Source organism: Mya arenaria, chromosome 12 (genome assembly GCF_026914265.1).
Source record: "Mya arenaria isolate MELC-2E11 chromosome 12, ASM2691426v1".
In the NCBI taxonomy this organism is placed as follows: domain Eukaryota; kingdom Metazoa; phylum Mollusca; class Bivalvia; order Myida; family Myidae; genus Mya; species Mya arenaria.
Genome location: NC_069133.1, coordinates 55,641,013 through 55,764,253, shown reverse-complemented (window position 1 = coordinate 55,764,253; position 123,241 = coordinate 55,641,013). Strand labels below are relative to the sequence as shown.

General features: G+C 36.0%; 8 protein-coding genes across 9 annotated transcripts; 6 read left to right on the top strand and 2 right to left on the bottom strand.

Annotated features, from left to right (window-relative positions):
* The first annotated feature begins 6,566 nt into the window (after positions 1-6,566).
* Positions 6,567-7,995, top strand: LOC128210294 (uncharacterized). Its single transcript, XM_052914553.1, has 3 exons — positions 6,567-6,706; positions 7,033-7,187; positions 7,363-7,995. Exons 1-3 carry the CDS (start codon positions 6,649-6,651, stop codon positions 7,594-7,596), a joined length of 447 nt encoding a protein of 148 aa, XP_052770513.1. The 5' UTR covers positions 6,567-6,648; the 3' UTR covers positions 7,597-7,995.
* Positions 7,996-12,290: 4,295 nt separating this feature from the next.
* On the bottom strand, positions 12,291-55,913 carry LOC128211474 (DNA cross-link repair 1A protein-like). 2 transcript variants are annotated; one of them, XM_052916295.1, is made up of 14 exons: positions 54,882-55,913; positions 54,392-54,454; positions 53,238-53,460; positions 52,624-52,728; positions 51,803-51,820; positions 45,794-45,910; positions 42,761-45,469; positions 39,218-39,351; positions 36,368-36,486; positions 33,575-33,718; positions 32,884-33,029; positions 32,216-32,370; positions 31,231-31,375; positions 12,291-18,711 (listed from the first exon to the last, which is right to left on the bottom strand). In XM_052916295.1, exons 1-14 carry the CDS (start codon positions 54,930-54,932, stop codon positions 18,548-18,550), a joined length of 4,293 nt encoding a protein of 1,430 aa, XP_052772255.1. In that variant the 5' UTR covers positions 54,933-55,913; the 3' UTR covers positions 12,291-18,547. The 2 variants fall into 2 exon arrangements, with proteins under 2 accessions (XP_052772255.1, XP_052772256.1); XM_052916296.1 differs by lacking the exon at positions 51,803-51,820.
* A 2,099-nt stretch (positions 55,914-58,012) lies between these two features.
* LOC128211875 (uncharacterized) lies at positions 58,013-69,507 on the bottom strand. Its single transcript, XM_052916985.1, has 6 exons — positions 69,384-69,507; positions 67,549-67,765; positions 66,943-67,047; positions 65,908-65,925; positions 62,366-62,482; positions 58,013-62,024 (listed from the first exon to the last, which is right to left on the bottom strand). The coding sequence occupies exons 1-6, from the start codon at positions 69,456-69,458 to the stop codon at positions 59,371-59,373; spliced, it is 3,186 nt and encodes a 1,061-aa protein (XP_052772945.1). The 5' UTR covers positions 69,459-69,507; the 3' UTR covers positions 58,013-59,370.
* An 11,856-nt stretch (positions 69,508-81,363) lies between these two features.
* Positions 81,364-83,136, top strand: LOC128210807 (homeobox protein Hmx-like). The gene is made up of 2 exons (XM_052915160.1): positions 81,364-81,643; positions 82,328-83,136. The coding sequence occupies exons 1-2, from the start codon at positions 81,364-81,366 to the stop codon at positions 83,134-83,136; spliced, it is 1,089 nt and encodes a 362-aa protein (XP_052771120.1).
* Positions 83,137-89,348: 6,212 nt separating this feature from the next.
* On the top strand, positions 89,349-94,126 carry LOC128210806 (homeobox protein Hmx-like). Its single transcript, XM_052915159.1, has 2 exons — positions 89,349-89,586; positions 93,315-94,126. Exons 1-2 carry the CDS (start codon positions 89,349-89,351, stop codon positions 94,124-94,126), a joined length of 1,050 nt encoding a protein of 349 aa, XP_052771119.1.
* Positions 94,127-103,541: 9,415 nt separating this feature from the next.
* Positions 103,542-105,029, top strand: LOC128210805 (homeobox protein ceh-30-like). Its single transcript, XM_052915158.1, has 2 exons — positions 103,542-103,821; positions 104,218-105,029. The coding sequence occupies exons 1-2, from the start codon at positions 103,542-103,544 to the stop codon at positions 105,027-105,029; spliced, it is 1,092 nt and encodes a 363-aa protein (XP_052771118.1).
* Positions 105,030-110,992: 5,963 nt separating this feature from the next.
* Positions 110,993-112,662, top strand: LOC128210804 (homeobox protein ceh-30-like). The gene is made up of 2 exons (XM_052915157.1): positions 110,993-111,272; positions 111,851-112,662. Exons 1-2 carry the CDS (start codon positions 110,993-110,995, stop codon positions 112,660-112,662), a joined length of 1,092 nt encoding a protein of 363 aa, XP_052771117.1.
* Positions 112,663-118,625: 5,963 nt separating this feature from the next.
* On the top strand, positions 118,626-120,295 carry LOC128210803 (homeobox protein ceh-30-like). Its single transcript, XM_052915156.1, has 2 exons — positions 118,626-118,905; positions 119,484-120,295. Exons 1-2 carry the CDS (start codon positions 118,626-118,628, stop codon positions 120,293-120,295), a joined length of 1,092 nt encoding a protein of 363 aa, XP_052771116.1.
* The last annotated feature ends 2,946 nt before the right edge of the window (positions 120,296-123,241 follow it).

Below are 123,241 nucleotides of genomic sequence, written 5' to 3'. Positions count from 1 at the left end.
GATTTGCAGGCACTTACTACACTGTCGATATTATAAAGCTTGTTTGACAACCGCCTGACTCCGCCGCAGATAAAGGAGTTCTATCTCATTTACAGAAAACAACTGCACACAAGACATGACAACACAAGACAAGATATGACAACCCATGACAAGACATGACAACGGTTTATTGCGATATAGACCTCCGGCCTCTGACACAAGAATACAATGTGTGCGTTTGTGCTCAAGGTCACCACGACCCTGATCTTGGCCCAACTGACGTCAAAATACGCTGGTCATGTATGAGGGACCTCCATCAGGCTAAGCATTTTTCAATTATTGGCCCACTACCTCAAAAGCAATAGGGTTCATCTGCTGGTCCATGATCAACCTGCCCATACACTTTGAGGTCACTGGGCCATAGTATTCTTCAGATATTGATCATAAATTGATTTTAAGCTTAAAGTAACCACCAATTTGACCTTTAAAAAGGTGATTGACCCATAACATAATCACTAACATATTTACACACATCATCAAAACTGATTATTTTTTTCAATTCTTTACGATACATTTCTGAAACTTGGCAGTTATACACAATGTATACAAAATCATATTCTACCACCGCACAAGCTTTCTATAATAATAAAACCGTTCGTTCGCCTGTACGATAAAGCTTACAAAACATTTTATTGTTGTTGTTTTTTTGTCCTTTAAGACCAGATTTATTATCTTTTGTCGGACCTGGATGTGGGTAAGGCAAGGCCACAAGTCTCCCTTCTTTTTTGTGACAAACTCCCTCGGTATGGTACTGAAAACATACAGCAAAAAAACAAACAATTAAACATTGTTGCAGCAAAACCAAGTATATCAAACAAAATCATAACTTTACTTACACTTACTAACATTTTACGCAAAATTTAATATCAGCTCTGAAGAGAGCTCTAATTTCCGCCTCCTCCTGTTTGGTAATCGCAATCCTCAACCTCTTTCCCTGGGATGTCTTAGGCATCTGTTACACCGGGTAAGGGTGGGGGCATTCTCCATAACCTCCTCCGCCTCCTGCACGGCTCCATTGATATCCTCGAGCATCCCGCGCAGTGCATCTTCTTCCGACGTGTCCCCCGCCTTCCAGAAGGGCCTGGAATCAACAGAAATGTTCATCGCAATTGCATGTGGCTGAAAACACAACAGCATGTCATTTACTTAGATTTATTATTATGTTAGATCACCAGATATTTTTAACATTAATGACCAACCCATATCACTTACGGTTTGAGGTAGAATGGCAGGAGGTGTCTACTAAACTGTGATCGAGTCCGACAGAGGATTCTGAGGTCTCAGTGGAGACTCATAAAAAGGACAAGAAAGATTTAAATGAAAACTATCAAATAAATGCATATATAAATGAATTAAAACAAATACTTTGGGAATCATTCTTACCAAAAGCAAGTCCAACCCCGGCAGGCGCATCCGGGGAAGTGACACCACTGTGTCGTCCATGTTCTCAGTAGCACCGTGGCCTTCTTCGTACGCATACGGGAGTGTGTGGTCGGGGATGAGGGTTGCAAACAGTGGCAGAGGACCCTCTATGCTCGATCATGAAAGGAAACGAACAGACTAATTTCCTATAAGTTCCTAAAAAACTGATTATAAGATCTCGAATATACCTATTGATTCAACTTCAAATCGTATTACCAAGTGCTTGCTCGTCGCAGGCCTTCATGGTCCGACGAGATGGATGTTGCATCCCAGCATCCTCTGGAGGGGTCCTGTTTGCAGTGAGGCTTTCAAAACCGAACAGGTCCCCTGATTTTGTTTTCGTAAAGTATCACCTTGCTACAGTCAATGCACAAAATTTAACGTAAATACGATAATATCACATTTCTCACCACTTCCAGTTGAATGCGATGAACCGTTAAGTGGTGGCAAAGCCGATGCAACTGCAACAGCTGTGGCGGTAGACTTGGCGATAGCGGGGCGCCCTGCATCAACAAGCAAGGAATAAGTCTCCTGAGACCCCTGTCGCTGGTAATGGACGTCGTACTAGCGATCGGCTGTTGTCAGACGTTTGCGATTTGCGGTCAGGGAGGCATTAAAACCTGGAGACTTCTCCTCCATCCCTTCCCACTTCCAAGCTGTTTTTATCCACCTTTTGATGGTGGTCTGAGCGATCGGGGCCCCTCGCCCGGTGCCATGTTTTTCAATATTCACCAAATGGGACAGTCTTTTTAAGTACAGGAGGTTTAGCAAACTTTGCAGTCCTGGTCCCGTTGGTGAAGGCGATCAGTTGTATGAGTATACCCATCACCTCTCTCTGAAATAAACACCAAATGCATAATAATATGATGCAAAATGAAAATAAATCGCAGACATAAACTCGCATTTAGTCATATAGACACATAATAAAAATTGAATTTAATAATTATTTAAGGAGTCATTGTCTATAGATGTGTTCAAGAAAAACCTCAAAACTCACTATTTCACACACTTTTATGACTTGTTTTAAAACAGACTCCGATAAGAAATGTCTGATATTTTATTCGATTTTTTAGCGTCTTAAGAGTTTTTTTATCGTTTGCTTTTACCAATTATGATTTTGCTTAATTTACATATATTACTACCTCAGTCACCTTTAATCTAATGAATGTCGCAAGTTTTAATATCATGTTGTTTAACTGCACTATATTGTTTTTATATCAATATATGTTCAAATGTTATGTTAAATATATAAGTGTATGTATGTATTGTACAACGCCATTGAATATAATATATAGAAATAGGCGTTTAATCAAATAAACACGTTTAACGTTTATAATAAACATTTAAACTCACCCACAGTCCTACGTGGCCATCAATATTCTTTGCTGGATGTTGACAACATAGGTGGAGGAGCGGAAGGCTTCCTCAGCCACGGTAATGTCTTCTTCGGGTAAGACCTCCTCCTCCTGGCGGCGCACCTCAACTCACCTGTCGATGGTTTCTTTCCTGATTGCATGCTGGAGGTTGGCAATCAAGGTAAGCGCCTTTTGATGTACTTCCAGCGAACTCAGGTCATCATCATATATTCACAGGATGAACATACGGATATAGCTGTAGAAAGCCTTCAAGACACCTGGCCGACAATTAGCGCCAACCAGGTATCCATCGTGCACCTCACAGTGCCCGGTGTACTAAAGGATTGGCCCATACTACCCCCCCCCCCCACCCAAATCAGGTCGGTGGCCTCTGCTCGACGACCAGGGGCTGTGCGAAATTCTGGTGCGCATAATAGAGCAAAACAGGAAGGAACAGTCCGTTACATTTTAAAATGGCTTACTTACTTCTCATAAAATAAAAAAAAATAAGAATATTAACTCAGGCTTGTTAAAACTATCAGGAATTCTAGTTTTATGTACTACGGAAATAACAGCACCAGACACTTAAACTTCCTAGTCTTAATTTGTTTTTATTGAGCGTGAGGCGCAGCAGGTTGATTTTTTTATGATTTATATGACTTATATGAAATTCGTGATTGCACGTAATAAACTTGTTTGTCGCATAATCTGGTTGAAACTTACATGCAGTGTGGGGTTTTTATAACGGAGATGACAGCCCCAGACAATTTTCCAAGTCTTGTTTCTTTAATTGATCGTAGGGCTCAGTACGCTGATTTTTTCTCAGGACAAAATACCTTATATCAAAGGCGTGATTGAACGCATTTAACCCATTTGTCTCGTAATCTCGCTGAACCTCACAGGTAATTAAGTCGTATATATTGTTGTTTATATGTTTAACGGAAATAACAGCATAAGACACTTAATTTCCTTTGTATATTATTTTAAGAATTTTTTATAAGCAGGCTGACTTTTTCAAGAAAAATATCTTATATCAATGGCGCAATTTCACGTTTTACACTTATTTGTCTCTTTATCTCGTTAAATTTTACAGGGAATGTAGATTAATGTATCATGATCTTTATGAAGAAAAGAATAAAATATTATTTCAACATTCGGATTAACGGTGAATAAATGTACTTTCTGTATGGTGTATTTTTGGTACTTTCTCTTCAAGTCATATAAGTAGTAAGCAAGCAATACACTTTCAAATAATGCGAAAATCATATGTAGTCAACCTCATCACCATGGCATCTATAATTAACATTATGACCGATGCAGCTATTAAAGAACTAGCATGTCTGTGGGTCTGACACCTTAAAACACATAATCAAAACTAATGGATAAATCTCATTACGCAACCCTGAGAGCAGCCATCACGGGCGGAAACTACAAAATCGAAGGAACTTATGTCATCAAAGTGAAAGCATGAGGCTTAACAAAATGTGCGTTCCTAGTAGACGTCAATACTAGAAATCAATCGGGTCTCTATTAATTCTGATAAAAGTGCTATTGATCGTTGTATACCCGAGATTGGAGCGTTCTTGGAAAAACAATGAAAGTTAAGTAGGCAACCAGCGGATAACATGGCCCTTCATTGCAATGTTTAATGGCATATTGGTTCTGCATTTCTACGTGAACATTAAACTTTGGAAGCATGAACAGGGTGAATGTAAACATATCGATGCCAAATATGTGATAACCTTACTTTATTTTTATGAATCTCAAAGTCAACATGGTTTTAAGGTAAACATTATAAGCCAATTAACTGTTAAAACAGTATTTTGAAATCATGCCAAATACAAGAGGTCAAAGGAGCGCATCTCCTCTAGAATGACTAGTAATAGTGTGACTCCCCTCCCCTAACCCCCTCCACTCCACTTGCGTAACGAATACTCAATATTACAACATTTTCTACCCTGATTATGCATTAAGAATACAATTAATATGCGTACCGAATTAAGCCAATATATCGCGAACAATCATATATTGCGTATTCCCTTAAAGTTCCCTGAATACCGCTTACGAAAAAGCGAGGTAAAACAGATGTTCAAGCCTCACCACTTCCCTTATTTTAATTAAACAATGTAAACTACAAGGACAATTCTCAAGCTCCTGTCTAATGGCACTAAGAATCAAGACACAGCAAACACTGATAACACAGCATTGCACGACACTAAACACTCAACATTACAGGACAACAAACACTAAGCACGCAACATGACAAGATAACAAACACTAAACACAGAACATAACACGACCACAAACACTAAACATAGAACATCACACGACCACAAACACTAAACATACAACATCACACGACAACAAACACTAAACATACAACATAACACGACCACAAACACTAAACACACAACATAACACGACCACAAACACTAAACATACAACATCACACGACAACAAACACTAAACACACAACATCACACGACAAAAAAAGTAAACATACAACATCACACGACCACAAACACAAAACATAACACGACCACAAACACTAAACACACAACATCACACGACCACAAACACTAAACATACAACATCACACGACAACAAACACTAAACATACAACATAACACGACCACAAACACTAAACACACAACATAACACGACCACAAACACAAAACACACAACATAACACGACCACAAACACTAAACACACAACATCACACGACAAAAAAAGTAAACATACAACATCACACGACCACAAACACAAAACATAACACGACCACAAACACTAAACACACAACATCACACGACAACAAATAGTAAACACACAAAATCACACGACAACAAACAGTAAACATACACATCACACGACAACAAACACTAAACACACAACATCACACGACCACAAACACTAAACACACAACATTACACGACCACAAACACTAAACACACAACATAACACGACCACAAACACTAAACACACAACCTAACACGACCACAAACACTAAACATACAACATTACTAGACCACAAACACTAAATATACAACATCACACGACCACAAACACTAAACACACAACATAACACGACCACAAACACTAAACACACAACATAACACGACCACAAACACTAAACATACAACATCACACGACAACAAACACTAAACATACAACATAACACGACCACAAACACTTGACATACAACATCACACGACAACAAACAGTAAACATACAACATCACACGACAACAAACAATAAACACACAACATCAAAAAACAACAAACAGTAGACACACAACATCGAAAGATAACAAACAGTAAACACACAACATTTAAAGACAACAAACAGTAAACATACAACATCACACGACAACAAACAATAAACACACAACATCAAAAAACAACAAACAGTAGACACACAACATCGAAAGATAACAACTGTAAACACACAGCATTAAAAGACAACAAACAGTAAACACACATTTACACGAAGAAGTATTAAAATGGCGGTGATCAAGATAACTAAATGATTTGAAGTTATTTAGTCAAAAAACTTTCAAAAACACCTTTTTACTTCATACCAGATGAGAGAAATGGTCTGGTGGTGCTAACGGCTAGAGAAAAACCGTCCTGGTTTATTATTTTTATTCAAATATCCACAAACTGTCACTAATATCATAGTGAATGATAATACAAACGCGTATCATATTCGTCAGAGTGGATCGCCATTTGGAGTGTGGGTATCTTAATAGAAAAACGTTCTGTCAATACAATATGAAGTATTATTTCTAAATTATCTGTTATTTTGTGATTCTCAAAATATGCCACAGCGGCAATGTGGATGTGGATAACATTGCGTTTATTAGTGGCAGCTGGACTCCTTCATGATCTAGGTTAGTTGAAACTCATAGTTATAAAATGATGTCTTATGCGCGCGTTAAGATTTATTATAAGCCTTCTAGAATCGTGCGTTTACTTACGGATATAGTTGTTTGTTGTTACATTTCACAGTGTTCGCAGTTCAAACAATATGTTTTGAAAAATATTTTAAAGAAAATGAAATACTGTCGATATTTCTCCGATTTTAGTCCACAAATAAACTTCAGACATTTATTTCATTATCTTAACTTTGCATCTCTATGACCATCTCAGGAAATAAGTTTAGAAAATATGTCAATACAATGAGCATTGCATTGCTTCATTCCTCTTTGACCTCTAGCCCACTTCACCGCGGTGGCGGCAGCAAGCTCGAACCTCTCGTGCCACGATTGTTCAGAATCGTTCAAGAAGATCTGGACGCCCTACACGGAGTGTCAGTACTACCCGGAAGTCACGCCGCTCCGCCCATGCCTCGACACCGATAGATACTGCAAGGTTTGTCACAACGATAAGCAGTCAGCACTCGCGGTGACAACTTATATCAATGGACGTTTGGGTTTACACTGTCTTATTTATTCACTTTCACAACTCCTTGACGGACCAAAATTTAAATAACTTACGGATTTTTTATTTGCTACGTAAGTCTCATTTTGGTTGTGTTCTTGTTTAGGTAGAGAGAACGACATACAATCAGATGACGGTTTCTATATCGAGGGGTTGTACGAACGAGTGCTGGCACGGGTGTCACCCCTCGGGCTTCGGCCTCACCCGCTACAAGTGCACCTCCTGCTGCCTCGCCAGTGGATGTAACACTGGCAACACTGCCACAGGCTTATCAGGACATCAAGGTGGAATATGTGTCGGCGGGACGTTGTTGTTTATTTCCTTATTGGCCTTATTCTGAATAATATAACCCGGTTGTTAAGTGTTCGTTAGTTGGTATTAACAATGTGGCTTCACAAGTGAATGGACTAGCGGAAGTACCGCCACATGTTTTATTAGCATATCCTAGTGAGGTAGTGGAAGTGATTTTGTTTTTCGTCGATGACATTATTTACATTTAAACATTTATATATATATATATTTTACTACGATTGTGAAGAAAGCTATGATAGCTTATACTAAGTCACGCTCGTTGGTACGATGTTGCGCGAGTGTGGGGTCTTATGTTGTGGGGGAAACCGGAGTACCCAGAGAAAACTCACTTGTCCGGCTTGGTGACCACTAACCAAACTCACATGCGCCAAACCATTGAAGATGCACTCTTACTGATAAATAAATTTTAACACAATTAATACAAATGTTTAAATATACCAAAAGGGATGAATGAATGTCGAAAACAATTATTGTTCTTATGAAGGATACCGAGTTTAATTTGGAAGAAAGGTGAAGAAAACACGGTATTTCTACCTTATGATACGATAGTAGATCACAGTGAATCTTTTAGCACTCACCAATCATTTAATATTTTTGCATTTTCAGCTATTAAATACACGGTTACAATATTGTTATCAGTAATTAGTATTTTCCATAAATCTATTATTTAGTAAGGAGTTAAAGGTCTTTCACTAAAAATATATTTTTGTCATACATGTGTTTGTATCGATTAAAAATACGAGTGTCACTTAAAAAACAATTAGAATCAAACACATTCTTAAATATAAAACAAAGCTTTACCTACTTGAGCCGACAAAAGCATTTGAAAACAGAATGAAATTTCAGGTGTACTGTTTTTAAACATGTACGCATGTACATATACATGCATTTTTGTACGTAAGAGTATTGTTATGGATACGAACTTTCTTGGGATTTTTTAAGTTTAGTGTACAGAGATTATTGTACGCGCTTCATCTCCAAAACATCAGGCCGGTTATGAATGAAACTTTACTGCAGTATTTGCATGTGATTTTGTTCCTTTGTGTTTTGCAATATAGTGTATAAACTATAAACATATTATTTTCCGCGCTTTGGCTTACATCTAGTTTAGTTTTTTATCATTTCAATCTTGTATTCTATCAAAAGGACACGCAAAACACCGTTATGGCAGTAATAACATTTTGGGCCAACAGAATATGTGATGGAATTAACTGTATCCGAACCGGGGCTATATTAAAGCGATGGACCATAATAAAACCTTAATCCAAAATATTTTAGCCCTGAGAAAAAACAAACCTGTTGTCATTTCTTTATATCTAAAACGCAACCTTTTCAGGTCAGTATACATATAGCAATTTATAATCACCATCCCTGATTAACTCCTTTGTTTGAAACACTTGTACAACTCCGACCACTATTTCGACAGCAATATTATGAGCTTGGTAAAGTGGGAACTCATGTAGGTGACACACCCGGGACTGGGTAAAGTGGAAACACACGAAGGTGACACACCCGGGACTGGGTAAAGTGGGAACACACGAAGGTGACACCCCTTGTACTTGGTAAAGTGGGAACACACGAAGGTGATACACCTGGGACTTGGTACAGTGGGAACACACGAAGGTGACACCCCTTGTACTTGGTAAAGTTGGAACACACGAAGGTAACATACCTGAGACTTGGTAAAGTGGGAACACACGAAGGTGACACACTTTGTACTTGGTAAAGTGGGAACACACGAAGGTGACGAAACACACGAAGGTAACACACTCGGAACTTGGTAAAGCGAGAACACACGAAGCTGACACCCCTTGTACTTGGTAAAGTGGGAACACACGAAGGTAACACACCTGAGACTTGGTAAGGTGGGAACACACGAAGGTGACACACTTTGTATTTGGTAAAGTGGGAACACACGAAGATGACGAAACACACAAAGGTAACACATTTGGGACTTGGTAAAGTGGGAACACACGAAGGTGACGAAACACACGAGGGTAACAAACTCGGGACTTGGTAAAGTGGGAACACACAAAGGTAACACACTCGGGACTTGGTAAAGTGGGAACACACGAAGGTAACACACTCGGGACTTGGTAAAGTGGAAACACACGAAGGTGACACACTTTGAATTTGGTAAAGTGGGAACACACGAAGGAGATACATCCCGGACTTGGTACAGTGGGAACACATGAAGGTGACACAGCTGATACTTGGTAAAGTGGAAACACATGAGGATGACACACTTTTGACTTGATAAAGTGGAAACACATGAGGGTGACACACTTTTGACTTGGTAAAGTGGGAACACGTGAAAGTGACACACTTTGGACTTGGCAAAGTGGGTACACATGAAGGTTACACACTTTGGACTTGGTAAAGTGGGAACACTCGAAGGTGACCCAACTGGGACTTAGTAAAGTGGGAAATCACGAAGGTGACACTCCCGGGACTTGGTAAAGTGGGAACACGTGAAGGTGACACTCTTTTGACTTTGTAAAGAGGGAACACATAAAGATGACACTCCCGGGACTTGGTCAAGTGGGAACACACGAAGGTTACAAGGCCGAACTTTATAAAGGGAGAACACACGAAGGTGACACACCCGGACTTGGTAAAGTGGGAACACATTCAGGGGGCACACCTGGGATTGGTTTAGTGGGAATACACAAAGGTGACACCAGGGACTGGTCAAGTGGGAACACACAAAGGTGACACCTGGGACTTGGTAAAGTTGGAACACACAAAGGTGACACACCTAGGACTGGGTAAAGTGGGAACAAACGTAGGTGACATCTGGGACTTGGTAAAGTTGGAACACACAAAGGTAACACACTTTGGACTTGATGAAATTGGAAGAAAACGAAGGTGACACACCCCGAATAGGTCAAGTGCGAACACACAGGTTTAACACCTAAGACTTGGTTAAATGGGAATAGAGTAGTTGATACACTTTGGACTTGGCAAAGTGGGTACACGTGAAGGTTACACACTTTGGACTTGGTAAACTGGGAATACACAAAGGTGACCCAACCGGGACTTGGTAAAGTGGGAAAACACAAAGGTGACACTCCTGAGACTTGGTAAAGTGGGATCACGTGGAGGTAACACATTTTGGACTTTGTAAAGAGGGAACACATGAAAGTGACACACCTGGACTTGGTTAAGTGGGAACACATGAAAGTTACAAGGCCGGACTTTATAAAGGGGGAACACACGAAGGTGACACACCCGGACTTGGTAAAGTGGGAACAATTGAAGGGGACACACCTGGGATTGGTTTAGTGGGAATACACAAAGGTGACACCTGGGACTGGTCAAGTGGGAATACACAAAGGTGACACCTGGCAATTGGTAAAGAGGAAACATACGTAGGTGGGAAACCTGGGACTGGGTAAAGTGGGAACACACAAAGGTGACACACATGGAACTTGGTAAAAAGGGAACATACATAGGTGGCACACCTGGGACTGGGTCTATTGGGAACAAACGTAGGTGGCACACCTGGGACTTGGTAAAGTGGGAACACACGAAGGTGACACACCTTGGACTTGATAAAGTGGGAACACACGAAGGTGACACACCTGGGACTGGTTAAAGTGGGAACACACGAAGGTGACACACCTGGTACTGGGTAAAGTTGTAACACACGAAGGTGACACACCTGGGACTGGGAAAAGTGGGAACACACGTAGGTGGCAAACCTGGGACTGGGTAAAGAGGGAACAAACGTAGGTGACACACCTTGGACTGGGTAAAAAGGGAACATACGTAGGTGGCAAACCTGGGACTGGGTCAAGTGGGAACAAACGTAGGTGGCACACCAGGGACTGGGTCAAGTGGGAACATACGTAGGTGGCACACCTGGGACTTGGTAATGTGGGAACACACGAAGGTGACACACCTGGGACTGGGTAAAGTGGGAACACACGTAGGTGTCAAACCTGGGACTGGGTAAAGTGGGAACACACGTAGGTGACACACCTGGGACTGGGTAAAAAGGGAACACACGTAGGTGACACACCTGGGACTGGGTAAAGTGGGAACACACGTAAGTGACACCTGGAACTGGGTAAATAAGGAACACACGTAAATGACACACCTGGGACTGGGTAAAGTGGGAACATACGTAGGTGACACACCTGGGACTTGGTAAAGTGGGAACACACGTATGTGACACACCTGGACTGGGTAAAGAGGGAACACACGTAGGTAGCACACCAGGGACTGGGTAAAGTGGGAACACACGTAGGTGACACACCTGGGACTTGATAAAGTGGGAACATACGTAGGTGGCACACCAGGGACTGGGTAAAGTGGCCACACACGTAGGTGACTCACCTGGGACTTTGTAAAGTGGGAACACAGGAAGTTGACACCTGGGACTGGTCAAGTGGGAACACACAAAGGTGACACCTGGGACTTGTGAAAGTTGGAACACACAAAGGTGACACACCTGGGACTGGTCAAGTGGGAACACACAAAGGTAACACACTCGGGACTTGGTAAAGTTGGAACACACAAAGGTGACACACTTTGGACTTGATAAAATGGGAACAAACGAAGGTGACACACTCCGAATAGGTCAAGTGCGAACACACAGATTTAACACCTAAGACTTGGTTAAATGGGAATAGAGTAGTTGACACTCTTGGGACTTGGTAAAATGGGAACACACAAAGGTGACACATTTGGGAGTAAGTATGAAGATTTTCTTGAGAATACAGTTTTATTTGTGCAAATAAATTTCCTTTTTATCAACAAGAACAAGTAAATGATAACACAGAGAAAATGCAAACAATTCTAAAAACACTTGTGTGGTTGCATAATGTTTTTATAATGCCATATTATGTGATAGGGTGACTTCATTTCATTTTTTGATCGATGAACTTGTTAAAAATGGATTGAAGACAAGATAGAAATTAGATTTTCCGATATATTTATTACAAATTGTATTTAGAATGAAGATCTTAAATACTTTCCCAGTCTCGAGAAATTTAAGGAAGAGCCCTTAATAAAGTATGATTTTTAATAATTGATGTAATCCCAAAATCATTAGAGAAACAAAATGACATTTTAGCATTATATGAAGCAAAATTGTGATTCTTTTACTCATATATTTTGAAAAAACAAAAGCGGTTTTATTCAGAATTATCTGAAAAAAATGTCGGTTGATATGAAAAAATGTCAGTTTGTTCTGGCCATAGCAACATAACCGTAAAGGGTTGCTGTACATTTTGCATAAACCACAATATAGTTTCCACAAATAAATATATGCTGCCTAACTCTCTACTGTATCCATCAATGTTCAAGTGTTACACACAAAATAAGTATACATATATAATCAAATGTGAAAATGCAAATATAAATATATATATATATATACATGTATAAATTTCTTAAAAAAACTTGAACACACTTTTATGGGGTATTGTGATATTTATAAAGGCAACTCCGCCATATAATTGGAAACAATAATTCCACCAATAAAATATGCTGCCTGGTTTAGTGCCCTCTTAAATGTTTATTTGTTGTCACACAAAGGCGCAAGCTCTGGAGTACATAATGCTATACAGGTGTCATGAAATTATAGGAGTATGTTAACCTTATATGCTTAACCTGATATTGCTTCTGCCTTGCTTATGCTTTTTGTGATCACACAAAATCAGACCTGTTTTAACACCTGAGTCCTTCCCAACAAAATATCATGCCTTGAGCATACATTACATATCAGACATCAAAATTAGATTTTTGAATAAACAAGCCTGGCATCAAAGTCTTTAACTAGCCTTGGGCCTGTATTCAGTTTCGAACTCAAGCTCAGAAAAGCAAAATTTTATTTTAGTTGTAAAATTGCTATAACAAGAGCAAAAATGGTCAAACGTGCTGTATCTATTACAAATAACCTGTTCTACAATCAGGCACACATCTTATCAGGCGCACATCTTATCAGGCACACATCTTATCAGGCACACATCTTATCAGGCACACATCTTATCAGGCACACATCTTATCAGGCACACATCTTATCAGGCGCACATCTTATCAGGCACACATCTTATCAGGCACACATCTTATCAGGCACACATCTTATCAGGCACACATCTTATCAGGCACACATCTTATCAGGCACACATCTTATCAGGCACACATCTTATCAGGCGCACATCTTATCAGGCACACATCTTATCAGGCACACATCTTATCAGGCACACATCTTATCAGGCACACATCTTATCAGGCACACATCTTATCAGGCGCACATCTTATCAGGCGCACATCTTATCAGGCACACATCTTATCAGGCACACATCTTATCAGGCACACATCTTATCAGGCGCACATCTTATCAGGCACACATCTTATCAGGCGCACATCTTTTATCAAAATTATTAATATTACAGGGTATAGATATTTTGAAACTTTTAAGAATTCAGTTTTCTGAGCCTGAGTCAGAAACTCGAGTCTCAGAAACTCAGATTACATTATCCAGAGTATGAACAAGCCGTATATGAGTTGGTATTTCACCAGTGCAGGGTTATTTTTTACCACTGACATATCTGGCATTAATATTCAAGATTCAATATCATTACATGATATAAATTGTTATACATTATAAACATATATACCCTACACCATTAAAATGACAAGTATGAAATTGAAACTAAAACTGTAGTATAAATACAGAGATAAAATAAGAATGAGAAAATCTGTCTAGCATTTAAATACTGACATGGTGCTATATTCCACCAGTATCATCACATCAATTTCTAATCTATGATGTCCACAGATTTCCCCATAGAAGGCATTGAGTATCCAGTCTTGAGGACAACGCTTAACTTTAAACATTCTGAGCTGTTAGTTTTTGTCTATAGATTCATTAACACTGTTCTGTCTTGTAAATTTATAAGGATGACTTAGATGTGATATTCACCTTAATATGGCATGTTATGATAGTTATGATTAGCACATGTGCTGGCAGAAGCAGAGCTTTCTCTAACAACTATTCAAACTAAACAAGAGGCCCAAAAGGGCCTATGCTCTACTGGCATGGCTCTTGTGGTCATTTTCAATCCAGAGCATGTACGTTTGAGTAATAGGCAACAAATATAGGGTTAGCTGAAAACGCTGCACGTTAAACATCTGAGGACAGGAGGTGTTGTAAGCAGATTAGTCGCATGAACTATTTTAATATGTGACAAATAAAGGTAATCTGAGGGTAAAAAATATTTGCTTTCAAAACTGTACCCATCGTCAAAATTTGATTTCTGTAGCTTTAAAAATAAAAAGTCGCTCAAAGGTAAAAGTCAAGGACATCCGAGGACAACATTAATGCTTGTTTGCAAAACTGTTCACATGGTCAAAATTTCATTACTGTAGCTTTAAAAATTAATAAGTAAGTCAAAAGGGGTGGGGCCAGCTTTTGCCCAAGGGGCATTATTTCAAATGTTTTCAATTGCATCATATGATGCTCCACAACAAAAAACAAAGGTATGGGTGAAACAAGAAGATTTTAAAAACATTTCTTAAATAAGTCTCTAGGAAAATAGTGACACCCAGGGCAGTGCAAGATTTGACCCAAGGGGCATAATTTGAACAACCATGGTAGTGGACCACAAAATAAAGCCTTGTTCAAAATAGCAAGGATTTGCAAAGTGGTTTCAGACAAAAAGGTTTTTAACATTTCCCAATTCAAGGGGGGGGGGGGGGGGGAGTCCCTTACAAAGATAAGAGAACTCTTCCCTGGGCCTTCGTCAATGTCGCAGAGGTTGTTTGCATTTGCCGCACTGGTCCCTTGCGGGACAATCTTCGTGGGTGTGGGGGGGGGGGGGGGGGCATAATTTGAACAAACCTTCACAAGCAATTGTGTAAACTTGGCTAAAAATAGACTTCGCTCATGTAGACTTGGCTAAAAATAGACTTAACTTAAAATAGCATTTTTTATACTTTCAAGACCCATAATCCAGGCATGCATGGGCTGATCTGGCTGGTTTCCGAAAGGAACCGAGCTCTAATGGATATCTAAATACTGTACAAGTTTCATCGAGATACAATCAAAAATGAAGACTGTATCGTGTTCACAACCAATTGTTTACACAATAGCATTTTTTTTATACCTTTGGCCAGTAGAGTTAAAAAACATATAGTGTAAATGGTATGTACAAATATCTTTAAAATACTTTAAAAGTATGAATATACATGTAAACAAAACATACATTATCATTATGTATAATACTCATGTTGCTGAGATAATTTTAACTGTATGTTTTTGTACTTTGTTTCATTTACATTTACACTTAAGCCTGGAGCGGTATTCATTAAACTTCTTAAGTTATTTCTTAACTAAAGCCAATTTATGAAAAATTTGTAGTCAAATTAAAATTAAAGTATAAATGTTTATTTACATAAAGGTATGTATTTTTAATCAAATCGATGAAAATAAAGTATTTAAGATTTTATGAAGTGAATTTATCATATGGTAAGTAAGATACTTAACATAAGAAAATGACTGAAGTTACGTAATGACTTAACATGTTTTATGAATACCGCTCCAGGAACAAAAATTCTATGAAGATACATGCTTAATATACAAGCACATGTAAGTTATAAAGTACAATACATTATCAAGGAATGAACATGCATGCTTCCTTCAAATCTAATATTCAGATTCATATACTAATGTAACATTTGCTTCCTTCAAATCTAATATTCAGATTCATATACTAATGTAACATTTGCTTCCTTCAAATCTAATATTCAGATTCATATACTAATGTAACATTTGCTTCCTTCAAATCTAATATTCAGATTCATATACTAATGTAACATTTGCTTCCTTCAAAACTAATATTCAGATTCATATACTAATGTAACATTTGCTTCCTTCAAAACTAATATTCAGATTCATATACTAATGTAACATTTGCTTCCTTCAAAACTAATATTCAGATTCATATACTAATGTAACATTTGCTTCCTTCAAAACTAATATTCAGATTCATATACTAATGTAACATTGTATAACAACATAACACAGCATGAGAACAGTAGAACACTGTACCAGTAGCACCATCATGTAACATTGTCATTTGTGCTTGATAAAAACAATTCCAACAAAAATGTTTTGTCTACTAGCACATTTACTAATGATATAATGATATCTTTTGTCAAGTAATGGACAGCTAACAAGCATAAATCATATTGGCTTAACTTGTTGCAACTCCAATATACCTTGTGTAACTTTGTTTGTTGGGGTATAAAAACAAACAAAGGCATAAGTTTGCTGTCTGTTCTTAAGAATGTTGATAGCTGCGAATGCTTACTTACAAATACCATTGTTATAACCAATATTTCACCTTGAAAAGAAACACACTGTTTCTTAAACTCTTCTTTACTCATAATGCTCCAGTCAAATCAAATCTATTAGACTGCGATGCTTAGAAACTCATCACATTTGGGCCACATCATCCTAAGAGACAGTGTATATTTCATAAAAAGTACCTGTTCGGGAGAAAAATATACACCTAATCTATGCATGTGGTGCAAAGAACTTTTCATACATGTAAGTTAAACACCTGTTTTACCAGTTTCATTTTACAACTTGTTCTTGTTGTGTTAAAACTGTATCATTTGTAGCTTTTTATGAGAGATTATATAAAATACTGTTCTTGACTTGAGCAAATAACATGTTTTTACATGATAATCTTGACTAACTGTTAGTATGCTGCATGGTGTAAAAGTAACAACAAGATTAACTTACAAACCACTATTTTACAATGTAAATCAAAAGAACACATAAATACCAAAAATGCAACATTGTTACTACAAATGCCATTTCGTTCCAAAATAATACATGTTAATCAATTATGGAAAACAGTCATTGAAACTATACACCATAGTCTGTGAAAATAATATAAAACAATGAACATGTCTTCTCTACAAAACATTCAATTTTCAGCTTAAATTAAACAGAATGGAGTTGGCGGGAAAGTTCTCAATTAAAAATTTTGGTTTATAAGGAGAAAAACAATATGTTACCCTCATATTTAAGTCAACTTTTTCTGCAGACTGGTCAAAATGCTAGTTACAATTCCTATTGGTTGAAAAATCTTTTTGAGAATACACAAATTTAAGTACTCCACCCACGAAATAGTCTTTTTTTGAAAAACCACAAAATTTCAAGCCCACGAATACAAATTAATTCACAGTACTTAGTTTACACCAGAATGTTCTAAACGAAACAGGTTTATCATAGTGATAACTTATAATTTGTTATACCAGTTCTTTGTTGATATTAGTCTGACAAAACATGGAGGGCGTTGTAATAACTTGTGGCCCGACCATTTTGTAAATATATATATGCTGAAATATTTGCATTTGAATGTGTGACGCAAACTTGTTCATATGCAATAAAATTAATAAATATCATTAATTCATTTTTCAGCTGATTCATCTCACTTTTATAGAGGTTTATTTATCAGTTTTTAGCAAAATGAAGGTATTGTTTTGGCTAAATCATCCTCCCCTTTTATAAATACAATTATCAGCTTGAACATATTATGAAAACAACTTCAATTACCAATAATTATATGTTATCATCACAGTTTGGCTTTGACCAAACTCCTGAAACGACACTAAGATAGTACATTCCTTTTACAAATTCGTATTAACTCTATATTGAATGAACATCAATAACATCTTTTATATTTAATAGTGTAAATACAGCACACCTTCCAGAGAATTCCATATCATACAGGCGTTGTTTTTTTATCCTGAAACGAGCTAATTGAGGTGCAGTCTTTAACAGCTGCAGTTCATTCTATTTTTTCACTAACTCACTTTAGAAAATTGTCAGGAACATACTGCTTCATGTAGAGAAACTGCGTGAAAAAAGTCAATCACTATATTTTGATTATCTGACTCCCTTTCATACACCTAATCATTGCTAATGTGTTTTGTCCAAAACGAACTTGCACACACTACAAATCAACACTTTCTTCCCGCCAAGCTTGAAAGATGACCTCCATATTCCGCCGACTGTGCACGTTGCCATTATTGACGGTGGGCAGAATCTTGTCTGGTCGCACATACTGCACAAACCTCTTCATCTCCAAATAGCTGCTGTGTTCACTGTATGGTACACCTATATGAACAGACAAATCATTTGAAGGTTTATTAAAGCAAATATTTTTTGTCAACAATTTGTTAATATTCATGAATAAAGAAACAAGTTACTGTTACCTTAAGCCTAATAAAGGTTCTTAGACTTGAGTGTCTTACCTATCTGTAATACAATGCTTTCATTGGAAACAGTGTATGTACACAGTGTTCTCAATAAGAACCGGCTGCCAGCCAAAATGGATGGTTCAAATGGCAATAGGGCCGGTTCAAATTTGGAAAACTAAATTAATTTTCTGTAGAAGAAGTAGAAGCTGGTTGGTTACTTTATTATTTGAGACGGTTCAACTGAAATTTATTGAGAACCCTGTGTACAAATTCAGAAAAGCAAGTGCAAATTGTAAAATGTTACTTTTCAAGTCTTTTTTGAGTGTGTCTTTTAATAAAATACCGGAAATACATACAACAAAGGAGTTTGTTATGGACAGAGGCACTATCATCATCACTTCAGAAAGTTGAGGGAAACTTGTTACCCCTTAGGCAGGGCCAGTTTTGACTCCAGGGACATAGTTTGAACAATCTTGGAAGAGGACAACTACGAACAAAGATGAACAAAGATACCAAACACAGTGTTATGGTTCCTTTGCATGCATATGTGAATAGCAATGCTGCATTTGCCGAATGAACAGAGTTATGTTTCTTTTACACTGCACTTCCTCCAATTGTGCAATACCTTTGTATGCAGTTTAATTAAATTCCATTCAGTAGTTTTTAACTTATGCTCCTAACAAGAAAATGTAAAAAAGGGAAATAAATCTGTAATAAGCCAAAATATCTTTTGGTTCTTGCATACTAAACTTCCTCTCATAATATTCTAGCATTGTATTATTCAGTTTTACTGAATTCCATTCAATTGTTTTGAAGTTGTGCACTGAAAAATAAAAAAGTAACAAAGGGCAGTAACTCTATGGTAAGCTGATATAGAGTTGTGGTTCTCATACACTGCACTTCCACTCATTGTGCTTTACCATCCTATGAAGTTAATTTACATTCCATTTAATGGTTTTCAAGCTATGCTCCAGACAACAAAAAGTTCAGAGGGGCAAAAACTCTGTAATTAGCTGTAATATATATATATAGTTATGGTTTTTGTACACTACACTTCATTTCAATGTGCTTTACAACCACAAGAAGTTAAACTAAATTCCGTCTCTTAGTTTTCAAGTTATGCTCTGGACAAGAAAAACTGCAAAGGACGGACAAACTGACAGACCAACCAATCTACCACAGACTGGTCTTCTATATATCCCCTCAAACTTTGTTTGTTGTGAGGTATTATAAGCATGTATGATTTAAACTGTCTATTTGCAATATTAAAATAATTCTACTTAAATACCACATGTTTTTGCATTAAATGTAATACAGGAATGTCTGATGGAGGGATGGGACACGTATATATTCTCAGCGTTGGCTTCATTTTAACCAGAACTCTCTTGGACAATCTGGCGATAACAACACTTGTGTAAAGATTATAAGAGAAGAAGAGTTACACTTTCTGCAATAAGGCAAACTTCACTTTGTAACAAGGTAACCATATTTTCGAACTTTTTCATCATTTTTGGAAAACCATTAGAATAGATGATAAATGATTGCTTGCAATTCGAATATTTTTACTCGCTTCAATGCATAAAATCATAACTTATCAGACAAAAGAATTATTTATCGATTTATATTAAGCACTTGTGTAATCACACAATGAATACTGGCTGCATAACCAATTTTAAATCCACTATAGCTATAAGTGTTTCTTATCCAATTAATGAATATGTTAGAGGGCAATTATAAAAGTTGATAGTCTATTAATGAAATTAATGAAATTAGTTGTGTCATGTGAACTGTATATGACCTCTATGGTCCATGCCTCTTGACCTCTCCTTACCTTGTTGTTCTGAGAATATCATGAATGAATCAGTCTGGTATTAAACGTCTTAAAGAATGCATCGCCTCCTAAAGTAACGAAGATTTAGAAAAAGTGCTGTCAAAATTCAGAGCGTATTGTGAGCCAAGAAAAAACACCTTAATTGAGAGACGTAATTTTTGGACAATTCAACAGAATTCTAGAACGCTAGACGAATTCGTTACAGAATTAAAAACAAAGGCAAAAAATTGTGAGTTCGGCGACCAAAAAGACTTAATGATAAGAGACAGGTTGATATTTAGTATCAGTGATAGTCGGCTAAAAGAACTGTTATTACGTGAAGGTGAAAATCCTGATTTGGACAGAGTGATTGAATTATGTCGGGCTGCAGAATGCAGTAAGCAGCAAATACAGGAAATAAACAAGGAACAAAAGGTAGATGTCATAAAAACAAGACCGACTCAAACAAACAAATTTAGAAAAACACAACAAAAACCTAAGCACCCTCAGCTTCCAAACAACTATAGGCCGTCATTTCATACAAGAAAAATAAACACAGTTGACTGCAAAAAATGCGGACGGAAGCATAAGGCTAATGCCTGCCCTGCATATGGTTTTAAATGCAAAACATGCAAGAGGCTAAATCACTTTACGTCGGAATGCTTTTACAACAAAAAGTCTGTAAATGAAATTGACGACAGCCAAGAAAATGATGTGTTTGCCGGTGAAATCACAATATCGGCAATTAACAGCAAAAATGGATGGTTCGAAAATATAAAATTTGAAGATGACGCAACAGTTTTATTCAAACTGGACACCGGTGCGGAAGGAATCGTTATTCCGCAAAGTCTCTTCTACAAATTACCTGGACTAAAGCTACGTAAGACAAACATTACTCTTCGAACATTTTCCAATCAGTCTATTACCCCAATGGGTACAACGACTATAAAGTGCGAATTAAACAATGGCGAAGTGCAATCATTTGATTTTTACGTAGTCAAATTCAAAGCAACAACTATCTTGGGAATAAATGCATGCAAGAACTTCAATCTTATTCGAAAAATTGATGCAATCAAAGAAAACTCACCGCTGACAAGTAAATCGGTAATTAGAGACTATGGACACATATTCACAGGGTTAGGGAAGTTTGATGGAAAATATCATATTGAAATAGACAAAACCGTACCTCCTGTGATAAATGCACCAAGAAATGTACCGTTCACATTGATGCCAAGACTCAAAGAAACATTAGATAAGTTGGAAGAAAAAGGTGTTATACAGCCTGTACATGAGGCGACTGACTGGGTCAACAACCTAGTTATCGTAGAAAAGAAAGACAAGTCCCTACGTCTTTGTCTCGACCCGAGAGACCTAAACAAAGCCATAACTAGAAATGTGTCCATAGGACACGGATGCCCCCACTTCGATTTTTTGTCACAGAAAATAAGCCATAATGATTATTCAGGATAATCTGAGGGCCCTAACTCCTAAATGATTAAGGCGATTTCCATGGCTATCGAACTTGATCAAGATATTATGGTCACAAACATGTGTTAAAAGTTTGGTGAAGATTGGACAAATAGTTTTCAAGAATTAGATCGGAAACAATCTTCGGGACGTATTTTTCAAGTCTTTTTTTGCAAATAAAGGGCCGTAACTCCTAAATGACAAAAGCGATTTCCATGGCTATCGAACTTGAACAAGATATTATGGTCACAATCATGTATGTAAAGTTTGGTGAGGATTGGACACATACTTTTCAAGAATTAGATTGGAAACATATATTTTTGAAGTATTTTTGGCAAAAAAGGGCCGTAACTCCTAAATGACTAAAGCGATTTCCAGGACTATCGAACTTGATCAAGATATTATGGTCACAAACATGTGTTTAAAGTTTGGTGAGGATTGGACCAACGGTTTTTAAGAATTAGATCGGAAACAATCTTCGGGAATTTTTGGCAAAAAAGGGCCGTAACTCCTAAATGACTAAAGCGATTTCCATGACTATCAAACTTGATCAAGATATTATGGTCACAAACATGTGTTTAAAGTTTGGTGAGGATTGGACAAACGGTTTTCAAGAATTAGATCGGAAACAATCTTCGGGACGTACCTTTATGCCGCCACTTTGTGCAATTTTATACGCCGTCGATGTAAAGTTCCATCAGTACGTGTATGGAAAACATGTAATCGTGCAGTCTGAAAGCGCCACCAAGACTGCAAAGGATGTTGTTGAGACTACAAAGATACTCAATTACCATCAGATTCGTACCTGGTAAAGATATGTACGCAGCTGACACTCTGAGCAGAGCACACCTCAACGACAATATCTCAGATGAGACCGATATTGAGGACAATATGAACATAATGATACATTCGCTCGTATCCGAACATCCGATGTACGACAAACAGTTGCAAATCATAAAAAACAAAACTGAAAATGATGATGAACTGCAATTACTGACTAAAACGGTAAATGAAGGCTGGCCAAATCACATAAAAAGTATCCAAGCTTGTCTTAAGCCGTATTGGAACATTAAAGATGAAATTCACATCATTGATGGAATGTTATTATTTAACGAAAGAATTATTATCCCGACCAGTATGAGGCGAGAAATGCTCAAGAACTTACATGAAAGCCACATGGGAATATCAAAGACAAAAGCTAGAGCTTCTGAGTCTGTGTACTGGCCACGGATGAAATCAGACATTGAAGAAATATGCTCCAAATGTACAATCTGCAACATGTACAAAAGAAGCAATAGCAAAGAACCATTACTACAGCACAAACTCCCACTGGGACCTTGGCAGAAGTTAGGGATCGACCTAATGCAGTACAAGAACCGTGATTACATTATTGTCGTTGACTACTTCTCAAAATTCGTTGAGCTACGGCTATTAAATGGAAACAAGAGGGCCATGATGGCCCTAAATTGCTCACCTGAGTAAAAGAGTTTAACCTTGGTTATTAATATAGCTTGTTTCTCAAAGAATATTGAACAAGAGCTGTCAAAGTATGTGACAAATGCCCCCCAATGTGACATTGATCTATGAACAAGTACATAAAAAGTTGATCTTGCCTTTATGTGTCAAATACATATTGCAAGTTATATTAAATTGCCTCTGAGCATAGAAAAAACCCCAATCATACTAAATGACAGCCAACACTCTTTATGTCCTCATATTCAGCATTCCATTGTGAATAAACACTTAGTGTATCTTTCACCTTAGAGGTAGGGACATGGGTCTTGCACACGACACGTTGTCTTGGTATGTCGAAAACATATGGCAAGCCATTTTAAAATCTGTTCATATAAGAGTAAGTCACAGCGCGGACACGACAGCCTATATTTTCCTTCAGGTTGTTATGGCAACCAGAGTTCTGCATGGAATTAATTTTTTTGAACAATTTTGAAAAAGCACCAACCAAGGATCATTCCTATTAAGTTTCATCAAAATTGTCCAAGCGGTTTAGGAGAAGAAGATGATTGTAACCAATTGTTGACACTTTTCCTTTAGGTTGCCATGTCAACCAGAGTTCTACATGGAATTAATTTCTTTGAACAATTTTGAAAAAGCACCAACCAAGGATCATTCCTATGAAGTTTCATCAAAATTGTCAAAGCGGTTTAGGAGAAGAAGATGATTATAACCAATTGTTGACATTTTCCTTTAGGTTGCCATGGCAACCGGGCCAAACAAAATTATGTGAACAAATTTAAGAGAGGTCCATGCAAGGACACTTCAAACCAAATTTGCTGAAGATCTATCAAGGGGTTCATGCGAAGAAAATGTTAAGTTTTTTTACTAATTTTAGCTCTGGTGGCCCTTAAAAGGGGCCAAACAAAATTATTTGAAAAGACCTGACAGAGGCCCATGCTAGGATGCTTCAGACTTGAAGATCCATCAAGCAGTTAATAAGATCAAGTTGTTTAAAGGTTTTTCTATTTTTTGCTCTGGTGACCCCTAAAAGGGGCCAAACAAAACCATTTGAACAAAGTTGAGAGAGGACCATGTAAGAATGCTACATATCAAGTATGGAGTCATTCTGACCTTTACTTTCAGAGGAAAAGATGTTTAAGTGACAAGACAATGTAAAAACAAATGACCCCTGAGCAAGGCCAATTTGACCCCGGGACAATAATTTGAATACCTTTGGTGTAGGTTCACTAGGTAACACTATATACCAAATATGAAAGCTGTAGGTCTTATATTTTGGAGAAGAGGATTTTTAAAGTTTTATTATATAAGACTATATAAAAATATTGAAAACCTAAGCCTATGAACACGGGGCGTGGCCAATTTTGACCCCAGGGCTAAAGTATGAACAATCTTAATAGTGGTCCGATAAACAATGCTTCATACCAAATATCTAAGGCCTTCGCCTTTTGGTTTCGGAGAAGAAGATTTGATAAGTTTTCATCATATACATATATAAGGACACCCATAACCGCCCGGGTGGGGCCATTTTTTGACCCCAGGGCCAAAGATTGAACAATATTGGTACAAGTCAACTAGATGATATATCATGCCAAATATCTAAGCTCTTGTCACTACTTGATTTTACGTGTGTATCTATATATGTATATTTGTTATTAATTGTTGTATGTGGCCCATATTGAAAATTGGTATGTGTACTAAATATGTTATCCAGTTTAAATTAAGACGTTACTTGTCTTTATGAGTTCGGACAAGATTTTTTAAGTTTTCACTATAACACATATAGAGAAAACCCATCAGCCCCGGGGTGTGGCCAATTTTGACCCCCGGGCCATAATTTGAACAAACTTTGTAGAGGTCCACTAGACGATGAATCATGCCAAATATCTAAGCTCTAAGCCACGTTAGTTCAGAGGAGATGATTTTTGAAGTTTTCACTATAAACATATAGAGAAAACCCATGACCCCCGAAGGGGGTGGGGCCAATTTTGACCCCAAGGCCATAATTTGAACAATCTTTGTAGAGATCCACTAGACGATGAATCATGCCAAATATCTTAGCTCTAGTCCAAGTAAGTTCAGAGGAGAAGATTTTTGAAGTTTTAACTATAAACATATAGAGAATACCCTAACCCCCCTGGGCAGGGCCAATTTTGACCCCAAGGCCATAATTTGAACAATCTTTGTAGAGGTCCACTAGACGATGAATCAAGCCAAATATCTAAGCTCTAAGCAACGTTAGTTCAGAGGAGATTTTTGATTTTTTTTAATATAAACATATAGAGAAAACCCATGACCACCCAGGGGCGGGGCCAATTTTGACCACAGGGCCATAATTTGAACAATCTTTGTAGAGGTCCACTAGACGGTGAATCATGCCAAATATCTAAGCTCTAGTCCAAGTAAGTCAAGAGGAGAAGATTTTGGAAGTTTTAACTATAAACATATCAAGTATACCCATGACCCCCCGGGGCGGGGCCAATTTTGACCCCAAGGCCATAATTTGAACAATCTTTGTAGAGGTCCACTAGACGATGAATCATGCCAAATATCTAAGCTCTAGTCCAAGTAAGTTCAAAGGAGAAGATTTTTGAAGTTTTCACTACAAACATATAGAGAAAACCCATGACCCCCTGGGGCGGGGCCAATTTTGACCCCAAGGCCATAATTTGAACAATCTTTGTAAAGGTCCACTAGACGATGAATCATGCCAAATATCTAAGCTCTAGTCCAAGTAAGTTCAGAGGAGAAGATTTTTGAATTTTTAACTATAAACATATAGAGCATACCCATGACCCCCCGGGGCGGGGCCAATTTTGACCTCAGGGCCATAATTTGAACAAACTTTGTAGAGGTCCACAAGACGATGAATCATGACAAATATCTAAGCTCTAGGCCAAGTAAGTTCAGACGAGAAGATTTTTGAAGTTTTCACTATAAACATATAGAGAAAACCCATGACCCCCCGGGGCGGGGCCAATTTTGACCCAAGGGCCATAATTTGAACAATCTTGGTAGAGGACCATTTGGTGATCCTACCTACCATATATGAACGGCCTAAGCCTTGTGGTTTGGGAGAAGAAGATTTTTAAAGTTTTTCCTTTCCATTGCCATGGCAATCAGAGTTCTGCATGGAATTCAATTCTTTGAACAATTTTCAAAGGGGACCACCCAAGGAACATTCCTGTGAAGTTTGGATGAAATTGGCTAAGCGGTTTATGAGGAGATGTCGTTTAAAGTAAAAGTTTACGGACGGACAGACGGACGGACGGACGCCGGACAAATTGTGATCACAAAAGCTCACCTTGTCACTATGTGACAGGTGAGCTAAAAATGCACCAACGGTAGAGAGACATCTATTGGCTATATTTGCAGTGCACGGCTTGCCGCAACAAATAGTAGCCGATGACATGCCGTTTCACAGCGAACACTTTAAAACATTCTGTGAAAAGCATTCAATCAAACTAACAACGACATCACCAACATACAGTCAAAGTAATGGTCAGGTTGAAAGATATGTTGGAATAATCAAATCATTGTTACGCAAAGCTCATGAAAATGGACAAGATGAAAGCATAGCGTTGCTTGAATATCATAACACGCCAATCACTGGATGCGAATATTCTCCCGCTCAAATGCTCATGAGTAGGCGATTACGAGATAAAATACCTACGAAGTCAGATCTTTTGAAGCCGAAAGTGTGAAAATGCCCGCGAGCAGTTGTTGAAATGCCAGGAAAATCAAAAACGGTTTTATGACAAAGGAGCGAAACTTCTAAGTAAACTTAACCCCGGAGAAAATGACATGTATAGAAAGAACGATCGCTGGGAACCAGCAGTTGTTCATTCACGCCACCCAGCACCAAGGTCGTATATCATTGACACAGACACCGGTTCTAGACCCAGGCGAAATCGGCGTCACCTCTTTGACACAAGAAACCAAAACAACGCTGACAGGGTAACAGACACACACATGCCCGGTCAAGGAGTCGAAAACTTGGGACGACCGCAGCATGCCAGACGGCAAATAAAAAACCAGCACGCTACATGGAATAAAGTGCTTAATGGGTTATAAGTCATTCAGTGTAAAACCTAAAAAAAAAAAGAAAAAAAAAAAGGATAATGTGCTAGTAACCTCTTATCCCACCATTACAAATGCTTACAGCATTACCTCAATAAGCAAAGATAAATAACAGAAATAAGCAAAATACATATATGTAATATTTCTTAAAACCTAAAACTAGGAAAAGTTTTCAATTTGCAAATACTGCAAGTATTGAGGTCTTACTGTTTGCAAAACTAATTTGTGTGAAATATCGTTTAATTACGTGGTATAAAACATCATTATTTGTTTAAAGTGCACATGAAAGTTTTCTTAAATTAACCTAGTACCGTGTACAATGCTGACCTCACATTCAACTCTGGACAGCAACAACATTAATGGAATAATAATGTGCCATGCAAGTGAAACATCAGGGACAGAACCATTATAGCTGGACTATTCAGAAACATTAAATTGATAACCTGTGAAATTAGCATGACTAAATTATCTAAAGACTTTCATCAATTTGTAAACTAACAAGAACTCTCAAATATTTACAGCTGTTGTTTGTATTAATGAATTGATAACAATTATCTTTGCAAGGAAGGGAGATGTCATGTGAACTGTATATGACCTCTATGGTCCATGCCTCTTGACCTCTCGTTACCTTGTTGTTCTGAGAATATCATGAATGAATCAGTCTGGTATTAAACGTCTTAAAGAATGCTTCGCCTCCTTGTGTTTCCCAGTAATAATAAATATATGACAAGTTGAATCCTGCTAAACATGCTACGAAGAACAATTTGATGCCTCTGGTTGTGGTAGTGGTAGCGGTAAAGGTGGGAAGAACAGTTAATTACAAAAAAACATTTTATTACTAAAAGTCTAAACTCAATTTTCCATCTTTAGATCCTCAAACAACAAGATGATACACATGCTTATGGCAATGATCTTTCAAGCAGCATTGTTGCTTGACTCCAGTGAGGCTGCCATTCTTGGTTTGCAAAGGAGACAGAAATTATCAGAGAACACACATGCATCTGAATCAATGCCGTCTGAACCACACACCCCTCCTGAGTTCATGAATTTAAACATACAGGACCTGAGCCCGAACTCTGATGAATTCACTCTGGATCTTCCGAACATATCTTCCATAACTGGCCACGAACATATATCATCAGCTTCAGAACGAGAACATCGATCCAAACGGCAGAAACGAAGTACGCGTCACCACAAGCACCATCATTCCGAAAAATCACAAAACACAGAAATCGGGTTCAAGAGGCAGGCATGCCCGACAATAACAAGCGTGGAGTTTAAGAAAGAAGCGGAGGACCTTTTTGGACACAAGGTCATGGTCATCCCCGTAATACACATTGGCCCAATAACAATAGACCAGTTTTTCCACGAGAGTTATTGTGCAGAAGAGAAATGCAACTGTGCAGGAATGGACAAGGACAAATACAATTCAGAGAGATTGGTATCTCATTGATCAAGGTCCGGACAGGATGTCAGCATGCAATTTAAGATAGGGGCCAGCTCAATGTCCTTGTATGATGATGAGTGACACATTTCAATGATGTAATGATTGTATTCAAAGGTTTTACTTTGATTATCCCAAAGAATTGTAAGAATGAAAGTATACATAAACACTGAATATTCAAGCTTTCCATCTGTGTATGAAATCATTGTATGTGTTCGTGTTTTGGGGCGTTTTTTTTTTCAGACCAGGAGGCCCCAACTTGGTACACACCCTACCCCACGACCCTGTATTGCCTTAAGAACCCCTCACGGTATCATATTTGCAAACATCAACCTGTTAAAAATGCATTAATGTATATGTTTTTGTATGTTTTCTTTTTTCGACATGTAATTATCATCTTTTCTGTACTTGTTTATAAAATGTATGATACTGACAGAAGTTACTTTAAGTATGACATTTAACAATGCTACTGTTTGTGCATGATGTTTTTACACAGCATTGCGAGACTTTGAGCTAGTATGCATAGGATATGTAAAAAATATAATAAAAATTACAGGGACAAGCCAATAAGAAAATGAATACTTCACGGAAAAGCCAATAGACCAATAACTAAGACAGACCACCAATACATCAAAACTTCTACATCAATAAATGTTGGATTCACCGCCTTGGAACGCAAGTGAAACAAGAGTTCACTCCAGGTTCAAACTAAACTAGTTTATATGACATATAAACTAGTTTAGTTTGAACCCAGAGTGAACTCTTGTATATAATATATGTACACAACCTAAGACTCTATTTAAGAACGGGATGTTTTGATATTTTCATATTCTCATCTACAAATATAATTATTCAAATACCAAGAAACATGACTTCAAAGAAATGAAAGCAACAATTGCTTATTATGTTTGAACTGGTTGCAGATTTTATCACTGATTCAAATGATTTACAAATTGCAGAATGTATCTATTACATGTATACTTTGAATTTTTAATCAATTTTCGATCTGCATTAAGCTTAAATTATATTAAAGCTATATTTAGAATCCTTACATATTCTGTACTACATGTATTTACCTTATTTATCATGATGTATGTGTTGCAAATGAAATAAAACTGAAACTTAATCTGTTCATGTTTAGTTGTTTTTTTATATCTAATTGTACCTCAGAAGTAATGCATTGGGCTGCATATTGAAAGAATAATACCAGGTTCAGTAACACACCATATCAAATAAGGATTCATTAATATTAATAGTTTTATTTATCAAATTGAGGATAGTCAATTCTACATGACTATGTAATTGTTTTTGATATCAAATATATAAATCATTTGCCCAAATTTCTAGTCAACAAGTGTAAATAAATATAGTTACTGTTATGCACTGTTTAATCACTGCGTTATCCATGTATTAAAAAAATCTTCCATGAAATTAACATTTTCTCACCAATTTTGTACAAATGGGAGCAATTCCCTTATTGAAAATCAGACATAGAATTATCCCTGGATATGGGAATTAATTCCAAAAAGCTTTTTTGTTCAATCTAGCTTAGATAATAATATTAACAAGATACATGGTTGACAAATATTTATTAAATCATTTTGCCCACAATGTTATTGCCGGACACCCAGGCCTACAATATAGTTGCGATTGTCGGACCTCGCAATTTATTACTGGCTGGAGCCGAGGTCTGACGAACTTTTGTACAGACTGCAAAGACCCATATTCACACTGGTCACAAATTTCATGAAGATCAGATAAAAACTGATGTATTTATGACACAAAAACAGCCACTTCACCTCAAAATTGTTGACAAAAGCCAAAACTTTGCCAATAACACTAGAAATCAAAATACAGAGTTATGTTTTCTAAACACAACACTTTCTTTCACAGCTATCTATATATATATTTCAAGTTTCATTCAAATCCCTTCAGTCATTTTTGAGATATGGTAAGGACAAGCAGATTGAAACACATGCAGACGGATGGATAGACAAAGTAGAATCTATATGCTCTAACTTTGTGGAGCATATAAATGGTAAAAAGAAATAAAATAAATCTTAAATTTACTTAAAATCACATTATTTATTTTTCTCCCGTGGTTTTGATTGTGACATGAATGATAAAACATGGAAGTTGACGAGATACAAAAAGTCCTATACCATAGAGAGTTATTCCATCTTTGTTGAATTTTGGTTTGATGTCTTCTAGGGCAATCTTCTTCTTGCTGTGCGTCCAGCCTGTAGGCTCAAAGGCAAGGACCCTATCGTATGAGCGGCCATGTTGCCTCAGGTGATCTTTCAACCCCTGTGAGAAACAAATTGAGGTGTGAGAGCAAAAGGTTCTATATATTCTGTATTAAATGTCACTTAGAATATTGTTGCACTTATCCAATGGTTTAAAGATCAATACCGAATTTCCCGCAAATAAGGCAAGCAGTTTAAAAGATGAACCTCTAACTTTGCCCATGAAATCTGGCATTTTTGTAAAGACTCATTTATAAGATGGGGTCGATTTTTAAAGCATATCATGCACTTTTTTCCAAGTCTGTGATAATGTTCAAGCTAAACAGTCATAATCAACTTAATTTGTTGATTTGCTTAAAGAAAATAGTTGATTTTCTTGTCAACTGTTAGCTTTCAATTGTGGAGGTAGGTTAATAGTTAGAACGAGGTAACCCAGTTAAGGTGGCAGGATTTATTTTGCGTATTTTATTTTCGTTCACCCATATAATATCTAACTTAAGTGGCAAATATATAATATGGCATTTGAAACTCAGGGTTCTTCCATAATGTCCTTATTTCTAATGTTTATTTAGCTACGTAGTATCATTACCTCACTAAACTCTTATATAACTTTTATATAATTTATTAGTATAGAATAAAATTGCAATAGCATGCTTGAGTCAGCACCCAATTTTACCCAATCTTATTCTCACTTCATATTTTTAGATCCTATGAGAGTGCTTTTATTGAATTGCTTAGGTCACCTTGGTGACCTAAAAGGACAGGATCACACATTTAATTTGGTCTAGCTATATCTAGAGGAAATCATCAATAGATCGCTTCTCAGTCCTCAACAATAGCTATAGATCTAAACTCAATAAGAATCCCTTCACCAAAGAACAAACTACTTTATCCCTAGTACCTGATATTTGAGTTTATTCATGGGTAAAACATGGAGTCTTGAATGGGTCCAGCCTACAACGCTCCGTCGGGACAACTCCACATCCTCTAGGCAGTCCAGGACAGTCTTCTTGTCAGATGTCACACAGATACGACAATCCAGAGCCTCGGCGATTGCTATGTGAGATATATGTTAAGTATATTTATAAGATATGTCACTCATCAAAAATTAGAACTCCCAGAAGTGGATGTTTTGCCTTTTGGAGTGCACATTATAGTCAAGCAAATTTTGTAAAATAGATAGCAGTAAAATCCTACACACAGTGATTCACCAGCCTCCAATCAGAGCTCAGCATTCTTGCAAAGCTCCAACCTACAGAGGTCATGAAAAGTTGACCTGTTCATGGGAGATGAATGCAAATTTTATCATACAGAAAAACAAAGGCGAATGTAATTATATGCACATAATTGCCCATGGGGTAAATTTGCCCACGAATTCAACCCAGTGAGCATATAAATACAACAAATGCCACATAAAATGCCATCTTTCCACACATGTTACTTCAACTGTTGCCTACAACTACAAATACTAGTGCACATATTTGCATAATCCTTATTATGTTTAGGCTATATAAAAAAGAACTGGAAATATACAGGTTTTCATCCAATCAAAGTAGATTCCCACATTACCAACAAAGATTCTCTCCTTCCCGATGGTGTAGGATCCACAAACCACCAGGGTCTTGGGATTTTGGTGCACTACTTCCCTTGCAAGCTTCACTGTGAACTGTATCACGTCACTCTGCGGTGGAAACAAGTACTGAGGATCGCAGTAGCTGCAAGATAACACAGGGTAAGCTTGACAAAGAGAGAAGCTCTGTTAAGGTTATCCAACCATCATTGATACAAACAATTGCTACTGGTAGTTTTTTGAGGCCAACAATTTAGGTTGATGAAAAAAAAAAAAATCCATTATCATGTTTAGCTCAATTGTCCTTTATGATCAAAAAGCTTATGATTTGTTTACAAATAAAAAAGCTTTTTTTTGCATCCACCTATATTGTGCACTTTTAAAGTTTCACAGAAAGCTTATTTATATAGACATTATTTCATAATAGAATATTATTTTGACACAACAATTGTCACACAACAATTGTCATTTATTTGGTGTAATGAAATAAATAATGCATTAATTTCACACAGTTTTAGTAGGTTTGAAACAAAACGTCCAGAAAACACATGGCCAAGTGTCAACATTTAACCTTTAGGCGGAAATTGTCAGAAATAGACCACTGACTTGCAAAATTAAGCATTGAAGAGTCATCTTGACTATAGAGATTTTCAGGCTGACGAAAACCATGAATCAAGGCAATATGCTTACGTTGTGTCTAGGTAGAGACTACTGACGCGGAGATTTTGTAATTCAGGGTAGCTCTCCATTTCCCTGCAGGCACGGAAATCCCCTGTGTGGAGGTACACCTTTCTCTCCTTCAATTTGAAGAGTATCAGAGCAGCACCGGGGCAACTTCAGACACAAGAAAAGGAAACATGGAATTATAAGTTGCAGAAAGAAAGATAAATGTAAGATACATGTAATAATCATGTTACTAGTCATACTCAATTTTATAGATTATTAACATGAAAATATTTTTACCTATTCCATGGAAAAATTACAGAAAAACCTGTTTACAACAAATATGATTGTTTGCGTACATCCATAAAGAAATAATTTTCTTAAAAATTGCAATAAAATGAAGCACTTATTATTAATATGTACATGTACACCATATAAACTACTCTTTTTTATTAACTGATTCAAAGGTAAGATATGACAAAACAAGAGATGTTTGTCAAACATTATGCCCCCCCCCTGAGCGCCATGTTGTCAGGATTATATGGACAATTGAATGAAATATGCATGGACCGAAATGACAGCTGATTTGTTGCTGTTTTAAGATTATGACCATTTAAGTGTGAGGATGAAGTGTGTTATGACCGTCATGACCTTTGACTCTATGAACTCCAGAGTCATCAGCTGGTCACCAGAAACCTAAATGTCAAGTTTGAGGGCCATGGGTGCAGGCATTGTCAAGTTATCACAAGACAAGTTTTTTTTCGTTCAAGGTAACTGTGACCTTGACCTTTGACCCGATGACACCTTAAATCATAAGGGGTCATCTACAAGTCAGATGCAACTCCAAGTCAAGTTTGAAGGCCATGGGTTCAGGCATTGTTGAGTTATCACTCGGACAACCTTTTACCATTCAAGATCACTGTGACCTTGACCTTTGGCTCTATGAATCCTAAAATCAATAAGGGTGATCTACTGGTCAGGCTTAACATCCATGCCAAGTTTAATGATCATAGGTTCAGGCATTGTTGAGATATCAGTGGGGGAAGATTTGTTAACTTTTTTGCGTTAAAGGTTACTGTGACATTGACCTTGGTCTGATGACCCCCAAAGTCGATAGGGGTCATCATTTACTGGGCAGGCCCAACCTTCATGTCAAGTTTGATGACCATAGGTCCAAGAATTGTCGAGTTTGCTTTCAAGGTCACTGTGACCTTGACCTTTGACCCCTAAAATCAATAGGGGTCATCTACTGGTCAGGCCCAACCTCCATGTCAAGTTTGAGGGCCATGGGTGCAGGCATTGTTGAGTTATCACTTGGACAACCTTTTATCATTCAAGGTCACTGTGACCTTAACCTTTGGCCCAATGACCCCTAAAATTAATTGGGACAATCTTCTGGCCAGGCTCAACCTCCAAATCAAGTTTGAGGGCCATGGGTGCAGCCATTGTCAAGTTATCACTCAGATAACCTATTACCATTCCAGGTCACTGTGACCTTGACCTTTGGCCCAATGACCCCTTACATCAATAGGGACCATCTTCTGGCCAGGCCCAACCTCCAAGTCTAGTTTGAGGGCCATGGGTGAAGGCATTGTCGAGTTATCACTCGGACAACCTTTTACCATTCCAGGTCACTGTGACCTTCACCTTTGGCCCAATGACCCCTTAAATCAATAGGGACCATCTTCTGGCCAGGCCCAACCTCCAAGTCAAGTTTGAGGGCCATGGGTGAAGGCATTGTTGAGTTATCAATCGGACAACCTTTTATCATTCAAGGTCACTGTGACCTTGACCCTTGGCCCAATGACCCCCAAAAACAATAGGGGTCATCTACTGGTCAGGCCCAACCTCCAAGTCAAGTTTGAGGGCCATGGGTGCAGGCATTGTTGAGTTATCACTCGAACAACCTTTTACCATTCAAGGTCACTGTGACCTTGACCTTTGACCCATTGAGCCCAAAAAACATATAGGGGTCAGCTACTGGTAAGGCCCAACCTCCAAGTCAAGTTTGAGGGCCATGGGTGCAGGCATTGTCAAGTTATCACTCAGATAACCTTTTACCATTCCAGGTCACTGTGACCTTGACCTTTGGCCCAATGACCCCTTAAATCAATATGGACCATCTTCTGGCCAGGCCCAACCTCCAAGTCAAGTTTGAGGGCCATGGGTGAAGGCATTGTCAAGTTATCACTCGGACAACCTTTTACCATTCCAGGTCACTGTGACCTTGACCTTTGGCCCAATGACCCCTTAAATCAATAGGGACCATCTTCTGGCCAGGCCCAACCTCCAAGTCAAGTTTGAGGGCCATGGGTGAAGGCATTGTTGAGTTATCAATCGGACAACCTTTTACCATTCAAGGTCACTGTGACCTTGACCTTTGGCCTGATGACCCCCAAAAACAATAGGGGTCATCTACTGGTCAGGCCCAACCTCCATGTCAAGTTTGAGGGCCATGGGTGCAGGCATTGTTGAGTTAACACTCGGACAAGCTTTAAAATTATTTTACCATTAAAGGTCACTGTGACCTTGACCTTTGACCCGATGACCCCCAAAATCAATAGGGGTCATCTACTGGTCAGGCCCAACCTTCATGTCAAGTTTGATGACCATACCTCCAGGAATTGTTGAGTTATCACTCGGGCAAACTTTGGTCTACCGACTGACCGACCGACATGCCTGTGCCAAGCAATATACCCCTCTTCTTCGAAGGGGGGCATAATAACAACAAACTTGATAACCCAGATCTTTGGATAGTTGGGCACTAAACAAACTCAAGAAATATATAAATTTGACAGGTGTACACATGCATGTTCTTACTGGTTGGCCTCCAGCAGTGTGACCTCTGTGCCCTCTATCACCGTGGGAACATGCATGTCCAGTGTATGGATATACCTTCTGTCCACCCCCAGCTTCCTAGCAACCAGGTTACCTGTCACCTAGGACAAATGGCAAAACATTTGAGTATTTACAGTGTGACCTTAGTGCCATTTATCACCATGGGAACATGCATCTCCAGTGTGTGGATATACCTTCTGTCCACCCCCAGCTTCTTTGCAACCAGCTTACCTGTCACCTAGGACACAAGGCAAAACATTGAGTATTTACAGTGTGACCTCTGCGCCCTCTATCACCATTGGAACATGCATGTCCAGTGTGTGGAGATACCGTCTGTCCACCCCAAGCTTCCTAGCAACCAGGTTACCTGTCACCTGGGACACAAGGCAAAACATTGAGTATGATCAGAGTGACCTCTGTGCCCTCTATCACCATGGGAACATACATGTCCAGTGAGTGGATATACTGTCTGTCCACCCCAAGCTTCTAGCAACCAGGTTACCTGTCATCTGGGACACAAGGCAAAACATTGAGTATTTACAGTGTGACCTTAGTGCCATTTATCACTGTAGGAACATGCTTGTCCAGTACATGTATGTGAATACAAGACAAAAAAGAGAGTGTATAATATAGTGTGACATCTTTCTTCTCTATCAGTATGCAATCAGCAAGTCCAGATTGTGAAGTTAACACAATTGCCTGTTCAGGTGTTTTCCAAGTCAAATAAGAGGCATAACACAACAATGATTTAAGAGATGGTTATAGGCCTTGCTTTATGTTTGCATATTATCCCTGGCAACATGGTGACCAAGTTTCATTAGAAAATATTGAACAGTTTGTGCACAACTGTGATGACGCTGACAATAACACCAATGCTATCACAACTCCTGAACTATTCTTTTTCGGAAAACAAAATGACCTCAACATGAAATTCTAGGACAGTCGTATATAGATGGATTTTAGATAACCTAAAAATAGATTCTGCATATCATTAACTGACCATGTGTACTAGCTGGGGGCAAAATATTGCTGATAAGCCCCTCCTGAAGTTAATACGTTATATAGTACAATACAGTTCAATGGTCTTGCTTATATGATAGAACATAATGGCAGACATCAATGGTTTTGAGTAATTTAAACAAGTTGAATTATCAGATTATGCAAGGAAATTATACTCCAGTGACTTAGCAGTATATTTTGATAATTATCTGTTGGGGCAGGAACCCTTACAAAATAACTGCTAGTATAAGGGAGTAAATCAAACAGTTTAGCAGTTTGTGTTCAGAGAGACTTTATTGAAAGATTAACAACAAAACTACTGAAAGTGTTTGTGTCAGATATTATCCCAGGGATAATAAAGAAAATTGAGACAAACTAACACTATTTTCAATATTTGTATTTTCATACAGTATAAAAACGGATAAGGGTGAAAATAAAAATTCGTAATTTTGGCAGTTTATAGCTATAAACATGATATTAACAATTAAGATCACAAATTGCTTTGAGTTTCTTGTTAGATGTAAACACCTAGTTCTATGTAATGATTGAAGGCATCAAATTGCCATTCAATAAAGTAAGTTGATTAACAGGAATACTCGGGTCCAGTATAAGAGACTTCCTCATTCTCCCCATGACACGCTCAACAGTTATGTTTGTAGTTGTTCCATGTTTGTGCTCTTGTTGTAAGATAATGCGGGCGTTCAATAAAAATTTCAAAACAATTGATTATTGAAATCACTTTGTTGTAACCAGGTTTAAATGTCACAGGTACATTTGATCGTGCCACCTCCCTCTCTGGCAAAATAACTAATCGTTTCAATCATTTAGCTAAAATTGGTACCCATGTATTCCAAATTCAAGGAACTGTTGCCCTTCAAGAGTGTTAATCTATATGATATGTCTTTGTTTGGAAGACCTTATCTAATTTTTATTAGACAATCAAGAGGTCTTTGAATGAAAGTCCTTCCAGTCTTTTTTTAAAGGGACACTTTGATTCAAAATCAATACATACACATGTATAACAAAGAGTAATTTTGAGTGATACACCTTTAACTACTTAACTAAATGATGCATTTATTGAAAATATTATTAACTGATAACAAGATGGTAGCCGTGTATTTAAATATCTGAAAACGCAAAAATATTAAATGATTGGTGAGTGCTTAAAAAATCACGGCGATCTACTTTTGTCTAATAAGGCTAGAAATCCCATGTTTTCTGCATTTTTCTTTCAAATTCAACTCGGTATCGTTCATAAGAACCATTGTTTTCGACATGTAGGTATATTAAAACATTTATATTAATTGTGGTAAATCTTATTTGGGAGTAAGAGTGAAACTTTTAGTACATAAAAGGGTTCTATCTGAGTATATATCCACAAAAATAAATCACGGGATATACCTGTAAAAAATGTCACCTTTGTGTTGTCTACATTGTCAAATGTTACTTCAGAATCTTCTATTTTTTTCTGTATTGACTGCAACAGCCTACACATGCCTTCAATGTGTTTGTCTCCACAATGGGTATTTAGGAAATATGTGCAAAGATATTCCCTTTTCTTTGTTTTGTCTATTTGCACCCCCTACAACACAACAACTATATTAACTATTTCAACAACTTAACTTACAGAAAACATGTATAAACTGACCATACTAATACCAATGTATTGAATTTACTACTGGGGTCTTATCAGCAGCAGAGCGTTCTTGCCCCCAATAAATAATTCATGAGCTGTTCAGTCAGCCATGGTCTTACTGAAATCCGTCTATTGATGCACAGGAATTTCAGTTTAAAGTATGTCAATAAACTTCAATAACATAAAGCTCTACTTACCTTACTACAATAGATATTCCCAGTGAACTTTTTTGTCAGGCCAGCGTAGTGATCATAATGGAAATGGGAAAGAAAGTAGACCCGACAGCCTGACACCAGCCCATACCTGAACGCATCCACGGTAAAACTAGTGCCTGCAATAGTCCATCAATGTCATTATATAGACAGTTTAAACATACTGGTACATCACAACCTAGGAAGGCAGTTTAAACATACTGGTACATCCCACCATAGGAAGGCAGTTTAAACATACTGGTACATCACAACCTAGGAAGGCAGTTTAAACATACTGGTACATCCCAACCCAGGAAGGCAGTTTAAACATACGGGTTCATCTCAACCCACGAAGGCAGTTTAAACTTACTGGTACATCCCACCCCAGGAAGGCAGTTTAAACATACTGGTACATCCCACCCTAGGAAGGCAATTTAAAATTACGGGTACATCAAAACACAGGAAGGCAGTTCAAACTTACTGGTACTTCCCAACCCAGGAAGGCAGTTCAAACATACTGGTACATCCCAACCCAGGAGGGCAGTTTAAACATACTGGTACATCCCAACCCAGGAAGGCAGTTCAAACATACTGGTACTTCCCACCCCAGGAAGGCAGTTCAAACATACTGGTACATCCCACCCCAGGAAGGCAGTTCAAACATACTGGTACATCCCAACCCAGGAAGGCAGTTCAAACATACTGGTACATCCCTACCCAGGAAGGCAGTTCAAACATACTGGTACATCCCACCCCAGGAAGGTAGTTTAAACTTACTGGTACATCCCACCCCAGGAAGGCAGTTTAAACATACTGGTACATCACAACCTAGGAAGGCAGTTTAAACATACTGGTACATCCCAACCCAGGAAGGCAGTTTAAACTTACGGGTTCATCCCAACCCAGGAAGGCAGTTTAAACTTACTGGTACATCCCACCCCAGGAAGGCAGTTTAAACATACTGGTACATCCCACCCCAGGAAGGCAGTTTAAACATACTGGTACATCCCAACCCAGGAGGGCAGTTTAAACATACTGGTACATCCCAACCCAGGAAGGCAGTTCAAACATACTGGTACTTCCCAACCCAGGAAGGCAGTTCAAACATACTGGTACATCCCACCCTAGGAAGGCAATTTAAAATTACGGGTACATCAAAACACAGGAAGGCAGTTCAAACATACTGGTACATCCCTACCCAGGAAGGCAGTTCAAACATACTGGTACATCCCAACCCAGGAGGGCAGTTTAAACATACTGGTACATCCCAACCCAGGAAGGCAGTTCAAACATACTGGTACTTCCCAACCCAGGAAGGCAGTTCAAACATACTGGTACATCCCACCCCAGGAAGGCAGTTCAAACATACTGGAACATCCCAACCCAGGAAGGCAGTTCAAACATACTGGTACATCCCTACCCAGGAAGGCAGTTCAAACATACTGGTACATCCCACCCCAGGAAGGCAGTTTAAACTTACTGGTGCATCCCAACCCAGGAAGGCAGTTCATACATACTGGTACATCCCAACCCAGGAAGGCAGTTCAAACATACTGGTACATCCCAACCCAGGAAGGCATTTTAAACTTACTGGTACATCTCAACCGAGGAAGGCAGTTCAAACATATTGTAACATCCCATCCCAGGAAGGCATTTCCAAATTGGACTGTAACCTTTTCCAATTTTTTTTTTTAACTTTGCAGTAGCAAAAAAAAACATGAAACTCCCTCAGAGCTACAAATAAGGTTTGTAATTGGCAATTCACATTAAAATGGGCCAAAAACTATATAAAGTAAAACTTGTTCATAACAATAAAACAACAAATTGTTATTAAGGTGTATTGTTACTACATAATTTAACAATTGTTTTTAGGGACATTTGTTTCAACCAAATTGAAGATGGCTGCTCAACTGGTGTAGATTACTAAGAGACTACTAGATAAATTTCCTATATTAATCTGTATTTAATTGACTAATTTGCACGTGAAAAAAAAGAAGATTTGAGGTGTTTCAAGACCCGTCACATGGTATCTGAGAAGAAATTTCAACTTGTGTACTAAGCATTAAATGTAAAAAAATAATCTGTTTTTTTTATAAGAAAAATAAAATTATATTTTCCATCAAGTGACCACTTTTGGTGAAGAAGTACACACAATGTGTTGAAAATGAAAACAAAATACAGTAGATAGATCCAGCATGTTGAGCAAGCTTTTAAAATCACATCCCAAACAGCTTCAAAACCTATAAAGATGTAAAGTAGGTGATGGTCTCAGATGGTAAAACATTGTGTTGATTCACTGTTATGTGCTGAAGAAATAGAGAAGAAAACACATGTAACACTGAGTAGTTCCTTCCAAATTGGTGTAATTTACCCAGTTGAATCAATTTAACTCCTACCCCGTGATTTCAATTGACGTTTTTTGGGGGGTTTTATTATGCAAAGGGAAGCTTTTTGGATTAAGCCTATCGTGGTTGCACAATACATGTATGCTTGTACTTCAATGTGCTGGTAGGTTTTAACAATCTCCATTAAACTTTATACTCCCTTCACATACAGAGATTTTTCTTACAAGTCCTTATGGATCACCAACTCGTAATCAATTGCAAGCATCTGTAAATAACTCGCTGTAATCAATTGCAAGCATCTGTAAATAACTCGCTGGTATCAATAAATAACTTGCTGACACTTTTAAGGATCAGTTCAAGAAGAGGCAATTTTTTTGACATGTCAAAAATCTTCTTACAATTGTCCATGGATTGATTTTTTCGTAAATAACTCGAAACAATCTGTAAGTACTGTAAACTGCTAGCAAAAACATGTAGCTATCCATAAACTGTTGCAAGAATCCGTACATGGCTTGGGACAATTATTTTTTACAATTTGTTACAGTTAGTTTACCATTTACTGACTAACTCATAACTATTTGTAACAACATATAAACAGCTTGTAACTAACAGATAAAAGCTTCGATGAAAAGTAACATTCGATATTATACTACTAATATACTCATAACAATCTGTAAAAAGCTCATAAAATGCCCGTAAGTTGCTCATAGTAATCCAGGACAACTCTAACAAATTGTGGAATTTTGTTGTAAATACATTGTAATAACCAGTAATAATCCTTAATAAACCATAAATAGCTCATAATAACTCGTAACACATTTCTTAAATCCATCGTAAAAGTGGCCAAATCGTGAATTTGTGCGATCTGTATGGACTCATGAGTACAATCTGTGTATGTGAATGAAGCATTCTGGATTGAAACCAAGGTGTACACAACAAATTACATAAGAGCATACAATATATTTAAAGTACAAAAGATGGATAATCATATCTGGAGATACTGAAGAAGTACAGACCCTGTTGGCATAATTTTTTCTAAAAAAAAATTCTAAATATTTTATCTCCAATAAACACCCTTGTGTGGTGTTTGTTACCGTGGAGGTACTTTAGAGGAAAAAAACCCTAAGTTAATGCAAGCAATAAGACCCCAGAAGTTGTTCTTAAATATTCATCTTTACAAATAACTATTAACAAGTCTACTTACCAGGTATTTTCTTATAGAATGGACACTGAAGAACTCTCCGATGCTGATCACCAGATTCAGAATTGCCATGCCCCTGCTTTTGTTTCCATCCTTTTCGGGAACCAGCACTAGGTTTTTGGCCATTGTCTTGTCCAACAGTCAACTTTGGAAGCTTTCTAGCTGTTTTCATTAAAACCTCGTTAACTGTTTTTGCATTCTGGGCTGACTGTGAACTAGCTCCTTGACCATACAGGAATTTACTGCTGGCCATTAAAATGTCCGCCGCATTTTTCGTTATTACAGAAACCTTCCCAGTTATGTAGTTCAGTAAGGCACTTGGATTTTGCTCACTTGAAGAATATTCTGATTCACCAGCAGTGTCCCCAGCAATTTCATCAGAGGTAATCACTTCTGTCATAGCATCATCATTTATTTCACCATCATTATCGTCTGGTATAAAACCACCATCAAGTCTGGCAAATGTATTCTGTGATAAAGTGCTATTCAGTTGTAATTTCCTGTAAGTAGTTTGTGATACAGTACAAAAGTTTCCAATTTCAAACTCGGGAGTTTTAGAACTTTGCCTCGAATTGGCACTTTCCGGCCAATGCAATGCCGGAGAATTAGATCTTTGGGTTGAGCGACCACTTTCATGTGAAGTTGATGCTGGAGATTTAGAACTTTGCCTTGAGCAACTGATTTCATGCAAATTGGATGCTGGAGACCTAGAATTTTGCCTGGAAGGACTACTTTCAGGCCTTCTTTTCTGTTTATCCAAAGAGTTGCCACTACACATTGAGCTGTCATCTGTAAAAACTGTTGGTGTTTTACATGAAGACCGCAATGGAATAAATGTGTGTTCGTCTAATTCATCATTATTTGTAATACCAACTGCCTTGTTACCCTGTCCTGACACTGATTTATCCATCACAGATTGGTGGAGTTCTTGACTGCATGAACATGGGCTGTCCTGGTCAATATTTTTCATCACCGGTCCTTTTCTGTCATTTAGACACTTACTACAACAGTTAGTTTTACCATTAAACAATCCAGTATCTTCACCACTACTGCTCTCCGAAATTATAGTTATATCCTCCTTTTTAACATTCATAAAAAAAGACAATATGTCTTTCTGATTGTGATTATCTAACTTTCTTTTTACCTTACTCCTCTTTTCAGTTTTAACAGTTCGAGAATGTTTTGTTTCTCCTTTTCGTTTTCGAGATCTATTCACATTTTCAGCACTAGCTTTGCTAATTGATTTCTTTTCAGATTCATCAGCTTTTCTAGTACAAATGTTATTAGTTCTAGGCTTATGAGTTGTCTTCGAAGACTTGGATTTAATGTTGGAATACATGTCAGTATCTATCACAGTATGGTTACTTGTACTTTCCCCAAGATCACACTGTTTGCTTGCACTGATCCCATCAGGTTTTACTGCATTAACATCATTAGTATCACTATCTGTTGGCAAAGGCTTACACATTTTCTTTGCAAAAAAGCCAATATCAGAATCTGTTGTAGATTCATTTTCTTCACTCTTCTTATTATACTGATTATCATTTTCATTTAAATAATCGTTCTCTTCAGAAAAACCATTTGCATTTTCCACCACATTTATTTCATCAACACATCTGGCTTCTTCATCAGCAGCTCTTTCAGAGACAGTCACAGTATAACTTAAAGGAATGGGATCATCTTTCCCTTTACTCTTCTTTGAAGACTGTCCATCAGTTTGTTGGATCTTACTATAAAGAAAACTTGACTGAGTTAGCGTGTTTTTTAAGATGTCCAAATCGTCACTGTCTGAGTCCTCACTTAGACTCTTTATAGCACTGCTAGGTTCATAATTCTGTATTTCTTCCTCTGAATGCTTAACAGGTTCTTTGGCAATATCATGTTGTTCATCTTCTGATTCTAGCAGCATTTGGGTAAGTGTTTTGGATTCATCAAGATCATTAATGTCATCTATGCTGTCACAACTGCTTACTACAATCAGTTCATCAACCTGCACTTTTCTGATAAAGCTTTGGGAATTAATAGAAACACTACCTGCATCTTCCAGCTTTACATCTATATCTAAACTGTTACTTGTATTTGCATGGTCAGTCAATTTGGAAGCAATGAATTCCTTATTTTCATTGAAAATAAAATGCCGATTTTCAGCAGCATCTTTAGACTGGCTATCACTGTCAAACATTTGCTTCATTATATCGTTCTTATTGCACACGCTTTTCTCTGAAACTCCTGTTTCCTTCTCAGAAACTTTTGTTTCAGATTCTTCAACAAATTCCTCATAACCTTCATCATCTGATTGAGAGCTAATGCTGTAAGATTCATAACTCTCCATTTCTATATTTCCAGCATTTTTTTTTGGCACATGGGACTCTTGACAGTTTTGACTGCTTGCACAAATACTACCAGTAGAAAGACTGTCACCCTTTGCATCTGGTTTGTTTGATTTGTGTATCACTTCACCTACAACACTCATCTTGCATTTACTGATGGCTTTATCATTGACTTCTTCATCTAAACCCTCTTTAAACATGTCCTGGTCAGATTCTATGAGACCATTATGGTTATCATCTATCAACATATCACCTGACCTTTGTGAACTAGATAGTGGACTGGTCATGTCCAGAGTGATTGCACAATCAGCTGACGCTCCTGGTAAAAACAGCTGATTACAACTGTCAAAGTTTAGTTTCACCTTGGCGGAATCAACATTTCCTGAAATACACCGACATTGGTCTAAGACATATATATGTTTATATATATAACAATAAACTATTAATGAACATGTCGACATGTAAATGAGTGTTTAAGTTAATTTTTATAAAGCGAGTCTTTTAAATGATTAAAGAAATACTTACACAATAAAAGATCGTAAAGCTTTTGTTAATATGAAGTTATTGTCAATATAATAGCAATTACCTCTTCAGAATTTCATTAAATTAATTTTACAAAAATTGCTAGCATAAACATTTCTCCTACAAATATGTTATTAATATGATAACTTTGATATTTCACTGTTTGTTTGCTATCACATTATACCTCTTGAGCTGGTAGCCTCGGACTGGCTTTTACGGAGAGACCTGGCCAGCTCTGTGTGTTTAAATCTTTTGTAATGGCTTGCAATAGTAGAACCACACTCTGTCCCCTGTGGACATTCTAAAAGAGATAACCAATAAGAATAGTCTCTCAGTTGCCAAGGAAATATAATTTATATATAGTTAATTTAAATTTCGCAATTTTGAAACGGATAATTTGATTGAAACAAGAGCTGTCACAGTAGGTGACAAATGCCCCCGAAGTGCCATCCAGTTCAATGAATTATGCTATTACTAATATGCCAACATTCATGAAGAGCTATCATAAACTTGATGCATATGCCAGTCCTTATGATGGCTGACGTCAAGTGTGGATGAGTGAACCAGTAAGAGGTAGGGACATGCGTCCTGCACCTGACACGTTGTCTTCATGTACTGAACACATGTGCCAATTCATTTTAAAATCCCTCCATGCATGATAATATTGCAGCCCGGACAGAACCAACTACACTTTAAGTGCATATTTGCAGAATTCCTTAAATGATTAAGTGTGACCTTGAACTTTGAAGTAGGGCAGTGAGTCTTGCACATGCCACATCGCATCAACATATAAAACACATGTGCCATTTTTAAATTCAACTTTGCTATACTAAGTTAAAGCCTGGACACGACCAACTACACTGTATATGCATAATGCAGTATTCCATAATGATGAGCTTGAGGTAGGGACATGGTAGGGACTTGCCAAGTAATTTTCAAATGCATATGTGCAGCATTCCATTATTATTAAACTCCAACAGTGACTTGGACTTTGGGGCAGGGTCACAGGTCTTGCATGCGACTCGCTGTCTTTAAGTACCAAAAACATGCGCCAATTAATTTTTAAAACTCTCTGTGCTTGACAAGGTTACAGCCCGAACAAGACTATACTGTATATATATGCATATAAGCAGAATTCCAGATGATAAACATGTAAGTGTGACCTTGAGCTTTAAGGTCAGATAATGGGTATTGCAAGCAACACGTCGTCTTTTTATGCCGAACACATGTGCCTATAGTACTTATAAAATCCCTCCCTGCATGACAAAGTTACAGACCAAACAGGAAAAACCTGACAGCCGCACACGCGGACAGACAGACGGTGTGATTTTAATATAACAGTCTTCGGGGGCATAAAAGATTTGAATTTGCCAACAAAAATTGCTTAAAAATACTGCAAAAATATTTCACATCAACAAGACCGTATTTATATATAGCTTCAACTAGCCATGGTTGGTAATGAGCAGTCTATATACGTGGGGGATGGGGGGTCTAATGGCATCACGATACATGATTCACCTGGAATGTTTTGTTTAAGAATGCATACATGTAGAAACCTTTCCTGGCTTATACCAGCATATCAAGATTAAAAAGAACTAGGGATGCAAACGAATATTCAAATATTCGATCAAACGTTTGGTATTCGAATATCAAAATTTATATTTGAATATTCGATTTTTTTGTTGTTGAATTAATGGAATAATTGCACCTTTTGCTTACATCTCTGTTGTTGTGTATAAAGTTTGTTTGTCTTGTTTTTAGCCCATAATGCCATAGGTGTGAACGTGATGACAATACACTAAACACACGTCATGTGTCATTTAGGGACATAGTGTCAGATACTAGAAAAAGTCCCCGTAATATCACAATAACTGCAAGGCCGTATAAGACAAGTGACAATCAGCAATTTCAATTATTTTCGGCAAATTTAAATGCCAATTAAGGATTTAAGGAATCGGCTTTCACGCCAATGTGTTGTCCTGGCTGCAAATTAAGCTGTGCAACATTGCTCAAATCGCTGTGATGATGATATAAACGACATGTACTACAATAATGTAGTTTCATGTATTTGCTATAAACTGTTTCCATGTAACGATATAATGTTATATAAAATATATTTCCTCTATTGGTGTGCACTAGAAAAGTCAAAGTCCACGTATGTTTTCGTTTAATTAGTTTACTAGTTCCCCAGTTGGTTTGGTTTTTCCATAGTTATATTTAGTAGAGGTCAATCCAGGAACGAGACTGCTCGTCATACGGGAATACCGGTACCCTCAATTGGCTCATCACACCATTTTACCAGGAATCCATCAAATTCAACATTGTTTACAAATATGAAGGCAGTGTAATGAAATTATTCGAATTGGTTTTTTGTTTGTTCAAAATCTATTGTTTTTTTCTTTCTGAAAATGGGGAGTTTCTGTGGCTCATTTGGGGAAATCCGCCGCGAGTACTGGCTATGCCAAAGTAGGGTTAAAATGCTCCGTCTAATATTTTAGCGAATGATAATAGTTTACTATAACTCCTAAAATATGTATTTTGGTAATTGAATATTCGAATATTGGATCGAAAGAATTACCGAATATTCGAATATCAATTTTGCCATTCATTTGCATCCCTGAAAAGAACACATATTTTGTTACATTATGTGCATACTGAAGAGTTATCGCCGGTTGTCAACAATAGACCAATTCCATTACTCTCAGCGACCAATGGAGTGTAATGGAGCGAGTTTGTTGTGGGTCATTCATAGGTCAGACTTGGGTCAGTTGTGGGTCATACATGGGTCAGTCATTTGTCAGTTGTGGGTCAGTCATAGGTCAGACACGGGTCAGTTGTGGGTCAGTCGTGGGAAGGTTGTAAGTCAGACATGGGTCTGTCTAGGGTCTGTCATAGGGCAGACATGGGTCAGACAATGGTCAGTCGTGGGTCCGACATGGGTCAGTTGTGGGTCAGTGATAGGTCAGCCATTGGTAAGTTGTGGGCAAGTCGTGTGTCAGTCATGGATCAGTCGTGGGTCAGACACGAGTCATTCGTGGGTCAGTCGTGGGTCAGTCTATGAACTTAAACAAGCAAAACTCTTTTAATTACGTTTCAAACGTTTAAAACGTTAATATTTGTAACAAGTGAAGCAAGCTAGAAATCATAGGGTATATGTTTATACATTTGCAGTAAAGGAAAGTAGGTAGACATACAATGATTAGCATAGACATACATGATAAGCATAGACATACATAATAAGCAGGGGTGGATCAAGGAATTGATGTTGGGATGGGCACAGCACAAAAACAAAGTCACGTAGTACATAAATATTAACTTCAAAAATACTTACATAGGGTGATACTCTTATGTGTATTGATATAATCAAGACTTACTCTTTCTACAGGATTTTATTTCCTCCTTTTTTTCCGCAAATAATAGTGAGTGAGAGATAATGTATCAAAGATTAGATGATGGGAAGGGACGTAAGTCACTTTTTCACATTTTAAAAAGTGAAGGAAACTTTATGTTCGCATTCATGTTCATCTTTGGGCTGTTGCTACAATAAAGCCCCCTTTTAATTTGCTGATACTGACATCACTACTGTATAGAGCAATCTTGTTAAACCTCCCTACAATATGTGATTATATCCTTTCTTCCTGTTGATGTGCCAAAGAACAAAAGAAATGAAATACATGTAGTATGTATGGATGTAAATGTTCATTGTTGTGATGTCAGGCAAGTAAAATTACAATTGATGTACTATCAAAAATTGGTGTATGATTATTGAATGTATTGTACAAGCCCAGAGAGTAAAGCAAGAACTGTAACATGAATGTGACAAATGTACCAAGAACTGTAACATGAATGTGACAAATGTACCGGGTACCAAGAACTGTAACATGAATGTGACAAATGTACCAAGAACTGTAACATGAATGTGACAAATGTACCAAGAACTGTAACATGAATGTGACAAATGTACCAAGAACTGTAACATGAATGTGACAAATGTACCAAGAACTGTAACATGAATGTGACACATGTACCCAATTCAGCTTTGTCAGAGTGATTATAAGCCAATTGAACTCTATGTGGTAATAGCATGAGTGCTATGTGTGGTAAAACTGCCTAGGCACCTGTACATTTCTGTGAAGTTTGATCTAAACTTTGCAATGGAAAAGTTAAAGCCGAAACAATTGTGTGTAAATGATAGACAAACAGACAGTGAAATTGATGTATGCCTCCTTTCCGACGCATAAAAATCAGTTTGTATAAGGCTTAAAATGACTGAAAATGTTGATTACATACATGCCTTTTTAGATATTATTAATTTTGGTTCAGTTCAGCTAGGTACTGGGCCCGAAGCCTACATGTAGCTTTATCAAGGCGTTTTATATCCTCTGTGTTAGTCTTTACACTCTTAGTTATTAGTAATATATAATCAATCCTGCCTTTATGTCTCTATGGCAATATCAAATCTCATGTATTCTTTTATTTTAAGCCAATGAGTTATATAAGGATTTGCAGCATTCTGTAAGAAGCCTTTTTGCTAGAGTGTAAGTCCATTCACTGTTAGTATTTGGTATCAAGCTTGGTCCCCCCAACCCAAACCTTATTTATTTTTTTAGCCTACATTTCAGTAAGTTTAATTTTAATAAATAGTTGCTGATACAACAAAGAAAGGGTTAAAGATGCTTGCTATTACTATAGCAAAATAATAATGATTTACTAAAACTTCTAAAAGATTCATATTGGTAATCAAATATTCGATAGAAAGAATAACCGAATACTTGAATATAAATTTTGCAATCGTTTCCATCCCTACTTATCCACATCTTACATAAACTTAAACATTCATTCATAAAGGACAAACATGCCGAATGGTTTGCAACAGCCTCTACCAAAACTGGCAAAATAAACAGAATTGATCGAGAGATCTTTGAACTTCTGTAAGGCAAGCAACATTGCTAAGTCAATAAACTTGGATAAATCCATGGCTTGTTGAGTTGCAAGGAGACACCATAATGTACTGTTACTTTCTACAGAGTAGTTAGCAGTCGTTTAGTTATTGACCATAAACCAATATGCACCAGGGATTGTGCAATTAATAAAATATGACTCTTACACAGTACTATGGTTTAAATTTGATCACTATGCGTAATGTTTCCTATTGCACGCCTTCATTGTTGTTTTTAAAAAGATGGCAAAGCAATCAAAAGTTTAATGCAATATAAAATTACTGTACACGGACAAAGACTGCGCAAGGTATTTAAGGCGTACAGTCCTATTATCACTTTAATTAAAAATTGGCACCTGTTTCCAACACATTTACTCTGCTGGTAGAAAAATAAACTAACTAAGGAAATAAAAATAACAGGTCGCTGATTCTTTGAGTACATCTAAAGCTATTGGATGCTAAATATAACATATAAAATGCCCTCAACCCCCCCCCCCCGACCAAAATAAAAAACAACAACAAAAACAGGCCGTTTCCAAAGTCAGATTTTACAATTTAAATGCAAATACATTAATGTAACGATTAATTATATGCCCATTTAAACCTGCCATTTAGCCTGTATCTAAGCAAAGCCTAGTTGCTAGAAAAAAGTTAACTTTTATTTCTGACATGGAAAGATAACACAGCAAACAAAATTGAAAATAATTGCGATACAGAGTCAGCAAAATGTGTCTCCAGTGATCTACAATGTGTTTTGACCGATTACAAGTGTATGCCAATTAGAAGATATCGAGTGTTCATCGTAGCGAAACAATGCAGAGGGTCACATTAATGTGATGGTTGTGATCTTGTCACTTTTATTGGGGTGTGAATGACAAACCAGGTCTGTGTACCAGGTCTGTGTATTACAATTTTTACTCACTTAGACGTTTTGGATCGAAAAAATGAATCAATTTCAGACCGATTTTCAGACCGATTTTTTAATCATTTTCTGTTCCTGACATTAAACCAGCGTGGCCAAAATCAGTCCAGACCAGCAAATTGTCAGTTTTTAGAAGCCCTGTTAAAAGGAGGATTTCAGGGGAATGTGAACAGTTTAATGCGAGGATAAACAGTCAGAAGGTAATTGAACAAAACCACAGCTACTATTCACTGGCACTAGGAAAAATGGCAATAGTGCTGTAATTGTGAGCAATTTTTGATGTGTTTAGAAAGAACCAGAACACAACATTTACAGTTACAAAGCGTACATACCCACAGCATTGTTATCATCTGGAACAAAAATGGATATGTTTCCTTTACTTTGGTTGAAGACCAACATTCTTGATCCATATTTAAAAAACAATTGTGCATTGCCCAATGTGTTGTCATAGTGCCTTACCTCAAACAATTTATCTTTGTCAACCTTATCAATACCATTGAAATTTTTTAGACCTGTGTCATGTTGACTCTCTCACTTATAAACGCTAGACTAAGCTTTATTTTACTATTTTAGTCTTGTTTCATACTATTAAAACATCTTACATTCCTAGTAACTTATCTCTGGACATTTGCAATCGCTTTCTAACAATTTTTTACCGTTCGGGCCAATCTCATAAAAAGTTGCCATAACTATTCATTTAAGTACCCAAAAAGCCTTATTCGTTAAAAAGATCAGACATGAGCACTGCAACTGGTTGTCAACGCTTGATTGTTGTTGTTGTCTTTATGAAAAACGGGCCATGACTCAACAGTTACGAGATCAATATGGATCTTGTTTCGCAAAACTATTAAATAATTGGTGAATGCTAAAAGATTTACTGCAATTTACTATGGTCTCATAAGGTAGAAATATTGTGTTTTCTGCAGATCTCGTATATTAAACTCAGTTTCCTTCATGAAAACCTTTGTATTAAATGTGTTAAATCTTATTATGGAGTAATAGTGCATCTTTAAATATTTTTAATGGTTTGTAAGTGTCTGCAAACTGGCAATGATGACAGCAGCAATGAAGCCAAGACTATCACGTCGATTCAAACAAACACACAAGCTGCAAGCTTAAACTTCCATTTAACAAATAATTTCCAACACAGTACTTTTTTCAGTTGAGAGAAATGTGAGCTGACAATCATCAACGTGCCACCTGGGTGTCTCTACCAGCGAAAGGGCTGTGAATGGCATCTGGCACACTGGACACCGCCCTGCCGTGGGAAAATATTTTGATTTGGAAAAATGCATGATCATGCAAAACAATTGCAAATAAGGGAATACACTTAAGAATCTTTAAGTACACAACACATTACTGTGTGATAGGTGGTCTAGTGTACTGATTATTGTTCACAACAATCAATAAAATTTTATCATTCAAGAGAATGTTTCAACATTGTTACTGGAGAAAATAACCAACCTTTAGATGGCAGTAAATTAAAAACAATAGTGCAGCAGAGCCAATACAGTACTCGTCTGTTTAATTCCCGATTAAATGAGGGACATACCAGTGCCAATTATTATAGCCATAATTACGGGCCTTGCATACTATACATGCGTGTATTGTCTCTGGTAACATGCATATATATACCAAGATCCTTTTGAATAACGGACGGCTTTTGGGCCAAGGTTTAAGCTTTTACATATCGACAGAGACTCAAAGGCTATCACATTGGCTCAAGTTTCTTTTTTTCAAAAATCCAACAAGCTGTATATCACCAACCTGACCGATCCTGGTCCGAACTCTTTCTACTAGGTGTCCTCTCTGCTTTAATTTTTGCTGCAACGTTGCCATCTAACTTGTGTGAGCTTGCTATGCTGCCTCCTGATTTCTGCTTGCTTTTCCGTCGTTTGGTTACTGCTTTGAGATTTGGTTTTCCATCATTTTCATGTTTAATAACTGTTTCGGTTTTAACTTTTTTCTTTCTGCGTGAATCTTTTCTTGGCTGTAATATAAAATGAAATTAGAAAATGATTACAACACAGATACCGAAACCTTTTCCAAAATATACCTACATTATATGCATTTTCCAACTAAGTCAAGAGCCATAACTCTACTCTAAATGAGGAAGCCACACGCTATACCCCTGAATGAGGCACAACCTCACATGCCAGTTAAGGGCTTCACAGAAGACTAAGCTTTAGCATAGGGTGAAACAAATGTGCAGCTGACAGGGGCTCCAACCTGATTTGCCGTACACACACCTTTTTAACATATAGGTAGCAACAATAATGTGATCTCTACGACATTTGGACATTAAGTCTACTAATAAAGGCTTGGCTAATAGCAGCTAAGATTCAAAGTTGACATTTCTGCCAGTCGATAAGGACTTAAATTTATTATTGACATAACATTTTATTGGTAAATAATATTCATCTGTTCATAGTGTTTCAAGTTCACTAAATGCTTGCTTCAAGTCCACCTAAATGGCAGTCAATGAGTCTTATGAAGATTTAGCCGTGAAATCGGGTAAGTTTGAGTTACATACCTTGTTTCTTTTTTGTATATCAAAGACACTAAATATCTTCAGATGTGTTGTTTATCTCATTGTATGCACCCAAAATGGTTTTAAACAACATTTAAGTGATAAACAATGATTCAGATGCCTGTGGTTCTAACCCCCACACATAACATATTTTGAACAACTTTGTCATTATTATTCAACATTGATGCATTCTATTACTACATATACTTTCGCCCGGTGTTAAATGGTAGAGAATTGTAGCGTTACTGGTATATATAAAAATGTCAAAAATAATAGCTACAAACAGCATTTATACTAATGACTTTTAAAATTCGAAAGTGAAAGTAGAATAAAATGTGCAGCAGATACAGTACTTAGAACTTTATTTTCAACGTCACATGGATATTAATACCTGTGACAATCGTTTCTGTGATGTATAGTTCCATATATCATCCTCATCGCTGCTGATTACATTCTGAAAATTAGACATATTTTGACATCTTCAGTCTTGTTGAATTTTCAGGAAAATTTGTAACAGACGACACCGTAAGGTAAATAGGTTAAACACCACCATTTATCATGACTAGTGGGAGTTATTTCCCATACATTTATAAACGCGGGAAATATCGGGCAAGATCAAGCAGTATTCGTTTAGTTAGATCAGTTCATCCATTTGCTCTTTTGGATAAAACAAGACATACAAATTATACATACACTTGTAAACAAATCATATAAAAGAACAAATGGGTCGGGCTACACCCTGCACCCCTCACCTCATAATCGAACATGATCGAAGATAACTTTTTAATATAGGAGAAAAAAAGTAATACATGGCGACCCAAATCTTTCTGTATGAATTTAAAAGACACCGCTGCATGTTCGTTATTAATTAATATACGTACCGTACCATACCTTGCAAAACATTGACCACGGATTGCAGGCATTGCAGGCATTAAATGATAGAGTGTTCGACCCTTTTACACGAAACATTTCTACTAAACGCTTGTATCTCCAAAGGCTTTATAAGGTTGCGAGGATTGGAAACATTTTTGATAAGTATATTGCACCCTCTCATTTAAATGTTACTGCCATACCATGCCTATGTTATTGTAACAACGATGAACTGTATATGCTCAAGTAAACACTAAATAAATGTTCTGTTCTGTTCTGTTCTGTTCTGTTCTGTTCTGTTCCGTTCCGTTCCGTTCTATTCTGTTCTGTTAAATCAAGCTTTCTAGATATCACTGAAACGCCAAGTGGACACGGTTTCATTTAATCAGTGTAAGTATCACAGTCAGTTGCATTATTGTTATTGTAAGTCTGACACATACAGTACATGAGTTTGTGCATTTCATGCCTAGGTGTCATGGTGTTTATTAATGGTGTTGACGCTAAATATGCCGACTGCTCCTCCCATATTTCACCACCGATTGTAAACCCATTGACATCTCTGCTGATTCTGCTAAACATTGCGACGTAAGTAAGACGGCATCGATTAGATTACGACGTTAACGTACAGTCTGTCTACAGGTTTATTGTCATTGAATTAGAATGGGCGGGATAGTTGACTTATCTGCAATAAACTAGTACGATAAAATCATGACACATAATGAACATTTTCATGTGCGAATGATACCAATTTCTTAATAACATTATCATGGTATTGTTAAAATTAATCATATGTTGATAAAAACATACAAAAGGGTGCAAAGGGACATGCACGAAAATTTGGTTTTAATTTACTCAAAAACTTAAGTGTACTAATGTATTTGAATGCACTTTAGTTCAATAAACGACATAAGCTAAACATTGAAATGAATAAGACCACCACCATCATAACCAGCAGCAGCATCGTCGTCATCATCGTTTTGCTGAAATTTGGATACATGCACTTAAAACTTAATAATAAACCGTTAATTTATTACAAAGTTATATTCGTCCGATCTTTTACATTACACACGGTTTGTAATGCTGGAAACATAATTTTTTCAGGCGTACGTTAATAAATACGTCACGTATTTCCTCCGTCCGAGACGTGTATAATTCTTGAATTGAACTTATAAATCAGTATTGCACACATTTAAACAAAAAAAACTTATTTAAAAGACCTCGTTTATTTGACTGATCTTTTCTTTCTCTATTTACGTTTTCTTTAAATTAAAAGCTTAAGTAAGCAACCCTTTAAGCTCTCACATAAAGCATGTACAATTCCCTTAATCATTTACTGGACAAGTTTTACTATTTTCAAATATTAAGATGCGTTGAAAGTGGTATTTTTTAAAGAAAACGCTATTTAAAATGTTTTTTGACACTTAGCTTTTTCCAATTAACTTATAGTTTTATTTTAGTCTGTTATATTTGGGTTATGAAATATCACTATTAAGTATATATGTACCATTTGTTGTTTTCGTTTTATTTTCTTGAATATGCATTATCTTCGGACTATGTTGGATAAGTTCTGGTATTTCAAACGGATACGGGTATTTAAATTCAATACATACACACGTATTACACGTATACATTTCGAGCGGTAAACCCTAAGCTACTTACTAAGTAATGTATTTATGGATAACACTATTGTAACCGTGTATTTAATAGCTGAAAACACACAATTATTAAATGCCAGATGGGTCCTAAAAGATTTACAGTTATCAACTATCGTCTCATAAGGTAGAAGCACCGTGTTTTTTGCACCTTTTTTCAAATTAAACACGGTATCCTTAATAAGAACCATTGTTTTCGATATTTATTCGTCCTTTTCGTTTAAATAAAACAAGTGTACTAATTGTGGCACTGCTTTATTTGGGATTTAGAGTGCATCTTTGATAAATTTATTTACCCCTGTGTTTTGGGGTTAACTGACTTAGTATGGTCAAGGCAAACTAAAAGTTTCGGATTCTGAAGTCAAGCAGCAACATTGATTGAATTTCAAAGTAGGACTAATTATAAGAAGGCTTGATACGATAACTCAAATACCTCACTAGTTCTTATCAATGTATTCTTATGTTATTTATAATTTAAGGAAAACGCTCCTTTTCGCTTCATTGCAATGATGTCGATGAACCTGAGTGTCCATCACATGTTACACCACCAGTTTTGAAATACTGACAAATCTACTTGTTTTGCTTAATTTGGCGATCTAAGTAGGACGTTACCGATTAGATTACGACGTTAACGTACAGTTTGTCTACAGGTTTATTGCCCCTGAATTAGAATGGGCGGGATACTTTACTTATCTGCAATAAAATAGTCCGATAAAATCATGACACTTGAATAAACATTTTCATTTGAAATTAATTTCGATTTCTTAATTACACATTGTATATGATCTTGTCAGGGTTAACACAAATCTTATTTTATACTTTAGATCTTCAATAGGACCATATAGAATCAGTTACATGTATTGATAACGTAAAAAAGGTTAAATCAATTAATGTTTTGATAGTCTTCCCAGTCGTAAATAAAAAGGAATTTTAAATGTTGTTTCGACCCTCAAACGCAAGAGAGAAAGAGAAACAATCTTAAACAACAACAACAGCTTGTTTTTACAAACAGTTTGACTACAGTTATTTTCAAGAAGTAAAGTGAACAGTCCAAATGTTCACAAAAAATCTTCACTGATCCTAGTCTAAGAGTTTTAATGCCCGTGCAGAGTAAAATTCACATGAAATATTGAAAACACTATATTAGCACACACCTTCAGAATAATTCCTACAAAAATGGATTGTAATCATCATAGAATTATTTAATTAAATGCAATATTTTAGAAATGTTACAGCACTAGTGAAAAAATACTACAACATACTCATGCACTTTCTCTCAAATTCTATTAGAATCTAATTGAATATAAACCTTTTATACACAAGCAATAAATAGAGAATAACAGAACATCCTAAACAATCCTGATAAATGCATTCTACAGATATCTGTTGTTGCTGTTGTTGTTGTTGGTTTTTTGTTGTTGTTCTTTTGTTGTTATGGTTTTTGTTACGTGATTCATATTGTTCTTATTCATGTTCTTTGATTATGAGAGGTTTACGTCAATGGAAACGTCACGTTCTATCTCCAGACCGTGAATTAGTTTCTAAGTCGTGTAGCTGTAGTAGTTCTTTGAGTTTGGGTTAGGGTTGTATCTGACACAGTAGGGCTAGGAGAGCCTGTAAATACGTTCTTGTGGTCAAACAACAAGTAATGCATAGGCTTTGATTGAGCTGATAAGGTTCCCATTGTCAGTAATTTGTAAGGAGAGTGAAATAAAATATCGGATAAAAACAATAAAGAATCAAATTTTATTAATATACCAAGTGTTTACAAAGCAATATAATAATTAACATATCGGTAAAAAGTCGACACATATAAATGAAAATAGTCAATATCACGATGACCCACGTACAGGGTACATGAACATGTCATTTCCGAAAAGCAATTCAAGGTTTTTTTCTGAGTACTCTACTCGAGTACCGATTTTACTACTCGTTTTCATCCCTAATAAAAACAACAAACCAATAGAAATATTATTATGGTTTTAGACTTTGTCTTGTTTGTTTAAAACATGGCCTCTGGAAAATTACGAGGGATTTTTAGTTTAGATGAAAATCTAGCATCGCGACATAAACGGAGAACTAGAATAAGTTTAAAAAAGATTCTATTCTTTTATGATATTTAAGCCTTGTAAAATGATCCAGATTTAGACATTCGTCTCATACACTTGGTTAAAACAAAAATATTTCAATCACACATTTTCGAGATAAACAAAGTTTACGCATAATCAATGGATGTACTACATGTATGGTAAAAATACATGAAAATTAGACAAGTGAAATAGGCACAAAAAGGAATTCCACGATAGAATTGAGAAGAAAACTTGTCAGAATTTGCAGGACAGGTTAGTGGTAGAATCAAGTTGGTTCCAATTTATATACATGAGTCCAGAAGCGTTAATTTTGATGAATGTAGTGCCGAACGTGCTTCAATAGTGTTGTGTGGGTATTGTTCGTGATGTTTTATCCATTAAGTAGTAGTTGGAGTGACACAATCCTGATAGCGGATTACTAGTCGAAAAGTTGATGTCTTTGACCATAATACAGCAGAGAGATGAAGCAGTCTTCAATTTCTCAACATAAGCAATTGCGTATATTGACAATTATTTAAGAAATTATTACAGTCCATCCGCAGCATTGCATGAGTGACACTTAATTTGCGTTTACTCTCATGGTATAATAGTTTTTTATTGTTGTAAGTATTTTACTTGAATGAGAGCATGGGTGAACGACCTGTTTCCTTTAGTCCATTCCACGATAATTTTGTAGATGACAAGAAGGAATTTGATAGCAACTGGGTTTAAAATGAAATGTTACGAAGGTTAACAGAAGATTGTACCGGGCTTGTTCATCAACCCGGGAAGGAATCAGAATTGCCATCCCCTTGCTTTTGATATCCTTTTCGGGAACCAGCACTAGGTTTTTGGCCATTGTCTTGTCCAACAATCAACTTTGGAAGATTTCTAGCTGTAGTCATTAAAACCTCGTTAACTGTTTTTGCATTCTGGGCTGACTGTGAACTAGCTCCTTGACCATACAGGAATTTACTGCTGGCTATTAAAATGTCCGCCACATTTTTCGCTATTACAGAAACCTTTCCAGTTATGTAGTTCAGCAAGGCACTTGGGTTTTGCTCACTTGAAGAAATTCCTGATTCACCAGCGGTGTCACCAGCAACATCATCAGAAGTAATCACATCTGTCATAGAATCATCATTTATTTCACCATCATTATCGTCTGGTATAAAACCACCATCAAGCCTGGCAAATGTAGTTTGTGATAAAGTGCTATTCAGTTGTAATTTCCTGTAAGTAGTTTGTGATACAGTACAAAAGTTTCCGTTTTCAAACTCCGTAGTCTCAGAACTTTGCCTCGAATTGGCACTTTCCGGCCAATGCAATGCCGGAGAATTAGATCTTTGGGTTGAGTGACTTCTTTCATGTGAAGTTGATGCTGGAGATTTAGAACTTTGCCCTGAGCAACTGATTAAATGAAAATTGGACGCTGGAGACCTAGAATTTTGCCTGGAGGGACTACATTCAGGCCTTCTTTTTTGTTTATCCAAAGAGTTGCCACTACACATTGAGCTGTCATCTGTGAAAACCGTCGGTGTTTTACATGCAGACTTCAAAGGAATAAATGTTTGTTTGTCTATTTCATCATTATTTGTAATACCAACTGCCTTGTCACCCTGTCCTGACACTGATTCAAGTTCTTGACTGCATGAACTTGGGCTGTCCTGGTCAATAGTTTTCATCACCGGTCCTTTTCTTTCATTTAAACACTTACTACAACAGTAAGTTTTACCATTAAACATTCCAGTATCTTCACCACTACTGCTCTCCGAAATTATAGTTATATCCTCCTTTCTAACATTCATAAAAAAAGTCATTATGTCTTTCTGATTGTGATTATCTAACTTTCTTTTAACCTTACTCCTCTTTTCAGTTTTAACTGTTCGAGAATGTTTTGCTTCTCCTTTTCGTTTTCGAGATCTATTCAAATTTTCAGCACTAGTTTTACTAATTGATTTCTTTTCAGATTCAACAGCTTTTCTAGTACAATTGTTATTAGTTCTAGGCTTATGAGTTGTCTTCGAAGACTTGGATTTAATGTTGGAATACATGTCAGTATCTATCACAGTATGGTTACTTGTACTTTCCCCAAGATCACACTGTTTGCTTGCACTGATTCCATCAGGTTTTACTGCATTAACATCATTAGTATCACTATCTGTTGACAAAGGCTTACACATTTTCTTTGCAAAAAAGCCAATATCAAAATCTGTCGTAGATTCATATTCTTCACTTTTCTTTTTACACTGATTATCATTTTCATTAAAATAATCGTTATCTTCAGAAAAACCATTCGCATTTTCCACCACATTAACTTCATCAACACATCTGGCTTCTTCATCTGTAGCTCTTTCAGAGACAGTCACAGTATAACTTAAAGGAATGGGATCATCTTTCCCTTTACTCTTCTTTGAAGACTGTCCATCAGTTTGTTGGATCTTACTATTTAGAAAACTTGACTGAGTTAGCGTGTTTTTAAAGATGTCCAAATCGTCACTGTCAGAGTCCTCACTTAGACTCTTTATAGCACTGTTAGGTTCATCATTCTGTATTTCTTCCTCTGAATGCTTAACAGGTTCTTTGGCAATATTTAGTTGTTCATCTTCTGATTCTAGCAGCATCTGGCTAAGTGTTTTGGATTCATCAAGATCATTAATGTCATCTATGCTGTCACAACTGCTTACTACAATCAGTTCATCAAACTGCACTTTTCTAATAAAGCTTTGGGAATTCATAGAAACACTACCTGCATCTTCCAGCTTTACATCTACATCTATATCTAAACTGTTTATTGCATTTGAATGGTCAGTCAATTTGGTTGCAATGAATTCCTTATTTTCATTGAAAATAAAATGCCGATTTTCAGCAGCATCTTTAGACTGGCTATCACTGTCAAACAATTGCTTTATTATATCATTCTTATTGCTCACGCTTTTCTCTGAAACTCCTGTTTCCTTCTCAGAAATTATTGTTTCAGATTCTTCAACAAATTCCTCATAACCATCGTCATCTGATTGGGAGCTAATGCTGTAGGATTCATAACTCTCCATTTCTGTATTTCCAGCATTATTTTTTGGCACATAGGACTCTTGACAGTTTTGACTGCTTGCACAAATGTTACCATTGGAAAGACTGTCACCCTTTGCATCTGGTTTGTTTGATTTGTGTATCACTTCACCTACAAGACTCTTCTCACATTTTCTGATAGCTTTATTATAGACTTCTTTATCTAAACCCTCTTTAAACATGTCCTGGTCAGATTCTATGAGACCATTATGGTTATCATCTATCAACATATCACCTGACCTTTGTGAACTAGAGAGTGGACTGGTCGTGTCCAGAGTGATTGCACAATCAGCTGACGCTCCAGGTAAAAACAGCTGATTACAACTGTCAAAGTTTAGTTTCACCTTGGCGGAATGAACAATTTCTAAAATACACCGACATTGGTCTTAGACATATATATGCATATATAACAATAAACTATTAATGACCATGTTATATGTCCACATGTAAATGTAAAAAGTGTATAAGTTAATAATTATAAAGCGAGTCTTTCAAATGATTAAAGGTATACTTACACCACTTTACTTACTTAAGATAGTGAAGCTTTTGTAAAAAATAAAGTTATTGACCATATAACAGCAATTACCTTTTCTGAATTCATCAAATTATTTAAAATAAAATTGCTAGCATAAACATTTTTTCTACAAATATGTTACAAATATGATAACTTTGATATTTCACTGCTTGTTTGCTATCACATTATACCTCTTGAGCTGGTAGCCTCGGACTGGCTTTTACGGAGAGACCTGGCCAGCTCTGTGTGTTTAAACCTTTTGTAATGGCTTGCAATAGAAGAACCACACTCTGTCCCCTGTGGACATTCTAAAATAGATAGCCAATAAGAATAGTCTCTCAGTTGCCAAGGAAATATAATTTATATATAGTTAATTTAAATTTCGCAATTTTGAAACGGATAATTTGATTGAAACAAGAGCTGTCACAGTAGGTGACAAATGCCCCCGAAGTGCCACCAAGTTCAATGGATTATGCTTACAAATATGCCAACATTCATGAAGAGCTATCATAAACTTGAAGCATATGCCAGTCCCTATGATGGTTGACATTAAGTGTGGAGGAGTGAACCAGTAAGAGGAAGGGACATGCGTCCTGCACCTCACTCGTTGTCTTCATGTACTGAACACATGTGCCAATTCATTTTAAAATCCCTCCATGCATGATAATATTGCAGCCTGGACAGGACCAACTACACTTTAATGGCATATTTGCAGAATTCCTTGAAATGATTAAGTGTGACCTTGAACTTTGAAGTAGGGCAGTGAGTCTTGCACATGCCACATCGCATCAACATATAAAACACATGTGCCATTTTTTAATTCAACTTTGCTATACTAAGTTAAAGCCTGGACACGACCAACTACACTGTATATGCATAATGCAGTATTCCATAATGGTGAGCTTGAGGTAGGAACATGGTAGGGACTTGCCAAGTAATTTTCAAATGCATATGTGCAGCATTCCATTATTATTAAACTCCAACAGTGACTTGGACTTTGGGGTAGAGTCACATGTCTTGCATGCGACTCGCTGTCTTTAAGTAACAGCCTTTGGGGCGTAAAAAAATTGAATGCCAACAAAAATGGCTTAAAATTACTGTAAGAATATTTCACTTCAAATTTTAATGACTCAACAAGACAGTATTTATATATAGCTTCAACCATTCATAGTTGGTAATGAGCAGTCTATATACATGGGAAATGGGGGGTCTAATGGCCTCACGATACACAATACACCTGGAATGTTCTGTTTTAGAATGCATGTAGAAGCCTTTCTTGGCTTATACCAGCATATTAAGATTAAAAAGAACACATATTTTGTAACATAATGCGCATATTAAAGAGTTGTGGTTCAGTCATATGTCAGACATGTGTCAGTTGTTGGTCAGTCGTGGGTAATTTGTAGGTCAGACATGGGTCAGTCTTAGGTCAGTCATAGGTAAGACATAGGTCAGTTGTGGGTCAGACATGGGTCAGTCATGGGTCCGGGTCAGTCATTGGTAAGTCATGGGTCAGACGTGGGTCAGTCATGGGTCAGACATGAGTCAGGAGTAGGTCAGTCATAGGTCAGTTGTGGGTCAGTCGTGGGTATTTGACACTGACTATGAACTGAAACAAGCAAAACTCTTTTAATTACGTTCCAACCGTTAATATTTGTAACAAGTGAATCAAGCTAGAAATCATAGGGTACCTGTATATACATTTGTAGTAAAGGAAAGAAGGTAGACATACCTGATAAGCAAAGACATACATGAGCAGGGGTGGATCCAGGATTTGATGTAGGGGGGATGGGCATAACACATGAAGTAAATAAACAAATGTTAGCTTCAAAACCTATGGGGGGGGGGGGGGGCAGTAGCCTCACGACAATAAAAAAAACTTATACTCTAACAAATAATAGTGAGTGAGAGATATTGTATCAATGATTAGGTGATGGGAAGGCATACAAGTTACTTTTTTCACATTTTAAAAAGTCAAGGAAACTTTATGCATTTAGGTTCATCTTTGTGCTGTTGCTGCAATAAAGCCACCTTTCGATTTGCTGATACTGACATTGCTACTGTATAGAGCAATCTTGTTTAACCATCCTTACAAAATGTGATTATATCCTTTCTTGCTGTTGATGTGCCAAAGCACAAAAGAAATACAGTACATGATGCATGTGTGCATGAAAATGATGTGCTGTTAAGCAAGTAAAATAACAATTGGTGTACTATCAAGATACGGTGAAAAAATCAGTTTGTATAATGCTAAATCACTGAAATGTTGATTACATAGATGCCTTTTCAGATCTTATTAATTTCCATTTAGTTCAGCTATTCTAATGGACCCGAAGCCTCATCAAGCTTCATCAAGGAGTTTCATGTTCTCTTGTAGTGTAAGTCTTTACACTCACAGTTATTAGTATTAAATAATAAATTCTTCTGCCTAAATGTCTCTATGGCAATGTCCCATCTGATGTATTCTTTATTACCAAAGCATAAACTATGTTGTAAAAGACAAAGAGTAATAGAAGGATTAACATTGATCACTCTGTATGCAGTATTCACGCTACAGTATAAGTCCATTTTATGTTAGTACTTGGTATCAAACTTGGTCCCCCCCTCACCCCAACCCAAACCTTTTTTTTGCCTATGTTTCAGTACAGAAAGGATAAAAGACCCCGGCTATTGCTATAGCGAAATAATAATACTTATCCAACTTTTACATAAACTTAAACATTCATTCATAAAGGACAAACACGCCAAATGGTTTGCAACAGCCTCTACAAAACTGGCAAAATAAAGAGATATGACCAAGAGATCTTTGAACTTCTGTAAGGCAAACAACATAGCTAAGTCAATACACTTGGATAAATCCATGGCTTGTTGAGTTGACTCTTACACAGTTCTATCCATATAGTAAAATCCAGGAAAACAGAAAAATGGGAATAAAGTAAAAAAAAATCGTATGACCGGCGAATTTCTTCGCGATTAAGGTTGAGTATTTTGAAGATGGATATCATGTCCTTAGATTGCGATGACTGTCAATCTGCAGAAGTTCTTTTGAATTGAGTAATAAGATGATTACGTGACCCGGGAAGAGAAACGTTCAATACCATGTTAGTACAATATACAGTACAAAGTGCATATTTAAAAAAAAAATCAATATTTTTTCACATATTCGGTATTATAATTTTTAGTGAGGAATTATTAGATTTTTTTGATTTTTTAAAAAATGTTTGAGTTTGAAAATCCGGTGCCTGTTTCCAACCTATTGACTCACTGGTGGAAAAATAAACTAACAAAGGAAATAAAAATAACAGTTCCCTGATACTTTGAGTACATCTGAAGCTATTGGATGTTTAATATAACATATAAAATGTTCTCAACACCCCCCCCCCTACACACACACACACACACATACACACACCACCCCAATAGAAAAAATGAATCAATTTCAGACTGATTTTTGAATCATTTTCTGTTCCTGACATTAGTTCAGCGTGGCCAAAATTGGTCCAGACCAGCAAATTGTCAGTTTTTAGAAGCCCTAGTAAAAGGAGGATTTAAGGGGTATATAAACAGTTAAATGCGAGGATAAACAGTCAATAATCAGAAGGTAATTGAAAAAAACCACAGCTACTAATCACTGGCACTATGAGAAATGGCAATAGTGCCGTAATTGTGAGCAAATTTTGATGTGTTTAGAAAGAACCAGAACACAGCATTTACAGTTACAAAGCGTACATACCCACAGCATTGTTTTCATCTGAAACAAAAATTGATATGTTTACTAAACTTTAGCTGAAGACCAACATTCTTAGCTCCACTCTTGATCCATTTTTAAAAAAGAAAAATTATCCAATGTGTAGTCGTTGTGCCTTACCTCAAACAACTTATCTTTGTCAACCTTATCAATACCATTGATTTTTTTTCCATTTTTTTTACCTGTGTCATGTCGACTCTCTCACTTATAAACGCTAGACTAAGCCTTATTTTACTATTTTAGTCTTGTTCCATACTATTTAAGCCTCTAACATTCCTAGTAACTTATTTCTGGACATTTGCAATTGCTTTCTAACAATTTTTTACCATTCGGGCCGATCTCATAAAAAGTTGCCAAAACTATTCATTTAAGTACCAAAAAGCCTTATTCGTGAAAAACATCAAACATGAGCACTGCAACTGGTTGTCAGCTTGAATATTGTTGTTGTTTTTATGGAAAACGGGCCGTAACTCAACATTTACAAAAAACATCAATATGGATCTTGTTTCATTTGCACAGATTGTCACTAAACATGCATACTTTATAAAGGTTTCATTTAAAGTGACACTCTTATTCAAAATCAATACATACACATGTAAAACAATCATAACTTTTGAGTGATAAACCTTTAACTACTTACTAAATAATGCATTTATGGAAAATATTAATTACTATTAACAATATTATAACTGTGTTTTTACAACGCAAAAATTTACCGCGGTTTACTATGGTCTCATAAGGTAGAAAATATCAGATTTCTTGTAAATTAAACTCAGTTTCCTTCATAAAACCCTTTTTTTTCGACATTCGTTCTTCCTTTGGGGTATATTAAAAAAAATGTATTAAATGTGTTAAATGTTATTTCGGAGTAATAGTGCATCTTTAAATATTTTGAATGGTTTGTTAGTGACTGCAAACTGGCAATGATGACAGCAACAATGAGACCAAGACTAAAACGTCGATTCAAACAAACACACAAGCTGCAAGCTTTCATTTAACAAATAATTTCCAACACAGTACCTTTTTCAGTGGAGAAAAATGTGAGCTGACAATCATCAACGTGCCACCTGGGTGTCTCTACCAGCGAAAGGGCTGTGAACGGCATCTGGCACACTGGACACCGACCTGCAGTGGGAGAATATTTTGAATTGGGAAAAATGCATGATCATGCAAAACAATTGCAAATAAGGGAATACACTATTATAAGAACCTTTAAGTACACATATTACTGTGTGAATGGTGGTCTAGTGTACTAATAATTGTTCACAACAATCAATAATATTTAATCATTGAAGAGAATGTTTTAACATTGTTACTGTAGAAAATAACCAACCTGTAGTAAATTTAAAACTAGAGTGCAGCAGAGCCAATACCAACACTCGTCTGTTTAATTCCCGATTAAATAAGGGACATACCAGCGACAATTATTATAGCCATAATTACGGGCCTTGCATACTATACATGTGTGTATTGTCTCTGGTAACATGCATATATACCAAGATCCTTTTGAATATCTGAAAGGCTTTTGGGCCAAGGTTTAAGCTTTAACACATTGATGCAGACTCAAAGGCTATCATTGGCTCAAGTTTCTTTTTTCAAAAATCCAACAAACTGTATATCACCAACCTGACCGATCCTGGTCCAAACTCTTTCTACTAGGTGTCCTCTCTGCTTTAATTTTTGCTGCAACGTTGCCATCTAACTTGTGAGAGCTTGCTATGCTGCCTCCAGATTTCTGCCTGCTTTTCCGTCGTTTGGTTACTGCTTTTAAATTTCCATCATTTTCATGTTTAATACCTGTTTTCGTTTTAACTTTTTTCTTTCTGTGTGAATCTTTTCTGGGCTGTAATATAAAATGAAATTAGAAAATGATTACAACACAGATACCGAAACCTCTTTTTTTTTAAAAAAAACAGAGCCACTTTTCCAAAATATACCTACATAGTATGCATATCAAGAGCCATAACTCTACCCTTAATGAGGAAGCCACACGCTATACCCCTGAATGATGCACAACCTCACATGCCAGTCAAGGGTTCCACACAAGACAAAGCTTTAGCATAGGGTGAAACAAATGTGCAGCTGACAGCTCCCAACCCCATTTGCCGTACACACACTTTTTTAACATAGGTAGCAACAATAATGGGATCTCTACGACATTTGGACATTAAGACTTGGCTAATAGAAGCTAAGATTCAAGGTTGACATTTGTGCCAGTGGATAGATAGATAGATAGATAGATTTATTCGTGCATATATATATATATGTCATAGTAACAAACAAAATATCTCATAAAGCTATAACACAGACTGATTAACAAAGTATTAGTGATGATATCTATACTTAAGCACAACATCATTAGAATGCTTTGGATACATACGTGCATTAATAAAGATTTAATTCAATGCGACAAATATATAAGAAAGGATAACCCATTAAAGTTATTCAACTTATTTCCAATGGGGTCCTTATGACAAATATAATTATTTGCCAAGATCTGAGCTGTAAGCTGTTTAAATTAGGTTTTCTTTTACAAAAATAACATGCATGTACTCTTGACCAGTTAAAGAATGATTAAATGTTTGTGATCGAACTTCTTTTACAGTTATAATGCAACCGACTGTTAAAACCACATGACACTTAAGCATAATATGACAAAAATCTTAGAACTGATATGCAAGATTAAATGAATTACAATTAATAAAATAGGAAATCTTCCATTTCTGCACATTTCATACCAACAATGAGGTGTGATTTCACTTCTTTTTTAAAAGCATTCTTATTTTTTAATTCTTTTAACTTTATTGGAAGACTGTTCCAGTCCTGGATTGCTTGATAAAAGAAAGTATTTAATATAAAACTGTCAGCCTGTGGCACTTAGAAATTTCCAGCACTAAGTCTACTGTTGTAAGAAGATGTCGATGCATAGTCAAAATGACATTTTATAAAGGAGTTACATAACAATCTTCTTAGATTCATATCTAAAAAACGATTTTGTCTATATAAAATTTTTAACCTAGAATTAACTTTACTGACACTATTGTTAACAATAGATGCAGCACGGAGATCATTGTCCAGTATACTTCCAAGATATTTAACAGATTGTTTCGGTTTTATTATACAGTATGGCCATTGCAGTTTACATTGAAGCTATCAACTTTTGTTAGTTTCCTTTTAGACCCAATAAAGACCATTTGATAATTTAAATTTAAATTTGATACTAAAGACTTAAATTTATTATTGTCATAACATTTTATGGGTAAATAAAATTCATCTGTTCGTAGTGTTTCAAGTTCACTTAATGCTTGCATGTAACTTATGTTGAAAAAGTTCAAACACCATTTACTAATGATTTTTAAAAGGCACTTAAAATTCGAAAGTGAAAGTAGAATAAAATGTGCAGCAGATACACTATTACAGTACTTAGAACATTATTTTCAACGTCAGATGGATAATACTACCTGTGACAATCGTTTCTGTGATGTGTAGTTCCATATATCATCCTCATCGCTGCTGATTACATTCAAATTAGACATATTTTGACATCTTCAGTCTTGTTGAAATTTCAGGGAAACTTGTAACAGCCGAAACCGTAAGGTAAATAGGTTAAACACCACCATTTATCATGACTAATGGGAGTTATTTCCCATACATTTATAAACGCGTGAAATATCGGGCAAGATCAAGCAGTATTAGTTTAGTTAGATCAGATCATCCATTTGTTCTTTTGGATAAACCAAGACATACAAATTATATATACACTTGTAAACAAATCATATAAAAGAACAAATGGGTCGGGCTACACCCTGCACCTCATAATCGAACATGATCGAAGATAACTTTTTTAATATAGGATAAAAAAGTAATACATGGCGACCCAAATCTTTCTGTATGAATTTAAAAGAGACCGCTGCATGTTCGTTATTAATTAATATACGTACCGTACCATACCTTGCAAAACATTGACCACGGATTGCAGGCATTGCAGGCATTAAATGATAGAGTGTCACACCCTTTCCCAGGAAACATTTATACTAAACGCTTGTACCTCCAAAGGCTTTATAAGGTTGCGAGGACTGGAAACATTTTTGATCAGTATATTGCACTCTCTCATTTAACTGTTACTGCCATACCATGCCTATGTTTTTGTAATAACAATGAACTGTATATGCTCAAGTAAACACTAAATAAATGTTCTGTTCTGTTCTGTTCTGTTCTGTTGAATCAAGCTTTCTAGATATCACTGAAACGCCAAGTGGACACGGTTTCAATATAATGTTAGTATCACAGTCAGTTGCATTATTATTACTGTAAGTCTGACACATACAGTACATGACTTTGTTTATTTCATGCCTAGGTGTCATGATGTTTATCAATGGTGTTGACGCTAAATATGTCGACTGCTCCTCCCATATTTCACCACCGATCTTAAACCCATTGACATCTCTACTGTTTCTGCTTGACTTGGCGACATGAGTAGGACGTTGCTGATTAGATTACGAGGTTAACGTACAGTTTGTCTACGGGTTTATTGCCCTTGAATTAGAATGGGCGGGATAGTTGACTTATCTGCAATAAACTAGTCCGATAAAATCATGACACTTAATGAACATTTTCTTTTGCAATTCATTTTGATTTTTTTATTACATTTATCTTAATAATTAATGTTAAAATTAGGCATAAGTTAATAATATAGATATACATAAGAAGCCCAAAGAAATGACACTAATGGACGATAATCTTAAACTGAGCCGCACCAAAAACAACAGCAGCATCAGCAACAACAACAACAAGTAGTAGTAGTAGAAGTAGTAGTAGTAGTAGTAGTAGTAGTAGTAGTAGTAGTAGTAGTAGTAGTAGTAGTAGTAGTAGTAGTAGTAGAAGTAGTAGTAAGAGGAGCAGCAGCAGCAACAGCAGTAGCAACAGCAGTAGCAGTAGTAGTAGTAGTAGTAGTAGTAGTAGTAGTAGTAGTAGTAGTAGTAGTAGTAGTAGTAGTAGTAGTAGTAGTAGTAGTAGTAGTAGTAGTAGTAGTAGTAGTAGTAGTAGTAGTGTAGTAGTAGTAGTAGTAATAGTAGTAGTAGTAATAGTAGTAGTAGTAGTAGTAGTAGTAGTAGTAGTAGTAGTAGTAGTAGTAGTAGTAGTAGTAGTAGAAGTAGTAGTAGTAGTAGTAGTAGTAATAGTAGTAGTAGTAGTAGTAGTAGTAGTAGTAGTAGTAGTAGTAGTAGTAGTAGTAGAAGTAGCTGCAGCAGCGCCGGCAGCCGTAACAGTAGCAAAAGCAGCAGCAGTAGCAGTAGAATTAGTAGTAGTAGTAGTAGTGGTAGTGTGAGTAGTAGTAGTAGTAGCAGCAGCAGCAGAAGCAGCAGCAGCGTCGGCAGCCGTAGCAATAGCAAAATCAGCAGCAGTTGTAGAAGGCCACATCTTTTTGAATGATGTCCATTTAAGATATAACAAGTGTCCATCCCACATTTCACCACCGGTAGTAACAACATTGATAAATCTACTAATTTTGCTTTATTGGCGACGTCAGTAGGACGTTACTGATTAGATTACGACGTTAACGTACAGTTTGTCTACGGGTTTATTGCCCTTGAATTAGAATGGGCGGGATAGTTGACTTATCTGCAATAAAATAGTCCGATAAAATCATGACACTTGAATAAACATTTTCATTCCCAATTAATTTTGATTTCTTGATTACATTTATCTTGTCAGGGTTAAAACTAAGCATACGTTAATACTATAAATTTACACATAAGCCCACATAAATGACATTTATGTACTGATAACTTTAAACAGAGCCGCAGCAACAATAGCAGCAAAAATAGCAATAACAACAACTAGTTAACATTAGTGTAAGTTGTAGTTGTGAAGCAGAAGTAGAAATAGTAGTAGTTGTACTGTTGTTGTTGTTGCTGTTGTTGTGGTAGCATACCCCTCTGGAAGTTTACATTTTTGTTCGCAAAGCTTTTAAGGTGTAGGAAAAAATGGGTTTAATTGTGTTACCTTAGAAGTACATGAATGTGGACTTTTGTCTTTTCGAGATAAATCAGTATCTCACAATGACTTATTTCAAACACCTTAAATTAGTTTGGGGTTAAATTTTAAATTGTACATTTTCTTAAATTGCACGTTGAAGTAATCCCACCCTTAAGCCCTCACAAATACAATATGGACAGGAAAGACATTCGGAAATCCACAGGGCTGGTTTATTATTTTCCAATTTAAAACCTGTTGAAAATTTACACATATTTCATGATCTGTTGACATTAAGCCTTTCAATCAACGCACAATTAAAAAGGAGTGATATTTGTGTATAAAAACACTTCTTTTGAAACGTTAATTGAGTACGTATTGTTTCTATCATTTTGTTTTAGTTTGATATTTATGCGAAAAGGTACAGAACTAGCTCAGTAGCAAAAAGTTTAAACATAAACCCGCTTTACCGATTTGAGTTATAAATGTAATGAATTGTTCAATTTAGAACGTTTCAACGTTGTTTGTGTGATCAAATTCAACGTGCTGCTTTTAAATCCTTAATATAAATACAAATACTTCGATGTATAATAAAAAGCACCTAGAATAGTATAGAAAAACTGAGGATTTATTCGGTCTTCGATTATGGTCTAATAATTTCTCACACCTTATTTATTTATTTATTTTAATTTTGAATATGTTTTATTTGTATTTGAAGAAACAGTACACGATGATTGTCTTAATAAATTAACAATGCTATGTTAAGACGTTCGTAAGTTGATGCAGTTGTTTCGTATGCCTTAATGAGATAGTTTACGAAATATTTGGTGTTGTATATTATGTCCTTGTCAAGAGTATTTTGTATGTGCCAACATTACAATTTGTTTACATCCTATCTACATGTTTTCGTTCAATGCCAAAGGCTTACGTGTATGTATTGCTGGTATTGCCAATAAAATTCGAAAACCTGAAAGCGCTATCAATGAAAATTAAGAAAAGTAGCAGCAGCAGCAGTAGCAGCAGCAGCAGTATCAGTATAAGTAGTATGAGTTGCAGTAGCGATATTGATATTGGAAGCAGTAAATGCTGTTACGTTCGAAGGATGTGGAAATTGGCATTTCGAGATAAATCAGTAACTCAAAGATTTTAACACCAATCACTTATTTCAAACACCACCTATTGTTTTTGGGTTCAATGTAATTTAAACGTTTTCTTCAATTGCAAATTTAGGTAACCACTCTTAAGCCCTCACAAATACACTATGGACTGGAAAGACATTCAGAAAACCGCAGGGCTGGTTCATTATTTTCCAATTTAAAACCTGTTAAAAATTTACACATACTTAATGATCTGTTGACATTAAGCTTTTTCAATCAACTGACAATTAAAAAGGAGTGATATTTGTGTATTAACATATCTTTAAAATAGTAAATTGAATTCCTTTTGTTTCTCTCATTTTGTTTTAGTTTGAATCATAAATGTAATGAATAGTTCAGAAGTAACGTTTCAATGTAATTTGTGTAATCAAATTTATTCTATTACATTTTAAATTCCTAATATATATAAAGAAAATACCTCGATGTATGAGGAAAAGCAACTAGAATAGTAAAGATTAAGTTGCATTCGGTCTTCGATTATGGTCTTATAAATCCTTACACCTTAATTATTTATTTCTATTTATTTTGAATATGTTTTATTTGTTTTTAAGAAACACTATAAGATGATTGTCTTATTATATTGACAGTGCTATGTTAAGACGTCCGTCTTCATTGGCGCATTTGCTTCGTAGTCCTATATGAAATATTTGACGAAATATTTTGTTTTGTATATTATGTCCTTGTCAAGAGTAGTTTGTATATGTCAACTTTACAAGTGTGAACATCCAATTCTACATGTTTTCGTTCAAGGCGAAAGGCTTACGTGTATGTTTTGTCAATAAAACTTGAAAACCTGACAGTTGCTAATTTAAAAAAGAAACTTATTTTCGTTACTTTGGGACCACAACTTTATAAATGATGCCAATATAAGGTATAACAAGTGTCCATCGCATATTTCACCACCAGAAGTAGCATAATTGATAAATCTACTAATTTGCTTGACATTGCGACGTCAGTAAGACGTTGCTGATAAGATATTTAAACGACGTGAACCTACAGTTTGTCTAGTAGTAGTAGTAGTAGTAGTAGTAGTAGTAGTAGTAGTAGTAGTAGTAGTAGTAGTAGTAGTAGTAGTAGTAGTAGTAGTAGTAGTAGTAGTAGTAGTAGTAGTAGTAGTAGCAGTAGTAGCAGTAGTAGTAGTAGTAGTAGTAGAAGTTGTAGAAGTAGTAGAAGTAATAGTAGTAGTAGTAGTAGTAGTAGTAGTAGTAGTAGTAGTAGTAGTAGTAGTAGTAGTAGTAGTAGTAGTAGTAGTAGTAGTAGTAGTAGTAGTAGTAGCAGCAGTAGCAGCAGCATGAGCAGCAGCAGAAGCAGCAGCAGCGCCGGCAGCCGTAGCATTAGCAAAAGCAGCAGCAGTAGCAGTAAAAGTAGTAGTAGTAGTAGTAGAAGTAATAGCAGTAGTAGTAGTAGTAGTAGTAGTAGTAGTAGTAGTAGTAGTAGTAGTAGTAGTAGTAGTAGGAGTAGGAGTAGAAGTAGCAGCAGCAGAAGAAGCAGCAGCAGCGTCGGCAGCCGTAGCAGTAGCAGAATCATCAGCAGTAGTAGTAGGCCACTACTTTATGAATGATGTCCATTTAAGATATAACAAGTGTCCATCCCATCTTTCACCACCAGTAGTATCAACATTGATAAATCTACTTATTTTGCTTGACTTGGCGACGTAAGTAGGACGTTACCGGTTAGATTACGACGTTAACGTACAGTTTGCTTACAGGTTTACTGCCCTTGAATTAGAATGGGCGGGATAGTTTACTTATCTGCAATAAAAAAGTCAGATAAAATCATGACACTTGAATAAACATTTTCATTTGCAATTAATTTTTATTTATCTTGTCAGGGTTAAAACTAAGCATACGTTAATACTAAAGATATACATAAGAAGCCCACATAAATGAAATTTAGGTACTGATGACTTTAAACAGAGCCGCAGCAACAATAGCAGCAAAATAGCAATAATAAAAACTAGTTAACATTAGTGTAAGTTGTAGTTGTAGTAGTGTAGTAGTAGTATTAGAAATAGTAGTAGTTGTTTTTGTTAGTTTTGTTGTTGCTGTTGCTGTTGTTGTGGTAGCATACTCCTCTGGAAGTTTACATTCTTGTTCGCAAAACTTTTAAAGTTAAGGAAAAGTGGTTTAATTATGTTACGTTCGAAGTACATGAATGTGGATTATTGTCTTTTCAAAATAAATCAGTATCTCGCAATGACTTATTTCAAACACCTTTAATTGGTTTGGGGTTAAATTTTGAATTGTGCATTTTCTTAAATTGCACGTTGAAGTTATCCCCCCTTAAGCCCTCACAAATACTTTATGGACAGGAAAGACATTCGGAAATCCACAGGGCTGGTTTAAATTTATTATTCTCCAATTTAAAACCTGTTGAAACTCTTTACACATATTTAATGATCTGTTGACATTAAGCTTTCTCAATCAACTGACAACTAAAAAGGAGTGATATTTGTGTATTAAAACACTTCTTTTGAAACTTAAATTGAGTACGTTTTGTTTCTTTCATTTTGTTTTAGTTAATATCCTAAATGTAATGAATTGTTCAATTTAGAAACGCTTTAAAGTAGTTTGTGTAATCAAATTCAACGTGCTGCATTTAAAGCCTTATAATATATATACAAATACCTCGATGTATGATAAAAAGTACTTAGAATAGTATAGAAAAACTGAAGATTTATTCGGTCTGCGATTATGATCTAATAAATCCTTAAACCTTATTTATTTTAATTTTGAATATGTTTTATTTGTATTTGAAGAAACACTATATGATGGTTTTCTTAATATATTAAAAATGCTATGGAAAGACGCCCGTAAGTATTTATGCAGTTGTTTCTTATTCCTAAATGAGAAAGTTAACGAATTATTTGGTTTTGTATGTTATGTCCTTGTCAAGAGTATTTTGTTTGTGTCTACTTTACAATGTGTGTACATCCCATTCTACATGTATTCGTTCAATGCGAAAGGCTTGTGTGTGTGTATTTCTGGTATTGCCAATAAAACTTGAAAACCTGACAGCTAATAAAGAAAACTTATTATCGTTACATTGAGGCCACAACTTTATAAATGATGTCCATGTAAGATATTACAAGTGTCCATCCCACATTTCACCACCAGTAGTAACAACATTGATAAATCTGCTAATTCTGCTTGACTTGGCGACGTAAGTAGGACGTTACTGATTAGATTACGACGTTAACGTACAGTTTGTCTACGGGTTTACTGCCTTTGAATTAGAATGGGCGGGATAGTTGACTTATCTGCAATAAAATAGTCCGATAAAATCATGACACTTGAATAAACATTTTCATTCCCAATTAATTTTGATTTCTTAATTACATATATCTTCTCAATGCCATTATACATCATATAGTGATACAATAGATAAACATAAGATGTCCAATGAAATGACATGAAGAAATAGTAGTACTAGTAGCAGTAGCAGCAGCAGTAGTAGTAGTAGTAATAGTAGTAGTAGTAGTAGTAGTAGTAGTAGTAGTAGTAGTAGTAGTAGTAGTAGTTGTAGTAGTAGTAGTAATAGTAGTAGTAGTAGTAGTAGTAGTAGTAGTAGTAGTAGTAGTAGTAGTAGTAGTAGTAGTAGTAGTAGTAGTAGTAGTAGCAGCAGCAGCAGCAGCAGCAGCAGCAGTAGCAGCAGCAGCAGTAGTATTAGTAGAAATATAAGCAGTATCAGCAGCAGAAGTAGTAGTAGAAGCAGCAGTAAAAGCAGCAGCAGTAGCAGTATTTGTAGTAGTAGTGCGGTAGCGGTATTAGTATTGGAAGCAGTAAAGGGTGTTACGTTCGAAGGACATGGATGTGGAAGTTGGCATTTTCGAGATAAATCTGTAACCGAAAGATTTTAACACCAATCACTTATTTCAAACACCTTCTATTGTTGTTTGGCTAAATTTAATTTAAACGTTTTCTTCAATTGCAAGTTTAAGTAAGCACCCGATTAGCCCTCACAAATACACTATGGACAGGAAAGACATTCAGAAAACCGCAGGGCTGGTTCATTATTTTCCAATTTAAAACCAGTTGAAAATTTACACATAATTAATGATCTGTTGACATTAAGCTTTTTCAATCAACTGACTATTAAAAAGGATTGATATTTGTTTATTAAAACACTTCTTTTCAAAAAGGAAATAGAGTACGTTTTGTTTCTTTCATTAAGTTCTAGTTTGAGTAAAAATGAAATGAATATTTCAGTTTAGTTCAGTTAAGTAACGTTTCAAAGTAGTTTGTGTACACAAATGCATTGAACGCGTTACATTTTAAATCCTTACTTTATATAGAAATACCTCGATGTATGAGTAAAAGCACCTACATCGTATAATAGTAAAGATTAACTGAATATTCAGTTTTCATGATTGGTAATAATCCTTACACGTTATTTGTTTTTGTATTTTTGTAGTTGTATATGAAATAGTCCACGAAATATTGTGTTTTGTAAATTATGTACTTGTCAAATATATTGTGTATGTGTCAACTTTATAACTTGTGTATATCTCATACTTCTCATTCTGTAAGTGTTTTGTTTATGCATAAGGACGTTTGTACTGTCGTTATCTTCAATAAAACTTGAAAACTTGGAACTTGTTTTCTAAGATATTTTTTTCGCTACTTTGATGCAAAAAGTTTATCAATGATTTCGTTGTAAGATAAAGCGAGTGTCCATCCCATATTTCACCACCAGTAGTAACAAATAGATAAATCTGCTAATTTTGCTTGACATTGCGACGTAAGAAGGACGTTACTGATTAGATTACGACGTTAACGTACAGTTTGTCTACGGGTTTACTGCCCTTGAATTAGAATGCGCGGGATAGTTTACTTATCTGCAATAAACTAGTCCGATAAAATCATGACACTTGAATGAACATTTTCATTTGCAATTCATGCCAAATTAAAATTAATGTTAATACTACAGATATACATAAAAAAGGCCCACAACAATGACATGCATGTACAGATAACTACAAACAGAGCAGCATGAACAACAATAACAACAACAACAATAACAACAACAACAAATCGATATTGCTAGTAGTACTTGTAGTGGTATCGGTAGTGTTGGTAGTAGTAATGGTAACTTCCGCCACGCCATAACTACGCTTTATCTCATTAAACATTAGTTGTGCATATAAGATAATTTACCTTTTAAAACGGATCAGTATCTCACAGTTAAAACACCAATAACTTTAAATGTGAAACACTTACTGTTGTTTTGTGATCAAACTCTGATCATGACATTTTTCTGAATGGCAACTTAACGTTAGCACCCTCATTCCCCCGCATTTAATGAATGTAAAGGAAGCCCGTACAAGAACCCCCAGGACTAGTTTTAATATTTTCAAGTTGTAAAATGTGTTAAAATGTACACATATTAAATACTCTGTTTTCATTCAGCTCTTGATTAACTTAATGGAAATTATGAATGGGCATTTTACAATGAAGTTCAATATGGGTTATAAAATACTATTTTTTTTAATATAAACTAAGGTGTTGTTTAATTTGTGTTACTTACATAATTAAAATAAATTACAAAGGTCACGTGCACTTTAAAAGCAAAGTCCAAAAAGCAAAGTAATAAAACCATAACGTTTCATCCCCTCCCCAGCCCCCTCCGAATTGTTAAAAAAACTCACTCACATATTTGTTATATTGCAAACATTTTTTCCAAATAAGTTCAGATTTATTTACTTAATTGATGTGTTTAAGCAAACACCAACTCTCAGATGTGCATTTGAACTAAATGTGTAGACTGATGCATTTTGGCAACACTTATGTTTAACTCTTTCATCCCTCACATTTCAACGCCCTGACAGTAATACTCTTTTTGTGACAAATCTGTCCTAAAATAATGTTGTATATATGATTAGAGCTATCCTAACATTTAAATCTCATAATGGCTGTAAAAGCGATTGCGATAAGATATAATTGAAGCTAACTCGAGTAATTAGGGTGTCAAATGACAGTTTATTTACTTAGTTTCAAAACATTGAAACTGTATTAATATTGAAAGCTATGTGTCAAATATTTCCCTTCAAAAAAAGAGAGAGAAAATCGTAAATCGAAATACGAATGAATTGAGATTGACGCTGTATTGTGTATGATAAATTTCGTTGAAATAACAAAAAATAAATTAATAGTTTGAATTCGTTCATAATGTAAATGACAGGAGCCCTATATAAACACACATAAATATATTCTCTCTATTTTAGTTGCCCAGTTTTATCATATGTTTCAGTAAGGATTATATGTGATATATCACGACCTTACATGTATGGATCATTGTGTATTGATTTCATATTAAAAACATCTTAATTGTAAATCAATATAAGTACATGCATATCGTTCGAAAGCATGTTCATAAAAAGAGTTCATTTACGTGTTCATGTGACGTTGAACAGGGGCATCGAACGTGTCCGTCACAAGCCAAACAATAGGGTTAATTAAAACAAATACTATCACAAAGTGTACTGTAAGATTTGAGCTGAACGGAGTCGAAGACCTCTGGCACCAGTAAAAGAGTAACAATGTTCTACAAAGGAACTAATATTTATTTGCTTAATTAGTGAGTTAATCCAGACTTTTCAGATCAAATTGCTTGTAAGTAATCGCCGGCGTTTCAATTGCAGTTCGTTTAATCCGACGGCGTTAAAAGTCAGCTAGAATAAGATGGCCACACTGATCTTTCAGAGCATTAGAACAGATACTGTCTAATACAATTAAGGTTATTCTGAGCCGACGACAGTATTGCCTTTGGTCTGCCAAACTAGCGCCAGTTGAAAAACTCATGGTTTTGGCAATTCATGCAAGTGCGCTGGTATATTTTCAAATGTTCCCTTTAAGATACACTGAAAGATTTCAAAGATTTTCTTATGAGATATAGAGCCTCATTTCAAGAGTTCCTTGTAAGCTATCGTTGAACATTTAGAGAGTTCGTTAAGATATAGTGCTGCATATTAACGGTTCTTTTATAAGATACAATGAAACATCGCAAAAATTCCTTATGCGATAATGTGCCACGTTTCAAGAATTTCGTATATTACAATGAGTTCCCTAAAATATAATGTGCTACATTTCCTAAGTCAAGTTGTCAATATTTAATGTTTCCAGTAAGACAAGATAATAAGTTTATTCCTTTTTCGATATAAAATGCACACAACCAGACTCAAAATCATTTGGTTGAGCTTACAGGTTAACAGCTTAACTCATTAGAGTCAATTTAGCTTGAATACGCAGGCAGCGTAAGAACAATTTTAAGGCGAGTAGCACCTCGCGGTCTGGGAGGACGGATGTTTTGTAACTTTGCGTCCGTGTGGCGACGATGACCAGATCTGGGTAGCCGCAGTGTAGGGCCAGTTTAACTTTCTGAATAGGTTCACAAATCCGCTACCATCCTAATACCCGCTAATAACTGGTATGGGGCAATAAGAGAAGTTTAGCCTTTTCAGTTCAGAAATGAAAATGGGACGTCTTGGCTCTTTAAAAATCTTAATTGATGCCTATCACGTTAATCTGGCGAACATCATGAATATCGAATTATAGCTCGCTATCTTCTTAACGTATTTTCTTAAACTGTCTGATTTTGATTTAATTTTGTTAAGAGACGTAAAATAGCCTGTTTATTGCGCGATTCACAATAACCACTTAACCCTGTGGCTTTTTCAACAAAACCATATTAACAGAAGGTTCATAATTCTGTGTCAAAAAGGGTAATTTCTTATTATCAACGAATAAAATTTGATCTTATCAGTATTTTTCTTTTTCCTCTAAACCCAGGGGGTGGAGTCAGTCAAGGGTATACGCTATCCCCTGTTTTGTTTACTGTATACAATCACCTGAATTGAAGCATTTAATATCAATTGGTGGCCGGTTAATCTTTGGGCAATTATCAATGGTTGATTATAACCAATTTTGTCAATTGGCGCCTGAGAAGGAGCGATACCCAGCATAATTGAATGACCAATCAGCGCACAATGCATTTCAAAATAAATTTTGAATGGCTCGATCAAAACTGCGATAAAAACGATTCTCTCAAATTGTTGACACATGAACTGGTATTTATTATTTGGCGAAACCAATGTGGTCATCATTCCATGCAATGGTTGTCTAGTAAAAGCATCACAGAAGAAAGTTGTATTAAATGCGTGAATAATTAACTTCATAGAATAACGTTCTTGTATCTTTCAAAGTACCCAAGGAATATTAAAGCAAACAGTCAAAACGTTAATAGTATTTGCCGCAAAATAAAGAGTGTAATACTTTAATGATTTTGTGAACACTGAATTAGAACTGTGTTGAAGATGATTTCAAAAGCAGAGGAGATTGGTGGTACGGACAAGCCTGTCCCCAACAATAAACCGCTTAGTTTCTCCATCAGCCGGATTCTTCATGGAGTAGATAACAAAACACCAGTAGCAGACGACAAGTCAGCTTCTCAAGGGTCAGATACAGAGTCGTCTGACCGAGCTGCAGCGGATCAGATGCACGTGTCAGAAGAATATCCCAGAGTTCCCCAGCTACACGCAGCCACCGTGCACCATTACGCGCCATACACAGATACAGACGGATATTCACATTTCGGTAAGTTTCTAATACAAAAAAATCATTGTTCATTTAAAAAATGTCAATAGCTTTGTCATATGAAGATTTGGATGAAGACTGTGTTCACACTCAGTAGATTTTTTTAATAGTAGAAAATAGTACACAAACGTTTTCAAGGCCATTTGATTGTCAATGTGATTGGGATTTGCAATGGTAAATCCATACAAAAATAGAAAAACAAAATGTTGAAAATGAACCGATATAATAACTTCAAACTTTAAGGAACTATTTATTAAGGTATTCAATGGTTATTTATTTTTATTTCTCGATTTTTTATTCAGTTTGACTTAGAATGAAAATAACTGAACGTTTACTAACTATACATGATTTAATATTTAAAAAAAATTGTTAACTGAAAATAAAAAAATAAAAAATCAGTTCTGCTGCGACATGCAATTTATATATGAACATTCAAAGTACGGAAGGTTTTAAATGCAAAGTATCAGTCTCTTTTTATTCCATACACAAAGATTCGACCTCTAATAGTAATTGCAAACGCTCAGGAAATAGGCACTCATATTTTAAAACATAATATAATAGTTCAAACATGCACGACTTCGCCCACCTCATGCTAAAGCCGACAAATGTATATTTTCAAGTTTAAAAATAAATGGTCTCGACTTGTCGGTATAAAACAATGAGTTAATCGACGTTCTTTTTCAGAGACGATAGTGCGTCCCCGTGCCTGCAGTACACCAGAGAACGAGTTCCCCTCACCGACCGCCACTTCAAACATTCATGCGCTCCACAGGCCACTTCCGGGCGCGCTGAGATCCACCCGCAACAACCCCTACACGATCCCCGGTCGACATCCGCTTACTAGCCACAACGCGTTCGTACATCCGGCCGGATACTTTGACCACAGAACAGTTCCATGTGTCCAGCAAGAAGCCAACCGTTTTAGGACAAGTGTGAGTGAATATGCTAAAAACCCGACTGAAACTGTAAAACACATTGAGACAGATGTTGGCGATCATTCCAATCGGAGCACACCGGAACCGGAAATTCATTATGGTGCGTCTATTCACAGTGATAAAAGCTTAGACTCTATGGGTGAAAGTTACCACCAATCACCGAGTCCTTTCAAAACAAAGAAGAAGAAATCAAGAACTGTGTTCTCCAGAAATCAGGTGTACCAGCTCGAGGCAGCGTTTGACTTGAAACGCTACTTGTCAAGCGCGGAGAGGTCGGGACTAGCTGCTTCTCTTAACTTGTCCGAAACCCAGATTAAGATCTGGTTTCAAAACAGAAGAAATAAGTGGAAGCGACAGATCAACGGTGAAATGGACGAAATCCCACTTCCTCCTGCTTATGCGGCATCCTACATGCAGACATCTTTTCCTCAACCCTCATTGGCAAGTTACGATCACATGACAGAATCACGCGACGATCTTTTGCGCAGTACTTTTACTGTTCCGGCTTACTACTCACATCCATACGCCACGGGAAAAGTAGTTCCGAAATATTTGTAGTAAAAATTAAGAAGTTAAAAGACAAATGCATATTCGCTTACATTCTCATGAATTGTATATTATTGTTTGTTATTTATTTGTTGTTGTTTGAATGTGATTTATGAATATATTGCCATGAAATAAAACTTGGTAACATTTCTATTTCGTCAATCTTTGAATCATATGGAAGTGAAGGACACAATGCTTTGTCTGCTTTATTTGCAAGAAGCTTCCGCATTTTGTTTTGGCATTAGACATGGTTTTCTCCCACCTCAGATAAGTAGATCCAATAATTTAACCATGCTAGATATTCTTATCTTGCCCACGGGCGAAGATAAAATGCCCGTATGGAACTTCTTTTAATGGTCACCACATTGTAATTACCTCCCTTGTTGAAGACTGTCGCCAGTAGCGTCAAAGAAATCTTGTCTTGTGGTAAATATTTAGAACGCTAATTAATTATTTCTCGCTTCAAATGTCACCATAAAACAGTTTTCACGCATCATTCAAGAAATAATGCTTCATTCTCCTAAGAACTATTTAAAGACCGATTTGACTATTAACATAAACTGAATCACTGCGCGCATATCCATGACAACCACGAACTATCGCATATGCATACGCAATTATTTTCAATAAGCACAAAAGAGTTCCAGCAAAAAAGACATTTTTACATAATTTTGTTTAACTGAGGTGGGAGAAAAAGCATCTACCATAGCCGCTCGTGTAAGATATGTTCATCCCGACCCTCGCGCAGGGTGTTTTGCGGAAACTCGGTAAACCTCGTTTCCGCAAAACACCCTACGCTCGGGTCGGAATGAACCTATCTTACACTCGCGGCCATGGAAGATACTTATAATCATTGTAATTTACAGATGATGCAGAATATAGACAAATATATATTTTAAATCATATTGCACTGAGATAAACTGATAATATCTTTTAAATAATAATAGGCGTAGATGGAATTATGTTTGCGGCTTATTATATAGGGGGATGAAATCAACGCAGTATATGTTTACTGTGTAGTTCCGACTTGCTATGAACTCAACTATTACATTATTACTATTACGTCTAGTTTTCATACATTTGCAAATTCATCGTGCTTTAAAACATCAGCCACGACAATGATTAACAAGCAATGACACGCATATATCGAAAATGTTTAAATGGAAGTCAAAATGCGCGATAATAGTTGTTGAAAATGTATTCACACTTCGTTGATCAATCTTCCATAAAAAAATCAATAATTCTGTTATTCTAAGGCAGTAATTTAGATTTGAGCTCGTTGTGAACACATATAATGTAGATTTAGGAGACTTATTTCAACAATGCTATTCAGGTAAATTCCCGTCTTCCGGAATAAACGTTCAACGGGGGCGCTATTCATTGGTACACTACACGATACAGATCCAGTGTAGCTCGAACTTTTTGTAACAAGACTAATCCTGTTAATGATCAAAATAAAGGTACAACCCCGCCTCTTAAACAATTTCTGCTGGACTTAAGAATGAAAAACCGTAGAAGTGCGTGAATAGATAAGTCGGTCGAACAACTCGGCCCTATCCGGTTAATATTGTTTTAGTTGCGTGGAAATAGCCGAGTGTTGTCCAATGCACATATCAAAGTATAAACCAGTGTCCATCCCATATTTCATTACCAGTAAATACGATATCGACCATTGGTGCAAAGCATCAAAGGGTGAAAACATGAATTAGTTTGTAATGTTAGCAATTCGTAGTGAATAGAATAACAAGCGAAATATAGATATTGTTTATAGATTGGTTGTTCTCGTCCAGTCAATGTGTACAAATGAGGGTGTATCGATACGCGAAAAGAAACATATCGCGATATATTGCGATACGTTTTTTTGTTTCGGGTAATTTTCAAATAATTGTAGGTACTCTGGTTAGAGTGAATAATGATTTATATAATAAATACTTCTCTTTACATGCTTATACTGTTTACTAATTTTCCTGTAGTCGTATTTAAGAAATTTGTATTACAGTTACATGTAAATTTCACAGTATTAAAATAAATTTGATGCAAACGGCAAAACAATACCCGTATTATTCAAGATTACATACAACTAATATCTACACTTCTTTAAACGGAATGATGCACTATAAAATACATTAATCTGTTTATGATCGAATCAAGTCTTGTCTTTAACTATTTTTAGGTTTTATTTGCTTTATGTCTGTCATCGCCTATCGTTGGAAAAAAATATATGCATGTAAACGTTAAAGCTTTGTAACAAATGTTCAAAGGGGAGTAGCTGCCGTGTGGTCACCCACATGTATACGTTATAAAAAATTAATACTAGACGATGTCTGCTGCGCTTTTCGTATTATTTATAAATTTTACCGTCAAGCTCTAGGGCAAATTACTCTTATTTGGATGCGCGTACTCAGTGTTACATAGCCTTTTTTCTTTCTGATTTATAAATGGTAGCGAATCATGTATGGTTAAACCATCTCCGACCATTTGCTATTTTCCATTTTATAGGCATTGAAATTAAATGGTTTGTGATTTAAAAACCAAAACAGGCTGAACATGCTGGATCTACTTGATCTACTTTTCATTGTTTACATTTTCAAAACAATGGTTGTATGACTACGCGGGAATGCGCAACTTTATCGTATTGAATCTTTCTCCACGTTTATGGTTAATTATTTGTCAAGAGAATGTACAGTAAATTTATTTTTCATTAGTAGTCTGTGACCTCTAAAGATAAATTAACAACCACGAGAAATAGCAAATTTTTGCGTAGATATCTGCAAATTTTTGCGTTAACATCTTCAAACCAATGGTATAAGATTGCTGACATAAAATCAGATCATAGATTTTTATATTTCCGTTCGAAAATGTATGTGTTATGGCTTAAACTGTTACTAAAGGTTAAAGAAAAATGCATAAAACATCATTTTTTGAACTTAAATATAAAAATCTGCGATCATTTTTTTTTTGTTAGCAGTCTTATACAACTGGTTTCCATGGATTTTCGCAAATATTGGCGTGATCCAAGACAAAAAATAAAAAAAAAAGTTGTCAAAACGTTCAATCTGTGAGAGTGCAGCTCTAACATGTCTTTTAAATTTGTTCGGTGTTATCTTGGAGCCTGCCAAGGAACGACAAACAAATATTTTCATTCTTTAATACAATGTTCTTCTCGTGTTCCAAACATTTCATCATTGAATTTTAACAATATGGATGTACGATCTATTAAACGAGTTTAAGTTATCATTCGGCCTCCCTGGTACATTCACAAACGCGTTGAGTCTTTCTTTGAGGCTAAAAACTGAAATGTTTTCCTGTGAAATAATGATAATGCTAAAAATTGCTGTATATTTTATAATAAACGAGTCTCGTATGACTAGTTTTACTTTTATGTATACTCCTTTTGTCAAAGGAGTGTCAGATTCTTTTCATCAAATTTTAAAATTCATGTTGTTGTTTTTTTAAATATGAGTCTCAAACTCAGATTTAAAACGTTAGTGAATACGGGCCCTGGGGTCATGGGGTCTTATATCTGAGTTCAGACTCAAGAGACAAAACTACAAATCTTCATTTCATTTTACATTTCCTTCCAGTTGAGTTCTGATGATTGAATTTCCTGAATATTATTAGTATTTGAAATTGTACGATTCAATACATTTATTTTTGTAAAACATATGGAATAAAGATGATTCTTTGTGATTTAATTAAAGTGCTTTTCTGAGTCTGAGTCTAGAATCAGACTGTTCGTAATCATGGCCCCTGATGATTCAGCTGTTGCGACGTTACGAGGACGTTACCGATTAGATTACGACGTTAACGTTCAGTTTGTCTACAGGTTTACTGCCCCTGAATTAGAATGGGCGGGATAGTGTACTTATCTGCAATAAAATAGTCCGATAAAATCATGACACTTGAATAAACATTTTCATTTGCAATTAATTCTGATTTCTTAATTACACTTATCTTGGCAATGATAAAATTAATCATATGTTGATAGCCGACAGAAATGACATGCTTGTATTGATAACTACAAACGGAGCAGCAACTGCAAAATCAGCAACAACAACAATAACAAAAACAACAACAATAACAACAACAATACAACAACAATGACAACTATTCGATATTATAGAAGTAGTAGTAGTAGTAGTAGTAGTAGTAGTAGTAGTAGTAGTAGTAGTAGTAGTAGTAGTAGTAGTAGTAGTAATAGTAGTAGTAGTAGTAGTAGTTGTAGTAGTGTTAGTAGTCGTAGTGTCGTAGAAGTAGTAGGAGTAGGAGTAGTAATAGTAGTAGTAGTAGTAGTAGTAGCAGTAGTAGTAGTAGTAGTAGTAGTAGCAGTAGTTGTAGTAATAGTAGCAGTTGTTGTTGTGGTTGTTGTTGCTGTAGAACCTTGCGCGACGCCATAGCTACGTTCTTTCTCCTTACGGTGCAGATATGACGAAATTGACCTTTTCTAAACAGATCAGTATCTCACAGATTTAAACACCAATCACTTAACATTTTAACACTTTCTATTGTTATGCGATCAAACTCTGATCTTGACATTTACCTCAATTGCAAGTTAAAGTTAGCACCACCTAAACCCTTGCATTTAGTGCAAAAGGAGGAAACCAGCAACAAAGGCCGCAGGACTAGTTCTATTATTTTGAATAATAAAAAGGTGTTAAAAATGTACACATATTGAACGATACGTTGACATTTAGCTCTTATTCAATTTGCTGACAATTAAGACAAAGTATTTTACTATGAAGTGCAATTTTAGTAATAAAATACTACTTTTGAATAAAGGTTTGGGTACATTATTGTATTGTGTAATTTGTGTTAAATTAGTAATTAAAATAACATACATAGGTTAAGTACACTTTTGAGGCGTTTTCCTAAAAGGAAAGGAATAAAAACCCTTTCACGGCGGTATGCGACGCCCTGTTCGATCTACGACTCTTTATTCCCTCCCCAGACCCCTCGATATTCTTAAATAACTCACTCACAGACATCTGGTTGGCAACAGTTCCTTCCAAATTGGTTAAGATTTATTTACTTAATTGGTTTGTTTAATCAAACGTCAACGGTCATATCTTTTTGCATTTGAACAAAATTTAAAGACTGCAGCATATCTTACCACACTTATGTATAACTCTTTTATCCCTGAATGCATTTGAACATTCTGACAGTAATACCATTTTGTGAAAAGTCTGTCAATTCATTTATATAATATCTCAATTAATATGGTATGTATTACTATTTCATTTCTTTCCTAACATTAGATTTCATAATTGCTGTAAGAGCGCTTGCGATGAGATAAACTGGAGAAATTAGGGGTTCAGATCAGTTCCACAAAATACTGTGCCACATTTTTAAAACAAATCCTAAAAAAGACCGAATTTTTAGAAGTTGTATAAAATACAGTGAAAAACTTCAAGAGTCACCTGTAAGATAAAGTGAAACATTTTCAAGAGTTTCTATTAGATACAGGGGAATATTTCAAGAGTTCCGATAAGATACACTGGAACATTTCAAGAGTTCCGATAAGATACACTGGAACATTTCAAGAGTTCCGTATGAGGTTCAGTGCCGCATTTCAGGAGCTAAAATCAGATACAGTGGAACATGGCATCAGATACTTTAGAATATAGTAAAACATTTTAAGAGTTCCTTTATGATCAAACTTAAAAAGTTCTCTATGATATTCATTGCCGCAGTTCAAGAGCTCCTAAAAGATACAGGGGAATATTTCAAGAGGTCCTACACATTATTGTAGAAATTTTAAGAGTTCCTTTTAAGATACAGAAGACTATTTCAAGAGGCCCTTTAAAATAAGGTCAATCTTTGGGCAATTATCAATGCTTGATTATAACCAATTTTGTAAATTGACGCCTGAAAAGGAGCGACACATAGCAAATTTGAATGACCAATCAGCGCACAATGCATTTCAAAATAAATTTTGAATGGTGCGATCAAAACTGCGATAAGAACGATTCTTTCAAACTGTTGACACCTGAACTTGTATTTATTATTTGGCAAAACCGATGTGGTCATCATTACATGCAATGCTTTTCACTGAAGAAAGTTGTATAACATGCCTGTATTAGCAACTTCATAGACCTATTGTATCACAAAAATTACTCAAGGAATATCAAAGCAAGCAGTCAAATCTTGGATAAAGTATCTGTCGCAAACACAACCGTGTAATACTCTAATGATTGTGTGAACACTGAGGAAGAACTGTGATGAAGATGATTTCAATAGCAGAGGAGATTGGAGGTACGGACAAGCCTCACAACAACAAACCGCTTAGTTTCTCCATCAGCCGGATCCTTCATGGAGAAGATGACAACACACCAGCAGACGACAAGCCAGCTTCTCCAGGGAGCGACACAGAGTCGGAAGAATATCCCAGAGTTCTACGCCTGCACGCGGCCACCGTGCACCATTACGCGCCATACACAGAGACAGACGGATATGCACATTTCGGTAAGTTTCTGATACGAAAAAATGATGTAATTTACAAAAAAAAAATCTGTTATTTATCTTGTTGGGAAAAAAATCAAGTTTACGTTATATATTTGGAGTAAAGATTAGTGTTTTATAAGTCGTAGAAACTAACTCTTTCTGGTGTATTGTAAAGATTAGTGTTTTATAAGTCGTAGAAACTAACTCTTTCTTGTGTATTGTAAAGATTAGTGTTTTATAAGATGTACGTGAAGTTAGCGGCCTAGCGGCCTAGCGGCGTGAAGTTAGCGGCCTAGCGGCCTAGCGGCCTAGCGGCGTGAAGTTAGCGGCCTAGCGGCCTAGCGGCCTAGCGGCGTGAAGTTAGCGGCCTAGCGGCCTAGCGGCCTAGCGGCGTGAAGTTAGCGGCCTAGCGGCCTAGCGGCCTAGCGGCCTAGCGGCGTGAAGTTAGCGGCCTAGCGGCCTAGCGGCCTAGCGGCCTAGTATAGTATCTTATTTCAAAGTAGGAATATATGCTTTTTCTTATAAACAATGATAAATTGAATGTTTTTGTGCACGAAATATCAATTTCAAGCGATTTTCAACAATTTTTTCAAAAAAGTTTATCAAACATTTTTCTATTTTATAGCATGCAAACATGCCTGCTCTGCTAACAAACTGATATATTTGCTGTTTATATGCACCAATCATCACTCTGAAACGATTTTCAACATTTTTTTCAAAGAAGTCGATCAAGCGATCTAGCGGCCTAGCGGCCTAGCGGCGTGAAGTTAGCGGCCTAGCGGCCTAATATGGTATCTTATTTCAAAGTAGGAATATATGCTTTTTCTGCTAAACAATGATAAATTAAATGTTTTTGTGCACGAAATATCAATTTCAAGCGATTTTCAACAATTTTTTCAAAAAAGTTTATCAAACATTTTTCTATTTTATAGCATGCAAACATGTCTGCTCTGCTAACAATCTGATATATTTGCTGTTTATATGCACCAATCATCACTCTGAAACGATTTTCAACATTTTTTTCAAAGAAGTCGATCAAGCGATCTAGCGGCCTAGCGGCCTAGCGGCGTGAAGTTAGCGGCCTAGCGGCCTAGCGGCCTAGCGGCCTAATATGGTATCTTATTTCAAAGTAGGAATATATGCTTTTTCTTCTAAACAATGATAAATTAAATGTTTTTGTGCACGAAATATCAATTTTAAGCGATTTTCAACAATTTTTTCAAAAAAGTTTATCAAACATTTTTCTATTTTATAGCATGCAAACATGCCTGCTCTGCTAACAAACTGATATATTTGCTGTTTATATGCACCAATCATCACTCTGAAACGATTTTCAACATTTTTTTCAAAGAAGTCGACCAAGCGATCTAGCGGCCTAGCGGCCTAGCGGCGTGAAGTTAGCGGCCTAGCGGCCTAGCGGCCTAGCGGCCTAATATGGTATCTTATTTCAAAGTAGGAATATATGCTTTTTCTGCTAAACAATGATAAATTAAATGTTTTTGTGCACGAAATATCAATTTCAAGCGATTTTCAACAATTTTTTCAAAAAAGTTTATCAAACATTTTTCTATTTTATAGCATGCAAACATGTCTGCTCTGCTAACAATCTGATATATTTGCTGTTTATATGCACCAATCATCACTCTGAAACGATTTTCAACATTTTTTTCAAAGAAGTCGATCAAGCGATCTAGCGGCCTAGCGGCCTAGCGGCGTGAAGTTAGCGGCCTAGCGGCCTAGCGGCCTAGCGGCCTAATATGGTATCTTATTTCAAAGTAGGAATATATGCTTTTTCTTCTAAACAATGATGAATTAAATGTTTTTGGGCACGAAATATCAATTTCAAGCGATTTTCAACAATTTTTTCCAAAAAGTTTATCAAACATTTTTCTATTTTATAGCATGCAAACATGTCTGCTCTGCTCTGAAAAAGCATATATTCCTACTTTGAAATAAGATACCATATTAGGCCGCTAGGCCGCTAGGCCGCTAGGCCGCTAGGCCGCTAACTTCACGCCGCTAGGCCGCTAGGCCGCTAGATCGCTTGATCGACTTCTTTGAAAAAAATGTTGAAAATCGTTTCAGAGTGATGATTGGTGCATATAAACAGCAAATATATCAGTTTGTTAGCAGAGCAGGCATGTTTGCATGCTATAAAATAGAAAAATGTTTGATAAACTTTTTGGAAAAAATTGTTGAAAATCGCTTGAAATTGATATTTCGTGCACAAAAACATTCAATTTATCATTGTTTATAAGAAAAAGCATATATTCCTACTTTGAAATAAGATACTATATTAGGCCGCTAGGCCGCTAGGCCGCTAACTTCACGCCGCTAGGCCGCTAGGCCGCTAGGCCGCTAACTTCACGCCGCTAGGCCGCTAGGCCGCTAGGCCGCTAACTTCACGCCGCTAGGCCGCTAGGCCGCTAGGCCGCTAGGCCGCTAACTTCACGCCGCTAGGCCGCTAGGCCGCTAGGCCGCTAGGCCGCTAGGCCGCTAACTTCACGTACATTTTTATAAGTCGTAGAAACTAACTCTTTCTTGTGTATTGTAAAGATTAGTGTTTTATAAGTCGTAGAAACTAACTCTTTCTTGTGTATTGTAAAGATTAGTGTTTTATAAGTCGTAGAAACTAACTCTTTCTTGTGTATTGTAAAGATTAGTGTTTTATAAGTCGTAGAAACTAACTCTTTCTTGTGTATTGTAAAGATTAGTGTTATATAAGTCGTAGAAACTAACTCTTTCTGGTGTATTGTAAAGATTAGTGTTTTATAAGTCGTAGAAACTAACTCTTTCTGGTGTATTGTAAAGAGTAGTGTTTTATAAGTCGTAGAAACTAACTCTTTCTGGTGTATTGTAAAGATAAGTGTTTTATAAGTCGTAGAAACTAACTCTTTCTGGTGTATTGTAAAGAGTAGTGTTTTATAAGTCGTAGAAACTAACTCTTTCTGGTGTATTGTAAAGATTAGTGTTTTATAAGTCGTAGAAACTAACTCTTTCTTGTGTATTGTAAAGAGTAGTGTTTTATAAGTCGTAGAAACTAACTCTTTCTGGTGTATTGTACATCAAAGACAGCAGTTTGTTGAGTGCTATTTTCACACGCTGCAGATATTTGATTTTCAAATAAAAAAAACGTTTCGAACTCACTTGATTGTCTGTTTTAATTGGGATTTTTATTTACAATTAAAACATTGTACTGGTCTGTTCTATTCCTATTTCAAACCTGTATGAACTATTGATAAATGCATTCAATAGTTAGATTTATTTCCGGATGTTTCATAAACTTGACATAACATGAAAATAACTGTTCTTTTACTGTTATATTTATCACTGTTTTTGCACAGTTTCAAAAATACCATAAGTTGGCTAAAGCAAGATACAGAGCTATTTATAATTTTCCCTTAGTATCACAAACTGTGGTTTAAGGATTTGCATGAACTTTTAAAATGTCAACATCCGAATTCAGTAAGCAGTTACAACAACACCAGTTAATTGTTATAAAGTAGTTATACATTAGGTCTAAGGCAAATAAACAATGTAAGTATAAAGTTTGTGATAAAGACATATTCTGACATTTAAGCACTTATATTATGAAAACTGTTACATAATAGTACAAAAATGCACGACTTCGCAAATGTCATGCTATAGCCTTTATCTGACAAATGTATATTTTCAAGTGTAAAAATCAATAGTTATTGATTTGTCGGTAGAAAAAAACAATGTGTTAATCGGCTTTCTTTATTTTTCAGAGGCTATAGTGCGTCCACGTGCCTGCAGTACACCAGAGAATGAGTTCCCCTCACCGACTGCCACTTCGCACCTTCACGCGCTCCACATACCTTTCTCGGGCGCCCTTGGGTCCACCCGCCACAACCCCTACACGATCCCCGGTCGACACCCGCTTACTAGCCACAACACGTTCGTACATCCGGCCGGATATTTTGGCCACAGAACTGTTCCATGTGTCCAGCAAACAGCCAACAGTTTTAGGACAAGTGTAAGTGAATATGCTGAAAACACTACTGAAATTGTAAAACACAACGAGACTAATGATGGCGGTCATTCCAATCGGAGCACACCGGAACCGGAAGTTCATTATGGTGCGTCTATTCACAGTGATAAAAGCTTAGACTCTATGGGTGAAAGTTACCACCAGTCACCGAGTCCTTTCAAAACAAAGAAGAAGAAGAAGACAAGAACAGTGTATTCCAGAAATCAAGTGTTCAAGCTCGAGGCAGCGTTTGACTTGAAACGCTACTTGTCAAGCGCGGAGAGGTCTGGACTAGCTACTTCACTTAACTTGTCCGAAACCCAGATTAAGATCTGGTTTCAGAACAGACGAAATAAGTGGAAGCGACAGATCAACGGGGAAATGAACGAAATCCCACTTCCTCCTGCTTATGCGGCATCCTACTTGCAGACATCTTTTCCTCAATCCTCATTGGCAAGTTATGATCACATTACAGACGCACGCGACGATCTTTTGCGCAGGAGTTGCACTGTTCCGGCATACTACTCACATCCATACGCCACGGGAAAAGCAGTTCCAAAATATTTGTAGTTAAAATTAAGTACTAAAAAACCAAATCATATTTACTTACATTTTCATAATGTGTTTGTTATTGTTTGTTATTTATTTTTTGTTGTTATATATTACAATGCAATAAAACTTGATAACATTTCTTATTCGTTTATATTTGAATGCTACAGAAGTAAAACATTTTAAGAACGTTATTCAAGCCGGTTGCCGTCTTTCTGGAGAGACGTTAAAGGAGGGACCGTGTGACATTGATATATACTGGTACACGTTAAAAAATAAGAGTATAGCTCTTACCCAAACCTTACGCCGATGGATCAATTTCTCGGGGGCGTCTTTAACGTTTCCAACCCCTCTAACACCAGTTTTGCTGCTCTATATTTATGTTTGTTGGATTGGGGTCATATGGGTTATAGATATAGGAATAAACCACCGTAGCCGTGCGTGAATGGATCAGTCAATCGTAACAACTCAGTTATTTCCAGTGATAGTGATTTTGTGGAATAAGACGAGCGTAACCCACAAATATATCGGCCATGATACGTGTACAGTCGAGTGATTAACATCCGGTTTGGAAATTAGGAATAAATTCCTTCAATGACAGGTACAACATGCACGGAAATGCCAATTTGCCGCGAAAATACCTAAAATTGTGGATAAAATCAACAAGCTCATTTGTAAACATTTTGTTGTTACCCACAATCTGTTAAATAACTTTTTTATCTGTTTAGTCATTATGCCAAACGAAAATTCCGATCAAAGAATATGCGTTCCGCCACATACGGGACGCATACAGGACGCATACACTTCAAAGAAAACGGGCCATATACGGGCCGCATACAAGACGCATACACTTTTAAGAAAACGGGCCATATACGGGCCACATACGGGCCGCATACACTTTAAAGAAAACGGTACACAAACGGGACACATACGGGCCGCATACGGGACGCATACACTTTAAAGAAAACGGGACACAAACGGGACACATACGGGCCGCATACGGGACGCATACACTTTAAAGAAAACGGGCCACATACGGGCCACATACAGGACGCAAACACTTTAAAGAAAACGGGCCACATACGGGACGCATACACTTTAAAGAAAACGGGACACAAACGGGCCACATACGGGACGCATACGGGACGCATACACTTAAAAGAAAACGGGCCACATACAGGACGCATACACTTTAAAGAAAACGGGCCATATACGGAACACATACGGGCTGTATACAGGACGCATACACTTTAAAGAAAACGGTCAATATACGGGCCACATACGGGCCGCATACACTTTAAAGAAAACGGGACACAAACGGGCCACATGCTGGCCGCATACGGGACGCATACACTTTAAAGAAAACGGGCCACAAACTGGCCGCATACAGGACGCATACACTTTAAAGAAAACGGGCCACATACGGGCTGTATACAGGACGCATACACTTTAAAGAAAACGGTCAATATACGGGCCACATACGGGCCGCATACACTTTAAAGAAAACGGGACACAAACGGGCCACATGCTGGCCGCATACGGGACGCATACACTTTAAAGAAAACGGGCCACATACGGGCCGCATACAGGACGCATACACTTTAAAGAAAACGGGCCACATACGGGCCACATACGGGACGCATAAACTTTAAAGAAAACGGGCCACATACGGGCCACATACAGGACGCATAAACTTTAAAGAAAACGGGACACATACGGGCCGCATACGAGACGCATACACTTTAAAGAAAACGGGCCACATACGGGACGCATACTCTTTAAAGAAAACGAGCCACATACGGGACACAAACGGGACGCATGCACTTTAAAGAAAACGGGCCATACGGGACGCTTACGGGACGCATTAAAAAAATTGAAAGAAAAATCAATACGAATTCTTCTTTTTGTTTAGAACCGACATTTTCCTTTCACTTAATGTTTGCATGACACTAAATTACGTCCTCAACAAATGTCGTATACCCATGCGGCTGTTAAGTACTCGAGACTTATCGTTAATTAAATGGAGAAAATTATAATGAAGAATTGGTAAACACAGATTAAAATCATATGCATTATTGTCCAGCAAATGTTGAATTTTGGTATGAATATATTGTCAATTGTATAATGTTTAGCACCACAATAACTATGCCAATGCAGTGTAATAATGGGCGTGTTAATTCAAACTGGATTAACAATGTAAAACGCGCTTACAAATTACGAAAAGACGCAATGTACAAATGGATACTTGCTGGCAGACTAAGGGGTCCAAATATTGTTGGATTTGCACAGTATAAACATGCCAACCGGAAAAAATGATCAAAAATTTATATATGCAATCACTCTTTTTATGACAAATTTGATAAAACAGCTGAATGATATAAGGCTTTTCTGGAGTCTGGTGATATAAATCGAACACGCTGAATCAGGCTCATGTGATCCGGCTGTAATGGCAGATGTTTGAATTATATTATGCCGATATGTTCACTCCGAAAAAATAGTAAGCGAATTAAAAATGATAATCTTGAAAGAATTTCAAAAAGATTGAAAATTCCGTCACGCATGGTGGAAGTGCAGAAGACCTGCTATTAATGGAAAAAATAAACCTGAAAAAGTATATTATGTTGGAATAAAAAGCATGCAACTCAGAAAAGAAAGACTCCGGGATTTACTTAATAAAAAATGAACACATACGATACGATACGGTGGTAAACAGCTAAGAATCTACTAAGCGTTTTTATTCAATATGATGCTCAAAACGTCATACATATAAAATGAATGCAAAATTTGGATCAAGAAGAAGGAAAGATATAACTCATCCTAAAAGTTATAGACCATGGGTGCGTTTCAGATAGATTTTACGATCTGCCATTACTTACGTTACTTTCGGTGGTGTACAAACGTTATTATGCCCATCAAAGAAAGCTTTGGAAACACAGCTAAAAATCACTATAAATTTAACAAGTACACTGTGTTGAGCAAAGATCTCACGAACCTATTAAGTTTGATGACAGCTCACTCAAATAAACTACACATATTGGCATTGTACTTGATCAAACAATATCATGTATCGTGTCATGACACTACTCAGAATCGCTTACGCAAAAGACGATCCACTCTTTTCTGATTAAAGTGTAGAAGAAAATACTGTCGATGTGAATCCCCTAACTATTGACTCTAATGTAAAGAAATTGTTGTTTCAAACAGTCCTATATGGAGCTGAACTATGGAACAATTTGTATTTCCAGGGCGGAACGCTACTATTTATAGAAAGATTTGCTCAAACGGAAGTTTGTTCAGCACCTACCTAGTTCAACAAGTTCCGACATGGCGCTCAGTATGATCGGACGGTTGCACTTAGAGTCTGATTTTGACATACGAAAGTGTGTGTTTTTCCAGAAATTGTGCACAATAAAAACTGATCTTATTCAAAAGACGACTGTTAAATTTCCGCCACATTCATTTAACACTAAAGGACTCAATAACCAAATTAGCTTCATACTTGATGCCTGTGAACTAATCGTTAAGTATAAACTTACTGAAAAACAACATCAGCAAAGGTTTACTCCTTTGTAAATTCTCTTGGAAACTCGTCGTTAAAAGTCGGTTTTGAAATTTCACGATATAAATTTGATGTAACGCATCGAAAACAACATCGACTTTTGAAAGTTCCATGTCTCATTGTTCAATATTATAATATTTACTTATATGCAGAAACAATTGTAGTAGCAGTAGCAGTAGCATTAGCAGTAGCTAATAGCAGTAGCAGTAGTAGTTGTAGCAGTATTAAAAGTAGTAGCAGAAGTAGAAGTAGAAATAGAAATAGCAGTAATAAACCTTCAGATTATTCCGTTTTGCCTGAGTTTCAAGTTGTTCCTGTTTGTTTCCACATTTTGAAAAACTGGTTTCAACATGATTTAAACGCTCATAGAAATTATTAACAGAAAGCATTAAACTATCACTTTGCTTCTTCAATTCCCTGTTTTCTGCCTTTAACTTACTAACTGAATAATCTGACGGTTTTCAATATACAATATTGGGGGTAAATTTAATTTTAACATTTTCCTAAAATGCAAGTTCAAGTAAGCTCCCCTTAAGTGTTTAAATGTCCATCCCAAATTTCACCACCAGTAATAACAACATTGATAAATCTACTAATTGTGCTTGACTTGGCGACGTAAGTAGGACGTTACCGGTTAGATTACGACGTTAACGTACAGTTTGTCTACAGGTTTACTGCCATTGAATTAGAATGGGCGGGAAAGTTTACTTATCTGCAATAAAATAGTCCGATAAAATCATGACACTTGAATAAACATTTTCATTTGCAATTAATTTTGATTTCTTAATTACATTTATCTTGTCAATGTTAAAATTTATCATATGTTGATAAAATAGATATACATTAGAAGTCCACAGAAGTTACATTAATGTATTGATAATTTGCTGGTGGTGCTAGCAGTAGTAGTAGTAGTAGTAGTAGTAGTGGTGGTGGTGGTGGTGGTGGTGGTGGTGGTGGTGGTGGTAGTAGTAGTAATAGTAGTAGTAGTAGTAATAGTAATGGTGGTGGCAGTAGTAGTGGTGGTGTTGGTGGTGGTGGTGGTGGTGGTAGTAGTAGCAGTAGTAGTAGTAGTAGTAGTAGTAGTAGTAGTAGTAGTAGTAGTAGTAGTAGTAGTAGTAGTAGTAGTAGTAGTAGTAGTAGTAGTAGTAGTAGTAGTAGTAGTAGTAGTAGTAGTAGTAGTAGCAGTAGTAGTAGTAGAAATAGTAGTAGTAGTAGTAGTAGTAGTAGTAGTAGTAGTAGTAGTAGTAGTAGTAGTAGTAGTAGTAGAAGTAGTAGTAGTAGTAGTAGTAGTAGCAGTAGCAGTAGCAGTAGAAGTGGTAGTGGTAGTGGTAATGGTGGTGGTGGTGGCGGTGGTGTCGGTGTTGGAGGTGCTGGTGGTGCTGGTTTTGGTTGTGCCAGTAAATGCAAATATTATGAGGAAATTGACATTTTCGCAACGGATCAGTATCTCACAGATTTAAATACCAATCACTTAACATTTTAAACAATTTCTATTGTTTTGTGATCAAACTCCGATCTTGGCATTTTCCTTAATTGCAAGTCAGAGTTAGCACGACCTAGATCCTTGCATTTAATGCTTGGGGAGGAAGCGGTATTAACACGCCCCAGGACAATTTTTAATATATTTAGATCCTTAAAAGTGTTGAAAATGTACACAAATTAAATGATCCGTTGACATTCAGTTCTTTTTCAATTAACTGACAATCAACATCAACTGACAATGAAGAAAGATTATTTTGCAATAAGTTTCTATTTGGCTTATAAAATACTAGTTTTAAATACATATTACGGTACGATTGAATTTATTTTTATTTAATAATTTGAATAACATAAATAGGTCAAGCACACTTTTTACGAAATTCCGAAAAGGAAAGTAATAAAAACCATTATATGGTCATATGACCACGTTTAATCCAATAAAAATCGCCGAGTCAATACTATTTGATAATGAATATATATATATTATATATATATATATATATATATATATATATATATATATATATATATATATATATATATATATAGCAATTTAACAAATTTGAAGACTATAGTATATTTAGCCACACTTATTCATAGCTAGTTTATCCCTGGCTATGAACACATTTGAACATTGTGCCAGTAAAACCCTTTTGGTGTCACGTCTATCCTAAAAATGATATTGCATATAATACGAGACCTTTCCTAACATTAAACATATAACATTGATATAACTTATCTTATAATTGTCAGAACAGAACGGAATTTTATTTCGACTTATGCAACAAAGCATCTCGTCAAACAAATATATATATAATTATACAAAATATTCATGCGTGTGATCATCGTTACAAGGTAGCCAATATCAATAACAATTCAAGTATAGCTCAAGAAATATGGAGAATGTTCACGTATAACAATATTGTGAATAATAATAGATTTAAGAAGCTGTTTATCTAGTTATTAAGATACATTATGGAAATGCAGATGATTAGTGGTTACAACCGTGATTATACGGTTACGACTTAAACAATATCATTGATTAATAGGTTTCTCCTATTATTTGCCTGTACCAAAAAATTACATAAATTAACTATAGTTGTTTTGTTATTACTACTAACTAGTTGAGTAAATTTAAACATGCTGGGTTTTATGTAAAAATACTTTTTTAATAAAACTTGAACGGAAGTCATCGAAATAATAAAATCTTATAACAAAATGAAATTCATCCTCAATGTCCTGTATATGACATAATAAACATAATCTTTCATTTCTTGGCAGTCTGTTTTGTCCGTACCTACCAGTTTCAAAACGTACACTGTGCGCTGATACACGTAATTGAGTAAGGTATTTTCTATTTGTTTTGTTATATAATAAATTAAGATATTCAGCCATTCCAAACGTACTGTGCAGATAGTATAGAATATTAAGTTTCGCACTGTTGGCAATATCAGCAAGCCACTTTTGTAGAAAACTATCGATTAAACGTTGTTTAAAGACTTGAGCAAAGAGTTTGACATTTTATTTCCCCGGATTAACCAAGACGTCTAAAAATCCATTCTCCTCAAGTCAACATTTAACTTTAGATGCCTAAGTTGTGAGGCCTTCCTCGCTTAAATCAACTGATTTACGGTATAACAAATTTAATAAAATATTATTAGACTGTTGTACTGTGAACCAATATTCAATAATTAACACGTATCTGCTAATATATATTGGATAACGCCCTAATTCTCCGTAAACAACGGCTGTTCATGTACTTTCCTTAACTCCTAGAAGCGATTTGCAAAATTTTAGGTGGATCCTTTCTATATTTTTCGATTTTGAAAACCCCCAGACAGAACTCGCATAGTTAAGGATCGAACCTACAAATGAGTCAAACAATTGAAGTGCAATTTTCGAAGGTACGTCATATTTGTTAATGTTTTTGGTTAATACGTTCATAGCCTTTAGAGCATTACCGACGACATATTGATTATTTAAAACGAAAGTGCCCGTAAAGGTTAAATACTATGCCTAGATAGTTAAAGTTGTCAACTGCTTCAAGTGGTACGCCACTATAGACCCAAGTTCAATTAGCCTTTTTTACGGAATACTACCACCTTAGTTTTGGCTATATTTACTTCTAAGCCCGACGTTTGGCAATAATCGTAAAAATGGTCTAAACTTCTTTGTAAATCTTCTACCGAGTTTCCAATTATTACCATATCGTCTGCAAAAAACAATATCATAATAAATAAATCGTATAGGCTAATACCACAGTCAACGTTCTGTTGTAGAAACACTTCTAGATCTTCTAGGAATAATGCAAGCAATACCGGTGAATTATTTTGTCCTTCGCGTAAATCAATAGAAATATCAAAGAAATCGGAGACGGCAATGTTTAACACACGATTTTACCACAGAATACATTGCTCTAAATATTTTAAGTAGTTTCCCATCCAACCCTATTTTGAAAAGTTTGTACCACAGAGCATTCCTATAAACAGAATCAAATGCCTTTTTATCTCTATAAATGTGCATTGTATTAAATCGTAACTTATTTAAAATGGCATTTTCGATAACATGATGTAAAACAAATATTGCATCTTCTGTACTAGATCCCTTTCGAAAACCAAACTGGGCATCCGACAGCAAGTTATTTTCATCGAACCAGTTTTCGACTCTTTTAGTGAGCACACGTGTAAAAATTTTCCTAGATTACTAACTAAGGTAATGCCTCTATAATTGTTTGGGTCATTAACGTCACCCTTCTTATGTATCGGTACGACGAAACCGTATGACCACGACAAAAAACAAAATGTCACTTTCCATGTTTTTTATCTATACGTATTGTTGTGACGAGGAGCTGTTTATGCTTACGTCAAATGAATGTTCTTTTCTGTTCTCTTATGTTCATTAGATCTCTTAATGGCTGTAAGAACGATTGTAATTATATATAATTGAACAAAACTGGAGAAATTAGGGGTGCAAATGACAGTTTGTTTACTTAGTTTCAAAACATTGAAACTGTGTTTATATTGAAAGCTACAACGTGTGTGGCGAATATTTTTCTAATATAAAAAAGAACACAGAGAACAAAATGTAAACATAAATAAGATAATATTTATTTTTTGCTTTGTTTTGATTTTGTTTAAATATCAAAACAGAAATTAATGTATTTATATTCATTCATGATATTAATGACAATAACTAGACTTTATTTTCCCATTAGTAGTACACTATATATACGTTTTAGAATTGCATGCGAAATATCACGACCGTATGTGTATGACTCATAGTGTATTCGTATCAAATAAAACATTAATAATGATAAATTACGCTTGTTGTACGCAAAGCGTCATCGCTCTGGTGTACGAGAATGTATAAAATAAAGAGGAACATTTGAAGACTTCCCTATAGGATACAGTGACACATTTCAAGAGTTCCCTATAGGATACAGTGACACATTTCAAGACTTCCCTCTAAAATACAGTGCCATCTTTCTAGACTTCCCTATAAAATACAGTGCCACATTTCAAAACTACCCTATAAAATACAGTGCCACATTTCAAAACTACCCTATAAAATACAGTGCCACATTTCAAAACTACCCTATAAGATACAGTGCCACATTTCAACAGTTCCCTAAAAGATACAATAAAACATTTGAAGACTTCCCTATGACATACTGTGAAATATTTCAAAATGTCCCTATAAAATACAGTGCCACATTTCAAGACTTCCCTATAGGATACAGTGGAACATTTCAACAGTCACTATAAGATACAGTGGAACATTTCAAGAGTTCCCTCTAAAAAAAGTGCCATATTTCAAGACTACCCTATAAGATACACTGAAACATTTCGAGAGTTCTCTATAAGATATGGTGGAACATGTCAAAACTTCTCTTTCCCCTGTTTTGTTTATTGTATACAATTAACTTAATTGAAGCATTTAATATTAATTGGTGGCCGGTTAATCCTTGGACAATTATCAATGACTGATTATAACCAATTTTGTCAATTAGCGCCTAATAAGGAGCGACACCCAGCATCTTTGATTAACCAATCAGCGCACAATGCATTTCAAAATAAATTTTGAACGGTTCGATCAAAACTGCGATAAGAACGATTCTTTCAAATTGTTGACACCTTAACTTGTATTTATTATTTGGCGAAACCGATGTGGTCATCATTAAATGCAATGGTTGTTTAGCAAAAGCATCACAGAAGAAAGTTGTATTAAATGACTGAATATTTAACTTCGTAGAAAAATATCATTGTTTATAGCTACGTATTCAAGACATATTGAATTAAACAGTCAGAACATTAAATTTGTAGTAAAGTATATTTTCAGAATCACAAAAGTATAATATTCAAATGATTTTGTGAACACTGAGGTTGAACTGTGTTGAAAATGACGTCAAAAGCTGAAGGGATAAATGGTTCGGTCAAGCCTACCCACAACAATAAACCGCTTAGTTTCTCCATTAACCGCATTCTTCATGGAGGAGATGACAATACGCCACTAGCAGACGACAGGTCAACTTCGCCATTGACCAACACAGAGTCGACTGCCCGACCTGCAGCGCATGGGTTGCGTGAGTCAGAAGAATATTCCAGAGTTCCCCACCTGCACGAGACCACAGTGCACCATTACGCACCATGCACGGAGGCAGACGGATGTTCACATTTCGGTAAGCTTCTTCTACATTCACAATTCACGCAGATACAACAACACCATTTATTGCTGAATAAAAATTAAATGTAAACGTATATAAACTTTTAAAATGTCAGCATCCGAATTCAGTAAGCAGTTACAATAACACCATTTAAATGTTATTTTAGAATCATACATTTGGTCCAAGACCAAAAATCCATTTAAGCGTTTTAAGTTAAAATATATAGGGACATTTAAGCTCATTTTTATTATTGAAAATTGTAAAAGAATACTAGTAGTACAGACGTGCATGCCTTCGCCCATGTCATGCTGTAGCTTTCAACAGACAAACGTTTATTTTCAAGAGTAAAAACAATGGTTAGTGAATTGTCGATAGAAAACAATGTGTTTATATGTTTCTTTCATTTTTAAGAGAGCATAGAGCGTCCCCGTGCTTGCAGTACACCAGAGAATGAGTTTCCCTCACCGACCGCCACTTCAAACATTCACGCGCTCCACAGGCCACTTCCGGGCGCGCTTAGGTCCGCCCTCCACAGCCCGTACATGATCCCCGGTCGACATCCGCTTACCAGCCACGACGCGTTCGTACATCCGGCAGTACACTGGGGCCACAGAACAGTTCCATGTGTCCAGCAAACAGCTAATTGTGTAAGGACAAGTGGTAGTGAAAATACTGAAAACACGGCTAAAATCGTAAAACACATCGAGACTAATGGTGGATTTCATTCCAATCGGAGCACACCGGAACCGGAAGTTCATTATGGTGCGTCTATTCACAGTGATAGAAGCTTAGACTCTATGGGTGAAAGTTACCACCAGTCTCCGAGTCCTTTCAAAACAAAGAAGAAGAAAACAAGAACTGTGTTTTCCAGAAATCAGGTGTACAAGCTTGAGGCAGCGTTTGACTTGAAACGCTACTTGTCAAGCGCGGAGAGGTCGGGACTAGCTGCTTCTCTTAACTTGTCCGAAACCCAGATTAAGATCTGGTTTCAGAACAAAAGAAATAAGTGGAAACGACAGATCAACGGGGAAATGGACGAAATCCCACTTCCTCCTGCTTTTGCGGCATCCTATTTGCAGACATCTTTTCCCCAATCCCCATTGACAAGTTACGGTCACATGACAGAAGCACGTTACGATCTTTTGCACAGTAGCTTCACTGTTCCGGCTTACTACTCACATCAATATGCCACGGAAAAAGTAGCTCCGAAATATTTGTATTGAAAATTAGATACTTATAGGACAAATGCATATTCGCTTACATTTTCATTAGTTGTGTTTTATTTTTTGTTATTTATTTGTTGTTGTTGTTTCGTTGTGATTTATGAACATTTTACCATGAAATAAAATTTAGTAACATTTCTTTCTCGTCCATATTTGAAATTTACGGAAGTAAAAGCATGCGACACAATGCTTTGTCTGTTAGAAAACATTGTAAGTTATAGATGATACAGAATATAAACTAATATATATATATATGAATCCAAGTACACTGGAAGTATACAAGAAATATATTTAAACAAAGAAGAACGGCGTAGATTGAACCTAGGCAGTAGAGGTTTAGTGTGTAGTCCCGATTTGCTATCGACTCAACTGAACTCATCTCATTTCTGACTTAAACCATCACACTCCGCAGTGCGTACTGCTTCAAAACAGAATTTTTTCCAATACTGTTCTATATAGTTTAAGAATTCTGTAATTATAGAAATTTCAATCTGAGCGCGTTCCCGGAGACACGTGAAGGAGGGACCGCGTGACAGTGCTATACACTGGTGCACATTACAAGAAGCAGGGTATAGCTCTAATCATAACCTAAGGCAGAATTTCCCTGTGTGGTGTCCTTAAATGAACGAACCACCGAGTTCTGCTGCTCTTTATTAATCTTTGTAGAATTGAGATTATCTGAGTTATGGATTTAGGTACGAGTTACCACAATTGTATGAGGATGAATCATTCAACAAATCGGCTATCTGCAGTTGATTTTTTTTTTAAATTTTAGTTTCGGCGAAATAACCGAGCGTAATCCCATGCATATATCAAAATAAAAAAAAAAACAGTGTCAATCCCATATTTTAGAAGTCAATTAGTCATCAGCCTTGATATTTTAAGTCAATTGTTAAAAGTAAACTGTATGACTGATTCTTGCAAAACTGGATTAGTACTGTTGATAGCTCTCCCAAATGTCTTGTATATAGAATGTTTAGAATAATCATTGTTTTCAAGATTATCTTGACTTGTTACCTAGTAACCTTAGTAAAATACTTTGTAAATTTAGGACCACAAACCATTCTTTGCCAATTGAAAAGGGCAGGCATTTGAACATTGAGAGAACCCAAAGATTATGTCAGTTATGTACTAGGAATGTTATTGGTGATGAATTTCACTACTTACTTGAATGTAACCATTTTTCAATTATATGTAAAAAACCTATTGTTCCTTATTACATTCGTCACCCAAAACTCTTTAAAATTAGATGAAGTATTGAACTGTAACAATAGATCTAAATTAATTAAGTTGGCATTGTTCTGTAAAGCTATCTTACTGAAATTCAGATGACTCATTCTCCATGCTCCGATTTACTAAAAGATCTGTACATAATTACAATACCATTACATTGTGTCCTATTACTTCATATTTTCACTGATGTTGTTTAGTAAAGCTTTTTTTCTTTTCTTTTTTGTGTTTGGCATGTTTGTTAACTGTTTTATTTGATGTTAATTAATATGTGTTTCATTGTTTTGTGATATCACATGCATATTATATGCCATGATGAAAATAAAACATGAAACTTGAAACACTACCAGTAGAAAAACAAAACAATGATAAATCTGCTTGACTTGGAGACGTAAGAAGGACGTTGCTGATTCGATTACGACGTTAACGTACAGTTTGTCTACGGGTTTACTGCCCCTGAATTAGAATGGGCGGAATAGTTGATTTATCTGCAATAAAATAGTCCGATAAAATCATGACACTTGAATGAACATTTTCATTTGCAACTAATTTTGATTTCTTAATTACATTTATCACGTCAATGTTAAAATTAATCATATGTTAATACAATAAATATACATAAGAAGTCCAGTGAAATGACATACATGTATTTCAAAAGACGACTGTTTAATTTTCGCCCATTCATTTAACACTAAAGGACTCAATAACCGAATGAGCTTCATACTTGATGTCTGTAAACTAATCGTTAAGTATAAACTTACTAAACGAATTTGTATAATTGTAATTGTAATTTATAAAATATGTATATGAAACACAAAAAACTGTATAGTTTACGTGTAATAAAAATTCTGTTCTGTTCTGTTCTGTACTAAAAAACAACATCAGCAAAGGTGTACTCCTTTGAAAATTCTCTTGGAAACTCGGTTTTGAAAGTTCACGATATAAATTTGATGTAACGCATCAAAAACAACATCGACTTTTGAAAGTTCAATGTCTCATTGTTCAATATTATAATATTTACTTATAGTAGTAGTAGTAGTAGTAGTAGTAGTAGTAGTAGTAGTAGTAGTAGTAGGTAGTAGTAGTAGTAGTAGTAGTAGTAGTAGTAGCAGTAGTAGTAGTAGTAGTAGTAGTAGCAGTAGTAGCAGTAGTAGCAGTAGTAGCAGTAGCAGTAGTAGCAGTAGTAGCAGTAGTAGTAGTAGTAGTAGTAGTAGTAGTAGTAGTAGTAGTAGTAGTAGTAGTAGTAGTAGTAGTTGTTGTTGTAGTAGTAGTAGTAGTAGTCGTATTAGTAGTAGTGGTAGTGGTAGTAGTATAGGTGGTAGTGGTAGTGGTTGTGATAAGGTGGCGGTGGTGTCGGTGTTGGAGGTGGTGGTGGTGGTTTTGGCAGTAAATGCAAACATTATAAGGAAATTGACATTTTCGCAACGGATCAGTATCTCACAGATTTAAACACCAATCACTTAACATTTGAAACACTTTCTATTGTTTTGTGATCAAACTCCGATCTTGGCATTTTCATCAATTGCAAGTTAGAGTTAGCACGACCTAGATCCTTGCATTTAATACATGGGGAGGAAGCGGTGTTAACACGCCCCAGGACTAGTTTTAATATATTTAGATCCTTAAAAGTGTTGAAAATGTACACAAATTTAATGATCCGATGACATTCAGTTCTTTTTCAATTAACTGACAATCAACATCAATTGACAATGAAGAAAGATTATTTTGCAATAAGTTCCTTTTGGCTTTTAAAATACTATTTTAAGTACATATTACGATACGATTAAATTTATGTTGATTTAATAATTTGAAAAACATAAATAGGTCAAGAACACTTTTTGCGAAATTCCGAAAAGGAAAGTAATAAAAACCATTACATGGTCATGTGACCACGATTGATCCAATAAAATTCGCTGAGTCAATACGATTTGATAATAAATATATATAAAGGCAATTTAACAAATTTTAAGACTGTAGCATATTTGGCCAAACTTATTTATAGCTAGTTTAGCCCTGGCTATGAACATATTTGAACATTGTGCCAGTAAAACCCTTTTGGTGACAAATCTGTCCTAAAATAATATTGTATATAATACGAGACCTATCCTAACATTGAACACATACCATTAATATTACTTGTCACTTTCCATGTTTAGTATCTATACGTATTGTTGTAACGAGGACCTGTTTCTGCTAACGTCGAATGAATGTTCTGTTCTCTTATGTTCATTAGATCTCTTATGGCAATAACGATTGTAATTATATATAATTGAAGAAAACTGGAGAAATTAGGGGTTCAAATGACAGTTTGTTTACTGAAATGTAGTTTCAAAACATTGAAACTGTGTTAATATTGAAAGCTACAATGTGTGTGACGAATGTTTTTCCCCAATTTAAGAAAAAAGAACACGGAGAACAAAATGTAAACATAAATAAGATTATATTTATTTTTTGCTATGTACGTTGTTTTAATTTCGTTAAAATATCAAAACAGAAATTAATGAATTTAAAACCAATCATGATAGTAATGAAAATGACTATATTTTATTTCCACATTAGTAGTACAAAAGTATCGTATCACATAAAAACATTAATGATGATAAATAACGCTTGTTGTACGCAAAGCATCGTCGCTCAGGTGTACGAGAATGTAAAACACAGTGGAACATTAGAAGACTTCCTATACAGTGCCACATTTCAACAGTTCCCTATAGGATACAGTGAGACATTTCCAGACTTCCCTATAAGATACAGTGTCACATTTCAAGACTTCCATATAAGATACAGTGCCACATTTCAAGACTTCCATATAATATACAGTATCACATTTCAAGACTTCCATATAAGACATAGTGTCACATTTCAAGACTTCCATATAAGATACAGTGTCACATTTCAAGACTTCCAAATAAGATACAGTGTCACATTTCAAGACTTCCATATAAGATACAGTGTCACATTTCAAGAGATCCCTATAAGATACAGTGTCACATTTCAAGACTTCTATATAAGATACAGTGCCACATTTCAAGAGATCCCTATAGGATACAGTGTCACATTTCAAGACTTCTATATAAGATACAGTGCCAAATTTCAAGAGATCCCTATAAGATACAGTGTCACATTTCAAGACTTCTATATAAGATACAGTGCCACATTTCAAGAGATCCCTATAAGATACAGTGTCACATTTCAAGACTTCTATATATGATACAGTGCCACATTTCAAGAGATCCCTATAGGATACAGTGTCACATTTCAAGACTTCTATATAAGATACAGTGTCACATTTCAAGACTCTCCTATAAAATACAGTGCCACATGTCAACACTTTCCTAAAAGATACAATAAAACCTTTCAAAACGTCCCTATAAGATACTGTGAAACCTTTCAAAACTTCCCTATAAAGTACAGTGCCACATTTCAAGACTACCCTATAGGATACAGTGACACATTTCAAGACCTCCCCTAAAAGATACAGTGTCACATTTCAAGACTTTCCTATAGGATACAGTGACACATTTCAAGACCTCCCCTAAAAGATACAGTGTCACATTTCAAGACTACCCTATAATATACAGTGACACATTTCAAGACCTCCCCTAAAAGATACAGTGTCACATTTCAAGACTACCCTATAGGATACAGTGACACATTTCAAGACCTCCCCTAAACGATACAGTGTCACATTTCAAGACTCTCCTATAAAATACAGTGCCACATGTCAACACTTTCCTAAAAGATACAATAAAACCTTTCAAAACGTCCCTATAAGATACTGTGAAACCTTTCAAAACTTCCCTATAAAGTACAGTGTCACATTTCAAGACTACCCTATAGGATACAGTGACACATTTCAAGACCTCCCCTAAAAGATACAGTGTCACATTTCAAGACCTCCCCTATAAGATACAGTGTCACATTTCAAGACTTCCCTATAAAACACAGTGACACATTTCAAAACTTCCCTATAATATACAGTGTCACATTTCAAGACTTCCCTATAAAATACAGTGCCACATTTCAAGACCTCCCTATACGATACAGTGGAACTCTTCAACAAACAATATAAGATACAGTGACACATTTCAAGAATTTCCTCTAAAAAAGTATGTATTATACAGTGCCATATCTCAAGACTTCCCCTTAAGACACACTAAAACATTTCGAGATTCTCTTTCAGATACAGTGGAACATTTCAAAAGTTCCTGTCAAAACTTCCATTTCCCCTGTTTTGTTTATTGTATACAATTAACTTAATTGAAGCATTTGATATTAATTGGTGCCCGGTTAATCCTTGGACAATTATCAATGGTTGATTATTATAACTAATTTTGTCAATTACCGCCTAATAAGGAGCGACACCCAGCAAATTTGAATGACCAATCAGCGCACAATGCATTTCAAAATAAGGGTTGAATGGTTCGATCAAAACTGCGATAAGAACGATTCTTTCAAATTGTTGACACCTAAACTGGTATTTATTATTTAGCGAAACCGATGTGGTCATCATTAAATGCTATGGTTGTTTAGCAAAAGCATCACAGAAGAAAGTTGTATTAAATGACTGAATATTTAACTTCGTAGACAAATGTTCTTGTTTATAACTAAGTAATCAAGACATATTGAATTAAACAGTCAGAAAATTAATTTGTAGTAAAGTATATTTTCAGAATCACAAAAGTATAATATTCAAATGATTTTGTGAACACTGAGGTTGAACTGTGTTGAAAATGACTTCAAAAGCTGAAGGGATAAGTGGTTCGGTCAAGCCTACCCAAAACAATAAACCGCTTAGTTTCTCCATTAACCGCATTCTTCATGGAGGAGATGACAATGCACCACTAGCAGACGACAGGTCAACTTCGCCATTGACCAACACAGAGTCGACTGCCCGACCTGCAGCGCATGGGTTGTGCGAGTCAGAAGAATATTCCAGAGTTCCCCACCTGCACGCGACCACAGTGCACCATTACGCACCATGCACGGAGGCAGACGAATGTTCACATTTCGGTAAGCTTCTTCTACATTCACAATTCATGGAGGAATGTTTAAGTTCAATGTCTCAGTTTGATTAAATTCCACACGCAATGTTACATTCACGAACTGTTGTTGCTAACTTCCAAGAAATACTGTTGGTTGGCTTACCCCTATGTTCACAAACTGTGATTTAACCATTTGTATGAACTGTTGAAAGTCAACATTTAGAACAAACTATTCAATAGGCAGATACAACAACACCATTTATTGCTGAATAAATTATATGTAAACGTATATAAACTTTTAAAATGTCAACATCCGAATTCAGTAAGCAGTTACAATAACACCATTTAAATGTTATTTTAGAATCATACATTTGGTCCAAGACCAAAAATCCATTTAAGCGTTTTAAGTTAAAATATATAGGGACATTTAAGCTCATTTTTATTATTGAAAATTGTAAAAGAATACTAGTAGTACAGACGTGCATGCCTTCGCCCATGTCATGCTGTAGCTTTCAACAGACAAACGTTTATTTTCAAGAGTAAAAACAATGGTTAGTGAATTGTCGATAGAAAACAATGTGTTTATATGTTTCTTTCATTTTTAAGAGAGCATAGAGCGTCCCCGTGCTTGCAGTACACCAGAGAATGAGTTTCCCTCACCGACCGCCACTTCAAACATTCACGCGCTCCACAGGCCACTTCCGGGCGCGCTTAGGTCCGCCCTCCACAGCCCGTACATGATCCCCGGTCGACATCCGCTTACCAGCCACGACGCGTTCGTACATCCGGCAGTACACTGGGGCCACAGAACAGTTCCATGTGTCCAGCAAACAGCTAATTGTGTAAGGACAAGTGGTAGTGAAAATACTGAAAACACGGCTAAAATCGTAAAACACATCGAGACTAATGGTGGATTTCATTCCAATCGGAGCACACCGGAACCGGAAGTTCATTATGGTGCGTCTATTCACAGTGATAGAAGCTTAGACTCTATGGGTGAAAGTTACCACCAGTCTCCGAGTCCTTTCAAAACAAAGAAGAAGAAAACAAGAACTGTGTTTTCCAGAAATCAGGTGTACAAGCTTGAGGCAGCGTTTGACTTGAAACGCTACTTGTCAAGCGCGGAGAGGTCGGGACTAGCTGCTTCTCTTAACTTGTCCGAAACCCAGATTAAGATCTGGTTTCAGAACAAAAGAAATAAGTGGAAACGACAGATCAACGGGGAAATGGACGAAATCCCACTTCCTCCTGCTTTTGCGGCATCCTATTTGCAGACATCTTTTCCCCAATCCCCATTGACAAGTTACGGTCACATGACAGAAGCACGTTACGATCTTTTGCACAGTAGCTTCACTGTTCCGGCTTACTACTCACATCAATATGCCACGGAAAAAGTAGCTCCGAAATATTTGTATTGAAAATTAGATACTTATAGGACAAATGCATATTCGCTTACATTTTCATTAGTTGTGTTTTATTTTTTGTTATTTATTTGTTGTTGTTGTTTCGTTGTGATTTATGAACATTTTACCATGAAATAAAATTTAGTAACATTTCTTTCTCGTCCATATTTGAAATTTACGGAAGTAAAAGCATGCGACACAATGCTTTGTCTGTTAGAAAACATTGTAAGTTATAGATGATACAGAATATAAACTAATATATATATATATGAATCCAAGTACACTGGAAGTATACAAGAAATATATTTAAACAAAGAAGAACGGCGTAGATTGAACCTAGGCAGTAGAGGTTTAGTGTGTAGTCCCGATTTGCTATCGACTCAACTGAACTCATCTCATTTCTGACTTAAACCATCACACTCCGCAGTGCGTACTGCTTCAAAACAGAATTTTTTCCAATACTGTTCTATATAGTTTAAGAATTCTGTAATTATAGAAATTTCAATCTGAGCGCGTTCCCGGAGACACGTGAAGGAGGGACCGCGTGACAGTGCTATACACTGGTGCACATTACAAGAAGCAGGGTATAGCTCTAATCATAACCTAAGGCAGAATTTCCCTGTGTGGTGTCCTTAAATGAACGAACCACCGAGTTCTGCTGCTCTTTATTAATCTTTGTAGAATTGAGATTATCTGAGTTATGGATTTAGGTACGAGTTACCACAATTGTATGAGGATGAATCATTCAACAAATCGGCTATCTGCAGTTGATTTTTTTTTTAAATTTTAGTTTCGGCGAAATAACCGAGCGTAATCCCATGCATATATCAAAATAAAAAAAAAAACAGTGTCAATCCCATATTTTAGAAGTCAATTAGTCATCAGCCTTGATATTTTAAGTCAATTGTTAAAAGTAAACTGTATGACTGATTCTTGCAAAACTGGATTAGTACTGTTGATAGCTCTCCCAAATGTCTTGTATATAGAATGTTTAGAATAATCATTGTTTTCAAGATTATCTTGACTTGTTACCTAGTAACCTTAGTAAAATACTTTGTAAATTTAGGACCACAAACCATTCTTTGCCAATTGAAAAGGGCAGGCATTTGAACATTGAGAGAACCCAAAGATTATGTCAGTTATGTACTAGGAATGTTATTGGTGATGAATTTCACTACTTACTTGAATGTAACCATTTTTCAATTATATGTAAAAAACCTATTGTTCCTTATTACATTCGTCACCCAAAACTCTTTAAAATTAGATGAAGTATTGAACTGTAACAATAGATCTAAATTAATTAAGTTGGCATTGTTCTGTAAAGCTATCTTACTGAAATTCAGATGACTCATTCTCCATGCTCCGATTTACTAAAAGATCTGTACATAATTACAATACCATTACATTGTGTCCTATTACTTCATATTTTCACTGATGTTGTTTAGTAAAGCTTTTTTTCTTTTCTTTTTTGTGTTTGGCATGTTTGTTAACTGTTTTATTTGATGTTAATTAATATGTGTTTCATTGTTTTGTGATATCACATGCATATTATATGCCATGATGAAAATAAAACATGAAACTTGAAACACTACCAGTAGAAAAACAAAACAATGATAAATCTGCTTGACTTGGAGACGTAAGAAGGACGTTGCTGATTCGATTACGACGTTAACGTACAGTTTGTCTACGGGTTTACTGCCCCTGAATTAGAATGGGCGGAATAGTTGATTTATCTGCAATAAAATAGTCCGATAAAATCATGACACTTGAATGAACATTTTCATTTGCAACTAATTTTGATTTCTTAATTACATTTATCACGTCAATGTTAAAATTAATCATATGTTAATACAATAAATATACATAAGAAGTCCAGTGAAATGACATACATGTATTTCAAAAGACGACTGTTTAATTTTCGCCCATTCATTTAACACTAAAGGACTCAATAACCGAATGAGCTTCATACTTGATGTCTGTAAACTAATCGTTAAGTATAAACTTACTAAACGAATTTGTATAATTGTAATTGTAATTTATAAAATATGTATATGAAACACAAAAAACTGTATAGTTTACGTGTAATAAAAATTCTGTTCTGTTCTGTTCTGTACTAAAAAACAACATCAGCAAAGGTGTACTCCTTTGAAAATTCTCTTGGAAACTCGGTTTTGAAAGTTCACGATATAAATTTGATGTAACGCATCAAAAACAACATCGACTTTTGAAAGTTCAATGTCTCATTGTTCAATATTATAATATTTACTTATAGTAGTAGTAGTAGTAGTAGTAGTAGTAGTAGTAGTAGTAGTAGTAGTAGGTAGTAGTAGTAGTAGTAGTAGTAGTAGTAGTAGTAGAAGTAGTAGTAGTAGTAGTAGTAGTAGCAGTAGTAGCAGTAGTAGCAGTAGTAGCAGTAGCAGTAGTAGCAGTAGTAGCAGTAGTAGTAGTAGTAGTAGTAGTAGTAGTAGTAGTAGTAGTAGTAGTAGTAGTAGTAGTAGTTGTTGTTGTAGTAGTAGTAGTAGTAGTCGTATTAGTAGTAGTGGTAGTGGTAGTAGTATAGGTGGTAGTGGTAGTGGTTGTGATAAGGTGGCGGTGGTGTCGGTGTTGGAGGTGGTGGTGGTGGTTTTGGCAGTAAATGCAAACATTATAAGGAAATTGACATTTTCGCAACGGATCAGTATCTCACAGATTTAAACACCAATCACTTAACATTTGAAACACTTTCTATTGTTTTGTGATCAAACTCCGATCTTGGCATTTTCATCAATTGCAAGTTAGAGTTAGCACGACCTAGATCCTTGCATTTAATACATGGGGAGGAAGCGGTGTTAACACGCCCCAGGACTAGTTTTAATATATTTAGATCCTTAAAAGTGTTGAAAATGTACACAAATTTAATGATCCGATGACATTCAGTTCTTTTTCAATTAACTGACAATCAACATCAATTGACAATGAAGAAAGATTATTTTGCAATAAGTTCCTTTTGGCTTTTAAAATACTATTTTAAGTACATATTACGATACGATTAAATTTATGTTGATTTAATAATTTGAAAAACATAAATAGGTCAAGAACACTTTTTGCGAAATTCCGAAAAGGAAAGTAATAAAAACCATTACATGGTCATGTGACCACGATTGATCCAATAAAATTCGCTGAGTCAATACGATTTGATAATAAATATATATAAAGGCAATTTAACAAATTTTAAGACTGTAGCATATTTGGCCAAACTTATTTATAGCTAGTTTAGCCCTGGCTATGAACATATTTGAACATTGTGCCAGTAAAACCCTTTTGGTGACAAATCTGTCCTAAAATAATATTGTATATAATACGAGACCTATCCTAACATTGAACACATACCATTAATATTACTTGTCACTTTCCATGTTTAGTATCTATACGTATTGTTGTAACGAGGACCTGTTTCTGCTAACGTCGAATGAATGTTCTGTTCTCTTATGTTCATTAGATCTCTTATGGCAATAACGATTGTAATTATATATAATTGAAGAAAACTGGAGAAATTAGGGGTTCAAATGACAGTTTGTTTACTGAAATGTAGTTTCAAAACATTGAAACTGTGTTAATATTGAAAGCTACAATGTGTGTGACGAATGTTTTTCCCCAATTTAAGAAAAAAGAACACGGAGAACAAAATGTAAACATAAATAAGATTATATTTATTTTTTGCTATGTACGTTGTTTTAATTTCGTTAAAATATCAAAACAGAAATTAATGAATTTAAAACCAATCATGATAGTAATGAAAATGACTATATTTTATTTCCACATTAGTAGTACAAAAGTATCGTATCACATAAAAACATTAATGATGATAAATAACGCTTGTTGTACGCAAAGCATCGTCGCTCAGGTGTACGAGAATGTAAAACACAGTGGAACATTAGAAGACTTCCTATACAGTGCCACATTTCAACAGTTCCCTATAGGATACAGTGAGACATTTCCAGACTTCCCTATAAGATACAGTGTCACATTTCAAGACTTCCATATAAGATACAGTGCCACATTTCAAGACTTCCATATAATATACAGTATCACATTTCAAGACTTCCATATAAGACATAGTGTCACATTTCAAGACTTCCATATAAGATACAGTGTCACATTTCAAGACTTCCAAATAAGATACAGTGTCACATTTCAAGACTTCCATATAAGATACAGTGTCACATTTCAAGAGATCCCTATAAGATACAGTGTCACATTTCAAGACTTCTATATAAGATACAGTGCCACATTTCAAGAGATCCCTATAGGATACAGTGTCACATTTCAAGACTTCTATATAAGATACAGTGCCAAATTTCAAGAGATCCCTATAAGATACAGTGTCACATTTCAAGACTTCTATATAAGATACAGTGCCACATTTCAAGAGATCCCTATAAGATACAGTGTCACATTTCAAGACTTCTATATATGATACAGTGCCACATTTCAAGAGATCCCTATAGGATACAGTGTCACATTTCAAGACTTCTATATAAGATACAGTGTCACATTTCAAGACTCTCCTATAAAATACAGTGCCACATGTCAACACTTTCCTAAAAGATACAATAAAACCTTTCAAAACGTCCCTATAAGATACTGTGAAACCTTTCAAAACTTCCCTATAAAGTACAGTGCCACATTTCAAGACTACCCTATAGGATACAGTGACACATTTCAAGACCTCCCCTAAAAGATACAGTGTCACATTTCAAGACTTTCCTATAGGATACAGTGACACATTTCAAGACCTCCCCTAAAAGATACAGTGTCACATTTCAAGACTACCCTATAATATACAGTGACACATTTCAAGACCTCCCCTAAAAGATACAGTGTCACATTTCAAGACTACCCTATAGGATACAGTGACACATTTCAAGACCTCCCCTAAACGATACAGTGTCACATTTCAAGACTCTCCTATAAAATACAGTGCCACATGTCAACACTTTCCTAAAAGATACAATAAAACCTTTCAAAACGTCCCTATAAGATACTGTGAAACCTTTCAAAACTTCCCTATAAAGTACAGTGTCACATTTCAAGACTACCCTATAGGATACAGTGACACATTTCAAGACCTCCCCTAAAAGATACAGTGTCACATTTCAAGACCTCCCCTATAAGATACAGTGTCACATTTCAAGACTTCCCTATAAAACACAGTGACACATTTCAAAACTTCCCTATAATATACAGTGTCACATTTCAAGACTTCCCTATAAAATACAGTGCCACATTTCAAGACCTCCCTATACGATACAGTGGAACTCTTCAACAAACAATATAAGATACAGTGACACATTTCAAGAATTTCCTCTAAAAAAGTATGTATTATACAGTGCCATATCTCAAGACTTCCCCTTAAGACACACTAAAACATTTCGAGATTCTCTTTCAGATACAGTGGAACATTTCAAAAGTTCCTGTCAAAACTTCCATTTCCCCTGTTTTGTTTATTGTATACAATTAACTTAATTGAAGCATTTGATATTAATTGGTGCCCGGTTAATCCTTGGACAATTATCAATGGTTGATTATTATAACTAATTTTGTCAATTACCGCCTAATAAGGAGCGACACCCAGCAAATTTGAATGACCAATCAGCGCACAATGCATTTCAAAATAAGGGTTGAATGGTTCGATCAAAACTGCGATAAGAACGATTCTTTCAAATTGTTGACACCTAAACTGGTATTTATTATTTAGCGAAACCGATGTGGTCATCATTAAATGCTATGGTTGTTTAGCAAAAGCATCACAGAAGAAAGTTGTATTAAATGACTGAATATTTAACTTCGTAGACAAATGTTCTTGTTTATAACTAAGTAATCAAGACATATTGAATTAAACAGTCAGAAAATTAATTTGTAGTAAAGTATATTTTCAGAATCACAAAAGTATAATATTCAAATGATTTTGTGAACACTGAGGTTGAACTGTGTTGAAAATGACTTCAAAAGCTGAAGGGATAAGTGGTTCGGTCAAGCCTACCCAAAACAATAAACCGCTTAGTTTCTCCATTAACCGCATTCTTCATGGAGGAGATGACAATGCACCACTAGCAGACGACAGGTCAACTTCGCCATTGACCAACACAGAGTCGACTGCCCGACCTGCAGCGCATGGGTTGTGCGAGTCAGAAGAATATTCCAGAGTTCCCCACCTGCACGCGACCACAGTGCACCATTACGCACCATGCACGGAGGCAGACGAATGTTCACATTTCGGTAAGCTTCTTCTACATTCACAATTCATGGAGGAATGTTTAAGTTCAATGTCTCAGTTTGATTAAATTCCACACGCAATGTTACATTCACGAACTGTTGTTGCTAACTTCCAAGAAATACTGTTGGTTGGCTTACCCCTATGTTCACAAACTGTGATTTAACCATTTGTATGAACTGTTGAAAGTCAACATTTAGAACAAACTATTCAATAGGCAGATACAACAACACCATTTATTGCTGAATAAATTATATGTAAACGTATATAAACTTTTAAAATGTCAACATCCGAATTCAGTAAGCAGTTACAATAACACCATTTAAATGTTATTTTAGAATCATACATTTGGTCCAAGACCAAAAATCCATTTAAGCGTTTTAAGTTAAAATATATAGGGACATTTAAGCTCATTTTTATTATTGAAAATTGTAAAAGAATACTAGTAGTACAGACGTGCATGCCTTCGCCCATGTCATGCTGTAGCTTTCAACAGACAAACGTTTATTTTCAAGAGTAAAAACAATGGTTAGTGAATTGTCGATAGAAAACAATGTGTTTATATGTTTCTTTCATTTTTAAGAGAGCATAGAGCGTCCCCGTGCTTGCAGTACACCAGAGAATGAGTTTCCCTCACCGACCGCCACTTCAAACATTCACGCGCTCCACAGGCCACTTCCGGGCGCGCTTAGGTCCGCCCTCCACAGCCCGTACATGATCCCCGGTCGACATCCACTTACCAGCCACGACGCGTTCGTACATCCGGCAGTACACTGGGGCCACAGAACAGTTCCATGTGTCCAGCAAACAGCTAATTGTGTAAGGACAAGTGGTAGTGAAAATACTGAAAACACGGCTAAAATCGTAAAACACATCGAGACTAATGGTGGATTTCATTCCAATCGGAGCACACCGGAACCGGAAGTTCATTATGGTGCGTCTATTCACAGTGATAGAAGCTTAGACTCTATGGGTGAAAGTTACCACCAGTCTCCGAGTCCTTTCAAAACAAAGAAGAAGAAAACAAGAACTGTGTTTTCCAGAAATCAGGTGTACAAGCTTGAGGCAGCGTTTGACTTGAAACGCTACTTGTCAAGCGCGGAGAGGTCGGGACTAGCTGCTTCTCTTAACTTGTCCGAAACCCAGATTAAGATCTGGTTTCAGAACAAAAGAAATAAGTGGAAACGACAGATCAACGGGGAAATGGACGAAATCCCACTTCCTCCTGCTTTTGCGGCATCCTATTTGCAGACATCTTTTCCCCAATCCCCATTGACAAGTTACGGTCACATGACAGAAGCACGTTACGATCTTTTGCACAGTAGCTTCACTGTTCCGGCTTACTACTCACATCAATATGCCACGGAAAAAGTAGCTCCGAAATATTTGTATTGAAAATTAGATACTTATAGGACAAATGCATATTCGCTTACATTTTCATTAGTTGTGTTTTATTTTTTGTTATTTATTTGTTGTTGTTGTTTCGTTGTGATTTATGAACATTTTACCATGAAATAAAATTTAGTAACATTTCTTTCTCGTCCATATTTGAAATTTACGGAAGTAAAAGCATGCGACACAATGCTTTGTCTGTTAGAAAACATTGTAAGTTATAGATGATACAGAATATAAACTAATATATATATATATGAATCCAAGTACACTGGAAGTATACAAGAAATATATTTAAACAAAGAAGAACGGCGTAGATTGAACCTAGGCAGTAGAGGTTTAGTGTGTAGTCCCGATTTGCTATCGACTCAACTGAACTCATCTCATTTCTGACTTAAACCATCACACTCCGCAGTGCGTACTGCTTCAAAACAGAATTTTTTCCAATACTGTTCTATATAGTTTAAGAATTCTGTAATTATAGAAATTTCAATCTGAGCGCGTTCCCGGAGACACGTGAAGGAGGGACCGCGTGACAGTGCTATACACTGGTGCACATTACAAGAAGCAGGGTATAGCTCTAATCATAACCTAAGGCAGAATTTCCCTGTGTGGTGTCCTTAAATGAACGAACCACCGAGTTCTGCTGCTCTTTATTAATCTTTGTAGAATTGAGATTATCTGAGTTATGGATTTAGGTACGAGTTACCACAATTGTATGAGGATGAATCATTCAACAAATCGGCTATCTGCAGTTGATTTTTTTTTTAAATTTTAGTTTCGGCGAAATAACCGAGCGTAATCCCATGCATATATCAAAATAAAAAAAAAAACAGTGTCAATCCCATATTTTAGAAGTCAATTAGTCATCAGCCTTGATATTTTAAGTCAATTGTTAAAAGTAAACTGTATGACTGATTCTTGCAAAACTGGATTAGTACTGTTGATAGCTCTCCCAAATGTCTTGTATATAGAATGTTTAGAATAATCATTGTTTTCAAGATTATCTTGACTTGTTACCTAGTAACCTTAGTAAAATACTTTGTAAATTTAGGACCACAAACCATTCTTTGCCAATTGAAAAGGGCAGGCATTTGAACATTGAGAGAACCCAAAGATTATGTCAGTTATGTACTAGGAATGTTATTGGTGATGAATTTCACTACTTACTTGAATGTAACCATTTTTCAATTATATGTAAAAAACCTATTGTTCCTTATTACATTCGTCACCCAAAACTCTTTAAAATTAGATGAAGTATTGAACTGTAACAATAGATCTAAATTAATTAAGTTGGCATTGTTCTGTAAAGCTATCTTACTGAAATTCAGATGACTCATTCTCCATGCTCCGATTTACTAAAAGATCTGTACATAATTACAATACCATTACATTGTGTCCTATTACTTCATATTTTCACTGATGTTGTTTAGTAAAGCTTTTTTTCTTTTCTTTTTTGTGTTTGGCATGTTTGTTAACTGTTTTATTTGATGTTAATTAATATGTGTTTCATTGTTTTGTGATATCACATGCATATTATATGCCATGATGAAAATAAAACATGAAACTTGAAACACTACCAGTAGAAAAACAAAACAATGATAAATCTGCTTGACTTGGAGACGTAAGAAGGACGTTGCTGATTCGATTACGACGTTAACGTACAGTTTGTCTACGGGTTTACTGCCCCTGAATTAGAATGGGCGGAATAGTTGATTTATCTGCAATAAAATAGTCCGATAAAATCATGACACTTGAATGAACATTTTCATTTGCAACTAATTTTGATTTCTTAATTACATTTATCACGTCAATGTTAAAATTAATCATATGTTAATACAATAAATATACATAAGAAGTCCAGTGAAATGACATACATGTATTTCAAAAGACGACTGTTTAATTTTCGCCCATTCATTTAACACTAAAGGACTCAATAACCGAATGAGCTTCATACTTGATGTCTGTAAACTAATCGTTAAGTATAAACTTACTAAACGAATTTGTATAATTGTAATTGTAATTTATAAAATATGTATATGAAACACAAAAAACTGTATAGTTTACGTGTAATAAAAATTCTGTTCTGTTCTGTTCTGTACTAAAAAACAACATCAGCAAAGGTGTACTCCTTTGAAAATTCTCTTGGAAACTCGGTTTTGAAAGTTCACGATATAAATTTGATGTAACGCATCAAAAACAACATCGACTTTTGAAAGTTCAATGTCTCATTGTTCAATATTATAATATTTACTTATAGTAGTAGTAGTAGTAGTAGTAGTAGTAGTAGTAGTAGTAGTAGTAGTAGTAGCAGTAGTAGTAGTAGTAGTAGTAGTAGTAGTAGTAGCAGTAGTAGTAGTAGTAGTAGTAGTAGCAGTAGTAGCAGTAGTAGCAGTAGTAGCAGTAGCAGTAGTAGCAGTAGTAGCAGTAGTAGTAGTAGTAGTAGTAGTAGTAGTAGTAGTAGTAGTAGTAGTAGTAGTAGTAGTAGTAGTAGTTGTTGTAGTAGTAGTAGTAGTAGTCGTATTAGTAGTAGTGGTAGTGGTAGTAGTATAGGTGGTAGTGGTAGTGGTTGTGATAAGGTGGCGGTGGTGTCGGTGTTGGAGGTGGTGGTGGTGGTTTTGGCAGTAAATGCAAACATTATAAGGAAATTGACATTTTCGCAACGGATCAGTATCTCACAGATTTAAACACCAATCACTTAACATTTGAAACACTTTCTATTGTTTTGTGATCAAACTCCGATCTTGGCATTTTCATCAATTGCAAGTTAGAGTTAGCACGACCTAGATCCTTGCATTTAATACATGGGGAGGAAGCGGTGTTAACACGCCCCAGGACTAGTTTTAATATATTTAGATCCTTAAAAGTGTTGAAAATGTACACAAATTTAATGATCCGATGACATTCAGTTCTTTTTCAATTAACTGACAATCAACATCAATTGACAAT

Bases quoted from the DNA above. Each gene is read 5' to 3' on its own strand.
- LOC128210807 (XM_052915160.1), top strand. From the start codon at position 81,364: ATGATTTCAAAAGCAGAGGAGATTGGTGGTACGGACAAGCCTGTCCCC. The intron at 81,644-82,327 runs GTAAGTTTCTAA...GTTCTTTTTCAG, and splicing joins AGACGGATATTCACATTTCG to AGACGATAGTGCGTCCCCGT.
- LOC128211875 (XM_052916985.1), bottom strand. From the start codon at position 69,458: ATGTCTAATTTGAATGTAATCAGCAGCGATGAGGATGATATATGGAAC. The intron at 67,766-69,383 runs GTAGTATTATCC...TTTATATTACAG, and splicing joins CACAGAAACGATTGTCACAG to CCCAGAAAAGATTCACACAG. The intron at 67,048-67,548 runs GTTGGTGATATA...CTCCCACTGCAG, and splicing joins TTTGGACCAGGATCGGTCAG to GTCGGTGTCCAGTGTGCCAG.
- LOC128210803 (XM_052915156.1), top strand. From the start codon at position 118,626: ATGACTTCAAAAGCTGAAGGGATAAGTGGTTCGGTCAAGCCTACCCAA. The intron at 118,906-119,483 runs GTAAGCTTCTTC...TTCATTTTTAAG, and splicing joins AGACGAATGTTCACATTTCG to AGAGCATAGAGCGTCCCCGT.
- LOC128211474 (XM_052916295.1), bottom strand. From the start codon at position 54,932: ATGCCTGCAATGCCTGCAATCCGTGGTCAATGTTTTGCAAGGTATGGT. The intron at 53,461-54,391 runs GTATTAATATCC...TTTATATTACAG, and splicing joins CACAGAAACGATTGTCACAG to CCAAGAAAAGATTCACGCAG. The intron at 45,470-45,793 runs GTATAATGTGAT...GGTGTATTTCAG, and splicing joins CGAGGCTACCAGCTCAAGAG to GAAATGTTGATTCCGCCAAG.
- LOC128210806 (XM_052915159.1), top strand. From the start codon at position 89,349: ATGATTTCAATAGCAGAGGAGATTGGAGGTACGGACAAGCCTCACAAC. The intron at 89,587-93,314 runs GTAAGTTTCTGA...TTTATTTTTCAG, and splicing joins AGACGGATATGCACATTTCG to AGGCTATAGTGCGTCCACGT.
- LOC128210294 (XM_052914553.1), top strand. From the start codon at position 6,649: ATGTGGATGTGGATAACATTGCGTTTATTAGTGGCAGCTGGACTCCTT. The intron at 6,707-7,032 runs GTTAGTTGAAAC...TTTGACCTCTAG, and splicing joins TGGACTCCTTCATGATCTAG to CCCACTTCACCGCGGTGGCG. The intron at 7,188-7,362 runs GTTTGTCACAAC...GTTCTTGTTTAG, and splicing joins ACACCGATAGATACTGCAAG to GTAGAGAGAACGACATACAA.
- LOC128210805 (XM_052915158.1), top strand. From the start codon at position 103,542: ATGACGTCAAAAGCTGAAGGGATAAATGGTTCGGTCAAGCCTACCCAC. The intron at 103,822-104,217 runs GTAAGCTTCTTC...TTCATTTTTAAG, and splicing joins AGACGGATGTTCACATTTCG to AGAGCATAGAGCGTCCCCGT.
- LOC128210804 (XM_052915157.1), top strand. From the start codon at position 110,993: ATGACTTCAAAAGCTGAAGGGATAAGTGGTTCGGTCAAGCCTACCCAA. The intron at 111,273-111,850 runs GTAAGCTTCTTC...TTCATTTTTAAG, and splicing joins AGACGAATGTTCACATTTCG to AGAGCATAGAGCGTCCCCGT.